This window comes from Castor canadensis, chromosome 17, assembly GCF_047511655.1.
Source record: "Castor canadensis chromosome 17, mCasCan1.hap1v2, whole genome shotgun sequence".
NCBI classification, from domain to species: Eukaryota; Metazoa; Chordata; class Mammalia; order Rodentia; family Castoridae; genus Castor; species Castor canadensis.
In genome coordinates, this window is record NC_133402.1 from 16,157,679 (window position 1) to 16,295,556 (window position 137,878).

General features: G+C 49.6%; 8 protein-coding genes, 1 long non-coding RNA gene, 2 other non-coding genes and 1 pseudogene across 22 annotated transcripts; 5 read left to right on the plus strand and 7 right to left on the minus strand.

The window, feature by feature from the left end:
- The first annotated feature begins 8,974 nt into the window (after positions 1-8,974).
- Stx1b (syntaxin 1B) lies at positions 8,975-27,779 on the plus strand. The gene is made up of 10 exons (XM_020157641.2): positions 8,975-9,252; positions 17,051-17,125; positions 17,330-17,429; positions 17,509-17,583; positions 21,449-21,522; positions 21,829-21,937; positions 22,127-22,200; positions 24,134-24,271; positions 24,357-24,467; positions 24,683-27,779. Exons 1-10 carry the CDS (start codon positions 9,223-9,225, stop codon positions 24,761-24,763), a joined length of 867 nt encoding a protein of 288 aa, XP_020013230.1. The 5' UTR covers positions 8,975-9,222; the 3' UTR covers positions 24,764-27,779.
- A 102-nt stretch (positions 27,780-27,881) lies between these two features.
- Hsd3b7 (hydroxy-delta-5-steroid dehydrogenase, 3 beta- and steroid delta-isomerase 7) lies at positions 27,882-31,346 on the minus strand. Of its 2 annotated transcripts, none has more exons than XM_020157654.2 (7): positions 31,207-31,346; positions 30,667-30,838; positions 30,285-30,440; positions 29,972-30,080; positions 29,798-29,897; positions 29,492-29,654; positions 27,882-28,995 (listed from the first exon to the last, which is right to left on the minus strand). In XM_020157654.2, exons 2-7 carry the CDS (start codon positions 30,830-30,832, stop codon positions 28,580-28,582), a joined length of 1,110 nt encoding a protein of 369 aa, XP_020013243.2. In that variant the 5' UTR covers positions 30,833-30,838; positions 31,207-31,346; the 3' UTR covers positions 27,882-28,579. The 2 variants fall into 2 exon arrangements, with proteins under 2 accessions (XP_020013243.2, XP_020013252.1); XM_020157663.2 differs by having other exon boundaries at positions 31,197-31,338.
- A 509-nt stretch (positions 31,347-31,855) lies between these two features.
- Setd1a (SET domain containing 1A, histone lysine methyltransferase) lies at positions 31,856-55,142 on the minus strand. Of its 6 annotated transcripts, none has more exons than XM_074059402.1 (19): positions 54,522-55,142; positions 53,579-53,743; positions 53,284-53,379; positions 50,967-51,237; positions 48,880-49,001; positions 48,416-48,645; positions 47,309-48,161; positions 46,367-47,149; positions 45,712-45,888; positions 45,504-45,591; positions 44,447-44,604; positions 44,225-44,312; positions 41,572-41,907; positions 35,614-36,663; positions 35,038-35,210; positions 34,850-34,960; positions 34,531-34,650; positions 32,738-32,875; positions 31,856-32,664 (listed from the first exon to the last, which is right to left on the minus strand). In XM_074059402.1, the coding sequence occupies exons 2-19, from the start codon at positions 53,726-53,728 to the stop codon at positions 32,491-32,493; spliced, it is 5,118 nt and encodes a 1,705-aa protein (XP_073915503.1). In that variant the 5' UTR covers positions 53,729-53,743; positions 54,522-55,142; the 3' UTR covers positions 31,856-32,490. The 6 variants fall into 6 exon arrangements, with proteins under 6 accessions (XP_073915503.1, XP_073915501.1, XP_073915504.1 ...); XM_074059400.1 differs by having other exon boundaries at positions 54,483-55,142; XM_074059403.1 differs by lacking the exon at positions 54,522-55,142 and adding an exon at positions 54,322-54,439 and having other exon boundaries at positions 41,572-41,853.
- A 1,330-nt stretch (positions 55,143-56,472) lies between these two features.
- Positions 56,473-61,860, minus strand: Orai3 (ORAI calcium release-activated calcium modulator 3). Its single transcript, XM_020157674.2, has 2 exons — positions 60,898-61,860; positions 56,473-58,061 (listed from the first exon to the last, which is right to left on the minus strand). Exons 1-2 carry the CDS (start codon positions 61,537-61,539, stop codon positions 57,411-57,413), a joined length of 1,293 nt encoding a protein of 430 aa, XP_020013263.2. The 5' UTR covers positions 61,540-61,860; the 3' UTR covers positions 56,473-57,410.
- A 1,129-nt stretch (positions 61,861-62,989) lies between these two features.
- On the minus strand, positions 62,990-81,024 carry Fbxl19 (F-box and leucine rich repeat protein 19). Of its 5 annotated transcripts, XM_020158378.2 has the most exons (11): positions 80,435-81,024; positions 79,033-79,233; positions 77,589-77,732; positions 77,412-77,501; positions 77,099-77,317; positions 76,454-76,615; positions 74,512-75,023; positions 67,087-67,250; positions 66,841-67,002; positions 63,572-63,790; positions 62,991-63,470 (listed from the first exon to the last, which is right to left on the minus strand). In XM_020158378.2, exons 2-11 carry the CDS (start codon positions 79,207-79,209, stop codon positions 63,292-63,294), a joined length of 2,028 nt encoding a protein of 675 aa, XP_020013967.1. In that variant the 5' UTR covers positions 79,210-79,233; positions 80,435-81,024; the 3' UTR covers positions 62,991-63,291. The 5 variants fall into 5 exon arrangements, with proteins under 5 accessions (XP_073915505.1, XP_020013967.1, XP_073915507.1 ...); XM_074059404.1 differs by having other exon boundaries at positions 62,990-63,470; positions 79,033-81,024; XM_074059406.1 differs by having other exon boundaries at positions 76,583-76,615; positions 79,033-81,024.
- Positions 81,025-81,376: 352 nt separating this feature from the next.
- On the minus strand, positions 81,377-83,370 carry LOC109682872 (uncharacterized). The gene is made up of 3 exons (XR_002212037.2): positions 83,263-83,370; positions 82,803-82,979; positions 81,377-82,198 (listed from the first exon to the last, which is right to left on the minus strand). It is a non-coding gene; the product is annotated as an uncharacterized lncRNA (long non-coding RNA).
- Positions 83,371-87,295: 3,925 nt separating this feature from the next.
- LOC109682454 (meiotic nuclear division protein 1 homolog pseudogene) lies at positions 87,296-88,044 on the minus strand (annotated as a pseudogene).
- Positions 88,045-89,446: 1,402 nt separating this feature from the next.
- On the plus strand, positions 89,447-89,553 carry LOC141418654 (U6 spliceosomal RNA). Its single transcript, XR_012443321.1, has one exon. It is a non-coding gene; the product is annotated as a U6 spliceosomal RNA (small nuclear RNA).
- An 8,288-nt stretch (positions 89,554-97,841) lies between these two features.
- On the plus strand, positions 97,842-104,726 carry LOC109682331 (cardiotrophin-2). The gene is made up of 3 exons (XM_074059371.1): positions 97,842-97,857; positions 102,628-102,764; positions 104,268-104,726. The coding sequence occupies exons 1-3, from the start codon at positions 97,842-97,844 to the stop codon at positions 104,724-104,726; spliced, it is 612 nt and encodes a 203-aa protein (XP_073915472.1).
- Positions 104,727-105,939: 1,213 nt separating this feature from the next.
- Positions 105,940-109,849, minus strand: LOC109682460 (cardiotrophin-1-like). 2 transcript variants are annotated; one of them, XM_020157706.2, is made up of 3 exons: positions 109,772-109,849; positions 108,338-108,456; positions 105,940-106,707 (listed from the first exon to the last, which is right to left on the minus strand). In XM_020157706.2, the coding sequence occupies exons 1-3, from the start codon at positions 109,794-109,796 to the stop codon at positions 106,249-106,251; spliced, it is 603 nt and encodes a 200-aa protein (XP_020013295.1). In that variant the 5' UTR covers positions 109,797-109,849; the 3' UTR covers positions 105,940-106,248. The 2 variants fall into 2 exon arrangements, with proteins under 2 accessions (XP_020013295.1, XP_073915471.1); XM_074059370.1 differs by having other exon boundaries at positions 108,338-108,453; positions 109,772-109,848.
- Positions 109,850-111,783: 1,934 nt separating this feature from the next.
- Positions 111,784-115,718, plus strand: Bcl7c (BAF chromatin remodeling complex subunit BCL7C). The gene is made up of 6 exons (XM_020157726.2): positions 111,784-111,969; positions 112,489-112,567; positions 112,983-113,091; positions 113,181-113,342; positions 114,814-114,899; positions 115,523-115,718. Exons 1-6 carry the CDS (start codon positions 111,878-111,880, stop codon positions 115,646-115,648), a joined length of 654 nt encoding a protein of 217 aa, XP_020013315.1. The 5' UTR covers positions 111,784-111,877; the 3' UTR covers positions 115,649-115,718.
- Trnaa-agc (transfer RNA alanine (anticodon AGC)) lies at positions 115,160-115,232 on the plus strand. The gene has a single exon. It is a non-coding gene; the product is annotated as a tRNA-Ala (tRNA).
- Positions 115,719-137,878: the final 22,160 nt, after the last annotated feature.

Genomic DNA, 137,878 nt, shown 5'->3' on the forward strand with positions numbered 1-137,878 from the left:
CTGCCTCCTGAGTAGCTGGGATCACAGGAGTGAGCCACCAGCACCCCAATGCTATAAACTTTTTTTTAAAAAGAAAGGAAAAAAGTGTCTGTGCTTATATATTCACACATAAATCTTGGGAAATTACATAAGAAACTAATAGTTCCCTAGGGATGGTTTCTGGGAACAAAGTAGTTTGTACAGTTGTTAAGAAAGGATAATAGAAGCCAGGCACCAGTATAATCCTAGCTACTCAGAAGGCAGAGATCAGGAAGATAGCAGTTCGAAGCCAGCCAAGGGAAATAGTTCCTGAAACCCTATCTGGAAAATACCCAACATACAAACACAGAAAAAAGAGCTGGTGGAGAGGCTCAAGTGGTAAAGCACCTGCTTAGCAATTGTGAAGCCCTGAGTTCAAAACCCTTGTTCCACCAAAAAAAAAAAAAAAGAGTAAGAGAGTTGGAGGCATGACTCAAATGATAGAGCACTTGCCTAACAAGAACAAAGCCCTGTGTTCAAACCCCATACTGCAAAAAAGTGAGAATTTTACTATATACCTTTTAAATTATTTAGATTTTTGAACCATGCAAAAGTACTACCTATTCCTATACCAAAGAAAGAGCCAAACATAGTGGCATATACCTATAATTTGAGCTATGAGGGAGGCTGAAACAGGAGGATCTTGAGTTTGAGGCTAGCCTAGAAAGAGACCCCAACTTTCAAAAGAAAAAAAGGAGGAGGAGAAGAAAGAGATCCCAAAGAAAAAATGATAAAGAGGGCATAGGATGGCTTGCATTCAGTGGTAGAATTCATGCTTAGCATACACACAACCCTAGGTTTAATCCCCAGTACCATAAAAAAAAAAATGGGACCCTTTGAAAAAAGCAGCCACATTGCAGCAAATTCCCACTCGTGACTTCAGTGTTCATTGAACTTGTTTGTGATATTATTAGGAAGATCATAGGCTTAAAATTCACTGTGCCCTATCTGAGCTTGCTCTGGAGGATGAGAATGTGATTGACACATGACCCAGTTGAGGTAAGAAGCTGCATTCCCCAGGCCCCTTCCACCAAGCCTGCACCAGGGAGAGAAGGAAGGACTGCTGTGACCATTGAACACAGCCAGCACCAAGGTGAATATCCCTGACATCCATGGCTTCACTCATAGTGCTGTACTTCTTACTCAGTCATTGGGTCATGACTGTAATCCTAGCCACTTGGGAGGCTGAGATCAGGAGGATCGAGGTTTGAGGCCATCTGGGAAAGTTGTTCATGAGACTCCCATCTCCAGAATAACCAGACAAGACTACGTATGGCTCAAGGGGTAGATAGAGTTCAGAGTTCAAACCCCAGTCCCACCAAAAAGTGCAGGAGACTTCCTAGTCCTGATTTTTTTGGAAACTGATTTTTTTTTCTTATACTAGAGATGGAACCCAGGACTTTCTGCATAAGGCAGATGCTTCAACACTGAGCTATATCCCCAGTCCTGTCTCACCAAATTGCCTAGGCAGGTTCAGCCTTCTTAAAAGCTGAGATTATAGGATTGATTATATGGCCCCTGGCTCCATCACCTCCATACATATCTGACATCTCTGTTCACTAGTAATGATGGCCTCCCACTAGCTGCTTAGTGCTATGTCTAACTTTTTTTTTCCTTTAGCCTACATTGTACAAAAGGGGTTTCACTGTGATTTCCATACATGCATATAAAGTTCTTTGATCAAATTATCTTAATTACTTCCTTACTCTGCCTTTCTATTTTCTGGGCAGATGCTGTGCCTCTTGGGCCATTCCACCAGCCCTTGCCCTTGTTTTGCACACATGGTAATGCTTAATTCACTTTTCACAAATTTGCCACTTGAACCTAAATGTTAATGCCTGCTTTAATTTTTTTAAGACAGTCTCCATCCTGGCCTCTTAACTTTCCTGCCTCGTGCTCCCTGCCTGCTGAGATTACAGGCATGTACCACTATATTCAATTTTTCAGTCCTAAGCAACCTATTCTGTGATGAGTGTAAATACTAATAAAGATTGTGTTTCTCTATCCCTAAAAAAAAAAAAATGGGAAAGGGCACTTTCAAAGTAACTTAAAACTAAGTCTGCTTGTGCTGCTATAACAAAATGTCATAGACTGGGTGGCTTACTTCTCACAGTTCTGAAGGATGGGAAGTCTAAGATCAAGGTGACCTCAGATTTGGTTCTTAGTACAGCCATGATTCCTGGCTTGCAGAAGGCTGACTTATTGTATCATAACAGAGAGAGGCAGCTCTGATGTTTGACTTCTTATAAGGATACTAATCCCATCATGGGAGCTCCACTCTCATGACCTCATCTATACCTAATCACTCCCATAAAGCCCCAATTCCTAATACCATCACATGGGGGACTAGAGCCTCAATATATAAATTTTACAGGGATGCAAACATTCAGCTCATATCAGAATGCTATCAAAATCAAGGTTTGATTTTACAAAGATCTGGCTGATGGTTACACACACTCCCACAGATGGCTATGCCATTGTGTATACTACATGAAGCACCACACCAGAGGGGCACCATTCACATCCCAGGCATCACGTACTTGGATATTTATTACAATAATCATCTGACAGGCAAATGAAGGTAGAGTATGAAGAAGAGACACTTTTAGGCAATGGACACAAACGTGCAGTTAAGGGTTGACAGCAACCCTGACTGCAAAGGTAAATAATTGAGAGATCAGTTAGAAATCATCCCGGCCAAAAATAAAAGAGTCATACACTGAGGCCTGGAGGGGCAGAATGATCATCTACTAAAGAGGTGGAATTCATATGATGCAGTTTCAGACCTAGACACAAGAGTCTAGATTTCTCCTGTGTCTCTGGCTCTTGAGTAAGTATGTTAGAGTAAAAGAAAGATCTTAAAATAAATTGCCTTTATAAATCACGACAACCAAATACCAGGAAGTATAAAAACATCACTTATAGAAATATATAGTACCTAAGAATAAATCTTTTTAAATTATGCTAATGTCATGAGGAAAGCATTTAATTTGGGGGACACGAGGTTATGCCTGAACCCAAGGATTCATGCATACTAGGCAAACGTTCTACCACTGAACTATACCCCAGCCCAAATTTCTTTCTTTCTTTTTTTTGCGGGGGACAGTATTGGGATTTGAACTCAGGACCTCACACTTCTAGGCAGGCACTATACCACTTGAACCATTCCCCCATCCCTTTCGTGTGTTGGGTATTTTCAACATAGGGTCTAGTGAACTATTTGCCAGGGATGACTTCAGGCCGTGATCCTCCTGATCTCTCCCTCCTGAGTAGCTAGGAGTACAGGCATGAGCCACCAGTGCCCAGCCCAAATTTGTTTCTTTTTTATTTTTTGCGGCACTGGGGCCTTCACCTTGAGCCACTCCACCAGCCCAATTTTTTTGTGGTAGGGTTTTTCAAGAAAGGGTCTTGCAAACTTTGCCCAGAATAGCTTTGAACTGTGATCCTCCTGATTTCTGCCTCCTGAGTAGCTAAGATTACAGGCATAGGCCACTGTCACCTGGCACCAGATTTGTTTCTTAAGAGATGGCATCTCAGTGTGCAACCCAGGCTGGCCCCAAACTCCTAGGCTCAAGCCATCCTTGTTTGAGGTATCCTATGTAGCTGGGAATATAGATGCAAAGCAATATGCTTGGCTTCAAAATTTTTAGTTTTCTTAAAAGACTTTTAAAGAAGTCCTAAATTAATGGATAGATATACCATGTTAATGGATAAGAAAACTTAAAGTTATAAGGTCATCAATTCTCTCAAATTTGATCTACAAAGGCAGTGCCATAATCCTGACTAAGATGCATGATGTTGATTTTGGTTTTGGTCTAAAGAAGGACTAGAATGAGCCCCTGGGGAGGCAGAGGCCAGTTGACCAAAAGACTATTTTGATGCTGGGATTTCTGTCTGGATTGAATCCCAGCTCTTGCCTTGTACTTTACTTATCTATAAATTGTCATAACAATAGCTATAACCTCAGATAATTATTGAGAAGACTAAATGAGTTAGTATTATAAGCTACTTAATATGAGCTTGATACATGATAAGTACCATATAAGGGTTAGCTATTACTATTATAAATATTAACGTTATTAACATAGTCATTGTTCAGGTTCATGATGGTTTACTAAGCAGTGGAAATAGCAAGGCGGGGGATATGTGACCAAATATCAGAGAACTAATAGAATAAAACCTGAAAACTGAACAGAAAGGATTGAGAAACAGAACAGGGTACACACGAGAATAACCATGTTCTCTCATGTCTGCTTGAATTGAGATTCTCAGATTGCAAATGAGTTCCATGCTCATTTTCTCATCAAATCCTCCTTCCATGCCTGAGGAGTAGCTGGGTATTAGAGCCATTTTATAGGTTTGGAAACTAGGGCTTAAGAAAGGTAGGAAATTGACTTTGTGTCACCACTGTATCTCTAATAGCAAACATAGTCCTAGCACAGAGTAGAGCCTTAATAAGTACTGGCAGGTGAATGGTATTTGCTGTTTTGTTCCTGAAAACAGCAGGCATGCTAGGTCCTGTGCCATGGGAGGAACAGAGATAGTCAGATGAAGTCCTTAAACACAAGGAACTCAGAGCCCATCGTATTAAGTTATGTATAAATTTCTCCACCTGAAGCACTGACTCTTCCTCAAGGACAGATGTTGTGGGAAGCAACCCAAACCCACTACAAAAGTAAATCACCATTGTAATAAATCACTAAGGTTTGGGGGAGGTATGTTAGGTAGCGTAGTTTACCTAATATACTGTGATTCTCAAACTTGACTGAAAATAAAAATCACCAGAGGTAATTCCTAAAAATCAAGATTCCTGGGTTCTAGACCAGATCTACTGAGTCACGATGGCCAGGGAAAAGACAGGGTAATCTGTATATTTAGTAGATTTTCCCTTCAGCTTCAGGAGGGAAAATCTCCAGCAGTTAAACTTTGAAGGATATAAAAGCAAAGGAGGTCTCCAGGGACAAGAACAAGAGGAAAGGCACAGAGATGGGAAAGTGCAGGAAATGACTTGAGACTGGATTCAGAGGGTGCATGAGAAATGGTAGCATGCGCAAAAGTAAGCAAGGGGAGCCAGGAGTGTTTCCAGCCGAGGCTGCCAGGTTACACTGATGCTCTAGAAAAGCCATTCCAGTGGGGAACCGCAAAGAAACTGATGCATGATCCAGACTCATTTCACAGATTATTTGGTAGACTGATCACGGATGTGATGAGCTCAAAATCACTGGGAGTATAGCTCAGTGGTACAGCACTTGCCTAGCATGTTCAAGGCTTTGGATTCAATCCCAACAAAACAAACAAACCAACAAAAAACAGCATTAAAATCACTGGACAGTTGTTGGTGGCTCATACCTGTAATCCTAGTTCCTCAGGAGACAGAGATCAGGAGGATCACAGTTTGAGGCCAGCCCAGGACAAATAGTTCATGAAACCCTATCTGGAAAATACCCAACACAAAAAAGGGCTGGTGGAGTAGCTCAAGTGGTAGAGTATCTGCCTAGCAAGTGTGGGGCCTGAGTTCAAACCGGACAATAAGAGGAATTACCGTGGTTATTGTATTAGTTGTGCCTACATCCATCTTTAAAGCTGTAGTCTGATTTAAGTTGTGCACTGTTCACTCATTCATTTACCAAATCCTGAGTACCTACCATGTGCCAGAGGCTGCAGTGCCACTGGAAAATTAGGAATGAACAAAGCAGACAAAATTTGCTACCTTTTTGGTGTTTATTTTTCTTTGTCTTTATGCTTGGGTAAAGGTGTGAGGCAGAATGTCATCCATACATACATTCAGATTTCTAGTAAGCATCTTCTTTGTGCCCGACCTTTTGTTGGTGCAGGGGAGAAGCAGACAACAGCCAGGCCCAGGCCCAGGCCCTGGGAAGCAGGCTTAGTCCACACCTCATGACAGTGTCTGCGTGGACTGCTGTCAGAGGTTGGAACTGGACGGTGAAGAATGAGAAATCTAACTATCAAAGAAAGGGGGCTCAGGGCTGGAGGGGTGGCTCAAGTGTTAGAGCACCCACCTAACAAGTGCAAAACCCTGAGTTCAAACCCTAGTAATGTTAAAAAAAAAAAAAAAAAAAGAAAGGGCTTAAAAGCCAATCATACACACATCTGTAATCCTAGCACTCCACAGGCTGAGGCAGGAGGCTCTTGAGTTCAAGGCAGCCTGGGCTGCACATCAAATTCTAGGTCTGCCTGCACTACACAGTGAGACCTTATTAAAAGAAAAGAAAACAAAACAAAACAGAACTGGAGCAGTAGAGTGCCTGCCTCACAAGCACAAAGCCCTGAGTTAAAACTCCAGTACTAAAAAAACAAAAACAAAAGCTAGGTATGGTATCACAAACCTATAATCCCAGATACTCAAGAGGCAAAGGCAGGAGAGGGCAGACTGGGAAAAAGGGAGCAAGACCTTGTCTCAAAAGCAAAATAAAAACAAAAGAGCTGGGGGGAGTACCTCAAGCACTTGCCTAACATGTGTGGGCCCTGGGTTCAATCCCCAGTAAGGAGGGAGAGAAAGAGAAAGGGAGGGAGGGAGGGAGGGATAGGAAGGGGCTTGGAGTGAGGCTCAAGTGGTAGAGCACCTGCTTGGAAAAGAAGAAGAAGGAACTCTAAAGTATTCCAGGTAAAGCAAACACACAGCGAGAGACACAGAAGTGCTTGGAGTCCATGATTCCTTGATGTGATGAAGGCTAGGGGTCCAGGCATAGGATGGAAGTGGTGAGACAAAGGAGATGATGATGGTGAGATTCAAGTGCCAGTGATGGCTCTTTAGGTAACCAGGGAGGGGGTGTTGGGAGGTCTTGGTGCAGGAGATTATCACATTGGTTTTGGGGACAATCACAAGAGGGGTCAGGGAGGAAGAGGGACAAGAAGGAAAGAGGCTTCAAGTGGGAGGAAGCCCAGACTGAATGGAAAATGAGGGGACAGAGAAGACCCAGGAAACAGCTCTGAATGTGGCAGCTGAGAAAGGAGCTAAAACTGTGGTTGTACAAAAATGGGTTTTACAGTGCAATGCTGCAAATGGGCCATGAGAGGCGGCTCACACCTATAATTCTAGCTACTCCAGAAGATTGGGGATTTGAGACACAAGACCCTATCTTAACCAATAAAAAGCTGGGCATGGTGGTATACATCTGTGATCCCAGCTACTCCAAAAGAGTTAAATAGGAGGATCACAGTTCAAGCCAGCCCAGGCAAAAATGCAAGACCCTATTTGAAAGATGAAATAAAAAAGGCTGGGAGCATGGCTCAAATTGTAGAGCACCTGCCTAGCAAGCACAAGGATCTGAGTTCAAACCTCAGTACCTGGAAAAAAAACAGCTGCAAATAAAAGTACTACCTTGTGAGCTTGGGTGCATCCCTTAGCCATGTGAGGCCTCAGTCTGCTGATCTGTACATTTAGGATAACAGCAGCAGCTGCAGTGAGGTGAGGAGGTTTTAGAAGGTGACAATGTAGTGAGTGGGACACAGTGGGTGCTCAGATATGGTAGCATCATTATACTGAGAGAAAGTCAAGGACAGCCTTTTGTCTGAGTTGAGTGACTGGGTGGATGGAGATGCCGCATCTGATGGAAAACAGAAAAAGGAGCGTTTCAGGGAAGGACAAGGCCACTACCATGTCTGGTGTTCCCACATCAGAGTCCTGGCCTCGCTCACTGTGGTTATGGATCTACTCACATCGCTGCTAGCATGTTTTGTCTTGGTGTCCAGCTTGAACACACAGTAGGGCATTTTTTTTTTTTTTGGAGGAGAAGGATCTGTTCGAAGGTGAAGGTGTGTAGGTGCAGAAAGGTGTGTGTAAAGAAAGAAAGGGGCTTGAGGGTGAAGGGTTTCAGGAGACCGGAGGAGACTGGGAACAAGACTCAGAGGCTGGGCATGGGGACCACAGGCAGGGAGCCAAAGAGGGGAGGGCGTCCACAACAGAGTTCGTCAAGGCCCAGGGATGCCGAAGGTCGTGGAGGATCAGGTCTGATGCTTGACTGATGGATTTGGTATCTAGGATGCCAAAGGGTACTTGGCAAAAGCAAGGTCAAAACTGGTGTCATTGGGGAACAGAGGCCTCTGGGAGTGTGGGGAGAGAACTGATGTGATGTTTAGATGAGCAGATGCAGAGGGGAAAACTGGCATGACCCAGCATAAGGTACAGGTAACTTGGACCCTCCAGATACTACATTTCCCTTCCCAATAAGAACAAAATGTCTCTTCGTCTTTTTTGAGATGCTGGGACTGGAACCCAGGGTCCCCCGGGGCATGCTAGGTAAGCGCTCTACCAATGAGTCACATCTGAGCCCAGGACACATTTCATCCTTAACAATCAGAGCCATCTGAAGATGGAGCAGTGGGGTAGTGAGCACCCTGTCTCTGGAAGTGGACAAGCAGAGTTCTGAGATCCGCCACTGCCTGTAGCTCACAGGTAGGGTGGGGAAGGGTGTGCAAAATAAGCCCTTCATCCTTCCTTCCTGGCAAGCGCTGGGTTGATTCCTTGCATCAAAAAAGTCACACTGAGGGTCAGCCTTGCTATTTCTAGTGTCCAAAGAGCCTCCTGCAGAGACACACTGGTACTCAGAAGTGGTCCTGCGCAGGCTCACAGACACAGAGACACAGCACATAAAATCTATGTATGTTCCCTGGCGTAAAGAATCCACATCACCTCTTGCCGGCTTACTCCCTCAGTTCATCCCCTCGGCCCCTCTTTCTGCCTGTCCACCCAGTCCCAGGCCGCCCAGCATCTGTGGCTGCCTCTGCATCTGCTGTCTCTCTGCATCTCTCCAGCTTCTCTGGCTCTGTCCACCCCCACCCCCACCCCCTCCAGACCTCTCCAGCCCCCTCCCGGTGGGCCCCCTCCCCGGACTACAACCCCCAGGCGCCCCCAGCCCGGGGCGCTGCGCATGCCCCTGCTCCCCGCCCCCTCCCGCTCCCCCCTCCTCCTCACCTCCCTCCGCCCCCCTCCCCCGCGCTCCGGCTCCCGCATCCCTCCATCCAGCCCTGTGCCGCAGCCGCATCGCCACCGCAGCCAAGGCAGAGTCGAGTGGCCCAGGCCCCTGCCCGTGCACGGCCCTCGGCCCGCCGCCTCGGCTGTGCCCTTGCTGCAGCCCCCTCGGCGCCCCCGGCGCCCCTAGACCCCGGCTTCCAGCACCGAGGTGGGAGGCAGAGAGCAGCAGCAGAGGCAGGAGGACGAGGAGGAGGAGGAGCCGTCGCAGGATGAAGGATCGGACTCAGGAGCTGCGGAGTGTGAGCCTGGGGTGGGGGAGATGGGGGGGCGGGACCCCAGTATTTGGGGAGCGCGTGGGGACCGGGTGTGGGGATTGCGGGGACGTGGGGGTGAATGACCAGATGGGGTTGGGAGCTGGGGCACCCCAATATCTCGAGGCACCTGATGTCTCCAGTGAACCTGCATTTTGGGGCAGTGACTGGAAGGGGTTGGAGGCCATTAAGACTGAAGGGGGCGGGAGAGGTCTCAGGGCCTGGACACCCCACGTTTCCAGGAGGGCCCTGGGATCTAACCTGGGGATCGGGAGAGTGAATGTCAAGGCAGGGTCGGGGGTACCATCACCCCCAGAACAGATTTTTCCAAATTAGAAGGATGGAGATGGTTACTGGGCCAGGCTGAGAGTCCAGCAGGACCCAGATCTGGGGGGAATGCTATGGGGAAGGACACAGGTTGGGACTAGATGCCAACACCTGGCAGTGAATGAAGTGTGTGTGTGTGTGTGTGTTTGTGTGTGTGTGTAGGGAGGGAAGGGGTGGCCTCAGGAGACAGCCAGAGGGACAGGGCTCTGGGACAGGGTGACCCCAGAGGTGAGGAAGGAGAGGAGGTTCCGTGTACTGGACCAGGGAATGGGGTTGTGAGACATAGGCCACCTCTGCTCAGAGAAGTGGGGCAGCCAGGGGCAGGCTACTGTGGCCCAGGTCTGAGGCCTGAGGAGGCCCAGCTTTCAGACTTGGCCAGGCCAGTTGTGTATGGGAGCCAGGCAAAGGCAGTCCCATGGCTGACTGTCGGGGAAGCTGCTCTGTGGATGGGCTGGAGAATGAGGCCAGATGAGAGTGGTTTCAGGGGCAGGAAGGATGCTGGGGCATTTGTAGAAATGACCTGGGGCCCAAGGAGGCAGAGGTGGCAGCCTGCAGTGTGACAGTGGCCTGTGGTGTTATGTTAATACAAGAACTAGCCCTGGCCAGTGGCCACTGTGACCTAGTGCAGAGATTGTACCAGGAGCCTGTGGGTTGTTACTCAAGAGGTTGCTACTCCATTTGACAGATAAGGGAACTGAGGTTCAGAGATGAGAAGGGACTTGTCCAAGGTCATCAAGCAAGTTTGTGTGGGGGTGGGTCACACGGGATCTGGGTTTCTCATCTGCCAAGTTGACAGGGTTTCCGCTTTTCTGGCCTTTGGAACAGAAGTCTCATGACTGGGGTAAAGAACTCTGTGTTTGGAGAGCCCCTGTATTTGGGGGTGGGAACCTTGATCTCTGAGAGACACAGGGAAGGGAGTTGGAGGCAAATGACTGCTGTCTCTGGGGAGAGACAGGTTGGCAGGTGGGAAGAAAGGAGGAGCTGGCAGTTCAAGGAGAGAATTTGAAGGTTTATTTCTTTATTAAACTTTTACTGCAGGAGGAAAATTATAAGAATGGCAATCACCAACACTGTTTGGAGTGTTTTATACATATTAAATAATTTTGATCTTCACAGCAACGTCAGGAGGCTGGTACTAGTATGACCTCATCTTATAGATAAGGAAACAGAGGCCCAGAAAGGTTAAGTAACTTTACCGTAGTCACAGAGCTAGAAAAAGGCAGGACTTGAACCCAGACAGGCTGGCTTTAGTATCCACTCCCTTCCCTCCTGGTGCAGTTTACAAAGCAGGTTGCCATCATATCTCATTAAATATCCACCAACCTCCTGGTGAGGCAGGTGAAGCTGCCTCATTTTGTATTTGAGGACACTGAGGCCCAGAGGGATTAAAAAACTTGTCCAAGGTCACACAGCTAGCAAGGGTGGAAATTAAATTTGAATCCAGAACCCCTGCAACCAAGACCATTCCAAGACTCCTAAACCCAGAGAAGTGACAAGTGGGCAGGGATGGATGGTGGTAGAATTGTGATATAATTAGAGGGGGAGGGAGAAGGAGGCGGGATCGGGAGCCAGTCAGGGCTCCCCTGTCCAGAGGTGAGGAAATCTGCTGGCTGGGGTTGCTGGGGCAGCCAGGTGGGGGAGGCTCGGTGTGGGGGATGAGGGAGCTGGATAAGTGTAGATGGCTTTGCTGTTAGTCATGGCTTAGGGAAAACTGGGGATTTGGGAGGGGGTGGGCGGGCAGGGCGGAAAGAAGCTGCCAGATGCAAGGAGTGTGAGGGTCTTTCTGCCAGAGCAGAGAGCCAGGCAGTGGGAGGCAGGAGAGACTGGGTGTGGTGGGGACAGGGGAAGGGGGTCTCTGAGAAGCTGGAAGTAACAAGTGTGGGAGGGAATGTCAACCCCAAGGAGGGGGAGGGGTTGCTGATCATCTTTTCTGTAGTCTCTAGCAATCAGGGGCTCTCTAGTCTGTTTATCATATAGTGGTTAAGGGCACAGGTGGGAGCCATACTGTCTAGGTTCTTATCCTAACTTTGTTACTCCTGTGTGACCTTGGGCACGTTGCTTAACCTGTTTGGTTCTTCGTTTTTTGAGGGGTGGTAGTGGTGCTGGGGATCGAACCCAGGGCTTTGCACATGCCAGGCAGGCGCCCTACCACTGAGCTGCCTCCCCAGCCCCTCAGTTTCTTCATGTGTGAATTGGGATTAATAATAGATCCTGCTTCCCAGGTTTGTTCTGGGGATTAAAAGTAGTTAACGTGCCTAGGAGGAGTCTCGCCTAGCGGTTGCTCTGTGGTTGCTATTCTGCACATGACTTGTGTATTTCTCCTGAGCATCATATAAGCCCCCTGAGATGGGCAGGGCTGGACCTCTAATTATTTTGGAGTTAACTGAGGGCTGAAGAAAAAAACCTGACTTGCCCAAGGTCACACAGCTTTCCATGGCAGATTTAGGGTTGGACCAGATTTTTTGTCTCAAATTCACCAAGTATCTTTGGTTAGGACCTGGGAGGAATCATGGAGCCTAGGTGGGAAGGGTCTCAAGCTGATGAATAGGTGTTCTGCGGTCCCAAGAAGGAACCAGGGTGCGAGAGGAGAAGGAAGAAGTGACTAAGGGTGAGCAGAAGGGTGGGGAAGAGAAGACGGGGACACATTGTAGGGACATGAAGTGGGAGGGCAAGAGTGGGGAAGTGGGGAGACTGGGAAGAGAGATGAAAAGGGCAGAAGGGAGGAAAGGAAGGCCTGGCGTGAGGAGGCTGGAATTTGAGGCTGAACAGTGACCTGTGTGTAAGAGGAGGCAGAGGCTAAGAGAACCTGCGTGATGGATTCATAGCCACCACCTGCAGCAGACTTCTTTCTGCCTTTCACACACACCCGTCACATCTAATACTCTGCATTTCTTTCCTCTGTCTGCAATGCTATTCCCTCTGTTCAGAATGCTGTTCCCTCTGGCTCCAGTTTCTTCACATTATAGCATAGTTGGTCCTTTCAGTGCTCAGCTCATATATCACCTCCCCAGAAAGCCCATCCCTGCCCACCCTGTATAAAGACTTCCCCATACCTGGTTCTGCCACCTCCTTCTGGTTTCCCCCTCCTGTTCTTTAGAACAATCAGAAATTACCTGGTTTGTTGTCATTGTCTCACTGAAACATCGGCTCTTGAGCCCGCTGTATCCCTGAAGCACCCAGAAGCCAACTTGGCACAAATCACATGTTTGTTAACTGAATGAATGAATCTGGGAGGTGGAGGGAGGATGAGGAAAAGAAGAGGTGGTCCAGGCAGGGCTGGTGGAGGAGGGAGGTCTGAGGACAGAGCTAGGCTGGACCATGGGAGGGAGAAGGAGGAGAGGCCTAGGCCAGGGAGACAGATGGACAGAGTGGGAGGGGTGCGGGCAGAGCGGCTGCTGCCTCTAGATCAAACGATGCTGTACCCCTGAGGAGCGTGGGTGAGCCGTGTGTGTGTGTGTGTGTGTGTGTGCACGAGTGTGTTTACTCTCTCTCTCTCTCTCTCTCTCTCTCTCCCTGCCACCCAATTCAGTCTCTTTCCACCTCTGTGTTTCTCTTGCCCCTCACCATGTGTCTCTTTGGTCGCTGACTTTCTGGCCCACACTGTCGCTCTCCTCTTCCATTTATGTAGTGTCCTTGTTTCCCCCATCCACATGCATACACAAGGCCCCTGGTGTCTGTGATGTGGAAGACCTAGACTCTGAGGGCTCTGAGGAGGCCTCACAGAAGCTGGAAGTTTGGGCCAGATGCCTTCTATTGCCACGGTAGTTCTAGAATATGCTCTGGAGCTCTGCCCGGTCTTTTTTATCCTTTTAAGCAGCTGATGGGCAGTAGAGAGCAGAGTACCTGGGTCCAAATCCAGCACCACCACCCCATCAGCACCTCATTGGCCAAATAATCTCTGGCATGTTACTTATCTCTGCACCTCAGTTTCCTCATCTGTTAAATGGAAATACCAATAGCATGTGCCTCATGGAGAGGTTTGAGGTTGAAACAAGAAATGCAAAGCCCTCATAACATCACCCAAACCATGGTGACCAGTAACATGTGTGCAAGGGATGTAAATTGTTATCTTCCTCAGTCTGCACATGGACTGAGACTTGAATCGTCCACCTGTAACCCGAGGCCACCATAAAGTGAATCCACTTGATCTTTGCTTAAGTAGTCTCATATGCCAATAGGTCTTGTAGGGGTCGTTTAGGCTGGTCTGACTTCTTCCAGAAATGGAGGTGTGCCAGTTATCAAACACACATGCCTTAGAGCAGGGAAGCCCTTGTAGGGCCTGTCTGTCTCACAGGCAAGGGAACAGGGGTCCAGAGAGGAGCTAAGATCTGCCTGCAGCCACTCAGCAGGTCCAATGGAAGCTGAAAGGCCTGGCTTCCTGTCTGGGCCCCTCCTTGAAGCCCTGGACCCCTCTTTCTGACTTTCTGTCATGGGCATAGAAGTTCAGAAGTAGTGAGGACACAACAGAGAATTAAATGGATAAGCTGAGTATGGTGGCTCACTTCTATAATCCCAGCACTCAGGAGGCTGAGGCAGAAGGATCTCGAGTTTAAGATCAGCCTAGGCTACATAGTAAGACCCTACCTCAAGAGAAAAAGAGAGCGAGAGAGAGAGAGAGAGCGAGAGAGAGAGACAGAGAGAGAAATAATTAATGGATAGATATATACAGAGTACATAGACAAGCACCCAGCACATTGTCTAAATGTTTGGCATAATTGTAATTATTTTGGCCAGTGGTCCTTACAGAGTTTAATGAAGATTGAAAGCAATACCAAGAGTATAAGACTCATGCAAAAGAAACTAGTAAATGATATAAATGATAGCATTTTGCTAGGTTTTCAGGCAAGGCACAGAACCTTATCTTGAGAAAGCCTGGGCAGGAGCACAATGCCTGAGAAGGAGTGAAATTGGAGGCAGAGGTCGCTGGGAGGAGAGAGCCTGGCCTGGAGCTTTAGAAAGGCCCTGGAGGAGACGGGTACCCATGGTGCCCTGGCCCTGCTCAGCCTGGTACCCTTGGGCAAGTTATTGCTCTTTCCCCGACTCTGCCCTTCTGTTCTCTCATCTGTGAAATGGGGACAGTGATATTTGTTCAGCTTTTCTCACTGGGCTATGGTGGTAAGGATCAGAATGGATTACACAGGTAAAAGTGTAAATGTGCAGACTATTAGCTCTCAGATCTGTTTGTAATTATTATGCCAAATAAATTGTACTTGGGTCCTTCTACCTTTCTTCCTCTCTCAAGGACAAGTAAATGAGTAGTCTGGATACTCCAGAAAGCATCTAAGGGAAGTGGCTCTTAGAACAACAGGAGAAAAATCAGACTTTAGGAAGGACTTCTGAAAGTTAACCTGGGAGAGAGAAAGGGAGAAGAGGAATGTTCCCAGGCACCTGTGCCAGTGAGGGCCTCCTGACCCACATGAGGCTGGTCCAAGGCTGAGTGGGTGGGCAAAGGCCAAGAAGGGGTAGAGGAAGGGGCTGTGGGGGAGGAGGTCTCACAAGAAAGCTGGCTTTTGAGGACTGACATGGGGAACCATCATGGGAACCTGGCAGGTCCTCAGAGATGAGTCCTGCACCCCAGAGACTCTCAGGGCCAAGGTCTTCCTGGGGTGGTCCTGGGTCAGGTGGAGGTTTCAGAAGCCAAAAGTTTTATCACAGACCTCAACACCCACCTGTGCCACCCCTCCTTCTGGACAGAGCTATGGGCCAAGAGGGAGACAGCTCCCCTTGCAGCCAGATATTTGGGGTGGTCTGGAAGTGTCTGAACACGTTCTGCCCTGGTGTGGGCCCCTGAGGTTGTGTCGAGACTCCCAGGAGTTCTGTTTGGGGCAGGGCATGAGCAGGAGGTTGGGTGGTTTTAGGAGTATCTAGTGTGAGGTCTTCTCTGAGTTGTGAGGCTCTTCCTTGTGCTGTTGGGGCTCTGCTGATCCCAGACGCTCTTGGCTGTGTGGATTGCATCTAGGTCCCATCTGGCCTTGTCTAGATTCGATCTAAGCTGTCTGAGATCTGTCTGAGCCTGGTCTAGCCCACTCTGAGCCTGTCTGGTTTCTGTGAGGACCTATCTGCTTTCTCCCTGGGCCCTGCCGGGGCTTCCCTGTAGGTCCCCACTGGCGACCCTCCCCTCCCAGGCAGATGCCTTTTGGATCCTATCTTAATTTTGTTCAGGCTCTTGTGGCTAGATTCTATCTGTGCCTGGCCAGATTCTTTCTGGAAATTGGATGAACTCTGTTTAAATTTCCACTGGGGCCGATTAGGGCTGCAGACATAATTAAGCTTGATGGTTCTGACTTTGCCCTCACACCTCAGTCCCAAGCAGAGATGTGGAGTCAGGATGGGGAGCCTCCTGGAGCCTTCTTGTACCTTCTTCTCAGCCCTGAGTGAGCATGCAGATCTGACCTCAGAGAGGCTAGGTGGACAGTCCCACAGGGCCCCCTTCATGACCCTGGGGTGCGCTGGATGTCTGTGTGTCCATGTGTCGGCGTGCAGTTCTGTTGTGGGACTGTGTGTGGTGAACATCAACATGTCTCCGTGTAGGTGTTGGGGCCTATTTCTTTGTGCCTATGTGTCAGCTCTTCTGTCTGTGTCCCCCGTCTGTCTGTCGGTGGCGGTGGTGGTGGTGGCGGTGTGGGCGGGTAAATCCCTTTGTGTCTCTAAGCCCTGGGGGTGGAGGGCTGAGCAGCTGCAGGTTGCAACTGGGAAATCCAAGCAAGCAAGAGTAGGTGGGTGTGCAGTTTGGAAGGCACTGGATGAAAGCAAGTGAAGGAAGAAGAGTCGGCCGAGAGGGGAGCAAGGGTGGGCGGTAGGAGGAAGGCGTTGGAACAGGGGATCAAGGTGCTGCCTGCCTCCCTCATCCCACCCTCACTGGGCCTCACAGTGCTTGCTCAACTTGGCTCCTGCCTCTGGCAGTAAAGTGAACTTGCATAGGGGTCATGGCTGGCTGGGTAGGGGCTGGAGGGGAAGAGAAAGGGAATAAATTGAGGCCTGAGTACATGCTGCTGGGGGGTAGTAAGAAGGTTCAGTTTCCTGGGACACCAATCCAGAACCTTCTTGGAGCCCAGAGCCAATTATTGCAATGCTGACATTTAGCTAGTTGTTAAAATATTGAAATATGTCCATAGTAGTTGGTCAATAGCAGCTGCCCTGAGTATCATCCCTTTCCAGAGAGAACCTGCACTCACAAGCCCACATCTGTCCCCAAAGGCTGCCTGTGGTTAATTCCTTCTAAAGTGTCCCTTGGACCCTTAGCTATCCTGGCCTCCAGGACTTCGTTCTGAAAGATACCCAGTGGGTATTCTGACTTTTGGTGCCCTTGCCACCCCCCTGTTTACATCCTTCCCAAGATTCCTTTTCTGAGGCCAGAGCTGTGAGTACCCATGGATGTATTATGGATAGAGGGCCAAAAGCCAGCCTTGGGGACCAGGGTAAGAACTGCTCATGGATTTGTCCTTCCTTTGCCTCCCAGGCGAAAGACAGTGATGATGAGGAAGAGGTGGTCCACGTGGACCGAGATCACTTTATGGATGAGTTCTTTGAACAGGTAATGAGTCTTCAGTGCCCCCAGACCCAGAAACTGGCCCCTCGCCAAAAGCTTCTTTTTCCCTGGGAATCCCTGTATCCCGCATCCTCGCTGGCCTTTTTCAACCCTTCTGGATTTGCCCATTCCCTGAGCCCTGATGGATTCTCCTGGACCCCCTCATCTGGCCCAACAACTTGGCTAGGTGTCACTGGTTTTCTGCTGCAGGTGGAAGAGATCCGAGGCTGCATTGAGAAACTGTCAGAGGATGTGGAGCAGGTGAAAAAACAACACAGTGCCATCCTAGCGGCCCCCAACCCAGATGAGAGTGAGTGCTGCTCTTGGGGGGCTGGAGGAGATGGGGTCCCACTCAGACTTCTCACTCAGCCTCTTTGGACTTTCCTTAGAAACCAAACAGGAGCTGGAGGACCTCACAGCAGACATCAAGAAGACGGCTAACAAGGTCCGGTCCAAGTTGAAAGGTGAGGAATGCAATCCTGCAATCAGAAAGGAAAAGACCTTTGCCCTGCATTGGATAAAACAGGCCTTTTGCAAGGAATGCCCACAGATTTCCAGGAGCCAGATTCCTAAACAGTGAGAAAGTACAAAAACCCAATTTGTCTCCTTGATCCAGATTTTTCCCCCCAGTATTGGGAATGGAACCTGGGACCCTGTGCATGCTAGAGGAGTGTTCTGCTGAGTTACACCCGTCTTTGCTGGGTCTCGCTGTGTAGTACAGCCTTGGAACTCAAGATCCTCCTGCCTCCACCCCCTAAGTGCTGGGATTACAGGTGTACACCACCATGCCAGCTATTGATCCAGATTCTTTGGAAAAAGACACAAGACAGGGAAATGAGGCAGAGGAGGGTTTCCAGCCGACTTGCAGATGAGCTCTGCTGGTTCTGTCAGCATGAAGGTCCATCAGAAAAATACAGTCTTCCAAGTGGCTTTGGTTTTAAGTCCTCATTTGTGCTGAGCAGTCCCCCAGGCTAGCCCTGAGCACCCAGTAGGTAGGCTTAGCAGATGCTTCTGAATCGGTATGCTTAGCTCAGGACAGATTGGACTGTGTGGCTGACATCAGGGGGTGGCGAGCTTTCAGAAGGGACTTGCCAAATGCTCATGTATTCACTCTAATTTAAGGACTTGGGTGCTGGTAATAACTACCTTTCCCCAAAGCACTATGGGTTGGGAACCTCCTTGTCTGCCGGTGCCCAAGGAATAGCAGTGTTACCGGGATGCTAATTTGTGCGTTCATGTAATTTAACATTGGAAATGTTTGCCAAATACTTGCAGTGTTCGAGGCTCATTGCTAGGCTTTGGGGAAGGGGGCTTTATCAGGTGCCTGTCACTGAGACCAGTGACCTTGGTCTAGGGAGATGAGGACATCCTCCTGGACTCAAGGGAAGGCCACATGTGAGCTTTTGATGCTGACTTGTAAAAACAAGCCCTTTGCACTCAGATGAGTGTGTGAAACAGAAAATGCTCTGACTTGGAGTCACATGGGACAGAGAATCAGCTCTAGGCAAGTTTCTACCCTTAGCTTGCTTATCAGTACAATAAGAGAAATTGAAGCAATTACAAAACTGGCATTTTTTTCCTTTTTGTGAGATCAGATCTTGGTAAAACTCCAGAGATCTTCCTGTTTCCACCTCTCAAGTAGCTGGGATTACAAGCATACACCACTGTGCCTGGTAAAACTGGCTTTTTTGTTTGTTTATTTGCTCCTTTTGCAGCAAAATCTTTTTTTTCCAAATGAAGTCTTACAAAGAACCCCAAAGTATAAAGCATAAAAGACAGATTGCGACTGGGCATGGTTATCATGCCTGTAATCCCAGTATTCAGGAAGATGAGGCATTAGGGTTAAGAGTTCTAGGCCAGCCTGGGCTATATAGCAAGATCCTGTCTCAGTTAAAAAAAAAGAAAAAAGTAAAAGCATCAGGTTGTTTGGCTGAATTAGGGTTGGGAGGCCTCACCTGTCTGGCTTTCCCTTACTCCCTGCAATAGCCCCCAAGGTTGCTTCTCAGAAAGGTTAGCAGCTAGGTGCTGCTGGTGGTTCACATCTGTAATTCTAGCCTCTTGGCAGGCTGAGATCAGAAGGATCATGGTTTGAGATCAGCCCAGGAAAACAGTTCAAGAGACCCCCATCTACAAAATAACCACAGCAAAATGGACTTGAAGTGTGGCTCAACCGGTCTCTTGCTGGCTTTGCAAGTGTGAAGTCCTGAGTTCAAACCCCAGTCCCACCAAAAAAAAAAAAAAGAAAAAAAAGAAACAAGGTTCACACTGGCATACATTTTAAAAAACCTTGGGCTCAGTGGTTTCTTTGGACCCACTGTGCTCTAAACTTGAGCACTTTCTAGACGCCCTTGAAGAGAGCTTTGTGACTTAAGGGTTCAGGAATAGGCCCAGAAGGCAGGAAAAAATGGCAGTGTTTTAAAAAGCTGTCTGTCCAAGCCAGGCATGGTGGCTCATACCTATAATCCTAGCACTCAGGAGACTGAGGCAGGACGATCACAAGTTCAAGGCCAGCCTGGGCTACACAGTGAGACCCCCACCACACACAAATAAATAAAAAATAAAATAAAGCTAACCATGCAGATCTCTAAAAAAAGAGAAAAGATCTTCATTTTCTCCATACTCTTTCAGTTGGTGGCTTGAGTGTGACCTTGAGTGAGATGTTTCACCCATTTGAACCTCAGTTTCTACATGAGCTCATATCACTCAACTTCCAGGATTGTGAAAGGTCAACAAGAAATAGTAAAAGACCCCTCCCTCCAGACTTAGCCTCAGCCCTAGGTCTGACAGGTGGGCCAGCAGATTCTGGCATCCCTAGCTGTGCCAAAGGGATTTGCTTTTCCTGCATCCTTGGGGCCAGAGCTGTCACTCAGTCACTGTGCCTGCTTTGGCTGCTAGAGGAGCCTTGAGGGTGCCATCTAGCCCCTTACCTCCCCCGCTGCCAGCAGAACAGAGAAGTGATGTTCTCAGGAATGGCCTGGAGGCCCTGCGGGGTCTGAGCAGGCCTGGTGATTCATCCTTGCTAAGTTTTCTGATCTTATGAAGTAGATCTTACCTGGAGCTCTTTTTCAGAAAATCTGAATGATAGTGTCAGGACTGCATGTTCCAGAAGCAGGAATCCCAGTTAATCTGTACACTTTTCCAGAACATCCTTCAGAAGTGGGAACTCCCAGGATAGGGATCACCTTGCAGGGCAGAGTGTTTTTCTTTGATGGCGCATCCATCTGTTTGCCCTACAATTCTTCAAGAAAAGGGTGGCCACTAGAGCCTGACCCCTGTGGAAGTGACTGCCTTCCACCAAAAACATCACAGAGTCTGAGTGTGGTAGTTCCTGCCTGTAGTCAACACTACCCCCAAGGCCGAGGTAGGAGGATCACTTGATCCCAGGAGTTCCAGGCAACATAGCAAGACTGTCTTCTTCTTCCTTCTTTTTTGGGTTTGAACTCAGGGCCTCATGCTTGCTAAGCAGGCACTCTACCACTTGAGCCACTCCACCAGCCCTGTTTTTTGTGTGTAGGGTATTTTCAAGATAGAGTCTCATGAACAGTTTGGCCCAGCTGGCTTCGAATTGTGATCCTCCTGATCTCTACCTCCTGAGTAGCTATGATTACAGTCATGAACCACTGGCACTCGGCAAGACTCTATCTTTAAAAATAAGGCCAGGGAGGTGGCTCACACCTATAATCCTAGCTACTCAGGAGATGGAGATTGAGAGGATGCATGTTTGAAGTTAGCCCAGGCAAACAGTTAGCAAGACCCTATCTAAACCAATAGCTGGGTGTAGTGGCACACACCTGTCATACCAGCCACAAGGGAAGCATAAATAGGAGGATCAAGGTGCAAGCCTGAGCAAAAAGGGCTGGGGGCGTTATCTCAAGTGGTAGAATGCCTGCCTATCAAGTGCAAGACTCAACTCAAAAACCAGTGCTGAAGAAAAGAAAAAAAAAAAAACTTGCAAGGTGTCCAGAGGCTGCAGGAAGTGGAGAGTCCCTAGGACAGGGTCCCCTCTAATTGACTGGCTCAGTTCTCCAAATAGGGTTGGGCAGGTGTCCCTTTCCAAAACCCAAGCCTTCCACCAGAACAAATAGCCAGGGGTTGGTTGGCTGTGGACTTTCTGACCCTCAGCCTTCCCTCCTACCCTTGGGACCCCTCAGACACCCGCTTGTTTATTTGCTGGCCTGTCCCTCACCGGGGATGCTCTACTGCCCACCTCTTCCCAGGCCTGGAGCCTGCCTTTGGATGTCGACCCTTCCAATACCCCAGACCCCCGCCCTACCTACACTGTCACCTGCCCCCACCCCCGCCTGTCACCGCGCTCTCTTTCTCTCGCAGCAATTGAGCAAAGCATTGAACAGGAAGAGGGGCTGAACCGTTCCTCCGCGGACCTGCGCATCCGCAAGACCCAGGTAGGAGACTCGGCCTGAACACGGGCTGCAGCGCCAGGGGAGGGGCGGGGCCAACGGAGTTCTGGGCGGGGCTTGGGGCGAGGTTACAGCGAAGAGCGGACTCTGGCCACATCTGGGGTCACCAGCAGGTGCGGGCATAGGATGGGGATACCGCGGGACAGTGTTGGGGGGGAGCTTGGGGTGGGGTCGCCACCCGAGTGAAGAGGGCACCGTAAACTAATTAAGCCCACTAAACCATGCGCCGCCTCCCCACCGCCTGAATCTCCGCTCCCTGACTGCCTGTGTCTGTCCTCCCCCTCCCCCCAGCACTCCACACTCTCCCGGAAATTCGTGGAGGTAATGACCGAGTATAACGCGACCCAATCCAAGTACCGGGACCGCTGCAAGGACCGAATCCAGAGGCAGCTGGAGATCAGTGCGTGTGCCCCTTGCCTCTCCAAACTCCCCGGGGCTACCCTGGCCCCTTCAGGCCCTTCCTCTCTGTGGAAGGGGCGCCTGGACTAAGTCAGGGTGGGAGGGTGGGATCCCTGGCCTGGCCTCATCCCACCACCTCAGGCCCCCTGGCCGGGCCATCCCCTGAGCAGGAAGTCCCTTCTCCCCACAGCTGGCAGGACCACGACCAATGAAGAATTGGAAGACATGCTGGAGAGCGGGAAGCTGGCCATCTTTACAGACGACGTGAGCCCCCCTCCCCCCGGTGGAGTGCGGGGTCTGTTTGGGGGAAGCATTTGCCTGTCCTCCCCAAGTTCAGTTTGCATCTATATCCTAAATGCCCACTGGAATAGCAGACAGTGGGAAGCCTGGACCAGGAACTGGGGAATTCCATGGGGGTAGGGCAGGAAGGCACCCCCATAAAAATGGCCAACCTTGGCATGCCAGGCATTGTTCTAAGCACTTTTGGTATTTACACTTAGTTACTTGCTTATTCAGTCCTCTCTACAACTCTATGAGGAGTCCATTTCACAGATGAGGATAACAGGCCCCCCCCAAAGGTAAACTAGCCTGGTTAGGATTTGAATCCACAGTCTAGTTTTAGAATCGGAACCAAGATACACTACATGCTCCCCACCCAAAGCACACAACACTCACCATGACTCATTTGCTGACATTTTGAAGATTAAAAAAAAAAAAAGTCTTAACTTGTGCTAAAGTTTTGCACACTGTCCTGCCCTGGTCGTTTTGTATGTGAATGGATGGGCTTTCCCCTAACTCAAGTTCTTTCTCTTTATGGACTTTTGCCCTGGCCTGCCCAGTCCTGTCTCTGTTTCTGCTTCTGGATAATGGTTCTAGACCAGGTTTAAAGCACTGTGGTCGTCTAATAGTTTTCAGTAAATTATTATTTGAATAATTCATCTTTGTTGAATTAACTTTAGGCAGATTCATTGTGGGCCATTTAGCCTAGAGGCACCCCCCTCCCAGCAGCTCTGCCCAAGCCCTCCTGTCTATCTATGTGAGAATGAAGGGGAGTTTGGTGGGTGGTTCCAAGGAGGCCACTTCAGTGGACAAGGACTGTTCCCTGCGCCCTGGCCCATCATCGTTACAATGGAAGCCCATTTCAATGTAAAGTGATTGGGACCTTTGTTGGAGGACTGTGGAAACTAGGTGAACCTCATGTTGTTGGGGTGATTAACACTGAGCCAAGGCAGTCTTCCTGTCATGGTGTCATTTTGCTGCACATTGAGAGAAAAGGAGCTTTTGAACATGGGTGAAAATGAACAAAGACAGGGAGAGGGGACTACTTGCCAAACAGCCATTGGATGACTTAGGCTTTTATAGGATAAACAGGTGATATATATGGCAGAAAGGGAGACTGGGCTCTGACTGCTAAAGTAAAGGTGTGCAGCCTGGAGTAATGGGGAGTCCTGGTGGTCTTTAGAGCAAAGGATTGGGCAGCAGGGGGGTGGGGTTCAAATGGTAGGGCACCTGCCTAGCAAGCATGAGACCCTGAGTTCCAACCCCAGTACCACCAAAAGAAATAAAAGAAATAGAGCAACGGATTGGCTTATTGTGATCCAAGCAGTGAGTGGGAAGTGAGTGGTCAAGTTCAGACCAGGAGTTTGTGGGGATCTGACTGTGAGGTGGAATCTCTCCCTGCAACTCTGGAGGGTTGCATGCATTTTGTTATTTATCCCTACCCCATCTTGCACAGGCTCCAGGCGCCTTTTGGGCACACTGCCTTCTCATCTGGGCCTCCTTGTTTGCTTGCTCCTTTCTCAGCTGCTGTGTCTCCTCCATCACTCTGTCTGCCTTTGACCATCTCTCTTCCCTGGCTTCCCTGGTGTGTGTGCTAGAGGAGGTCCTGGGCAAGGTGGTGGGTTCTGGACAAGTTTCATTTCTTTAAATTAACAAGCTTCCCTTTGGTGTGCCAGGCACTGTTTCAATTGATGAACACATATCAACTCTCAATTTTCACAGCAGCCCTGTGGGATGGGCACTGTTATGGTTCACATTTCTAGGTAGGGAAACCAAGCCCCAGAGAGATTAAATAATTTGCCCAAGGTTACAGTTAGTAAATGACACTTGAATTTGAACCCTAACACTCTGGCTACTGAGGCTTTTTATGGGGTTAAGGGTGATCTCAGCCTTTTCCTCCTTACCCCCATCACCCTAGATCAAAATGGACTCCCAGATGACAAAGCAAGCCCTAAATGAGATCGAGACGAGACATAATGAGATCATCAAATTGGAAACCAGCATCCGCGAGCTGCATGACATGTTTGTGGACATGGCTATGCTCGTGGAAAGCCAGGTACGAGCTCTGCCCCCCGTGGGCCCCAAGGTTCCCTCTCCCAGCTTAGCCAACTCCTGCATACGCATACCTCCTCTGTCCGCAGGGTGAGATGATTGACCGCATAGAGTACAACGTGGAACATTCCGTGGACTATGTGGAGCGAGCTGTGTCCGATACCAAGAAAGCTGTGAAATATCAGAGCAAGGCCCGGAGGGTAAGCAGGGGCAGGTGGCCCATGGGTGGGGGGAGCTCAGTGGGTGGGGCTGGGCTCAGGCCAGGGTTGAGGCGGTGAGGGTGCCTTATCTCTGGCTCTGACCTCTTCCTATTTCTGTTTTTTCTCCCCTCCTTTTCCTCACACCCTGCAACCCTGTCTCTCCCCTGTCTTTCTGTCTGTCTGTCTGTTGGTCTGTCTTCTCTTTCTACCTACAGAAGAAAATCATGATCATCATTTGCTGTGTGGTGCTGGGGGTGGTCTTGGCGTCATCCATTGGGGGGACGCTGGGCTTGTAGGCCTCCTGCCCTTATCTCTCCCATACCTTCCCCTACCACATTGGGAGCAATACCCCCACCACCCTCCCGCCCCATCCCCTGCTCCAAGCTCATCCTCAAATCAGACCCAGGCAGCCCCACCCCCACACACTCCCACAGCAGCCCCTGGAGTTCCTGGACCTCACCCTGCCATGGACCACCCCCTTCCCACCCTGCACGTAGATAGCAGCAGGCGTGATCTCACATGCACACCAACATGCATGCCGCTGGCACATGCTTGAGACGTGTGGGCACCCCAGCGTGCGTGTACACGTGCAGATGTGTGTAAACATCCAAATCACCCCTCTTGCCCCCACCTCAAGTTTGTGTGGTCTGAGCTTCCCCCTTTACCTGGGTTACTGTGTAGACTGGCCAAGTTGAACACAGCAGCCCACCATGCCCCACCCTGTCTTCTGTGAATAGGGGTGTGTGTGTGTGTGTGTGTGTGTCCACAAATACGTGGACACACAATTTGTGTACATGGAATTTTATGTTTGAGTGTTTGAACCTAACACAACAGCAATCCCTCCACCTCTCTCGTGTGCTACAAATGGGGTGGGAAGTGTGTGTACAGATGATCACATTCTCAGAGGAACCGGGGAGGACCAGGGACAGGCTGTGGCAGACACCCCATGTGATGAACAAACCCTCCTGACTTGGTCACCCTGGGGGCTGCTTTGTGTCCTGGGTGTGTATGTGTGTGTGTGTGTGTGTGTGTGTGTGTGTGCGCACTGCCTGAAGTGTTGACAGATTTTCTCGTCAGATGGAGCCCTCCACATTGTGGACTGATTTTGAGTGGGCACAGATATCTGTATTTCTATGCTACCTAGAGTATGGTTGTGTGAGCGTGTGTGGGTGCCACTTGCGTATATGTAGGGGCTTTCTGCATAGTGTATTTCTGCCCCGTGTATCACACACACACATTTATCTCTATGGCCGTGTGCCCCATCCAGGTTTGTTTACCCAGATTTATTTGCCCCTTCCCTCTGTCCCCAGGGCTGCTGACCACTATCTGGTATGGCCACACACTCTGCCACATCAACATTGTGCAAGTGGAGCTTCCTGCCCTGCCAGACCTCAGGGCCTCTGAGCTCACAGACCTAGACCCTTATCTTTCTCTGTTTCTGCCCAAGGACAGGCTGGAATCTATGACAGTTGGCACACCTCAGTGTGTTTATTCGTGCGAAGGCCAAGGTGGTCCCAACGGAGGTGGCCATACCCGGGCACACAAGCGCTCATGTCTACTAACAGTGTGGTGCCTATACACTGAAATGGTGTCACCATTTCCTGGAAGGACTGCTGTAGGGATGTTATTGATAAGGCGAGATGTCAAGAGCTGCCTGTGACAGATAGTGAGGGCATCTCCTTTTCCTGCCTCCCACACACTCCCCTGGGACCTGGGAAAAGCCTTGCCCATCCCATGCTCTGAGCTCCTCAGGAAACTTGGGCTTTGGCTACTGTTGATTTCAGATATACTGGAGTGGTCAGTGTGGCAGGGCCACTCATTGTGGGCTGGGACCTGGCCCCTGGACACCTGCAGTGACCACTGCTACACCGCAGTGGGACTGAGGGTGGAACACAGGCCTGGCCTCTGATAGTGAGGAAAGGGGGGCTCTTCCCTTGTGCTGTAGACAGCATACACAGCTTGTGGGTTGTGTGGGGTAGTAGGTTGGAGGTACATGGGAGGAAGGACAATGATAGAAGTCCCCATTCCATGGCTCAGGGACACGTAGGTTGTATACACAGGTATGTGAGTGTGCCTCCCATCACGTGAAGCGTGTTTGTGTGAATGTGTGAGAGAGCACACTCCCAGGACACAGTACCCTTCTCAGCCCCACCCCAGCTCAGATAGCCAATCTCTCCTTCTGCCTGGTAGTCTGGGCCCTGCCCACCCTGGCCTGTGTGTGTCAGTTGGCCACCTGTATGTAGCCCCCAGGTCAGCTTTCCTGAGGATGGGAGCCTGCTGTCCATTCCCAGAACTCCCTTCTACAGGACAGGAAGTTTGCTGGAATCTGACCACAGATCTCCTGCTCCAGCTACCAGCCCCCTTCTTCCTTCCTGCTGCCCAGCCCAGGTGTTTCCAGAAGTCACCCAGCTTTGGCATTCATAAGGAGAAGGGTGGAGTGTGACTGGCGTACTGCTCGTGCCTCAAGTGGCATTAGACCTGTAGCTACCCATCTCTGGGCCTCAGGTGGACAAGGGGTCCCTGAGGGTATGTTGTGCACCAGCTTTCTACGAGTCCCACACAGCATGTGAAGATGGGCTTGCTTGTTGGTGCCATTTGTACATGTGTCCCCGGGTGTTGTCTGGGGACTGGTATCTTTTGCATGGTCTCAGATAAGTGTGTGCTGTCTGCCCTCCATGAACCTAGAGCCATCAAACCCATGTGTGCCCCAGGGGTGGTCCAGGCCTGGCCAGGGCTCACATTTCCTTTCCTCCTTTCCCAGCCTCACAAAGCACACTGCGTGTCCATCCCATGTACCCGTGGGTCGATGCACGCTCTTGCCACGCCTTGAGCGTGTACACATGATGTGTTCTATGCATTCACCCTGCCCCCCGCCAAGCCCGCCCCGCAGAGGACAAGATGGGTGGCCCCCGGCTCCCTTCTCCCTACCCACCCCCTGCCCGCTGTGCAGCCGTGTGCGTTGGCGTGTGTTTCTGTGTCGCTGGCGTGTCACGTGATGTAGCCGTGTTTGCTGACATGAGCCCCTGCCCCCTTCTCTGTTTCTCCGTTGGTTTCTAGAACTCTCTTCCTCCCCTCCCCAGAGGGGACAGGACTCCTGGGGCCTGGCTGGGGGCCCAGAGCCTGGCCACTCTCTCCTGTTAGCCCTGAGTCTCATTTCTCTCTATTGGTGACCAAGTTGCAAATGGATAAAATACAGGAAATTCTGCCCCTCCCCTAGCCCTGCATGTCCTGTCCCCAGAGTCCCCCCAACCCCACCCTGGGCCGGGTTGGGCCCTGAGGGACGGGAGAAATAGCAACCAATCCAACAGCGGGCGTGCTGTGTGCTCACTTCCTTCTGTTCCCACAGGGATGCGCCACGTGGGAAGGGGAGACACGTTGGGGAGAGGGCAGAGAAGCTGGACTGACAGATGGACATAGGCTTGGAAGACAGTTTTAATCCAGGCTTGGCTAGGTACAACATTACTGGAATATCAGGCAGAGAGCTAAAGATATTGCAGGAGCTGAATGTGGGTGGAGAGATGAAAAGTGAAAAACGCACTGCTTTCCTTGAGGGGAATTAAAAGGTAAATGTCTAAAGGTGATATGTTTTTAGAAATAATGGGACTATAATCCTTTCAGGAGGGATGAAAGTGGTGGGAGAAGCCAAAGATGGCACCTGGATGTCAGAAAATCAGCATAAGGGCCTATGGAACCTTGGCCACTCTTACTTGAGAAGCCAGAAGTGGATGGGGTAGTGAGACCATCCAGGAATTCGTTCCTTGTCAACCAGCCAGCAGGCCTGAGCTGAGAAGGAAGATGGTCCTGTCCCCAAACCCTGCCATAGATCTTAGAGGCACTGGGACCCAATCCAGACTCAAGACTTGTGGACTTAAAGTGTAGAGGGCTCCATTATTGGGCACCAGGGCCTGTAGCTCTGGGACACAGCCTTCCTTCCCCATCCAAGGTGAGAGGGCTCAGGACCAGGTTGGATGTGCTACAACAGCTGTCAGTCCCCAGCCTTACCATCATTGGGATTTTATTTTATTTTTTTGTGGTCCTGGGGTTTGAACTCAGGGTGTCCTCCTTGCTAGGCAGGCACTCTACCACTTGAGCCACTCCGCCAGCTCTTACCATCATTGGGCCAAACCCTCTGTGGCCTGCACCCAGAGAATGGTGCGTGTCCGGCTGTCCTCCCATGAGAACAGGGGTTCATAGCCAAAATGGCGCTGCGCCTTGTTAGTGCTGACGGTGAAGGTGGTGTTGGCCACGGCCAGTGTGTAGGGGTTCAGCAGGGGTGCATACAGCAGCAGAGGGCGCAGCAACCACTGCAGCAGGGCATTGAGGGTGGCCAGGAACACCAGCAGCCAGTAGGGCAATAGTGGGCGGGTGCCCACCAGCCGTAGTCCACAGGGGCCCAGAAACTCCATGTTGAAGTCCTCGTAGCTCTTATAGGGTGAGTTGTCATAGCAGAAGTACACTTGGCCGCCCATGAGTGTTGCCTGCTGCTCCAGTTTCCGGGCTACCAGCACGTGCATCCAGGCCACATTGCCTGTCAGTGAGGGAAAGGTGGATAGCCACTGGACGATATCCATATGGACATTCCTCTCCTGAGCTTGTCTATGCCCCTCTTTGGGTCCAGTTAGATGCTGCCCTATCTCACTACAGCCTGGTAAAGGCTGATTTTTCTCCTGGCCCCTGGAGCCACTTGGTCTCCAGGGTAGCCTGTTGATATTTCTCTTAGTCTTGTGTAGATGCTGCCCCTCTCCTCCAGGGGATTGCTGCTCCCATAGCTGCAATCTTCTGCTTAGCCTATGACACACTTTTTATGTCACCTTCTCAACTTGCACAGGTCCTCTCCTTTGTGGGCTATATAGATGATGTCCAATTAAGTCCACATAATCATGGTCTGCCTGAGCCAGTGTACAGATCATCTTTTCCTAGCCAGGGTACCTGCTGCCTCTCTCTGAACCCATGGGTCCTACCCACTTCCAGAGCAGGTTCTTCTTCCATTTTTTTGGTCTCTCCCTGCTGAGCCCTGACCTTACCCACGTAGACCCGGCCGTGCTCCACAGAGGCTGGGATGGCCCGGAAGAGCCGACCCCCCAGGCGCAGGCCTTGGTGGTAGAAGTCCCGCATGATCTGATGGCCTTCACCATAGATGCCCGTGGGACGCAGGGCACATGTCACCAGGTGCAGCCCCCCTCGGACCTGGTGGCAAAAGGCAGACATGACTAGGATATAGGACAAACGCTAGCCCTCTGGCTGGCCTCTTCAGGATGGGCACGAAGGAGCCAGGGGGCCAGGCTGTGCCTCTGTCTGACAGTACCCTAAGCCCCATCTTGGGGTCTCACCTTCCTTCCATTGGCCTTCAGGACCAACTGCTCAGCTAGGGCCTTGCTGCAAGGATAGGGGTGCCTGTGTACTGCCTCGTATGGGGTATCCTCATTGCCCCTAGTGGGGGAAGGAAAGACTCAATACTGAGGGAACATGGGCTTTTAAAGTAAAGGGGGTGGGCCTTGACTCACCTGTAGAAGGGGTGGCCTTTGATGTTAGGCCCTACAACTTCCATGCTGCTCGTGTAGACCAGAAACTGAGTTCCAGCCTGTACACAAGCCTCGATCACATTCTGCGTGCCTGTGGGAAGGGGCAGATCCAAGCTGTGGCTTTCTCCCTCTGCACCTTTTTCCTCCCCTCCCAGGTCCAGTGAGAACCACCACAGGCTGGAGAAGTGGGGATAGGTTGTCCCAGGAGGCCAAGGTTAAAGGGGGTGGGGAACAAACAGGCAAGATCAGGCCAAGTGTCACATGGGGGATTGGAAATAAGTAGGGAGTACCTCACCCTGTACGTTGACCTCGTGGATGGTGTCAGGACTGGCCCTCCCAAACACATCCACCAGCCCAGCTGTGTGGATGACCACATGGGCTCCAGCCACAGCTGCTGCGACCTCATGGGCCTGGGTCACATCCCCCTGGATGGCAGTCACCTGCACAGGCCCTGGTTGGGGAAGCCAGAAGTGATGTCAGCTGAGGCCATCAGCCAGCTGCTGGGTTCAGCCTACACCCTCGGGAACCACATGTTCCCAATATGACTCACTCATCCCATCCTTGTGGACTGGAGGACATAAAAACAGGCATCATCTTTTCCACCAAGGGGGGCATCCCAGAATGGGAGGGGATGAGGAAACCACACCCTCCAACCCACCACTGCCCCTTACTGTCACCTGTCTTCAGCTCCTCCAGCCAGGGACTCAAATGCAGGTCAAAGATCCGCAGTTCATGGAGCCGTGGCTCCCGTTCCAGCAGCATTCGCACCACATGCTCCCCCAGGAAGCCACAACCACCTGTGACCAGGTACACCAGCTTCGGGGCCTGTGCAGATTCTGCCATGCCCAGCTGTGGGAGGAGACCTTGGTTCACCTGAGTTGCCTGCTGCCCCAGCCCCGTTATTCCTAGAAGGAGCTGGTGGCCTGGTGGATAGGAATGCAGTGACATGGGTAGAGGAGGCAGAGCTGCTCCTGCAGGCTACAACCGTTGAGGGTGGCAGCTGTACAACCTCTGACCCTGCTGACTGCTGAGTTAAGAAGAAGAATCGGCCAGGTTGTAGGGAAGGGGTCAGGAATTGAAGTGGATGGGGAGCAGTTTGGGGTAGGAAAGGAAGGTGATGAGGCAGGGAATTGGGGGAGAAGAGGGAGGTATAGAAAGGAAGGAAAGGTCAGGATTAAGGGAAGCGCCACCTGGACCCTGGTATTACCTCTGCCTACCTGTAGCTACTGTCCCAGGGCACCCAAACTGGCCACCAGGAGAAGTTGTCTCCTGGGCTTGCCTGCCAGCAACACACCGTCTTCCTTCCGCTTGCTCCTCCTCCTCCCTCCTGGCCCATCCCAGGAACAGAGGGCAGCCCAACCTCCACCCCCTCTGCCCCCCACACTCCTGCCACAGAGTGCCCTCTTGTGGCCACTCAGTTCTCCAGAGACAGGGAAAAGATGGAGCCAGATCCTCCTGGGTGGATCTGAGGGACTTGGGGGAGTCACAGGATGGAGGCAGCAGGGTAACCTCATTCCCACTGCATGACCTCAGTCCTTTCCTCCTGCTGGATTTCCCAGGAGGCTGGAGGCCCAGCAGCAGCTGTGGTTCTGAGAAGGGAAGGGAAGCATGACCTTGGCCCAACTCTGGCTGGCCTTGGCGGGGGATTCCTGGTGTAGCTGTTAGTACATCAGGTGGTCAGACCAAAGCAGCAACAACTGGGTCTGTGGGTCTGGGCTCTTGCCTGAAAGCCCCTCTAACCACCCCAAACTTCAGGCCGCCCATTTTCCCTCTCTTATCTCACCCACTGTGTTCTCAACCCCCATTCCAGCCTGCTCGTCCCCAAAGATACTGACCAAGCACTTTTGTACAATAAAGTTTAATCACAATTATAAAAATGTGGCGTTGGGTTTGCGCTATTATTAACATATGTACAATCCAGCCCAACAAGAAGGGCCCACCCCCCACCATCCTGGTCTGGCTGAATCGAAGCTTCCAGACACCAGGGTGGGAGGGTAACCCACAGGGTCTGGCAGGAACAGAAGATGAGGCAGGGTTCCAGGCACGGAGTCCCCAAGATGGGGGGGGGGGGCGCAGGGTCCCCTCAAGGGGAGAACATGGCCACTGCCCCTACAGACCCCTAAACTGGGGAGGGGTGCACACAGGGCACAAGGGGAGTCCCCATTAACACAAAGCAAGAGGGCTGTGTAGCCCCCAAGAACAGGATCTGTACAGGCCGGCACCCCAGGTTTCCACAGGAAACAGCTGCTGGCAGCTACAAAACATTTACAGCTTCTTCTCCGCAAAGAAAAAAAATTAGGGGTGGATAGGGCAGGGGCGACAGGGAAGGCAGAAGCTCCCTCAAGAGACTGAGGCTCCCTCAATTGGCTTGGGGACCTCCAACCCCACACATGGAGATGGGGTATGTGTGGGCCCTGCTGAGCCCACTAAGGCTGGGGGTGCTGGGAGCTCAGGGCACCATGGGGGAATAAATAGGGGTGTGGGCACCAGTCCTGCCCACCTCAGTTGAGGGAGCCACGGCAGCTTTCAGTGCCGCACAGACACGGGATCTTGTTGTCCTCCAGCGGGAACTTGTAGTCATAAGTGATCTCCTCGTCCACTCCGATGGGCTGCTTGGAGTAAATTACAATCTTCTTCTGCGACTCGATGGTGATCACCTTGGCGTAGCAGTTAGGCTGCAGGAGGGGCATGTGAGCCATGGCTGCCTCCCCCCACCCCCCCGCCCTGGCTCACCCAGCCCTAGCTCACCGTGCAGCAGTGGTTGATGAACCTGGCCAGGTTGCCGCACTTGGTGGCATCAATGATGGTATCGTGATCCACCCGGAACAGGTAGCTGCTGCCAATGCCCTCCTGCACATAGCGCTTCTCCCGCATGTCAGCCACCATCTGGGAGGGTGAGATGTGCAGGTGGCAACCCTGCCCCCTCAGCTTCCACATGGACCACACAGGAATCCACCAGCCCCTCCAGACAGACTGCTGGCTCCAGGATCCACACAACCAGGTCTGGACCTGCAGCCAGCCCAACTCCCACTAGCTCTCTCTCCAAATCAGACAAGGACCCCAGGGAAAACTGCACTGCTCCTCTCCTTCCCCCACAGCATCTGCCAGGTAGCTGCAGAGCCCCAGACTGCTGTGGGGCTGGGGAAGCTTCTGAAGTGACAGTGTACCTTATGAATGAAACTGTGCAGTGGCTGGCCAGTACAGTGGGGACCCCCCGCCCTTGTATGAGAAGTAGCTCTTACTTTCCCAGAAATAGTACCATGAGCCCTCTACATGCTCTCCTTGGGTGATCTCACTTCTTCCAGAGATGTAACTGCCAGCTAGGAAGTAGGGACTCCTCCCAAACCTGCCTCCAACCTCAGTGGAGTTGCTGGGTGTTACCCCTCTATGTAAGGTACACATGCACACTGGAATTCTCTTGAACACCAGTCTGTTCCTCCTGCTGCTCCTATCTCACTTGAGCCCTAACATTCTCCTAGTGGCCGATGGTGGTGCCCTGAGAAAGGGCCTCACCTCCTCCTTTGTCCTCACCCTCCATAGCCAACTCATTATTCCTACCAACTACTTTGGTCTCATAGGCCAGACCTCTTTCACCACTGCTGCCACTGACTACTCTAGGCTACCTTCATACTATCTAGATCTCTGCCATAATCCCAAACTAGTACTCTCTTCACAGTGCAGTCAGAGGGAGCTTATTTTATTTTGGTGGTACTGCGATTTGAACTCAGGACCTCACGCTTGCTAAGCAGGTGGTCTACCACTTGAGCCACTTGGCAAGCCGTATTTTGTGTTGGGTATTTTTGAGATAGGGGCTCATGAACTATTTGCCGAGGACTTTGAACCGCAATCCTCTTGATCTCTGCCTCCTGAGTAGCCAGGATTACAGGTGTGAGCTACCAGCACCTGCCCAGAGGGATCTTAATAACCTCCAAAGTCCAGATCCCCCTCTCACCTCAGGCCCATACTTATTAACATGATTCCTCACTTCAGAGGAGTATGGGCTCCACCTGTTCCTCCAGGCTCACATTACTGCTGCTAGCCCCAAGGTTTTCTGACTAGCTATTTTGACCTCCTCAGCTTCTTAAAACCAGGCTACCTCTGGGCCTCTGCAAACACTGTCCTAAAATCAGGAATACACGCCCCTCCCCTAAGCCTAAGAGTTCCCCATCATCTTTCATCCTGAATACCACCATTTCTGGGAGGTCCTTGGTCCTCATGGCATGTTGTTCCCATGGCCGGCCCCTGCCTCCCCAAACCTTCCCTCAGTAACAAATACCATTCTTTATCATTGTTACTTGTCCAATGTTCCTCCTTTCCCAAATCCTTAAAGAAAGACAGTCTCAGTCTTATTTCCTGCTGGACCACTAACATCTGGGCGTCAATGCCTATTACTGATGAAGGACGGAGGAAGGACACAGGTTTCATTGGCTAAGTTCTAGAGCTGATGGGGTGAGTGAGCCTTGTCCAGAGGGTCAAATGATATTCATGTGAAATCTGCTGTCTGACCAGTGGCTCGGGTTTGGCACGGGAGAAAGCCTCACCTGGCGGATGTTCTGGCCTACATATTCGATGACCATCTCATCAGCTGCAATGGGCTCCATGGCAAACAAACCCCACTCATGGATCCGGCTCCGGCCAAATCTAAGCTTCTTCTTCCGGAACTGGGGGCAGAAGGCAGACAGTACTGCTGGAGGCTTCTCACAAGCAGCGCCTCACCCTTCCCACAGGACTCCCAGAATGAAGGATGTCCAGGCCACCCACTCTTCCTCCATCCCTGGGACCACAGGATCCTCCCCACCAGGGGCAGCTCGCCTTGCCTTTTCATCGCACCTCCTCCTCCTCCTAGGTCCTACTCCTTACCTTGAGCTGGTTTAGCTTTAGCAGATCACTGTCCATAATGGCAGAGGTGCCAATAGCGCTCAGCAGACGCCGCTGTTCAGACCGGCGCTCCGAAAGCACACGGTTAGTCCCCTGTGAGAAGGACAGGGAGGAGATGAGTAGCAGGAGAAAGAAGAGACAATGTGCCTGATCTCAGGGCAGGGCCCCACCTGAGTGTCCACGCCTTCCAGCTGCCGGGCTGAGACGGGGCACACGTCCAGGTACTTGTCCTTCTCCTTCTTGCTGATGGGGTAATAGCCTTCACTGCGCGCTGAGCCTGTTTGGTGCTCTCGGGGCCCATCCTGGGGCCGCCGCTTGCGCTTTGGAGTGCTCAGGTTGGTGAGTGCAAGGTGTTAAGGAAGAGAAAGGTCCCTCAATGGTGAGTTCCCTAAGGCCCATTCCTATCCACCCTAGTCCCAGCCTAAGCAGAGGGTGATGTTCTGAGCTGATGAGCTCAGTACAACGGGACAGCAGGTAAGAGGAGTCAGTTCAGACCCTACTGACAGGAAAACTGAGAGGTAGAAAACAGGCATAAGGCATAGGGAAAAAGATGGTTGGGCAGCCAGAGGAGAAACCCCCAGGCTGGAGATGGCATAGCAAGTTGTACAGATAAGGAGGGAATTCAATGCAACATTACGAGTAACCTGAGGACACGCCCTGCTATTTGACCTGGGAAGGCTACCCCCACCCCCAGCCTGTATCTGGCTACCCTGAGCAGGCAGGCCAGACTCTACGATGCAGGATATTTGTGTGATGGACCCAGTGGGTGTCATTAAGCCAGTCAGCCCCACTGGTCTGCTGCAGCAGCCGCTCATAAGTGAGCCGCAGGTAGCTCATGTCTTCCAAGTCCAGGCCCGAGTTCCAAATGTCATATAAAATGGTCATCTGTTCAAACTCGCTGCGGGGCTCAAAGGAGGGGGGTGGGGGAGGAGGGGGGGGAAGCGGTGGCCGCCGGCGCCGGGTGTGGGAGCGGAGGCTGCGCCGCCGGATGGCTCCTTCCCCGTCACTGCTGCTGCTGCTGCTGCTCTCAGAAGATTCTGACTCCTCCTCTTCCTCCTCCTCCTCCTCTCCCTCCTCTGGCTGCTGTTGTAGTTGTGGCTGCTGCTTTGGCTCTTCTGCCTCAGCCACTACCACCTCAGGGGCCTCCAGGACTTCATCCGCTGGGGAGCTGAAGAGTGCAGCAGGGGCAGGAACTGGTTCTGGAGGCCGGGGGGCTGGAGTGGCAGGTGTGGGTTTGACGGCCAGGGCATAGTTGTGTTCCAGGAGGATGTGACTGAGCAGGGGACTGGAGCGCTCTGCCTCATCGGAGGTCTCCGTGGCCTCTGAGTCATCACCAGGAGGCAAGGTAACTAGCCCGCGCCGGGCTGGGGTCAGAGCCAGGTCAGCCAGTACTGCCAGGTCGACTTCTGTCCCTGGCTCAGCCTCTTCTTCTTCTGTGGGGCGGCCTCGGCCTCCAGCTCGGCTCCGACTCCCCCGGGATACCTCCTCAGGCCAACTCTTGACCAGAGATGCATGGTCCAGGGGCAGGTTGCGAATGGTCCGCTCTACACCCCGGGGGACTTTGCGAGAGATTGGGCCAGGAGACTTGGCCTGAGGCGGGACAGTTGGGGGAGGCTCTGGGGCTGGCACCTCCTCTACAGCAGAAAAGGAGACGGTTTTCCTTCGCTTCTTGGGTGGGGGTAGAAGGGGAATGGGAGAAGAAGGGCGCTCATCTGGGCGGGAAGTAGGGGCTGGAGGCCCAGCTGGGGGCTCTGAGGGAGGCTGTGGCACACTGGGAGGTGGTTCTTCAGTGGGACCTGGGGAAGGAAGCACAGTGGGAAAGGAGGAGGGTCAGCATCCAGACCCAAACTCATCAGACAGAATTACTGGATGGGTTGAGGCGGCCACATCCAGCACTCTCCCCTCAGCTTCTGCCCACAAATTCAGGTAGGTACATAGGCAGGACATGCTGCCTGCCCTCTCACCCTGTTGTCTCAGCACTGAGCTCCCTGGACGCGACGGAACACTGCACCTGAGTGTCCATCTGGTCAACAAGTACACACCAGGCCCCAGCTGTGTCAAGTATGGGTATGGGGACAACTCAGATGCTTTCAATGTCCTCATGGAGCTTTAGCCCAACAGAAGACCACCACCCAAACCAAACACACAGTCAGGTTGGGAAGATGGCAGGGGGAGCCTCCCCACAAACACGTGGTCTCCAGGCTTTTTACCAAGACTGACAGTGACAGTCAACAACTAAGCACACAAATTGAGACAATTTTTGTCAGTGTACTCTATGAAGACCCAATTAGCCAGAATAAACTAAAATACCCATTAATTCGACTACCAGCAACATTCTCTAGTTTAGATAGTTGAAAAAGATGCAATGTAAGAAGCTGAATGTACGTATTAAAAAATATTTCATAAAACTGGCCTTCTTTCCCATCCCCTTGAGAACTGGGGATCTGCCCTAATGGGGAGGGATCAGGAGAAAGTCTCCACTAACAGGCTGAGTTTGAATCTAAGAACCAAGAGATGAGGGGTGGGTCAGGGAAGAGACATGCTGCTTTTGACAGGTGCTGCTGTGTCTTCCCAGCTTGTCCCCTAGGACAGGGAGCACAGCCTTCCTACTCTCCCTCCTCTGATGCAGCTTTTAGCCCCAGTCCAAGGCCACCGCTGTTCTGAAGCCTTGCACAAACTACAAGGCTGTCACCTCTTACCTGCCAGTCTGATTTGGCTGCAGATTAACGGATGATACATGGTGTGCCTCACCCCAATGTACCCCTTTTAACTGCACTAACTCATGTACTTCTAAAATACAGTGCCCTAAAGAAGCGAGAGCTACACTAGCCCCACCTCACAGATAGGAACTGAGGCTCAGAGACAAATAACCTACCTAAGGCCACCCACCTGGCAAGTGACAGAACACCTGCACCAAGGCAGTCAGGGTTCAGTCTGTGCTCCTACCTGCTGCCCTGTGTTGCCCTGGACCCCTGGGGACTTGGTGACTTCACATTTGACTCTGCTATTCACAGTACTAAAGGGCAACCAGCACCAGGCCTGGACTGGACAGGCAGCAATCAATCTGTTCATAGCCTCAACTGACGCTCCTTGGGTTTTACCAACCAGGCCATATCCTTTTATGCTTGCACTGAATGAACTTGGTTCCTGTCACTAGATACTCAACAAACCTTTGATTAGGTTCCACTTGCCAGGAACCACACTCATTCTCTGGAGGTAGTATGAACTGCCTTTCCAACCCCTCTCCAAGGCTTCTGCCCTTGGGCCTCACAGCCTTCTAGTGACTCAAGTATCTGTCATGCCTTCTCATTCTCTGAAGACCAAGGAGCTTGCCTTAATCTTTTTTTCCTCTTCTACCTCATCCATCTACCTATCCAGGAGATTCCACTATCACACCCACTGGGTTCTCCAGTGACCTCCTTACTCATCCTCAGCCACCGTACACCACTCACATACCTGACCTTGTCAATCCCCCGAAGGGGTCCACCTTGAATTCTCACACTGAAGACTCTCTACTTTCTAAACACTATTCCCCACTGACATCGGTTTACCCCAATTCCTTTTCAATTTCCCATCCACTGATCTCCTTCTAGCCCTTCTCCCACCTCCAAAATTAACTTCTTCAATTAAAAAAAAAAGTGTGTCTGTGTGTGTGTTGAGATGGGGTCTCCTCAACATACTCCAGGCTGGCCTCGAATTTGAGACCCACCTGCCTCAGCTTTCCAAGTGCTGGAATTACAAGTGTGCACTACCCACACCTGGCTTACTTTCTTTAACCTGCCCAGTCCCTGGGACTCTCACTTGCCCCTCTCATTTCATAGTATTTCCCATTCTCTGTGTTCTCATCCTTCCTCCATTCTGTGTACACAACCAGCTGCCTTCTTTGCTCCTTCCCCCCAGGCCCTGGTTTCTAAGGGTTGCTGGTAAACCCTATCACCTTCCACCCTCGCTTTCCACACACTCCCCTCACTTTCCCAGGCAGTCTACTGTCTCTCATGCTCCTGCTGTGCAGAGCAAAAAAGGGAGGTTTCAGGTATCAAATCCAGAGCTCCTTGCCTCCCCACTCATGGACACTTCAGCATCAGATTTATGGGCCTAGCCTTGGAATGCCACTCCAGCAAGATTCCTCCTCGCCTGGTCCTTCTACCTCTCCCTCTTCCCTTCAGTATAGCAGCATGTCCAAGACTCATCCACTCTAAAAAGGTAAATCTTCCAACATCCTACATTCTCTTCCTGCTGTCTCCCCAATCTCCATTAAGTAATCTAAAACATGCTCCTGCATCTCACTAAGCCTCAAATTCCTCATCTGGAAAATGGGAGCAACAGGGAAGTTGTGAGGATTGAATGAGAGAATGTTTTCAACGTGCTGTACCTATAGCCTGACAAACAGTAAGTATTCACTAAATGTTAGTATCATCATGGCGCCTCAACTCTCTTCCTTCTCAGTAAGAGTAGCCAATCCGAAAAGACTGGTTATCTTTGTCACCTCCTCTCATACCTTAACACTCCGTAACTTGGCTTCAGTCTGAACCCTGTCACCAAAGTCCTAATTGTCACATCCAACACTTTCTATCTTACAGACTCTTGTGGCCCAATGCAGACCACTCCCTCCTTTTAAATGTGTGCTTCCCTTGGCGTTCAAAACTTATCACCCCTGGTTTTCTCTTCATTCCCTTTTGGCCTCCTCACCACCTACTTCTGACAGGGCTCTCAGGCTCTGACCCATTCTCTCTTATCCCATTTGTCCTCCAAGGGTGTATACAAGTGACAAGAGAGTTCACATCTACACACTCACTGCTCATAGACATCTACCTCATTTCCAGTCTGTTCTCCCCAGGGCTTTGGATCTGTGATCCAAGAGCCAATGTCTTTACCTGGAGATTCAGAGGCATCCTAAACTCAACCCCAACAAAATCCAGCAGTTTTCTTTAGTCCTGATTCACCTTCCAGAGTCTCCTATCTTGCTAAGTAGTCTTACCAAGTCACCTATCTCCTATCCTCATCTCCACTGCCACTCCCTCACCTCATTATAACCACCCTGCTCGGTCCATGTCCTCATCTTACCTGCATCCCTTCAAACCTTCTAATGCTACCCTACATCCTTCCTCACTGCTTCCAAACTTCTCCTCTTCCTACCAGAATGGTCTTTCTGAAACACAGATGTGGCTACTGTGGCCACATCCCTCTCTTCTTCCTGCCCCACAGAGCATGGAAGGCTACTATCACTGATGCCATCTGAGTGACCTGTGGCCTCACAGGCCCTTCTGCTGCCTAAGAGACTTAGGAGAGACTATGAATCCTCCTCCTGTGGTGTCTGAACTGGAATAGCGTGCACCAGCACTAGGTTGCCTGTGGACCATCTTGGACCACAGATTCTCAGTAATGTCAGGTGGGCAGCTACCTGGGTCTCTGAAGTTTGGTTTTTTTTTTTTTTCAGTACTGGGGTTTGAACTCAGGGCCTTCACCTTGAGCCATTCCACCAGCCCTTTCTTTCGGTGGATTTTTTTGAGATAGGGTCTCTTGAACTATTCGCCCAGGCTGGCCTCGAACTGCGATCCTCCTGATCTCTGCCTCCTGAGTAGCTAAGATTACAGGTATGAGCCATCAATACCCACCTATAAAGTATGTCTGAAACTAACAACTCCACTGAGGTATACCCTAGTTCCTGCTACACCACAGCTGGCCTACCTGACTACACAGCCTCCTAAAATTCTCCTTGCATCACTCTGGCCTCTTTCCAAGTCCCCTCTGCACTGCACCTTTCGAATCACAAATCTGATGGCTACTGCTCTCAAGATAATTCCTAACAGGCCTCCATGTTTTGCATGGGCTGGCCCTTACCTACTCCTCCAGCTTTGGTTACTAACTACCCACAACTCTCAAACTTCCAGGTTAGCTTTCTTCCAGGTCTTCCAAACCTGCTAGGGCCTTTGTACCTGCTAACCCCTTCTTTCCTGTCTGCTTGCCTGAATTTTGGCCCAACTGTGCTTCAGTAGGAGAATGTTCCCAGGTCCAAAGATGCACACAGGTTCTGAGTACACTATACTTTTCCTTTGCGGTGATTATCATGGTTTACAATCACAGATTTGCTTATGTCCAGGTTTATCTGGCCCACCTCTCCCGGTAGACCATAAGCTTTGAGGGTGAAAACTGCCTGCTGGACACACCACCATATCCTGCACCTACTACTAACCATGGTTAAGTTAAAAAAAATACCTTTTTTTTGAATGAACAGTTCCCACAGCAGAGAAATCATAGGCATGTGCTATAAAATAACAGTGGAATGTTCAAATCCACAAAGGAAAGAAAGGCACATCAAAGTTCTGAGTTAATGTTAATATTCACCTACACATATACGCTACACATTAAGAATGGACTTAAGAAAAATTAATAGGAGGAGTTTATTAAATTGGGAATTTTCTCTTTAACTTGCTTGTGAGTAAATCACCCTGTTTTACTTTAGCAATAACTAAACACCTTTGTCTGATTCTGTAAGCCACTAGACAAAGTGGTTTGAATATAAGACCATAAGTATCTCCAAGGGAAAGAGACAAGAGGGTGACCAGTGACTTTTCTTTGTATGTTTTCCCAACAAAGTCACACACACCCTTGTACATAATTACTTAACGCAGATTCCACTGTTCTCTCAGATACTAACACACATGCATACACACACATCAAGTTGCCAGCTCCAAACCACCTACCTGCAGGCCTTGCTGGAGAAGTCCCTTGCTCAGGGAGAGGCGTGACTGGGGAGCTTGCTACCCTCTCTGGTTCAGGCTCCTCCGCAGGTGCTGGGAGGGGTGCCGGGGCTTCTCTAGGGGGTGACGAAGCTGAGGGAATGATTGCTGGCTGCTCCTCTTCCTCTTCAGAGGAGGAGTCAGATGATGAAGAGGATGATGAGGACGATGAGGAGGAAGATGAGGATGACGAGGAGCTGGAGGAGCTGCTGCTCTCGGTGTCCGATGTGCTACCATTTTCACCATCTGAGTCAGCATACAGAGAACATTTGGAGGACGAATCGCTTTCCTCATCCTCGCCTGGAAATCCAGAAGGGGCAATCAGGCGAGGTGGGAAGACCCTCACTTAGTCAAGCCAAGTCATCATTCTCTGACTTGGTACTCTGGACTTAGGCTCTAGGCCAGGTGCTGGGACATCTAAGATGGCAAGAAGCTGAATAAGCAAACATCTCACAGGTGAAAAACAGCATATGAAGATCTGGGAAGCATGATGAAGGGGAGCCCTGGATTCCGCCTGGAGGAGCGAGTCAGAGAACGCCTCTCTAAGAAGATGTTGAAATCAAAGACAAGAGTCCTACCACACAGAAATGGGGGCTAAGCAGGGATGTTAAACCCAAGAAGAGAGGATATCTGGAGACTGGCAAGCAGTATGCTTGGACCACCAAGGTGGGACAAAAGACTATGAAAAACGATTGTGCAGCGAAAAAAGCTTGAAAACCACCAGGGGTGGTGGTTCCCACCTCTAATCTGGGCACTCAGGCGGCTATGGCAGGAGGATCATGAGCTCAAGGCCAACTTGGTCTACACAGTGCGTTTGAGGCCAACCTGAGTTGGCCCTCAAATCCTGTCTCAAAAATAAGACCCTGTCTCAAAAAACAAACAAACAAAACTAGACTGGGCGCAAAGGCTCACGTCTACAATCCCAGGTACTCAGGAGACTGAAGTCTGATGCCATCCTAAGCAAAAAGTTAGAGAGACCCCCAACGCAACAAACAGGCCAGGCATGGTGGCATGCCTGTCATCCTAGCTATAGGAAGACGTAGGTAAGAAGATCAAGTTCCGAGACCAGGCCTGGGGAAAAAATGTTGAGACCCTATCTGGAAAAAAACTAAAGCAAAAAAAGGGCTGAAGGACATAGCAAAAGTGGTAGAGTGGTGGCCTAGCAAGCTCAAAGGCCTGGGTTCAAACCCCAGTTCAGGAGGGAGAAGGGGGAGAAAGCTTGGAAAGCGTTACACTCTCCATACTTCTGGAAGACTGATAATATATGGGAAAGGCTCTAAGAAATCTAAGAACTCCACAGTCTCTAAGAAATGTAATTGGTAAGTGAGAATAGAAGGTGGTAGAAGCTGGGGAGTGGGCTAGAGGATGGTAAGATGGAGCTAAACTGGCAAGTAGGGGCTGAATTATAAATTGGCCTATAGTGTAAGGCTGAGGATGTCACCTTGCAGAAAATAGAAAACCAGGAAAAGACTTTATGGAGAGAAATTAAGAGTGTCAGTGTGCATTTCTGGAAAGACAGTTCCATCAGTAGTTTGGAAAAGGAATAAGAATGGAGAAGGTGGAAATGAGAGACAGAATCAGTCAAGACCGCTACAAGAACTAAATGAGAAAGGCAGGACACAAAGCAGGGTTTGAGACAAACTCAAAAAGCATACAGAAGCAAAACTGGTAGGAAGGAGCAAAGGATAGGCTGGTGTGTAACTTGGCCTCTGCTTCAGTTAAGAGGCCCCCAATCATCCTTGTTTCCATCTTAGTACTGGCACCTCACAGGCACACTTGACTACCAAATAGGTAAGTGACTTTCTCCTCAGGTCTGCCACACTACCACTCTTTACCCCATTACCAGAGCTGGCAAAGTGGCTTGAGTGGTAAGAGTACCTGCCAAGGGAGTGTGAGGCCAAGTTCAAACCCCAGTACTGCCAAAAAAATAAATAAATAAAAATGAAAATAATAATAAAGTAGGGTCTACCCCATTAACCCTATTTCATCTATTTCAAAGCCCAATAGGATTTGCACTTGTTTGTCAAATCTGTCTCCCCTCCCAACAAGTTCTTCAAAGCAGAAGCCACATTTTATCTTGATCACTGCTGTGCCCTAAGTACCTAAAATAGCACCTGCACAGAGGAGGGGTTCAATATATTTTTCTGAACGAATGAGTGAAAAGAAGACTAAGCCATGTACCCAAGACCTAAGTGGATGTGGGAAGCCAACAGGTCTCCAACTAGGTGGTAGCAGCCATGAAAGGAGCACAGCTTGGTGGCGGCTGGGCCTTGAATTAAAAACAGTGTTCAAAGGCAGGAACAGGATGGCAACACCAATGGGCAGGAGGAGACTGAAGACCCCTCATCTCTCAGGCTTATGAAAACAGACTTTGCTGGGTTGTTTGCAGGTGAGAGCTGTTCTACAAGAGGGTAAGTAGGAGGGAACATTTTGAATACCAGGATTAATATTTCCAAGGGGTCAAGGGTTCCAAAGAATGTGACAAAGGCAGCTGCTACTGAGGGCAAAGTGGCCAAAAAGTTCAGCAGGAACTTATGTGGGCTCAGGAAAGTACAAGCCACATGGCTGAAACCCTTTCCTCTTCAAGCCAGAACTCTATTTAAGTGTTTGTACTCACCATCTGATGCCTCTGCCTCTTTTTTGGTGGTATCCACAGTTTCTTCTCGCTCTTCATCTTCTTCATCTTCCTCCTCCTCCTCCTCATCCTTAAGGAAAAGGACAAATGGAGACTAAGGAAAATTACAACTGGTCCTGGCCTTCAGCCCAGAGAGAAGTTGGCTATGGGAACAGGGATTCAGGATCAAGCTTCCGGCAGGGACCAAATGCCCTGGCCTCTCACCTTGTCTGAGGAAGACTCCTGGGAGGCCTCCTCCCCTTCACTGTCCAGAGCAAAGGACTTCCGGTGCTTGCCTTGGGTCTTGCCTCGCTCTTCATCTCGCTTTGGGGGTTTGGTCCCCGGACGTCCTGGTTCTCCAGCATCCTTCTCTCGTTCAGGATCTAGGCAAAGTGAGGGGCAACTGTTAAGTTGCTGTTTCCCTACCCCATGTGCAAGGAGCTTTACACACACTTCTCTGCCCACATTCCTGACAAGCCAAGCTTATAGGCAGGAAGCTGAAACTCAGTACAAAAACACAAACACCCTCACGTTTATCTAACATTTTACACAGTTTTAAAGACACCCCAACCATCCCATCCATTTTATCTTTCATTCTTTTCTGTGTCAAGTGGAAGAGGGATCCAACTTGTTATGCCTGGGTAAGAAAAGAAGACTAAGGCTGATGGGTTTCCAGGGAAGCATAGCTAACCCAATAAGGAAGTTTCAAGCCATGTAAGCTGTCAACCAACAGCTGAGACTTGGACAAACTGGAAGGACGGCTGCAGGAGAGCATAGGATTACATGATAAACTTCGTAATGACTTGTGTGACTTTGAGGTTCTGTGGTTCTAAATGTTGAAGATAGGAAACCAAGGTACAGAAAAACCTAAATCAGCATATCAGAGCAAGACCACAACTAGAATCTAAGCAGAATCCCATTTCATGTTTCTGACTGCTTTTTGTTTTTGGGGTACTGGGGTTTGAACTCAGGGCCTACACCTTGAGCCACCACCAGCCCTTTTGTGATGGGTATTTTCGAGATAGGGTCTTGAGAATTATTTGCGCAGGCTGGCTTTGAACCGCAATCCTCCTGATCTCTGCCTTCTGAGTAGCTAGGATTACAGGCGTGACTCACCAACACTCAGCTTTCTGACTGCTTTATTTTCATTTTAACCTTGTACTAAGACCCCACTTGGCTCCATGCTCTCAAGACACACTGACCTCTTCGTCACTGTCTCTTCCTTTCCCATCAGAATCTAATCAGCCCATCCTTTTTGTTTTCTGCCTTGTCTCCCACTCACCATCTTCATCTTCCTCAGCTGGAGTGGAGGGCCGGGGCCTCTTTTCCTCGCTGGCCTCTGAAATTTCTGATGGCTCTTTCCGCTTTACCTGGGGGTTGGGGAAGAAATGGGGCCCATTTCAAAATCAAACACAGTTCCCAACCACCACCATTCAAGGCAGGCTCCTTCCTTTCAACACCCCACTGAGCAAAAACATACACCTGGGTACCTTGAATGAAGGCAGCCGCAGGGCCCCTCGTAGCCCTGATCCAAAGGCAAAGGCCTCAATTCCTGTGGTACCTCCACTCTTGGCCCAGTCTACGAGGGACAGCATACCCGGCTCTTTGAGCTTTGTCTTCTCTTTATCCTCTTCCTTGGCTTGCTGTTTGGCTGCATTCTGGAATGGCTACAGGCAGCAGGGGACTGAGCCCCAGAACCCAGGCATACCCTGAGACCCACCCTCAAGCCACACCAACACAGAAATGCATTCACTTGCTCATCCACTGGACACTATGTCTTTCAAACCTCTACCAGCCCCTTACAGGCATGTTTCTCAAGTCTGTTTATTTAACACATCCACTGTAAAATACAGCTATTACTTTTCCCACTTTACAAATGGTCAAACAAAAGACAAGCCCAGAAAAACTTAAGGACCTTGTCCACTCCAAACAAGCAACAGGGCCAGGACAAAGCTCTTCTGACTCTCAGGCCTCTGTCTGTCTTGCTCTATGTCTCCCTATTCTCTTGCCCAACTAGTGTGTCCCTGAGTGACCATGGCTTCACTCTCCATTTTTAGAAATCTTCTCTTTTTGAGCAGTGCAGCCTCAGAAGCTGGATGCTGACCTCATCCAGCAAAGTCCCATCCCCCAGGTACCAGTCCTTACCTTAGCCTTTTCCTCCTTGCTCTCCCACCACTGGTCAAAGGCTCCAAAGGCCACATTCTCCACCATTTTGCGGTTGAGATCTCGCTGCATGATACTTTTCATCTCTTGGACTAGAGTGGCCAGCACACGGCCCACAGTGCCAGCTGAAGGAAGGGCCTTGCCCTCTGCCAGCTCTGCTTCTTCCCTGGGAGGCAGCCGGGCCTCTTCTCCCAAGACTGAGGAAGAGGGTAGGGGCTCGGCTGCCATAGGCAAAGGCAGATGGTAGGCCTCCCGTGAGTATGTCCCACGGCCTTCTTGCCCTTGTGTATACAGAGCATAGGGCAAGCCATAGGCTGCCTCTTGGGGGGGTGGGAAAGGGAGGAAGGCCTCCCCAAAGGCCCCACCAGGAGGGCCAGCTGAGGCAGCAGTCAATCCCTTGCCCTGTCGCAGCTGGTGGAGTCGAGTTAACATCTGGGTCTGCATCTGGAAGGACATGGGCATCCCTCCCCACTGAGCTCCAAGTCGATCCATAAGTTCCAAGGAGTTCACAAAGTCATAGATGTGGGGGGGGGGTGGCGGAGGTGGGGGATACTCAGGGGGCGGTGGGCCGTCAGGGCGGGGTGGGAGGAGGTAGGCAGGTTGGTGGGGAGGATAACCAAGGGGAAGGGAAGCCAGGTAGGGAGGTGGAGGAGGGGGAGGTGGGGGAGGCGGAGGCTGCTGGGGGGGTGTTGGGGCCGGAGGTGGTGAGCCACCCCTGTCATCATCGGAGATCTCCATGTCCTCTCCAGAAGAGCATGGAGAAGCCTGTGGGGGTGCAGAGGGTGGGTGGTCACAGAAAAGCCACTGCCTGTGTTCCCTCGGCTCTTCCTCAAACTTGTTTCCTGTCTAGTCCCCTTCCTTCTCCCCAGGGTCTACCCTGCGTCCTAGACCCCAGACCACTCCCTTGGCTAACCCCAGCCTTACCTGGTTCTGTCCGTTGGCCTTGGGAGATTCCCGGGCAGCCCCTGGTTCTCCACTCCCTGTAGGTACCACATCCTCAAAACTAGCTGGGGCTGGAGGGGGTGTGCAGGGCCCATGACCTGACCCAGCAGGCACCTCACTCCCAGTGTCTCTAGCCCCAGGGCCTGCACTGCTGTTCTCTTCCTCTTCCTCTGTGTCAGAGGCCAAGAAAGAAAATTTGGAGCGCTGCTCCTTCAGCAGCATTTCAATGCGAGAATCCAGGCTGCTGTGCTGTGCAAAGGGCACACTCTCATTGGTGGTCTCTGGGGCCGGAGAGCCAGAACGGGCAGGTGAGGCTGGGCGGGGGGAGGTCCGAGCTTCTTCTCTTTCAGGGCTGGCCCCACCTCCACCTCCACCTCCACCTCCACCAGGTTCTGGAGGTTCCGGGGGCGGGGCCTCTGAGGCAGGAGGCCGGTAGTCTTGGTCAGTGGGCCGGGTGGGCTCAGGGGGCAAGTAGGTGGTGTATGAAGGTGGAAAGCGTTCAGTTGTATTTTCAGCAAAAGGGGTCCCAGGGGGCTCCTCCCGAGTTGCTCGACGTGGTGGATAGGAAGTGTGGCGTTGGTAGCGGTTCCAGCTTTCATAATATGCTGGGTAGCTTGGGTCAGAAGCACGAAATTGTGATGTTGAGGAGGACGACGATGAAGAAGATGCGGACAATGAGGAGGAAGAGGTGGAGGATGCAGTGGTGGCTGCAGTGGTTGCTGAGATGGCTGTAGAGGCAGTTGTGGGGGCAGAAGATGCAGAGAAATGGCGGCGAGAAAAGGAATCCTGGTAGCTGTTCTCTGACCGCCGGGGCTTGAAAGAGGTTGAAGTGGTGCTGGAGAAGAAGAGGGAGAGGTAGCTAGGCTCATCTATATCTGAATAAACTTAACTATCCCCATTCTCATAATCACAGTCCCTTTACACTGCCCCCGAGAGAACTATCAGGTCCTGGTTAGTATCCCTACAGACAGTTTATTGGCTGAATCAAGAGAGACTAGGACAAGTGATTTCCAACTCTCCCTCCCTTTGAGCTTCTGCTTCTTCCCAGAATCTGACGATCAGGGGCCCCACATGGTGCACGCACTATACCTGCTGGAGTAGGCGGAATCCTGAGAGTAAGGGGTGCTGCCCCGAGATGTGTAGGGGGTTCCCTGGGAGGACTGAGGGGTGAATTGTCCAAAGGAAGATGGGGTATCTTGTCGGCTGCTGGAGAAGCTTGTGTCCTGGGAGCAGGGGGTGCCATTGCCAGGAGTGCCCACTACAGCAGTGCCTGCTGTGTAGGCAGCTGTGTCAGAAGAAGAGCGGCGGCGGGATTCAGTCTGGATGGAGAATAGGGCAAGGAGAAAGGAGAAGAGATCAGGGATCATTTAAAAACTTACCCTACCCCTAATCAAGGACCCTAATTCCATCTTTTGAAAGCATTTAGGCATCTTTTCTCAGGTCTTCCTTTACTTAATAGTAAAGTCTAGCTCTCCCAAAGACATCTCCTAGCCTTGGTAATCAAGGCACTGTGTCTACAATGGTAAAGGCTGAGGAAGCCACCAGCTTCTCACCGTATCAGTTGCTGCACCAGAGCCCTGGAACTTCTCGCTTAGGGCTTTGCCCCCAGTGGGCACAGTTTGGGGGGTATAGGAGCCATTAACAATCAATTCATAGTACTTCATTCGCTGTTGTCCTGGAGAGAGAGAAATGGAAACCAATAGACAGAAGATAAAAACTGATTTGGTAGTCCTATTTCTTTCTCAGGCCTCAAGTTTTCTACAATTTCTTGGGAGTCTTGGGTTTTGGGATTTCAGTTGGGAACTTCTACCTTATTTCTACTTCTTAACTACTACAAAGAAGAAGAAAAAATTTTCTGACACTTCCCAGCATATAAGTAATACTCCCACAAATACTACTATCCTGGAAAAATCAGTCCCCCTATTTTTCAGGCTTAAAAAAACTGACTGCAGAAAGTAAAAAAATTAATGAGCAGAACTGGAATTTAAACCTATGTTTACCTGATGCTAATCCCCCCTCGTCCCCCCAACCTCTACTATGCTCCTTTATCCTATAAACTGAAGGTTACAGCAGCCTGAAGACTAAATCCAGCCCACGTTGGATTTTATGTGCCTTCCATAATGGCTTAAAAAAAAAAAATTCAGAAAGGACGTAAAATTTTTGTTTGTTCTCATAGGACTAGAATTTGAACTCAGGGTTTTAAAAGGATGCAGTATTTCAAAAACACAGATTATGCACAAAAACCTATGATTCTGGTTTTTCTTTAAAACTCAAACTTGCTGGACTGGCAAAGTGGTTCAAGTGGTAGCACATCTGCCTTTGCAAGTGGGAGGCCTGAAGTTCAATCCCCAGTACCACCGAAAATCAATCAATCAATCAAACGGGACTATTAGTTCTCCTTCCCACCTGCTAACTGGCTGATGCCAACTAACAGCTGTCTCCTTTAGATGGCACTGTAACCTACAGTTTACCACAGATCCCACTTCTCCCTACTGCTTATTTGTGGTGGTACTGAGGTTTGAACTTAGGATCTTGCTCTTGCTAAGGAAGCCCTCTACCATTTGAGCCACACCTCCAGCCTGCCCTCCTGCTCCTTGAAAGCAGTTCAAGACTGCTTCATTTAGCTGGGCAATGGCTCATACCTGTAATCCTCACTACTGCAGAGATCAAGAAGAGGAGGATCATACATAATTTCAGGCCAACTCAGACAGAAAGTTCACAAGACCCCATCTGAGCCAATGAAAAGCTGGGCATGGTAGCACAGCTGTCATCCCAACTACTTGGGAAGCACAAATAGGAGGATCACGGTACAGGTCAGCCTGGTCCTAAATGAGATCCTATCTCAAAAATAACTAAAGCAGTGCTGAGAGTGTAGTTCAGTGGTAGAGCCCTTGCCTAGAATGTGTTGCCCTGGATTTAAGCCCCAGCACCAATCAACCAATCAATCAGGGAAATAGCTAATTAAAGCAAAGCAAAAAAGGCTGGGGGTGTGGCTCAAGTACCCTGTTAAACTCCAGTCCCTGAGTCAATGCTCAGTACAACAACAAAAACAAAAAACCTTCTTCCTTTTATTTTATTCTTTTTGGTGGTGCTAGAGATCAAACCCAGGGCCTTAAGCATGCTAGGCATACACTCTTCCACTGACCTACACCTCTAGCCCCTAATTATCTAACATTAAAAACAAAACAAAAAAAACCTGAACTATTTTAAGAATTTGACATGCAAATTTACTACTGTCCAAGTATTACCCTTCAAGCAATTTCTTTTCCTTAGATATAATCATGTACTTGACTATAGGGTGCTGCCCCAACCACACCATCAATGACACACAAAACATAATTTACATACCAAAATTCCTCTCTAACATCTGAAAAATTCTGAAATCAGAAACACATCTGGGGGACTAAAGGAGTAGCTCAAGTGGTAGAGTGCTCGCTTTGCAAGAGTGAAGCCCTGAGTTCAAGCCTCAGTCTCACAAAAAAAAAAAAAGAAAAAAAAAAAAAAGAGAGAGAAACACATTTGGTTCCAAGAGTTTCAGACAAGGAATCAAAATGCTGACCATCTCCCTGCCACCAAGAGGCACTGCATGTTCAATCTCTGCTGGAGAACAACTCTGGCCAGTAGGCAGGGGAGCCCTCACCTTTGATGTCAAGCTGGGCGTGGATGATGTTGCCCATGACGGAGGTAAGGTGGAGGTTTTTGACTGTTTCCTTGGCACCCCGAGTGCTGGTGAAGAGCACACGGGCCAGGCCCAGGTGTTTACGAGTACGAGGGTGAAGAAGGATCTCCACTTCTTCCACCTCACCATACTTTCGGCACATATCCTTCAGGAAGGTTTCCCGCACATTGTCATTCAGTCTTGCGAAAGTCACTTCCTTCAGTGGGATCTGTCCAATATAGAACTCATCCAGCTGTGGAGAGGACAGGAGTTGGTCTGGGGTCTGTATACTGACCACCATTCCTTTGCCCTTTGGGAAACTTTAGCCATATCTCTGAGGCCAAGAGAGAGTTCTCAGAGACTGCAGACCAAGAGATGAGGGTCACAACAAGGGCTACATCAGTCTTGATCTCTCTCCGAGTCCCTTTCACCACAGAATGGCAAAAACCAGGAGCAGAAATGCAAACTGAGGAATAGATATACATGGAGAGTAGTTACAGGAAAAGAATCCACTAGCTCAGCTTCTACTGACTAGTGTGGGCTGAGCACTAGAAATATAAAAATTTGGAAAGGATTCCCATTCAGAAAAGTAGACAAAACATATACACCCAATCACAATTTGACACAGTGCCAGTAGAAATGTAGACAGGGAGTCAACAGAAGGACAACTTTTTACAGAGTAGACAGGGAAGTATTCACAAAGATGGCATCATTCTTGCTGTTTTTTAGGATATGGAACTACAACAATTTGGCACTTTCAAAAAATTGCAAAGTGTATGAAGTGGATGTAACATTGGGATGTGGTATAAAGACAGAGGATACAGCTTGGCCAGTTGTGCCAATATGCCAATATGCCAAGGCTTAGCAACAAAAGTAAAATGAGAGAATAAAAGGAGAGACAAATGACAGCAGGAAGAGCATAAAATGAAGTGGGGAGGGGAAGGAAACCAGATGAAATGAATACAAGGCTCTGCATTAAAGAAATGGCAATGGAAATAGAAAGGTTAAGATAAAAAGGATGACTATGCTGGGCCCCAGTGGCTCACACCTGTAACCCTAGCTATTCGGGAAGCAGAGATCAGGATCATCACAGTTCGAAGTCAGCCTGGGCAAACAGCCTTTAAAACCATATCTCAAAAAATACCACACACACACACACATGCACACAGTTCGAAGTCAGCCTGGGCAAACAGCCTTTAAAACCATATCTCAAAAAATACCACACACACACACACACAAAGGGCTGGTGGAGTGGCTCAAGTGGGAGAGCACCTGTGTAGCAAGAGTGAGGTCCTGAGTTCAAAACCCAATACTGCCTCCCCGCCCCAAAAAGGATGACTCTGAGATTTCTGGCCTGAGCCACTGAGTAAATGGTGTTACCATTTGTCAGTAGAGAAAAGATAAAAGGGAGACCAGAATTAAGGGGATAAAGGTAATTTTAAGACTTGAGTTTGAAATGTCTGAACTGACCCTCTACTATATATCCAAGTCTGTAGTTTGAGACTGACGTTGACTGGAAACAGATATTTGAAAGTTATCAACATTTGGGTAATAGTCAAAGTTGTACATGTAAAAAGAGATAGTCCAGGGACAATATAAAAAGTAAAAAAAAGAAGCATGAGAGTACCCTACAATGTACTTAGAAGAAGAATCAGTGAAGAAAAAAATAAATTACAAAATTAGTGAAGGAAACCAAAAACTATGAATATTTAGGCTCAGTCCAAGACCTGATGAATATCCTGCTTAGACTGGGAAATGGGAATGGTCATGTGAAACAAGATGGATGAGCAAATAAGAGGTGAAGATCAGAGGACTCCAGGGAGGCAGTGGCCTTGTCACTCCTCTTAATTACTGACCAACTAGGATATCCCACTATCATGCTATATGCACTGTCTCAGAAGACACAGTGAGAGATGGCAGCTAAACCTGTCCTTACCTCATCCTTCAACAAGTAACACCCTTGCCAACAGGGATACACTTGAGACACCTCAGTTATACCAATGTACCTCCTATCCAAAACATCTCTGTCCGGCTGTGATGTAGCTCGGTGGTACAGCGCTTGCCTAGCATGCCCGAGGCCCTGGGTTCAATCCCAGCACCAAAAAAGAAAAGACAAAAAAAAAAAACCTCTCCCCAAAACATTTCTGTCCCACAAATTCAGAAGTTGTTAGATCTAAATGACAGTCTTTCATCAGAGTACATGACAGAACCCATTTTATCAGGCTACATGAAGCCTAGAGCCCCAGGATCCTCCACTCCCTCCAAGGGTCACCATGCCAGGAGACCAGCAGATACCTACCTTGAACTTAGGGACTGGGAGGGAAAAGTCTCTGTTTTTAGACCTGACATGGCAACGGGGGTCTTGGAGGTCTTCGACTGGTATGTACTTTGAGTCCTAACAAGAAAAACAGAAAGAGAAAGATGGCTCAGATGACACCAGATTGTTGAGTCCTACTACAACCTGCTCATTTCGAGACCCTCATGCAACAGAGCAGGGTTCTCTGGCTAGTTTCTAAGAAGGAAATCAGAGATACTGGAGCTCCAGGCAGAGAAGAGGAAAGGGGAAAGAGGGCCACAAGAGGCTGGGCACTCACGTTGACGCTGAAGTGGACGCCGTCGTAGCGGTACACCTTTTGAGAAGGCCTGCGCAGGGCAGGGTCCAAGGCAGGATCCACGATGAGCTTGTAGTTCCGCCACTGGAAGCTCGGGGCTTTCTGCCCATCTCCCCCACCTTCCTGGTCCATCTCTGATCATTTACACTGCGAGGAAAACAGGGGTACGCAAAAGGGGTCCAGGATCCGGCCTGACTCCCCTGCCATCCCCTCATTGGCTAGCCCATCTTCCAGGTCCTCTCATCAACCCCGTGTCCACGCCTCGCCGGGGGCCCCCTCAGACTCTGCCCCAGGCGCCCTGCCTCCCCGCGGCGCCCCATCCTCGCCCCACCTCCTGACTCTGCACTCGGGGAACGGGGAGCGGGGGGGGGCCGGGCGGGGGGCCGGCTCGCGCCCCTCACCTTCCCGCTCTCCCCGCGCGGCCCTGGCGCAGACCCCTCCCCCCGCCCCAGAGGCCCCGCCCCCTCCCGCCTCCTCACCGGCCAGCGGCCCGGGCCGAGCCCGGCTCCCGCTCCCGACCCCGCGCCCAGACCCTCGGCCCGAGAGGAGACACCTCTCCGGGGCGTTGGAAACACCGCGAGCCCGAGCCCGAGCCCGAGCCCCGGCTACGGTCCGACTCCGCGCGGGGGGGGGGGGCGGGGGAAGCGCGCCGCTGCCCTCTCCTCCCGCCCGGGCGCGTTCTGCGCCCCGAGGCCTTCGCGCACGCGCGCCGCAGCCCCACTCACCCGCCCGCGAAGAGCGGCTTCCCTCCCCCACCCCGCGCAGCACCTCCGCGGCGCGAGGCGGTGGCGGCGGCGGCAGCGCGACACCCGGCCCCGCAGCGGTGGCGGCGGCGGCGCCCCCCCACCACCACCTCCCCGGCGCGCGCACCAAACACCACCGCCACCTGCACGAGGCCCAGTGGGCGTCGCGTCTGCATTCGCACTTTCGCCACAGGCGCTGCTGGGAAATCCACAGGGCTGAGAGTAGCGGCCTTGCAACGGCCGGAGTCCTATAAGGCTCAGGAGGTGCGGCCCAGGGAGCCTGGAGATTGGCCGCATCCCCCGAAGAGTGGGCTTCCCTGCCACCTCCCAGCTGCTCCGGTCTTGGGCTCCTGGCGAATCTGCGGCTACGAAATCTGCGGCTCTTCCCCGAAGGAAGGGGGCGGGGCGCGGGGAGGTGGCCAACAGCGCTCTGGAGGCTTAAGCGTCGCGTTGGACAGACGCAGATTCGCGGGGCGGGTGGGGCGAGCCGGGAAGCGAGATGCGTCCCCCTTTGCGCCCCTTCCTTGTGCAGCCAGAGGTCTAAGAGGCTGCAGATTCGCCACTGTTCCTGGATTCAGCCGTCGACAAAATAACTCCCGGTTAACTCAGCCTTCTTGGCAGAATCAACTACTTTTTCTGGCTATTTCTAACTAGTACAACTCAAGGGACAGCTCACTTCCGATCTAGAGGAAAATGGCTACAATGCAAAAATCTTTCCAGAGTCCGATGAGGACGTTCAGCCAAGGAAAGGCGCCCGAAGCACCCTGAGAAGACCTAGCGAATCTGCTGTCCCACTGTGGGCGGGGCCAAGGCGCCGCGCGCGGAGGGGCGTGGCTAGGGCGTGCGGGAGCCCGGCGTTAATGGGGGCGCTTCCTGTCGGACCCACCGAACCTCGGGCGGGCCGGCAGGTGGGAAAATACAACGAGGAGCGATGACTCAGGCAGTTTCCCTGTCCCGCACATAACGCTGAGAGCTTTTTGGGCCCTGTTCTACTTGGGCCTCTGCCCTCTGTTTTAAGAAACCCATTTGACAGATTAGGAGACTGAGGCCCGCAGGAGACTGTGCTCCGCCCACCACTAGTGGTTAAACCTGAGACCTGAAAGTTCTCTGACCGGTAAGTGGGTCCTGTCAAAAATAAAAATACATAGGCATCCTGGTCCCAGCTCCTGATTCCTTGGCTCACAGGATCTCACTGCTCCACAAACCTAATCTGGGACCCTAGGGCTAAGACTGCCCTAAGGCTGAGCACTCTTTATCCTCTGCGGGCCCAGGCATCCTGGTCTCCGGAGGAAATGCACTCCAGGCCTTTCTGCCTGAGCTGAGGATGCCCTGAGCTCCTACTTCTCTATAACAGCCCTTCACTCTATGACCTTGGGCAAGCTATTGACCTTCCTGAATTTCAGAGTCCTCCAAAACTGGATGATAATTCCTGTCACACAGGATGTACTGAAGACATCAGGCAGGAAAGGCCCTTGGAGCCTAGTTTATGCAAATTTATCAATTTAAGTAATAAGGGCAGGAAAGGGGGGGGGGTTCTCCAAGGTCCCCCAGCACAAGAATAGAAGACAAAAGATTAGGTCTGTTTAAAATTAGGAGGGAAATGAGGCTGAAAAAAATAAATACAGAGACGTAAGAGACGAGATGAGGGTCTTTTGTCCCAGTTGAAAAGTATTGATTCCTGTTTTCAATCAGAAATTCCCATGTGACAGTAAAGGCAAGCCAAGTTCGGTTTTGTGGATTACATGTATGGCTCTGGGCCACATAGCCTTCCTTGGCCTCAACTTTCCTGTCTCTGCTATGGAAATGAGACAGACTTGTCTTTTGAAGTGGTTGTGAGTGTTAAATGAGATAAGCTATGAAAAAACCCCTGGGATGTAGTGGTTATTCAAGAAAAACTCCTGTGAAATCCTCAATGGAAGAGACACAGACCTTGAGTTTAGGAATGAGAGTTAAAAGGCCTTTAGCCTTAGAGTAACTGTCTCCACATTCAGAAGCTATTGGCCCTTGTCAGTATCTAATTGGGGTCATACCTGGAACCTCTCCCCACCAGGTACACTCACCTCTACCTGGTTCTTAGGAACAAGTAGCCTTACCCAAGAAGGCCTACCCTTCACCCCATTCACAGCCACAAGGTTATCTGTGCAACAATTTATTATACAAAACAAGGTGCATCAAAAATTCAGTGTCTGAAGAACTCTGCATTCAATGGGTTGGGGACTGGACCCTTAAAACCTACCCCCTTCTGGGCGCCGTGGCTCCCACCTGTAATTCTAGCTACTCAGGAGGCAGAGATCAGAAGGATTGCGGTTCAAAGTCAGCCCAGGCAAATAGTTCAGGAGACCCTATCTCAATAAAACCCATCACAAGAAAAGGGCTGGTGGAGTGGCTCGAGGTGTAGGCTGAGTACCAACAAAAAGAAAAGAAAAGAAAAAAAAAACCTCCCTCCAATCCTTGCTAGGCATGTAGACCCCTGGTCTTTAAAGACCACCCCCTCCTCCCCGCCCCAGCCTGGGCCAAGGAGGGTGCCTAGGACAGTTGGGCAGGCATGGCCACAGGTCACAACATTGGAGGTGGAGGGGTGGGCTTGAATCTCCAAATATAGAGAGGTTCCTCCTAGGAAAGGCTGACCTTACAGCTGTTGTAGAAACACCCAAATCCCTCTGCAGCAGCTAAAGCAAGACTGTGGAACCCATGAAAATGCCAACTGTAAGACTGCATAAATCAACTGCCTTCAGGGACAGTAGTTGGGGGCACTGACCTTTCAACCTCTACATCCCGTAGAGGAGCAAGCATCTGATAGCCAGCACCAGAGGTCTTACTAGATTGCCCTGCCTCTTTCAGTGCCTCAGAATCCTTGGACTGAAGATTCCACTTGCCTCCTTGTTCCTCCCAGCCAGGCATGGAGCAGAGCTTACAAAACCCATGGACTGACAGGGGGCATCCCACAAGTGGGACTCTGTGGCCGCAGGAATCTGGCCACTTGAGAGTGGCTATAGAAAGTGGCTCCAGCCAGGGGCAGGGAATGAGGTCTGTAGGCCCCAGGGCCTTTGCAGACCAGAGGGATGCTGGGTTCACACAGCCTGCAGCTCCCCCTGCAAGCGACTCAGCTCTTCCAGCTCCTGCTTGTGCCGATCTGTCTTGTGAGCCACCAAGGAGCGGTAGAAATGCAGGGCAAAGGCCACAAACACGAGTCCCACAGGCACCATAATTGCTGTGGAGGCCATGGCTGCTTGCCAGCCAGGCCCATAGGCCCCCCCACCACATGGCTGTTGGGGTGAGCAGGCCTTGGAAGACTCAGGCTGTGAAGGGGCTACAGAAGCAGAGGATGGTGAGAGGTTGGAAGCTGGACCAAGGGAGGTGGTCACTGGTGACACCTGGGATGTAGGAACCATGGGGGCAGGTGTGCCCAGGGGGGCTCCAATGGGTACAAACTTGACCCAGCCCACCAGGACAACTTCAGCCAGGAAGAGAAAGGTACCCAAGGCAGTAGAGAAGCCCCAGGCCAGCTCCACATAGCGGTGAAGTCGCTGGTGTGGCGACTGGTGGACAGAGTTGAGGTTGTGGATATTGCTCACGGCTTCTATATGAGGCAGCAGACATGTGGAGACCATGAGTGCAAAGAGGTGCACAGCCACTAGTACGGTGGTGCAGGCACTAAAGGCCACCAGCAGGCCTGGTGGGTATTCGTGGTCGCTCTCCAGCTGTACCTCCACCATGGCCACCTGTGGGTACAAGAGGGAATGGATTGAGTGCCCATCCTTGATGGTAGAGGTGAGGATTTTTTGGCTGTCAGGACACAAGAACAGTCCCTGGCAGAAAGAAGGTTCTCACTCTTAAAAGATTCCATCCTATACTAAGTGGTAGATTCTCCACCTAGCTATCAAGAAGCCCTGGATGATATGTTTCTGAGTTTTACTTGGTTATAACCATAGGGATTAAAAAGCATAGACTTTGAGCTACTTGGATTTATTTTTGGGTCTACAGATGTGTGTTTTTTTTTTTTTTTTTTTCCTGAGATGGGGTCTCACTAAGTTGCCTGGGCTGGCCTCAAATTCACTAGCCTCTTGCCTTACCCCCCTGAGTAGCTGAGATGACAGACATCTACCACCATGCCTGACCAAGTGCATCATCTTGAGCAAGTGACTGGAAAATGGGGATCGATAATAGCACCTACCTGCTTTCTAGGGTTGTTGGGGAAGTTAAATGAAATAATGCACACTGGCCAGGTGCTGGTGGCTCACTTCTATAATCCTAGCTACTCAAGAGGCAGAGCTCAGGAGGTTGCAGTTCAAAGCCAGCCTAGGCAAATAGTTCACAAGACCCTATCTCGAAAAAACTCAATGCAAAAAAGAGCTGGTGGAGTGACTCAAGGTGTAGGCCTTACACCTCAATAATGTGCATTGAATGATAAGAATAGTACCAGGCACATAGTCAGCACTGGGCAAGTATTTACTGTCATTATTATTGTTGATCCTGAAGTCCAAGGCTAGATTTGCAAATTGGCACACTATGAACCAAAGCCGACTTGCAGACATGTTTTGGTTGGCTTATACAGTGTGCTTTTTAAAAAAAAAAAAAAAAAGAGTGAGTTGCCAACTTTAAAACTCAAGAGGATTCATATAAATATCCTTGTTTCCAGATCCTCCTGAAAACTTGGCAGATCTGGTCACACCAAGCCCACATTCCAGCATGGCAACTGAATCATGGCTGTTCCCTTTTGGACAGGTCATGGGGTCTCTTGCTCACGTGGTAGAACGCCTGCCTAGGAAGCATGAGGCCCTGAATTCAAACCCCAGTACCACCAAAAAAAAAAAAAAAAAAAGAAAACAACAGTCATAGCAGTGGCACCTATTTCACAGAATAGTGCAAGGTGATGCACATAAAAGCCCTGAGCATAGTACCTGATGTTCAGTGACAGTTGAATACTGTCTTAGAATGTTAATGTAAGTCAGGCCACCTGGATTTCAGAATCTAGATCTTTCCCCATTTCTGGTTCCTGCAGGATCCATTAGATTGCTCTGGGGCTGAGAGAAGAAGGAAGGTATAGGAAGGCAGGTGGTGGTAGGAAGACCAGGCTGAATATTTTGGGAAATTGGGCCATGGCGGATGTCAGCAGGTGTTTTCCACAAACAGGGATCTGGGCCAGGCTTAGTCCTGGTTTCTCCCAGGGCCTGGCCCAGTCTACCCCCTTCCAGGACTGGGGTCGGTCCTGCCACCAGAACCTACACATCCAGCCTCTTGATCCTGTAGATCTTTGGCCCTTACACTGTTATTCCAGCTACCTACAAGTCCTGCAGCAAGCCAGATTGTCCCATTCGGAACAGGTTGGACCAGGGAGCTGGTCTCCCTCAGCCAGTTGCATGGGCAGTTGCCTGCTTCCATCTGTGGTCTGTGCAGATGAAGGATAGCTAACCCCCTGACCCCAGATGTCATCAAGGAAGATGGACTGCTCTGTGGATTCCCCTTAGCCCCCACCCCAATAGAACGCCACAGGCCTAGAATAACCCTCAGGGTGACAGACTTTCCCTGTCAATTGTGTTCAAACACACAGGGAGGTAAGGTCACCTGTCATGCTGACCCCCACCTCACTGCCTCTGACCTGCGCCCACACAGGAGTATATGTCCAAAGGACCCCCTCTGGCCTGCTTTCTCTTTCTTCCTTCGATGGAAGTGGAGAAACCTTGGCCTTATTTTATTCTATACCCTTCCCCTGGCAGAACCTCAGTTTCCACACCTGTCCAGCATTAGCATAGGTCTAAGCCTCCTCTGGTTTGCAGGTTCTGCTCTAACATGCCTAGGGTTCCTAATGACAAGAATCCCAACTCCCTCTGGGCAAGAGCTTGGCAGACTACAGGGGACGCACCCTCATGATCTCACAACTCCCCACGGGCAGGCAAGGGAGCAGAGACCTGTTCAGGGTCACACAGCTGGTCACAGGCAGGGAGAAGCCAGGACTTAAGTCTGTTGCCTGCACTCTGGGGTCTCCCTCGGTCCCACTTCCTGAAGCCAGTGTTGGGGACCGTTAGCTGATGTCACCCTCCCACACCTGCATTTTATCAGCCTGAGAATCACTTATCGGCTTCCTCATCTGCTTCCTTCCCCAGCAGCATCTCTTCTCAAAGTTTTCCTAGGCGATTCTCTTTGTGCCTGCTGGGTGGTGGCCCTCTTTCTTGGGATGGGCCCTCCTTCAGGGGAGAGACCCATGCAGTTTATTCTCCCTGCCCGTTGGCCGTGGGTACAACCCTCATCCAGCTCTGATCTAACCACTTCTGCCCACAACATGCACCTTTCGGACCAGTGCCCCATCATTACATATTTGTCCCATTGATTAGCTTACTCCCTTCTCCCATGACACTTTTGGGACTAGCCGTCCCCCATGGTCCTGTTTATGTTGCTAGGGTTGGTCTGTTTATACCCCTTCCCAATATAAAGGGACTTCAGTCCCTTGGGATCCTGTTTGTTTCTACCCTTTCCTCTGCCTATCTTCCTTGGAGACCCATTTACCTCACCCCGGCCCCGCGATTCCCCCACCACCACGTGCCCCGTTCCGCCCCTCACCATGGCGAAGCCTGACAGCAGGGCAGACGTGCGGCTGGAGGCCTTGAGCTTGGCCCGGCTGAGGTAGAGGCGACGCCAGCTGAGCGCCCGCAACGAGTGCTGACTGGCCCCCATGAGGTCCAGGTAGCCGCGGTGCACAAACTCTCGGTACGTGGCCGAGCCCGCGGGGCTCTCGACCTCCGGGTTCAGCGGGACCTGCTCGCCCGCGTCCCCCTCGCCGCCCTTCATCCTGCGGGCGACGGGCACCGCGCGGCGTAGGGTCACGGTGGAGCCGAGGCGCCCTGGTGGTCCCAAGAGGACCGGCCCGAGCCGGCAGGAAACCCCATCCCCGGCGGAGCTAGGGATGCGGGCGTCCAAGAGGCGGCGGCTCAGCGGGGAAGTGCAGGGACAAAACGAATGCGGGAGCCCCGGGCCGAGCGGGATAGCGGAGACCTGAGACCGAAACAGGAACTGGGGCAGAGGCGGAGCTGGGACAGCCACATGATAGGGTGGAGCCGGGACAAAGCCCCTGCAGTGCTTGGCCGTTGGGCAAAGATCCCGAGGGACCCCACACTTCCAAAAATATTCTGGCTTCCTAGCGCCACCAGTGCTAATACAGCTCCACCCTGGGACTGGGAGTTCCCGGGCCACTCTAGAGCACATCTGGATATTCCCAGGTGTCCAGACATCCAAACCTTCGTCAATAATGAACTCGGGAATTGAAAACCCACCCTTTGTTTAGGAAGCACCCAGAGAAATGGGCCCTCAGGTCACCCCTGCCCAACCCGCACTCCCCTGACGCTTCACACAAACACACGAAGTCGGCGGCCCCGGCTGGAAGATTTTGAGTTTTATAGCAAACCATATTGTACAGACCTGGGGCCCAGGGGCCCAGCCCGGCTGGGTCCCCCACCTGCCCCTCACCGGGCTGCCTCCTCCCCCTCCCCAAGCGGCCCCATCCTCAAGCCTCTTGCCATCCCCAGGACCCCCTCCCCTCCAGCCTTTGGTCCACCCAGTCCCTCCCCCCACCCTCGCACCTCCCTGTTACCTGAGGTATGTGGATAGATACCCCCCTCCCCTACATGGTACTACCCGGCTTCCCCGGAGGCCTGGGCTGGGGGGGGGGGCGGGATCTGGCCCCAACTCCTCCCTCTGGCTCCCGAGGCCCCACCCATATTGGAGGTAGGGGTGAGTAAGGCCAAGGATCTGTTACTAAGTTCCCATGGCAACTGAGAGGGGCCAATTCCAGCCTTAGCACTGGCATCGGGAGGTGTCCATTGGCTGCTATTTCCATGGCAACCAGGAGTGGCAGTTCCCTGGGCAAATGGAATACAAGTTTCCATGACGATGAAAAGAGTGGGAAGAGCCAAGCTGGAGGAGTCCCATCTTCCCCATCATTGGGCTGGCACCCCCCCCACCCCACCGCCAAAGGTCAGGAGGGGTGGGAGCTGCTCCAGACAGTAAAGCAAGAGAGCACTGGTGGTGGTGCAGTCCAAACTGGGTGCCCACCAGTCCAGCCTCAGTCCAAGCTGGTCCTGTCCCGTCACACTCCGGCTCCCCCAGGTCCGAGGTTCCCCCGGTTCAAGTAACACTTCAGTACAGATGAATGTTCAAGTATTGTGTGGAGAGGCAGGCAGGGGGCTGGGGCACCCCATACCACTCCCCTGGGCCACGAGCTTCCTGAACAGCGGGTAGGCCCGTGGCCCCCACTCCTCGCAATAGCTGCCATTTTCAGTGACTTTCAAGGAGTCAGGGTGGGGGGAAGGAACTAAAATTTGGGCAGGGGGAAAGGAGAGGGGTGACCCCTCCAAAGAGGAGGTACTACTGTCCCCACACCTGCTCTTGTCCCCCAGCCTCACTCAGCCCTGGCAGTCCCAGGCTTCTGGAGCCCCCTATCTCTGACACCTGGATCCCCAGTTGCTCCTCTGGTTTCCCTTTTTGGCCCTCCCACACCCACCCCCAAGTATCTGATCTTCCTTCCCTGCACCCTTGGTTGGTCTGCCTTCTGCCACCCTCCCCCCACCCATCCTCCACCTCCCCCAGCCCCCTGGCTCCCAGCATCCTGTACGCAGATACCCCTTCCCATTCTCCCCCCCTCAGACTTGCACCTTAACCCCCCCTCCCACCATCCCTTTGGCTCAGCACCCCCCAGTACCTCTGACCCACTCCCCCCCAGGGGATGGACAATGAAGCAGGTGGAAGGGGGAGGAGATGGGAAGGAGAGACCCCCAGAGATATCAGTGCAGGGGTAGAGAAGAGGAAGGCTGGCTTAAGTCCCTGGGCAGGAATCCCAAGACATAAAACTCAGGAATCCCAAGTCATGAGGTGGGTAACCTGGCCTCCCTGAAGGGGGTGAAATGAAGGCCAAGGTCCAGGCTCCAGGTGAGTCCTGGGGGAGGGTGGAGGGTCGCCCAACTAGCTGTCCTTGAGAAGCAGCTTCTCCTCTGGGCAGCGGAAGGGGCCAGGGGGCCCAGCGGCTGCCAGCCGGGCACAAGCTTCAGGTGAGAGCTGGCGGCAGGAACGCAGGTCTAGGCGGCGCAGACGTGGGCAGCGGCGGAACAGCGGGAGGCAGTGGTCCGTGAGGCGGTGGCAACCTAAGGATAGGACAGTGCAGCTGAGACCAGTAGGCGAGGAGGAGGTAGGCATCAGTCATCAAATCAGTAGGCTAGCAAAACAGGCAGGGAACAGTGCTTACCAGCAAGATTGAGGTGTACCAGGGTCTCTCGGAGTGGGGATGTGGGAGCCGTGAGGAGGTGGACACTAGGGTCTCCGACGTGGGCGCAGTGGCTCAGGTCCAAGGCGCTCAGCTGAGGAGCGTGGCGCAGCAGGAGCCGCAGGGAGGCATCAGTCAACTCCAAGCCTGCCAGGCGCAGCTCTGCCACCCCCTGCAGCCGCCCACGGCTTTCCGTTTGCCCTGGGCAGGCAGAGGAGAGTCAGCACTCCTGGCCCCTCCCACCCTGCACCCAGGAACCCAGACTGCTGTCTCCCACACCTCCATTCCTCTCCATCTCTCCCACACCTGCTCCCACCACATGGGAGCCTCACTTTGCTGCCCTCCCCAGGGGGCTTGCTCTTCTCCCAACTTCTCACAAACCTGATCCCTCTTTTTCTGTCCACTGCTCCCACTGCCTCCTCAGGAAGGCCTCTCATGAGTCCTTAAAACCATAATGTCCCTCATAATCCTCCCCCTTCCCTACATGTCACCTCTTCTCATTATCTGATGTATTATACACATTTTTCCTTAGGAATCCTCCCCTCCATGAGAATATCAGTTCCATGAACACAGGAATTTTTTAAACCATTGCTCTATACCCAGCAATTGAAACAGTGGGGTGCTCAAACTATTTCCACCCATTCATCCAACATGACATCCCTCAAGGGAATACCAACCCTGGCTCTCCTCCCTCCCCCTCTCCACCACTAACGAAGTCACCTTCTGGGACTCTCCAGTACCCTTTTGGCCACCACTCGGAATCCACACCAGCCTTGCCTGAACTGCTCCCACCCCCTCACTCCCTCCAGTCTCTCTTCTTCCTGGCATCCAGAGCGCCCTTCTCAAACACAAATGAGACAAACTTCCCTCCTCCCCTAGGAACTTGAAGAAGTCCAGTCTCCTTGGTAGAACATTCCAATTCCTGTAAGGTCTCTTCTCTGTCTCAGGTCCTAAATTCTAACTCTTTCCTCACTCAGGGCACATTCCACAAGTGGTCCTCCTTCAGACACCTATGTTCAACATGCTGCCTGGCTTTCCTATCTGAGCTCCAAGGCCTCCTCTTCCCACATCTCTAGGGTGAAGAGGTTATGTCCTCATCACACCCAAAGCACATTGTCTGCTTTTCTTCCATGCCACTGGCTCTCAAACTTAAGAGACTCATTCATGTTCGCTGAGGGCTGGATTGCCGGCCCCACCTCAGAGATGGGGCAGATCAAGCCTGAGGCTCCTGTGTGGGATAATGCCACTGGGCTGGAGACTACATTTTAAAAAAACTCACAGCCCTGGGAGATAAGTCCTCTGATCATCATTCCTGTTTACAGATGAGAAAATTGAGGCTCAGATCTGTCATCTGTCATGATCACATGATTATGAAATAACTTAGCCAGGAGATACAGGCCTGGTGACAGAGTCAAAATTCTTACCACAATGCTATCTGCCTGCCATGCATCAGGCTGACCCTGAGAGAAGTTCCATCAGATATTAAAGCATCACGAGACCAGCCTCCAAAAAGGTTTTATGGCATCTACGTGGTGCTAAAGTTTTTCTCTAATGAATTGAGTAGCAGTACAAAATGGACATTTTTCTAAAGAAACTGTTGGATTGAGCATGGTGACTGCCCTTCCCACCTGACAATGATTGACAGCAGCAGGGCAGCTAGGGCCGTTCCTTAAGGTCCAACCCTAATGTGTTACCTGTGACCTGCAAGTCACCTCTGTGGACATTCAACTGAACTCTAGACCCCCTCCTCTGGTTTTTGAGTTCCTGAGATCATAGATAAGGAGGGGAAAATTTACAGATGGGCCATAGCTAAAGGCCACTAGAGGAAAGAAATCACTGCTAGCTTGTAGGGAGGGGAGCTGACATCAGGGAGGGCTTCCCTGAGGTGGTGGCATTTAGCTGGGCCTTCAAGAGCTTGAAAACGTGAATAAGGCGGGAGAGGAACACATCAGGCAAGAGGGTAACAACCCAACAGTAAAAGACCTCTACGTGCTGCTGTGAGGCCAGGAAGCAAAGAGAGGAATATGGTGTGAGGGTGTGAGGAGCACTGGGAAGGCCTCTCTTTGCAAGCTGCTGAGGAAGGACACGGACTGAAATGAGTACAGCAGGAAAGGGGCTGGCGTGCCACCAGCTGGCACTGTTTCCAATGCCTACCTTACCCTTCTGCCCATATCTTTCCAGCTCAGTCCAATTCCAGTAGAAATGTGTGAGTGCTCTGGCCTGGCTCAGCCAGTATGACTTGCAACAATCACTTAATCTCTTGTTGAGTCAGCCAGGCCTCCAGTGCCTCATACAGAAAATGGGAAGAGTCCCACTTTCTTCCTACTCCCACTCCAGGGCTGCTGTGAAAGGCACTGGGGTGGGAAGAAGGGAGCCAGGAAAGAGCTTTCAGAGTCCAGCAAGTCTCCTTTTGGAAATCTTTTCTTAGAGTAGGTCTCACCCTTCCATCCTGATTGGGTTTGCTCATTCAGTTCATTCAACAGCTACTTACTAAGCAAGCAGCAGGGTGAGGAAACAGATCTTAATCAGATCATTTCCCACCTATACAGTGACATGCCAAGAGGGGCTGTTCCCAAAGTTGAGAAGGGATCTGAGCTCAATTTAAGGAAGACCAGGGAGAGATTCCTGGAGGAAGTGGCATTTATACTAAGGCCTGAAGGATGAGAGGTCTTAGACGAAAGAAGACAGAGTATAAAGGGCAAAGAGAAGTGGGGAAAGGCCCTGAGACTGAAGAAATTTGGCAAGGAGGCTGAGGTGACTAAACAAGGGTGGCATAGATTAGTGGAAGCTGGGCCATCCAAGGCCTCAGTACTGTAGCAAAATATTGCTCTTAAGCCAAAGAGTACTGGGGAAAAATGAGAGTTTAGAGCTCAAAGGTGACAAGGATAGATGTGCCCTTCTGAATGGCTCCCACAGTTCCAGTGTAGAGAAGGTGCTGGGAGCATCTCATTTCCTAAGCCCTGAAGCCTCAGGGCCCCCCCGCCTCCTCTGTATGACCCCAATGTGAGTAGGCCTCTGCTCCCAGCATCCCCTTCTGCCCCCACAAAATGCCCACCATGCCTCACACTCCCTGGGAAAACCCCATCCTTTCAAGACTCAGTTCAAAGCATACAGCAGGGAAATGAATGAACGAACTCTGGCCAAGACAGGCCTTTCTATTCAAACTCATATGCTCTTCCCGTTTTTCACCCAGCATGTCAGAAGAGACCTTAAAGGTCCATACCCCAACCTTGCCCAATCAGAGGCTGCACCTGGTTTGGTGTCTGGCGGAGGCAGCAGCAGCTCGCGGAGCTGGGAGTCTTTAACATCCTCAATCCAGCGGAGGTCCAGGAGCCGCAGGGCTGGCAGTGGGGCTGAGCCCAGGGCAGAGACGGAGAGCCAGGAGCAGCCAGACAGCACCAACTCCTGTAGGCCTGGGATTAGGAAGCATGTACTAGAAGACTCCTTCCCAGGCCAGCCCTGGTCTTCACCCTGTCCTGACTCAGCACCCTACCTACCTTGCAGTCGGTTCAGAAGCCACATGAGTTGCTTCTTGGAGACACCTGTCCAGCTGAGGTCCAGGGCCCGGGGTTGTCTGCGAACCACCCCACTGAGCATGGGTGGGGTCAGGGACTTCCTGCGGCTCAGGTCCATCCGAGGCCACAGACGCTTGTCATAGCACCTGCCAGCCACACGGGGGAGACAGAGACCTTAGGTCTCACAGAGCTCACAGCCCCACACCCCCGACAGTTCACCCCAGTTCTCCCCTGGCTTACAGCCAGCCGGGTGGTGGCAAGACACTCTTGACCACAGGCCTAAGTTTGGGACTTGATTCCATCACTGACTGGATGTGAGACCCTGGGCAAGTCCACTCCTCTCCCTGAGTCTGAGAGGCCTCATTTATAAAATGAAGATAATAATCCAGACTCTGTCTGCCCCACCGTGCTGCTGTAAGATCAAATGAGGTAATTACAGTTTGTGGGCCTTACAGCTTATAAAGCATTTTGCCAAACAACTATACAAACACTGTGCACACTATTTGATGTAGTGCCAAAGGGATGTGAAAGCAGCCCCCTACCTTTGGGCCTTTGGGCTTCTTGATTTCTCCTCCCTCAGTAAGTTATGGTACCTCGTGGGTAATTCTCACCTCCTCTACTAATCTGTGCCATCTGGATAGTCAGCTGCCCAGTGCTGGGCTTATAGTCCTGATATTTTCTCTCTCTATTGACTTACTGTGTTCCTCCAACTAGAATGTAAGCTCCCCAAGTGCACACTTGGCTCTTTCCCTTCTGGGTCCCCAATATCAACCACACTGCCAGGTGCAAAGTATAGGTTATTTCTGCACATCTGTTGAATGAATCAATCAATCCAGTGTAAACTAGTTAACGCTTCCACTGAGTGAGCCCTTTGTCACCTCACTCATATCCTTGCCTCTATTCTCTTAGTGTTTATGGAAGGCCTCGAAGGTCTCAGGTGTCAAAAGTACAAAAGATATATGAAGTCTGAACAAAGTTAAACAGGTTTCCTGAGCCCAGCACTCCAAGAGCCTCACCTATTCCAACATGCAGTGGATCAGAGAAGGACTTCCCAAACCTATGTCATCAAGGAACCCTTCCCCACCTTTCCTAAGGTAATCTGTTAACACTTTGTGGTACACAATGAAGTTCCTCTAGATTCAGTTTGAGATCTGTCTTCTATTTTCAGTGATTCTCAAAGGCATGTCAGGAAATTCCCACAGGACTAGGCCAGTCAAGAGCAGCAGACCTGGGGTGAAGCCTGGGAAGCCCTAGGCTGGAACAAGAAATTCCAAACTTCATTCTGTCCACTTACCTGCATAACATGAAACATTGAAGTTATCTTTTTCTTTCTTTTTTTTTTTTTGGTACTGGGGTTTGAACTCAGGGCCCACACTTTGAGCCACTCTGCCAGTCCGTTTTTGTGAAGGGATTTTTCAAGATGGGGTCTTGTGAACTTTTTGCTGGAAGTGACTTCGAACCACAGTCCTCCTGATTGTCTGCCTTTTGAGTAGCCAGGATTACAGGTATGAGCCCCAGGCACCCGGCTAGGAATTTATTTTTAAACTACCCCCTTTTGCACTTACAACTATTATCATTTCACATAAATATGCTAAGCTTAAAAACCAACACAAAGCCAGGTATGGTAATATGCACCTGCAACCCCAGCCACAAGAGGCCAGGGGAGCCAAGGAGCTTGAGTCCAGCCTAGGCAACACAGCAAGGCCCCATCTCTAAGCAAATTAATTTAAAAATAATTTTTAAGAATCAATGAAAACTATTAAATTCTAGCTGGAAAGTACTATGGCTTTATGTTACCACCTAAAACCCACTTTTGTTAAATAGGGAGAAAAATGAGTACTGGTATTAAAGATACAATAGCACTCCAAGGAGAAACTTCACTTTCAAAACTAGCAGAAAGGATTAAGCCATAATCTTGTGTCACTTAAAAGTGCCAGGGCTTTGGACTGGCTCAAGTGATAGAACACCTGCCTAGCCAGCACGAGGCCCTAAGTTCAAACACCAGTACTGTCAAAAAAAAGAAAAAAGTGGCAGGCAGCTGGGCAGGGTGGCACACATCTGCAGTCCCGGGTGGTCAAGGCTTGAGCCCAGGTCTAGTTTGGGTGGCATACTGAGACCCTCACTCAAAAAATACTGCCCACCCCCCCACCCAGGAGAAAAACCCCCTCAAACTCCCAGCCTACTCCAGAACCCCTGTATACTTCTGCTTCTTAGCAAATGCCATAAGTACTCATCAAGCTTCAGTCTGAACACAGCCCCTCTGTTCTCCTTCTTCCCATCCCTCCCATCACTCCTCCTCCAGGCTGGCATTCTGCCTCTCCCTCTCCTGATTCCTTCCACTCAACCAATAAACACTTGCAAGTCTCTCCAATTCTAAGAATGAAACAAAACAAAACCTACCCACCTCTTCTGTCCCTTTTCTCTTCCCACTTGATGAAACCTGCTCTGTCCAAAGCCTCTCTCTCCATCCCCTCAGACCTAGCCCAGAGACCCAGCTCAACTGCCACTGCTTCCTTGAAGCCCTCCTAGATTGTCCACACCTCTTCTCATTGGCACTCACAGGTCTCCTAAACTACATTTCTGTATCATTTACCACAAGAGCCAGACTACAGCACATGCCTGCCTATGGACACATAATGTTGTCTGGTGCCAACACATTCTTGCACATTCCGTGCCTCTATTAGAAAGGTCAACCACCTCTAGGAAGTTTCTCTGACCCTTTCTTAGCTGGAGCCAGTCAGTCCCAAGAGTGGCAATCAGTAATCACTGAGGTACTACTGATACCAAGGGTAAAGAGCAGGGATCTTGCTCCACAATTTGGGGGAACACAGGCAGTCTGCAGTAAGTGGGGCGGTAAGAGGACATGGTAAAGTCAGTTAAGGGACCAGCACAGGGGAGCATCCAGTGGAGATAATGCTTGTGTTCAGACTTTGGGGAAAGCAGTTGTTATTTCAGCCAGGGCAGAGGAGGAAGGCAGAAGCAAGACAGAGACAACCTGGAGAGCCCTGTGACACTCAGGCGGCACCCTGACATAATGACAAGTGACAATGGCTACAATGCTGATAATCATTGTCTATCCAGGGCTCACTGTGCACCACGTACTGTTCTTTGCATTAAGCATTTAACCTTACAACAACCCCAGAAGATTCTTATTTTCTTTTTATAGTTAAGGCAAACGAGACCCAAAGAGATTAAGAAATTTGTTCAGTTACACTGTTGAAAAAAAAAGAAATTTGTTCAAGGTCCCACAGCTACTAAACAAGAGTCAAGTTAGGCTTAAGCAATTGCTGGCCTGGGTGGAGTACGAACTCTATGCAGAAGAGGTAGGAGTGAGGCCACAGACAGCCCAGCGTGGGGGTGCACGTTAAGGAGAGCTGGAACACCAGACCACCAACTGTCGCAGCCTCAAAGTCCAGAGTGAACAGTGTTGCTACTTCCAATGCTTGGGGTCACCTCAGACTTGCTTGCCCTCTCTAGGCCTCCCTTTACCCAGCCACACAATGGGTAAAAGTCAGCACTCTCAGAAGGCGAAGGAAGGCAGTACCGGGGAAGTTCTTAGTGCCAACCTTGGGACTGTGGGAATTGGCTGAGGGTGACAGGCAGGGATGGGGTCTTTTTAAGGTGGGGAATGATACGGAGGCAAGAGGGTGGGAAGCACTCTTAAAAGCCAGGAATGCAAGTTCCCAAGAATGGCAAGGCTGGGTACCAAGTTCACATTCATTTTCTCTGACTCAGGCCAACCCTCTGACCAAGTCATCAGCCTCCTATACCCACCTGAAAACCCTAAGTTCTGGTCCCAAACCTCCTGCAGAAGACCCTGGGGACCAACACAGGGCTGGGCCAGTCCTGTCAGCTGGCTGCAAGCTCTCAAGTCTCCTGAATACCGCCTACAGCCAATTCTTCCCACTCCCTGACGCCACCAGTGTCCTCCAATGTGTCCATCTCTGGGCCTCACTACCAACCCTGCCTGGCCTTGATCCTGTGTTCCAGGCCCTTCCTTGCCACCCTCTCTGCCCATGTCCTTGAAGCTCTAGTGTCGTCCTTGAAGCTCTAGTGTCCTCCTTGCATCTCAACACCTCCTCCATGCCTCCTTGTCCCCCTCTCCCCTATTTTTGCTTCTCAGTTCCAGAAGATGGAAGCAAGCCACTAGACAGAAAAGCCTGTAACTTCCTGCTATCCGACCTACAAACTTCTTTTCAGCTCCACCTTCTACTCTCTCTTTCCATACTCCACCTCAATTTCTTCACTTTCATTCATTCAGTAAATGTTGGTTCAGTACCTTACTGTATGCCAGGTACCACCCTAGAAACCAGGGACACAGGAACAAATGGATCAGGTCCCTGCTTTTGGGGCAGTCTCCCATTAGCACGGTTAGGGAACCCAAGGCCTCCTGCATGTTAGGCAAGCACTTTGCCACTGAGCTGCAACCCCAGCCCACCAAGGCCTTCTTTTAGCTGCTACTTCTTGGTCCTTGATCTCCTTGACCTCTCACCAACACCTACCCAACTGCTCATCATTCGATTCTTTATCTCTCTTCTCCTTAGGACACCTCCATCCTTGATCTCCTTCCATTCTTGGCCTGTTCTTTCTCTAACTCAGAAATACACATCCTGTCCTCTGCTCTCTCCATTGAAGCTGCTACCTACAGGTTGAAAACTCTCTAACTTGTGTCTTTCTCTTGCGCCTGACCTGCAGATCCAGCCTACAGCCTACAGGTCAAACCTGAACTCTTTGCTTTCCCTGGAACCTGCTCTTCCTCTGACTCCCAAGTTTGGGCAATGTCAAGCTGAGCATCTGGGTTCCCAGGCCACAAACCCAGCTGAGATTCACCCTGCAGCTAATGAGTCACCAAATCCAAGCCATTTCCCTTCTTTTTTTTTTTTTCCCCATCTTTCTTAGGATGTATTCATTTTTAAGAAGGACCACTATCCTTCTTAAAAAGTTCCCAACCAGAGCCTCCCCATTGACCCTGCTTCTGTGCCCAGATCTGGCAGAACCTTCTGACTTGTCCCACACCGTGATCCTCACAGACCCGGCTCTGCCCTACTCTCATCCTTCTCACCAAAAGGTACCATCTACTAAGTAGTCAGTACTTTCAGACACTGTGCTTAGTGCTTGCAGGAACATCTTATTTAATCCATAAAGTTAAGTACAGTCTCCCTCTGTGAGTCTGTATGTATGAATGCAACAATCAGACCAAAACTACTCAAAACAAAAAGCTGCATCTATACTCTACATGTACCCCACTTTTTGTTGTTGTTGTTATTCCCTAAACAACACAGTGTAACAACAACTATTTACATAGCATTTACAGTGTACTAGATAGTATAAGTAAGCTAGAGATGATTTAAAGCATATGGGAGGGTGTTTATAGGTTCTATGCAAACATCACACCATTTTAAAGAAGGGATTTGGGCATCCTTGGATTTTGGTATCCTGCAATGGAGGGAGGGTGTCTTAGAACCAGCCCTCCTGCTCCATACTGAGGTACAATTATACTAATATGAATCCCATACTACAAATGAGAAAAATAGTGTCATGAGAAGTACAGCCACATGAGTCACAAGTGACAAAATCCACAGGTGCCAGGCTCTGAGGCCCATGCTGGAAATCTGGCCTGGCCTTTTTGCTTTGTCCACTTGCAACCACAGGTCTCTCCATAAGGCAGAAATCAGGTCCTTTTCTTTCAGTTCTGGGTCAGCAAACATGTCCCAGTGAATGCAGGTAATCCCCAGCAACTCTGCAACTAAAATGCTTCTATGTCACAGACTGACTGGGAGCTCTTCAAGGGCACAGATCTGTGTTCTAAGGACTAAAAAGCTGGGCTTTCAGTAAATAACAGTAACAGAGTGAATAATACTGATCATGGCTAAATCTCCACTTCCCAGATATTCTGCACAGTTCTTTCTGTGTACAAGCTCACAGAAACACTATGACACGAGAGTTCTGACTTATCTTGGTTTTACAGAGGAAGAAACTGAGGCATGGGGAAGTGAAAAAACAGCCCAAGGGCACACAGCTCTTCAGAGGAAAGAGTCTGCTGCAGGCAATTTGCTTTCAGAACCTGCCCTCCAGGCCCCTTTGGCTCCACAGAAACTAAAAGGCAAGCACTAGCCCTCCAGCCTCATCCCAAGAAAATGACACAGCTGTGAGTTCAGCTCACTCCCAGTGCAGCCCCGAGTGTCCTGTATTCCCTCATAGTACTGCCATTAGGAGGAACAAATCAGGTGCATCATTTTTGTTTGTTTTGATGGCACTACTGTTTGAACTCAGGGCCTCACACTTGCTAAGCAGGCGCTCTACCACTTAAGCCATTCCATCAGTCTTTTTTTGTGCTGGATATTTTTGAGATAAGTTCTCTTGCTGGGGCTGGCTTCGAGCCACCATCTTCTTGACCTAAGGTAGCTAAGATTACAGGTGTGAGCCACCAGTGCCTGGCTGGTCTTTTTTTTTTTTTTTTTTTTGAGACCAAGTCTCACAATATAGCTCAAGCTGGCCTTAAACTCGAGATCTCCCTGCCTTAGCCTCCCATGTACTGGATTACAGTCATGTACCACCACACCTGGCTTCAGCTATACCATTTGTGAAGTGCTCAACAAGAACCCAGTCCACAGCAAATACTGGGAAAGAACCTGAATTTTACTCATTTAATTAAACATTACTTGATCATCTACACTGCCCTGTGTTCCATGCTGGGAACACAGAGATAAAATAGACACAGTGTGTATCCTCACATCAGCAACTGATGGCAACATGAAAAGGAGTAAATGAATGAAGGGCTCTGTGTGCTCCCTTAGGGGAACAGAGTACTGTGGGAGTTGGAGGAGGAGGAGGAAAAGGAGGGCACAGAGAGGAACACAGAAGCTCAAAAGGATAACCAAATTTCTCAACAGGGTCCAGGAGGACCTAGGGGAAGGGAGGAAAGGAGGATGGGCCAAGTCAGGAAGTCCACAGCTGCACTAGAGAGTACAGGTTCTCCCAACACAGGACTTTCCCATATGTAAATGGGACCAAGAGTCAGACTGTCCTCAGAAGGAGCATGAAAAGAGTGAGACACTGTGATCACCCTGAACATTATGCTTGGCACACACTAACCACCTGATATCAACTACAGCCACTACTAAGAGGAGAGATGCTGGAACCAGAGGGCTGAGGCTCAAATTCCTGCTTCTACCACTTCCTCCCATGTGACCTGGACATCAGCTTCATCTGGAAAAAGGAAACTAATATACTCCTCACAAAGCTGTTGAGGGTTAAATAGGTTCATGAAAAGGCAGCCTGCACCCAGTAGCCATAAAAAGAATCACACTGTGATACTGATGCGGCTGGAGAGGACAGGGACCTACTGCAGGTCACAAAGCAAGCTGGAAGCATGGCGCAAGGGCCCTCAGGCCACCCAGAACTCACCAGCGGCTCCAGGTCCGGCAGACTCGCATACAGACACACAGCTCTCGAGGCCCGAGATGCTGGAAGACACGCAGCCAGGCGGCCCGGGGCAGGGGGTGGTCGGATCCAGCAGCCAAAGGCAGAGTGTCAGGCTCAGGGCTTCGTGGAGGAGGCCGCACCACATGCCGCTCCAGCTGTGGAGGTCGGGGTGGTGGGGTGGGACCCAAGGGCCAGCTCAGCAGGGGCCCCCCACTGCCAGGGCGCACAGCCCGCCGTCCCCCACGGTTCTCTTTCTCCCCAGAGCTGCCCCGGGCTGGCCGGCGCCCATTTCGAGCCTCGCTGGGGGCCTCATCCTCGCTCAGAGATGTGCCTGAGGAGTCGGAGTCTGAGTCCGAGTCCGAGGAGGAAGAAGAGGTGTCAGGCACCCGCTCCAGCAGCTGGCACATTCGCTTGAAACGCTCCAGCTTCTCTCTCTGTGGTGATGGGGTTGGCACTGCTGGGCCCTCAGCAGAGGCCAAAGGTGGCTTTGGTTTCTGCAAGGAGACAGGGTGAGGCTGTTCTAGGGCCTGGGACTCACTTTCCCACCTCCCACCCACAAGGAGTAACCAAGGGATGAACAGCTCAGGGGCCAGTCCTGAGTTCCAAACTGCTCCCCAACAATGTGAGACCTTGGCCATCTCTGGACTTGTTTCCACATCTGGAATATGAAGCTCACTCAAGAACTTAAAGCCTTATGGGATCCAAAAGCAGGGAGAAAGGGAGAATAGCTAGAAAGTGCATGCTGAATGCTGGCTTGCCTATCAACTGCATGACCTGACGAAGGCCTTGCTTCATTATCTATGGCATGCAATGACCAGACTAGACAATTTCAAGTATCTATTCCACAATGTGAAAGTAACAACGTCCGTCTGGCCCCATGAAAAGCACCCCTAGCCTGCTGACTGGTCAACTCCACACAGTGATCACAACTTGGGCCACTCTTTTTGTTTTTTTGGTGATACTGGGTTTTGAACTCAGGGCCTCATGCTTGCTAGCTAGGCAGATACTCTACCACTTGAGCCACTCTGCCAGCTCTGTTTTGTGTTGGGTACTTTCTGAGATAGAGTCTCAAGAACTACTTAACTGGTCTGGCATCAAACCATGATCCCCCTGACCTCTGCCTCCTGAGTAGTTAGGATTACAGGCATGAGCCACCGGCACCTGGTTTGGGTCACTCTATTTAAAGATGAAGAAACAGGCTCAAGGAGACTGTTTTGCCCAAAGTTATAAACTGACAAAAAGTAGAGGCAGGATGTGAATACAGGTAGAGATTTGTGTTTACAGTTCAAAGTAACAGTATCTGAATTCTGGCTTTGCTGTATGATCTTGTGCAAGTCTCTGTTTTCTTGAGACAAGAATCTTGCCCTGTAGCTCAGGCTGGCCTCAAACTTGTAACTCTCCTTCTTCCATCTCCCAAATGCTGGAATTACGCAAGAGACTTTGGGCATGTCTTTTAACATCTCTGGGCATCATTTCCCTTGAATGTAGGTAAGCCTTATAGTTTCCAAAGCTAGTTTACTTTCCTTATTTCATTACTTATATGGTGTTATGGCAAAGGGGGGTAAGGTAGTTAGTTTCATCTCCATTTTGCAGATGAGGAAACTGAGGCTCAGAGCTGCTGACAAGTTGTCAAGATTACAAAGTAGTTGGACAGGAATTTGAACTCATTTCTTTTCCTTTTAAGGCTGGAAACATAAAGCAGTAGGCCAGATGATACTCTAAAGGATCTTGGGAAGTTAGGGGTTCCTGTGGCCTGGACCCAGTCCACTCTCCCATCCAACTCTTCCTTGGGGTCCAGATGCCCACTGCAGCCATGTGGGGATGGGATAGAACAACGTGAGCAGGAAGGGATAGATCTCAGTCTCCTTGGTGGAGGGTGGGGCAAAGGATTGTGGGAGGGGAAGGAAGGAGGTCCCCGGCACACCTCCCAATTCTCGGGAGGGAGCCCAGGGTGGCAGGACGAGAATGCCTGGCTCGGATTCAGAACCCTGGGGGGCAGAAGGCCAGGACCGCCTGGTTCCGATCCTCGGAGGAGGCAGGCATCTCCACCCACCTTCTTCAGGTGCCTCTCTCGGCCTCCTTTCACCTACCAGGTTAAGAGGAAGACATGGGGGAGAGACCCCATTAGGCTCTGACTGCTCATAAAACTAAAGCCCATACTCTCCTCTTAGACTACAAATCCCAGAAGCCCCCTTCCCAGGGAGAACTCTTGAGCATTCCTTGCCTTGCAACCAGTGTCTTGGCTCACTAAGCATGCTCTCATCTCCTCTTTCTTTTCCCTCAGGATCTTTCCAGCCCCTCCCTCCTCCTCTGTAGCAGTTAGTTTGAGCATGCTCTCTCCTCTTTCCTAATCCACCAAGGGCTCCCAAGGCTTCCCAGCCCAGACCAGTTCCCCCTGACCTGTGTATTCTTTCAGTGAGCATGCTCCATCTGCCCCATCTACTCCTGAACTACATCTCCCAACAAACCCTGGACTATGCTGCTCCCCAACTGCCTTTCCAAGAGCCAAGACTACAGTTCCCAGAATCCCTTGAGCTGCAATCCCTGTGAGCATGCCCTATGGTCTCACCTTTTTCCGTGGGGTGGGGGGCTCATTCCCTGCCTCCCTCTCCTTCCTTTTGGGGGGCCCAGGCACATCCTCAGGGGGAGGCCCAACAGGCAGAGGGCCTTTGCGCCTGGGTGGGGGTGGAGGAAGCGGTGGCTCCTCGGTCAGCTTCCATCCACTCCCTAGGCTGGCGCCCTCCTCACCGTTGTCAGCCCTGCGGCGGCCTGGCCCCTCACCTGCATCCTGGGGAGTGGAGGCTGGAGGTAAGGCCCCATCCAGTTCCTGACCCCCCAACTCATCCCAGAGCTCAGTGCTCAGCCCAGCCTGGCCCGACTACCTTGCTGGTACGGCCTTCCTGGGTGCAGCGAGGGCACTCCCAGCAGTTGGGGATCTCTGCATTGATGACGCCCTCAGCCTTCCCCATCTGCTGGAAAGAGGACCAAGAGTCAATGCCTTCATACAGAGGCAGTGTGCCCCTCCTCAGATTCCATGCTCCCCAGGGCAGGGCTATCACCTTCAGGCAGCCAGGGTGGACGATCTCATTGCAGATTGTACACTCCATGAGGCTCAAACTAAATTTCTCTTCCTCTCCCTCCACTGTGTCCTCCTTCCCAGCCTCCCCACACAAGAGGCACACAGCTGTGTGTGGGAGCACGGGCTGTTGGGAGAGAGAGGGCATCAGGGACCCTAAAAGGAAGCAACAGGCGAAGAGACTTCCTTCTGGGGACCCTGGTCAGCTGCTGGGTGAGGTTCAGAATCCATGGGCCAAGGTGGGTTAGAGCCTGAATTTGCTCCTTTTTGGCAGTATGACCTCCAACAACTGATTTAACCTGTTTTCGCTTCTACATCTGTAAAATGGGGCTAAGACTCTTCCTGTCATAGGTCTGTTGTAAGAATGTGATAATACATCGTAAGAGGCATTAGATATATAGGTGTTGACACTGTTGTGCCAGTTACAGTTGGAGCCAGGGCAGAGTGAAACTGTAGCTGGCTTGGGGAGGAAAGGAGAGATCACAGGCAAAAATGACAGTAATATTCAGGAGGGCTGGAGAAGATGGGATAGCAGATGATGGTGATTTCAAGGCTAGTCAATGGGAGGTCCAGGGGTGCCTCTGGACATACAGGGAAGCCAGTTTTGGCAAGACTCCTGGGAACACTAAAGGCAGCTGTCTACTCCTAGGGAAAATGGAAGCACTCTTTGACAACTTGACTTTGGGGAGAGCAATGGTATCACTGAGTCACATTAGGGATGATCAATGTTGTGAGTTGAGAAAGGGATCAAGAAAGAAACAGGTAGGGAAGAAGGGACAGGATAGAGGCAAGAGGCTGGGGGACAAAAGAAGAGAGAAAAGGGGCTCTGGGGCAAAGAGCCCAATCAGGAAAGAGTGTTGGAGGAAGGAGGCGGTGTTGTGGGGAGGGGGTGCAGGATGCAGCTGGCTCCCCATAGCTGCTGGAGAAGGATGGCTCTCTGGGGCCCAGGAACACTCAAAGGATGAGGAAGGCAAGGAGGAAACCCATGTTTCCCTGACACCTACTGTGTGCTGGACCTGTGGTAGGCACATTCATATCTATGCCATTGTTTAACCTTTACAACTCAGCAAAAGAAACATTTTACAGAGGGTACCTAATATTCAAAGTGATTTGCTCAAGGTCACATAAATGGGGAGCCAAGGCCACCCTGATGGACAAGAGCTATTCTACAGCAGATACCTGAGGAGCCTTCCAGCAACAGGCCTGGGCCTGCCTAGGAAGAGTGAAGGCAAGAGCTGGGCAGACTCTTTCCAGCACCCTAACATTGCCCCCACTGGAGATAAGAACAAAAGTGGACATTTGACATTAAGTAAATCAATGAATGAAGGCAGGAAGTGAAAGAGTGGACAAACAGTTGCTGCTTGGGCCGGCACTGAATACTCTGTGGAAGTGTGCCCAGGGGCCCAACATGGCAGAACAGAACTCACGGCAGTGCACTGCCGAAGAAGGCACGACTGCTTCATGCGCCCAGGCCCCCCGAACTTCTTCATGTCTCGGCAGAAGTGGCAGTCCCCGCACTCAGTTCGCACACAGGCCCGGCAGCGGCGGCAGCGGGTTCGGCGTCGGCGCGCTCCGGCCCCCGGCCCCCGGCTGCTCGACGACATTGGGGGCGTCAGCAACGCCGAGGGCTGTGGGTAGAAAATGGCAGGGTGAGCTGGGCTCATTGACCTGGCAGACCCCTGGTGGCTCCCCCAACTATGGACAGCCAGAGCTTGCCCTCCTATCCAGTGAGGCAAGGGGTTCACCATTCCTGCGTGTCTGGGGGCTGGGGGACCATTCCTTCTACTCAAGGCCTTTCTTCCCCGATACTAGTCCTCCAGCTCCTCTTGGAGCTGGGCGATGGTTCCCTGATCTCTCTCCCAATATTTTCCCAACTCTAGCAGAGAGGGTCTGCCTTACCCCTGGCGTTCCCAAGCCAAAGCTCCTTGGATAGGTCAGGGGCTCCTTGTCTGGAATGATCAGGGAAGGTCCCAACTCTTCTGTTACCCAAATGTAGACAACCCAGGCTCTCTCCAACCTGACATTCCCGATACCTCCAGTTCCAGGTTCTCTTCCTCTCTCCAATTTCTCTTTCCCCCAAACTTGGACACCCTCATGAGATTCAATGGCACCCTTGTCTCCGGTCCCTAATGACCCACTCTGTCCGAACTTCTGAGGGCTATGAGACCACTGAGCTGCCTCTTCAGTCAGTCCCTTCTCAACCCAAGATTTCAACTCCTCCGTTCCCCCATAGAACTTCCTCTGCTCCAAGACATTCTCTAGGATCCTACGGGTCAACCTGGGATCCCAGATTCCCTAGGATTCTAGAATCCAGCCTGACACTTCCACAAAACACAGGGTGGGCTCAGTCTTAGGTTCCCCCCCCTCCCCCGCACCCCCAGCTTACCAGGCTGCTTTCCATCCCTAATTGTCTGGAATCCCTAGGGCTGCCCTGCCCATGGAAACCAGATCCTCCAAGATCCAGCACAGACTCAGCAAGCCTGGAGGGGTCTCTTCCCAGTCAGTCTTACCCCCGCTGCCCTCTTTCCAGGGACTTCCAGACCCATCCACAGGGGTAAAGAGCCCTCCAGCGCTCCAGGGGAGGGGCCTAGAGGGCGGCGACTGTAGGCGGGGGTGTGTGGGGGGGGGTCTGCAAGGGGGAAGCAGGGTCTGGGAAGGAAGGCCAGTTCCCCAGGGCTGAGGTTAGAGGAAGGGGGGTTGAAGATGAGGAGTTTGGAGCAAGGGGAGGGTGAGGTTGGGGGCGGGGAAGGGAGAGAGAGGCCGGGCTGAGGATGAATGGGAGTGGGAGCTGCCCCGATCTGGGGGTGAGGAGGAGCCGCACGAACCCACCTCACACGTGTCCCGGGAGCCATCTCTCCCTTCTCGGCAGCTCCCGGCGGGTCGGCGGCCATCGGCGGCGGGGGGGCCGGGCGGCGCGGGGCGCGGAACGCTCAGAACGCCGGGGTCCACGGCCCCCCGAGGGCGCTCGGCCCCTCCCTCCGGCGGAGGCCGGGACGGCGGCGAGTGGAGACGGGGGGCGCCGGGGGCGAGGCCCTCCCACGGGCTGCGGCGCGGCCCTTCCAGGGGGAGGTCCTGCTCTGGGGGGCTCAGTCCCTCAGCCCCCCCAGACCAACGGGGGCTCCTCGGGCGCAGGGTGCTCAGCTTCAGCCCGGGCCCCACTTAGCCCCGGGTCCGAGTCCCGGCTCCCCTCCCCCCACCCCGCCCCGCCTCTCCCCAGCGCCCCCGGCCCTTTAACTGGCCCCTTCCCGGCTCCCACTGCCCAGGGGTCCAGGGACAGGCCTGGGCCCCCCACCGTTTCCGGGGTTCAAGCCCCGCCCACCGCCGGTTCCCGGGGAGGGGGGGGTCGCTGTAACCTGCCCCCCTCCCCTGGGCCCGCCCCTGGACTACGGCCCCCTGCCCTACGGCTACGGGGCAAGCGGAGGGGGGTGAAGGAAGCCGCTCCAGCCCCGCCCCCCCAGCCCGCGCGCGCCCCCGCCCTCCCCCCTCCCCCCAGCGCGCGACCCTCAGGAGATCGGGATTTAAATAAAATTTGAATAAATCCCCCTCCTCAAGGGGGAGGGTGGAAGGAAAGAATGGGGGGGGGCAGGGAATGGGGGAGGGGGCAGTTGAGGTGTCTCAGCCCCCCTGGTCCCCCGGCCCCGCGCTGCTCCGGCCCGGGGCCCTGGTCGCCTCTCTCATCCCTCCTCAGCTCCTTCCTCCTTCCTCCTCTCTTCCCCCTCCCCTCCTCTCCCCTCCCTCCTCCTTCCCTCCTCCTCCTCCTTTTTACTCCCTCCTTCTCCCAGAGGAACCCCGCCCCCTGCCCCCTCCTTCCTCCACCACCTCCACTTTCCAGGACGAGCGCGTGCAGCGCACGACGGGAGTTGTAGTCCTGCGGATGCTGGAGCTACCGCGGGAATAGGACGCAGGGGCCAGCGGGCACTACAAGCAAGATGGCGAAGGGCATGCCCCGCCGGGAGCCGAGCATGCCGGGAGTTGTAGTCCGGCTTCCCCGAGGCTCCCCGTTGCAGAACATAGAACAGGAGCGGGAGCGGTGACTACAAACAAGATGGCCTTCCCCCCCGACCCGACCTCCTTCCCAGGCACTCACACGCCCTTCTGTCCACAACCCTCCGCGTGTGTGGTACCTGACGGGAGTCGCAGTCCTTCTGCTGCCTTCCCGCTGCCATTTCTACTCGTCAGGAACAATGGAAAGGTGAAAAGGAACGAGGACTACAAACAAGATGGCGGAGGAGGGGCGTACACCTGACTAGCAGGCGATTTTAGAGGCGCGATGGGAATAGTAGTTTTCTATCCTTCTAGCGTTCCTCAAGGGTGGTGGAGCCAGGAGGATAAAGAGACTACCATAAAGATGCTAGACTACCTAGCCTCTCCTGGTCGTTTCATTCGGCCACCTTGAGCACCTCGCCCGCCTGTAATATCAAAATCGCACACCCGGCAGCGCAGAGCCTGCCGGGAGTTGCAGTCTTCCCGGCTCCCCACTGATCTCTTCGGCGGAGACAATGGCAGTGAGTGGGGCGGGGGCACGGCGACGATGGCGGCCGGAGGAAGGGCACAGCGACCTGGGATCTGTAGTCCAAGCTTTAAGGGTATTCCCTGCGGAAATGGGGGAGAGGACTACAGTCAAGATGGCAGCCCAGGCGCTCGCAGCTTGCGCCAGTGCCTGCCGGGGGACGTAGTCCCTGAGTGCTACAAAAAGGATTTGGTTGTGGAAATATGTATCACCGCGGACACGCCGAACTGCGAGCCGACGGAAACGGAAAGTCGCTTTCCTTCTCTCCTCGCCACCCCTTTCTGAACGGTCTGCAGGGAAATGTAGTCTCAAGCTTCAGTCCCCAGTGGAGGAGAATCGATGTCACCAGTGGGGATCAGTGCGAGTGAGGGAGAACCGAGTAGACGAGCCATGAATATGGTACGCCCGCCGCCCCGGGGACAGAGGATTTCATATTTTAGGGGAAGCTGTTAAAGGAAAGCGACAGTCAACAGTATCGTCGCGACGAGGGAGGCGTGGTTCTCCCTAGAAAGTACACTCACGCTGTTGTCCCCTGTAAAGCTCCGGCGCTTCACACCCGTGCCTGTTCTCCCAAACCTCAGGGAATCAGTGTCTTACAAGTCGCGAGAGTCCCAGGGAAAAGGCTCTGAAGATACACACACACACACACACCCGTCCTGCAAAGTCCCCAGCCCTCGGTTTTCTCACCTGAAAAATGGGGATGGTGAGAACCACCTCGAAGCCGAGGTAGGAGCTAGGAGACGAGGTTCACCAAAGTACCCAGCTCTGGCACGGGGCACGTGATGGTAGTTCCCTTTTCGAGCTTCCTTCCAGACTATCTGTTCGAGGAGTCCAGGAATCCATCATGCCGGACAGAGTTACCTTCTGTGAGAAGGAAACTGTGCCAGGCAGGCTACTACCCCATCTTGAGTCGCCCTCCGCCCAACCTCACCTGGGTCCTCCAGCGTCCACTACCGAGCAGTGCTCCAGGTGGCGCCCATTCTCCATCTAACCGAGCTCCTTGCAAGCTCGGTAGCCCAATTCCTCTACCTGAAGTTGTAGGCGGTGCATGCTGCCCAGCCTCCTGCCCTGCCTGCCCGTCAGCCTCTCCCAACCTCAGCTGCCAACGCAAATGGGACTGCTTCCCACTGGGTGCCAGCCGTCTTACCTGCCTTCTTGATCCTCTTCCTCCGCCGGGGAAACTCACTGCTGACCCCAAGCCAGCCCCCCTCTACTTCCCTCTCTGCTGGGTTTGGGGGCCTGCAAGAGACTTGGTGGGTGTGGCTTTTTTGGCAGGGAAGTTAATGCTGGCCACTGCAGTGGGAAGTCCCAAGTTTGCAGGGACTTGCGCTGAACCGAGGCTCTTTGCAGCTCACACTAGCCTGCAAGATTGCTTCCAGGCTTTTCAAGAGCTATTCCCTGGTCCTGATCAAGCCTTTCCTCATCTCCCATCTCACTTCTCCATCCCCATAACTGTTTATCTTTCAGGTCTCTGTTTAAATGGCACTGTCCCAGCCGGGCGCCAGTGGCTCACGCCTGGAATCCTATTTATTCAGGAGGCAGAGATCAGGAGGATCACGGTCCTAAGCAAGCCTGGTCAAATAGTTCAAGAGACCCTATCTAGAAAAAACCCATCACAAAAAAAGGGCTGGTGGAGTGGCTCAAGACATAGGCTCTGAGTTCAAACCCCAGTACCACAAAAGAAAAAAAAATCCAACACAGTAAAGGGCTGGCAGAGTGGTTCAAGTGGTAGAGCTCCTGTCTACCTCCTAGCAAGTGTGAAGCCCTGAGTTCAAACTCCAGTGTGCCAAAAAAAAAAAAAAAAACCACACAAACAAAACAAAGAGTTGAAAATTCAATAATTTTCTTACATTAGCATTAAAATATAGACAAGAGCCTAGCATGGTGGTACATGCCTCTAATCCCAGTACTCTGCTATGAGCCCAGGCTAGCCCTGAACTCTCTTGATCCTCCTGTCTCAGCCTCCTGAGCAGGTGGGATTACAAAGGTGCACCACCCTACCCAGCTGGTATTTGTTTTCTGTCATGCATCTGGTTTTAAGATCTTTTGGAAGGATGACTTAAGTCCAGTCAGTGGTGGCAGTTTCCCTTGTGAAATCACAAAGGCAATCAGATAGGATGTCAGAGCTGCAGACCAGTTTTAGAGACAAGTTGTGTCATTCAGTCTTCAGAGGTGATCCAGGGAAAGGAAAGAAGGGCACCAGTCAGCTTTCAGAACTGACTGCACTATGAACTGGAGGTATGGCTCAAGTGGTAGAGCAGCTGCTTTGCCAATGGGAATGAAGTCATGAGTTCAAACACCAGTCCAAAAAAAAAAAAAAGTACTTGCAGTCAGAACTGTGTGCCCCCTTGGAATGTATGTATTGAGTTTAGGAGCTGGAGTGGCCCATCCAACCTAAAGTTCCTTTTTTTAGCAACAGCTGCTCTTCCTCCTCCTGAGTCTCTATAGAACTTTGCAACTTCTTTTTCAGCCAGAATGGGTGGGGTAACAACCTTCAGAGTTTTTTATTCTTTATTTTTATTTTTTGGCAGTACTGGAGTTCATACTTGCTAGGCAAGTGCTCTACCACTTGAGCCAGTCCTCCATCCCCCACAAGTTTTTAGTTTTGGTGTTTTGTTTTGTTTTGGCAGTACTGGAGTTCGAACTCAATCCTCACACTTGTTAGGTGGGAGTTCTACCAGTTGAACCACTCCCTTGCATTTTTTTTTTTTTGGCTTTTGGCTTTATTTTAATTATTTTTCAGTAGGATCTTGCATTTTTTGCCTAGGCCAGCCTGAATTTCAATCCTCCTATTTGTACCTCCTGCTTAGCTGGGATGACAGATGCACACCGCCACTCCAGCTTATTAGTTGATACGGGATCTCTTGCCTTGAACCAGGATCCTCCCAATCTCTGCCTCCCAAGTAGCCAGGATTATAGGCCTGAGTCACTGCACCCCAGCCTGCAATGCTGAAGTTTGGGTAGCTTGCAACAATAAAGGTCTGCATATTGCTCATGCTGCATGGTCAATGTTGGTCCATACTGCATTCTGTTCCTTGTCATTTAGGGAATGCAGTCAAGGGGAGAAGCTTCATGTCCACAGGAGCTTTCATGAGCACTGTCAGATGTAGACAAAGATTTGGTGAAACACACTCTGGCTTTTATAGCTTCTGCTCTGAAGTGACACGTGACAGTTCTCACATTTTATTAGCCAGTCATATAGCCAGACTTAAAAGGGTCAAAGACAGAAACCCTTTCCATGGGTCTGGGAGGAGAATTAGAAAGTCTGTGGACAGCCCTAATGACCAATGCAGCTTCCTGTGGGTCATAGGAGAAGTGTGCCACCATAACCAATGGTCATAACCATTTTCTGTGTTAGAACCCATTCGAAACAGCCACTATTTCAGCTCTTTCTTGTTCCATGGATTGGCAATGTCTACATAGGGCAGAGAAGAGTCTGATTTACCCTGAGCTATGGCAAGTGAAAAGGAAATGTCTCGGTAAGAAGTTGATGGCTCACCCTGGAATGAGTAACCAACAAATTGCAAGTTTCTCAACAGCCTCATGAATCAGGTTAGGGGAAATCCCAGAAGTGAAATGCCCAGCAAAAATGGATGTAGATTCATGCCATCACAGACCACTTGAGTAGAGTTCATTGGCCAGTGTTCCCTGGGGTAGAATCAGACATCAACAGTAGCTGGGTTTCCACTACTAGTAGAAACTTCTTGAACATGTTCACATTTGTAATGTAGGTAATATCACATTCATTTATTTAATTTCTCGTGTATGTGGTACTGAGGACCTCGTGTATACTAGGCAAGCACTCTACCACTGAGCTAGACCCTCAGCCCTTATCACATCTCTTTTTACAGATGTACCCTTCTGTTTAAGAACTTGGATCAGAGCCAGGTGCTCACCCCTGTAATTCTAGCTACTCAGGAGGCAGAGATCAGGAAGATCATGGTTCCAAGCCAGCCCAGGCAAATAGTTCACAAGACTCTATCTCGAAAAACCCTGTGACAGAAAAGGGCTGGTGGAGTGGCTTATGGTATAGGCCCCAGTAGTGCAAAAAGAGAAAGAAAGAAAGAAAATTAAGCTATGTGAGGTAATACATCTATAATCAGCTACTCAGAAGGTAAAGATAGGGAGTATCAAAGTTCCAGGCCAGCCAGGCAAAAAGTTAGCAAGACCCCATCTCAATTACATAGCTTGGTGTGGTGGTTCATCCCTGTCATCCCAGCTGTTCAAAAACCTTAAGTAGAAAGATTAAGATCCAGGCCATCCCATCAAAAAACACAAGACCTTACCTAAAAATAAGTTAAAAGGTCTGGGGGTATAGCTCAAGTGGTAGAGTGCCTGCCTAGCAAGTGTGAAGCCCTGAGTTCAAACCCCACTACAACCAAAAAATTAAACATAGAATTGCCATATGATCCAGCAACCATGGCACTGCTAAATGTATACCCAACAGAAATGAAAGTGGAGAGTCAAACAAATGATTGTATATCCATGTTTATAACAGCATTTTTCACAATAGCCAAGAGGTGAAGAAACCCTAATATCCATCAAATATCTATCGACAGATAAATGGCTAAAAAAGTGATATATCATCTATACAATGGAAAATTATTTAGCCTTAAAAAGGAAGGAAATTCCAACACATGCTACAACATAGATGAATGGTGAAGACAGTGTGCTAAGTGAAACAAGCCAGATGCAGAAGGAGAATATGGTGTAACTCCTTGTATCTGAATTATGTAGAGTAGTTAAAGTCATAGAAAATAGAACAGTGGCTCCTAGGGGATGGGGGGGAGGAGGGATATGGACTTATTATTTATTGTGTATCGAAAGTTTTAATTCAGGAAAATAAAGAATTCTGGAGATAGATAGTGAAAATGGTTGTAAAATAATGTTAATGTGTTTAATCCCATGGAATTGTACATTTAAAATAGTTAAAATGAGCTAGGCATAGTGGCACATGCCTGTAATTCCCAGCACTCAGGAGGCTGAGGTAGGAGAACCGAAAGTTCAAGTCCAGTCTGGGCTACATAATGACACTTTTTTTTTCCTTGTTTTATTTTTTTCTTTACAATGCTGGTGTTTGAATTTAGGGCCTCATAGTTGCTAGGCAGAGACCTATAGCATTTAAGACATTCTGCCAGCCTTTTTTGTGTTGGGTATTTTTTTTTCTTCATTTTATACTTTATTTAAAATTAATAAAATGATAAACAGTTATAGGTACATGACAATTAAGTACAATTAGTTGGATAATATTTAAACATTTACATATTCATAAGTTCACAGATCCTTCACAACCATCAAACATTTTAGTTTACGTAGTCAAAGTCTTCTGGAATTCCAAAAGTTTTGTCAGTTTTATTTTCTTCAAACCCAAATTTTCTTTTGGCCCAAGATTTTATTGCAAATATATTATCAGTCCATCTGTTAGCAGCTTCTTTGGCTACTTTATTTGCTTGATGTATTTCTTCCACAACTTGTGGATCACATTCTTTATATTTTTCTACTTCTGCCTTAAGCTGTTCCCTTTTGCTCTGAAGTGAAGAAAGCTCTTTTGCTAGCATGACTCGCTCTTCTGTCTCTTGTCGGCCAATTTTAGCTTTCTCAATGCTTTTCTGTAAGTTTGCATGCTTTTGGTTTCCCTCAGACAACTGAGACTCCAGAATCTCCAACTTTCGTTTCCTTGAATGAAGAGCTTTACTTGGAAAGGCCCAGTAATAATTAGAAGTCCCAATCTCTCACAGTCAACCATACCATCATCAACTAAGCTTTGAAGGACTTCTTTCACTGACATAGCAGTAATGCCTTTCTCTTTGGGAGCAATCTTCTCCATATCTTTTAATTGAAATACATCTTTTGTCTCAAAAAATAGTTCCATCATGCGGGCTCTTTTTTCTTCTGCACTCAGTCCTTTTTTCTTTGACATGGTGTCGGCGGCGGGGCCTGGGCCTGTGTTGGGTATTTTTGAGATAGGGTCTTGCTTTTGTTGCCTTGCAACTGAGATCATCCTGATCTGTGCTTCCGGAGTAGCTAGGATTAAAGTTGTGAGCCACTGGTGCCCTGCCAAAACTGTCTTAATTGTATATGATAAGCAACAAAAGCTATATTGTAATAAGGTGTTAAAAAAAAGAATGTAGTAAGTTCTCTAGTTCAATATGGATTTAGAAAATACAGACTCTAGGCTCAAGTAGTGGAGTACTTGCCTAGTAAGCAGGAGGCCCTGAGTTCAACACCCAGTGCAAGAAGGATAGAGAAAGAGAGAGAAGGAAAGGGAAGGGAAGGGAGGGGAGGGGAGGGAAGGGAAGGGAGAAAGAAAGAGGAAGAGAGAGAAAGAAAGAAATAAAAGAAAAAAAAATACAAGAAAATATAAAGGGCTAATTAATGCTATGAATTCAGAATATTATCTGGAATTTTTTTTTCCATACTGGGGCTTGAACTCGAGGCCTATACCTTGAGCCACTTCACCAGCCCTATTTTGGGAAGGGTTTTTCAAGACAGGGTCTTGAGAGCTATTTCCCCAGGCTGGCTTTGAACTGTGATCCTCCTGATTTCTGCCTCCTGAGTAGCTAGGATTACAGGCTTGAGCCACCGGCACACAGCTTCATTTTTTTCTTGGCAGCACTGGGGCAGTACTTGTGCTTCCTAGCAGGTACTCTACTGCTTGAGCCACTCTACTAGCCTCTCTTGTGTTTTTTTGAGGTAAAGTCTTGACTTATGCCCTGGGGTGGCATGAACCAAGAATGAACCAAGATCCTCCTATTTGTGCTTCCCTGTGTAGCTAGGATGACAGGCATGTACCATTTGCCATGCCATTGGCTGAGATGGGGTATCTTGAACTTTTTGCCCAGGCTAGCCTCAAACTGTAATCCTGCTCGTCTCTGCCTCCCAAGTAGCTATAATTACAGGCTTGAACTCCAGTGCCCAGCTGCTTAGCTTGTTTTTCTTTTTTTTGGTGGTACTGGGGTTCAAACTCAAGACCTTGCACTTTCTAAGAAAGTGCTTTACAACTTGAGCCACCCACCAACCCCTATCATTTATTTTAAAAAAGCAAAAAACAAGCATACATATTTAGTCATATATATAAATATATATTTATATATATACAAATATATAATAAATATATATATTTTATATATATATAAATATATATATAAATATATAAATATATATATAATATATATAAATATATAATAAACATATATATAAATATATATTTATATATATTTATATATTGCAGAGTTCCTCATGCAATAAGAGCGCCTGCCTAGCAAGCTTGAGGCCCTGAGTTCAAACCCTAGTGCTGCCAAGAAAAAAAAATTAGACACACCTATCATCTTGTGATCAATTCGGCAGCACATACACTAAAATCGGAACAATACAGAGAAGATTAGTATGGCCCCTGCACAAGGATGATACGCAAATTTGTGAAGATATTAAAAAAAAAAAAAAAAGTCCCTGAAAATTTCAGAAGAAACAAGTACCTGTGCTTGCCACCAGAAGGGGAGCTAGGTGGGAAACAGAGATGAGGAAAACCTTTTCGCTGAAGAGATGCCTTTTGGCTGTTTTGAATATTGAACCACAGAAATGAAGTACCTCTACCCAAATGACACATGCACAATTATAAAGAATCAAATAGGAGTGGAGGTGTGGCTCAAGTGGTAAAGCACTGCTTTGTAAGAATGAGTTCAAACCTCAGTTCCACCAAAAAAAACAAACAAACAAACAAAAAAAAAAGCCAGGCACCTGTGGCTCATGCCTGTAATCCCACCTACTCAGGAAGCAGAGATCAAGAGGATTCTAGATCCAGCCCAGGCAAGTAGTACACGAGACCCTATCTCTAAAAACCTTTCACAACAATAGGGCTGGTGGAGTGGCTCAAGGTGAAGACTCTGAGTTCAAACCCCAGTACTGAAAAAAAAAAAAAAGTCAAATAATGTTAAAAGCTTTCTGAGAAATTTTGATATGAACATTTGGTTGGTTAGAGATCACTCCCACTGGATTAACTGAACAGGTATTAAGCAGCTCTTGGTGTGAAGGCCCACAGCTATGGTGCAAAATTCCTGCTCCTCTACAGAGTGAGGAGAGACCAGGATTTGGAATTAATTCTCCGCATAATTTAGCATTTGTAACTAGGCCCTGCTAGGCCTAGGGCAGTCCTTAAATTTCAGCCAGTTCCTCGAAGATACTGGGACCCTTTGTGGGCTTGCATTTGCTGCCTAAACTTTCTTTTCCTTTTTTTTTTTTTTTTTTTTCAGTTTTCTGTGGTGCTGGGGATTGTACTCAGGGTCTACACCTTGAGCCACTCCACCAGCCCTTTTTTGTGATGAGTTTTTTTTAAGATACGGTCTCTCAAACTATTTGCCCAGGTTGGCTTTAAACCAGAATCCTACTGATCTCTGCCTGCTGAGTAGCTAGGATTACAGGTGTGAGCCACTGGTGCCCAGCCTGCCTAAACATCTCAACTAGAATGACCTGAATCTTACTTCCTTTGGTTTAGCAGGGGTCAGGGGTCAGGGTCATTTATTTCCTATGATTGGCTGCCTCCCAATCCCTCCCTCCTTCCCTCCCTCTCTTTTTGTTTTTTTGGTTTTTGGTGGGGTTTTTTTTTCATAATTATAGTTTTCTTTTTCCAATTGAAGTGTTTATTTTCTAACTTTTTTTTTGTGGTGTTAAGGATTCACCACAGGGCCTCAAGCATGCTAGGCAAGAGCCACACTCCCACAGCACCTATTTCCTAGCAACTAAAACACAGTCAATATGCAACCACTTACGAACTTTTATATTCTTTCAACTTTTAAATTCAAGTTTCATTTATATATTGTATTGTTGGTTTTCAGAGACAGTGATTTTTTCTCATATGTAAATCCAACACACCCATAATTCATGTTAGGCAGATCACTCATGTGCCTCTATGGTAGTCCTTGATGTCCACAGGAGATTGGTTCTAGAACCCCCCACAGATATCCAAGTGTGAGGGTGTTCAAGTCCCTTATATAAAATGGGGTAATGTTTGCATATGTTCCCATATTCATTCTTTCTTTTTCTTTCCTTATTTTTTGGTGGGACTGGGGTTTGAACTCAGGGCTTCACACTTGCAAAGCAGACATCCTATCGCTTGAATCACACCTCTAGTCCATTTTGCTCTGGTTATTTTGGAGATGGGGGTCTCATGAAGTATTTGCCTGGGCTGGCCTCAAATAGCGATTCTCCCAATCTCAGTATCCCAAGTAGTTAGGATTACAGGTGTGAGCCTGCAATCATCTCTGGATTACTTGTAATACCTAATCCAATGAAAATGCTGTGTAAATAGTTTTTAACATTTATTGTTTAGAGAATCATGAGAAGAAAAATGTGTGCACAAGAGTTTATACAGATAAACTCTTTCAAAACACTTGTGTTTTGGAATTGTGTCCCCTCCGCCCCCTGAAGTACTGCAGATTGGACCCAGGAACTAAACCATTCTAGGCAACCACTTTTAACACTTGAGCTATTCCCCCAGCCCTTTCATCTTTATATATTTACTTATTATTTATTTAGTTTTGTTCGAGGCCTGGGTTGGCCTGGAACTTGATATCTTCCTTGGCTGGCCTCAAACTTGTGTTTCCCCTGCCTCTACCTTCCTAGTAGGTGGAATTACAGGCTGCACCGCCACGCTCAGTTTGATTTTTTTTTTTTTTTGCAGTGCTGGAGATTGAACTCAGTGCCTTGTGCTCTACTGCTGTGCCATGCTTTAAATATTCTCTATCTGAGGTGGAAGATACAGAACCCTTGGACATGGAGAACCAATTTTACTTGTCTACTTACAAATAAAATTGAGCTTGGGTAGCACCTGTGTACTAAACATACTCCTACATCTGGTGATAACCATGATCCTCCTCTCTCCACCTCCCAAGAAGCTGGGATTATAGGAATAAATCAGTTTGGCTGGAATCCAAAAGTTGCCAAAGAGTGGGTTGGGGCTGGTTTAGGACCTACACTAACCACCAGCAGATCAGTGCATAAACCTCCCCCATTTTGTTGTCATGGTATCCACCATATGTCCTCAGCCTGGAGTCAAATCCTCATTCAGACATTGAAACAGTGAAGAAGCTCCAGCTTGGGCTGCTGAGAGCAACTTCCTGACATCAGTCCTGAGTTCAAAGTATCAACAACTCATTCTCTGAGTGATTTTGGCAAGTCACCAAACTTATTAGAACCTCATCTGTACAAGTGGGGATGATAGGAGGAGTGTGCAGCTCACTGGTAGTTTTCCTAGCATGTGTGAGGCCCTGACTTCCGTACTTTGTGTGTGTATGTGTACTGGGGTTTGAACTCAGGGCCTCAAACTTACTAGGCAGGTGCTCTGCCACTTGAGCCATTCCAATAAACATTTTTGGTGTTAGGTATTTTTGAGATAGGGTCTCTCAAACTATTTGCCTAGGCTGGCCTCAAACTGTAATCCTCCTGATCTCCGCCTCCCAAGTAGCTAGGATTATAGGTGTGAGCCACCAGTACCTGGCTCCTGGTTTCCACACTTGTTATAAGCATTAAATGAGACCATATCTGTGTCTAAAGTGACTTGTAACCCAATAGAGGCTAAAAATGTGGTTCTTTTCCTTCCCCTACATCTCTTGTGACAAGTGGTGATGACCACTCCTTGTCAGATGCCCTGAAAGGAACCAGGACAGCAAAGACCATGGAAAGGACTCAAACATTGGGAAGACTAGAGACAGAAATGGTAAAGAGCCCCAGCTCCAGAGCCTGGCTTCAAACCCTCGCACTATGAGCTGCATGATGCTAAACCTTGCTGTGCCTCAGTTTCCTCATATGTACAATGGGGAAACAGTTCTATTCACCCCCGAGGGGGTCTCATAAAGAAAACATGAGTCAGTCAGGCACTGGTGGCTCAGGCCTGTATTCCGAGCTACTCAGGAACTAGTGATCAGGAGGATTCTGGTTTGAAGACAGCCTAGGCAAATAGTTAGTGGGACTATATATTGAAAAACCCCTTCACAAAAAAAGGGCTGGTGAAGTGGCTCAAGGTGTAGACCCTGAGTTCAAACCCCAGTACCAAAGAAAAAAAAAAAGAAAAGAAAGAAAAGAAAAGAAGCATGAATCAAAAACATACAGGAAGAGCTTAGAACAATTCTAGGCCTCTAGTCAGAACTCAAGAAATTTTAGTGATAGGCCAGGGGAGGTGGCTCATAATCCCAATTTCTTGTAATCCCAGCTACTCAGAATGAGCAGTCAGGAGGATTGACGTGCAAGGCCAGCTCTGGCAAAAAGTTAGCAAGACCCAACAAACGAGCTTGTGGTACACGTCTATAGCCACAGCTACTGCAGGTATAGGTAGGATGATCAAGGCTTGAGGCTGGGGCAGGGGACGAGGGTGACTTGAGACCCTATCTGAAAAATAGTTAAAGCAAAAAGGCTGGGGTTGTGGCACAGCAGTACAGTGCCTGACTAGCAAGCATGAGGCCCTGAGTTCAAAACCCCCAAACCACCCAAAAAATTGTTAAGGAGGAAGAAGGAGATGGTTGAGCTGCAAGGCTGTGTGCTTCAGGAAGTCAGGGCCCCTCTCTGTCTTATTTCCCAAGGGGAGGCACTGGCTGGGGACTGGTGGTTCACACCTGTAATTCTAACTACTCAGGAGGCAGAGACCAGGAGAATTGTGGTTCCAAGCCAGCTCCAGTCAAATAGTTCACTAGAACCTCTCTCAAAAATACTTAATATAAAAAAGGGCTGGTGGAGTGGTGTAGGCCCTGAGTTTAAGCCCTGGTACCGCAAAAAAAAAAAAAAAGAAAAGAAAAGAAAAAAAAGAGGTGGGGGGAACATTGGCACAGGCATTTCCTGAGGCCTGGCACTCTTCTTACCAGATCAGACTCCTGGATATGGCTTGGCTGAGGAACCATTACATTCTCCCTTTCCTTCTGTCCATCTTCACTGCTATGATTAATGTTGATTGACAGCTTGATTGAATTAAGAGAGTCTAGGAGATTGGTAAAGCTCACCTCTGGATGTGTCTGTGAGGGCATTTGCCTCTGTGCTCTGACCTAATCAATGGTTTAATCCATTGATGGATTCAGTATCTGAATAGACTATTGGGAGGTGGTAGAACTGTGGAAGGTAGAGCCCTGTTGGAGGAAGTGGGTCACTGACGGGGTGACTTTCAAGGGTCTGTCTTGGCCCTGGTCTCTTCCTATTACTCTTCTTGGCTTCCTGGCCACCATGAGGTGAGCAGCTTTCCTCCACCAAGCCCTTCCACCATGATGTTTCTGCCTAGCCATGGGCCTAAAGGCAATGGAGCCAGCTGACAATGGACTGAAACCTCTGAAACTGTGAACCAAAATTAATCTTTCCTTCATAAAATGGTTTCTTTCAGGTATTTGTTATGGTGACAAAAAGTCTAAGTGTCATGCTCACTGTGGTCTCTCCTCTGTGTATGGCCTGGTGTTGGGAATGTGGAGATGATGATGAGATGCTGCCTTCTGTCTGGTGAGGGAGAGAGACCAGAAGACAGAATGATAATGCAGAGTGATCAGTAGATGGATGGGTGTATAGGGGCTTAGGTGCCCCCCAAACCCAGCAGGGTGTGAAGGAGACAGGGAAAGCTTTCAGAGGAGGTAAACCCAAGCAAAGGTCAAAGGTGAGAAGGATGGTGTCAAGTGGAGGAGCAGGAGACAAAGGGCTGGTGTTCATCAGGAACTGTGAGTAGACAGTGTGGCTGAGGCTCAAGGCTCTTGCCAGGGACCACAGACCTTGAAGGCCAAGCTAAGGAAGTGAGACCTTATCCTGTGGGACCCCGGGAGTGAAGGAAAGGTACAGAGTCATGGGAGGGGACAAAGCAACCTTGCTCTTCTGTATCCTGTCACATTGTACTAACCACCAATCTGCCAAGCCTGCTTCTACCTCAGGAAGGATAAAGATTTAAAATTAGTGACGGGAAGGGTTTGGGGGCTAATGTTGAGGACAGGAAGAGGATCTGGCTTGGAAGGTTGTTTGTTGTTGTTTTCTTGATACTGAGAATTGAACCCAGGATCTCAAATGCTAGGCAAGCGCTCCACCACTTGAGCCACACCCCTAGGCCTGGAGTGCATTTTTATCTGTTCTGAATGGACCTCATCTTGTGGTTTCTGGATAATATTGGGGTCATGCTTGAGGGTCCTGGAGGATGGATAGGCATCAGATGTCTTGGAAGCACCTATATTGCAGAGACAAGAACAAGCCCAGAAGCACAAGGTGGCCAGACATTGAGACTGTGGCCATTGGTTGGGGTATTAGTTCTGTTGCCTGAGAGGCCCAGGAAGGGCCTTATAGCAAGGTCCAGGGATTTGATGGGCAGCATTTGCAAGGGCCTACATGGGAATTATTAGCCCTGTTGCCAGATAAGGAAACAGATCAAGGCTCAGAGAGGCTAAATAACTTTCCAAGCTAGTGGTGAAGGAAGGCAGGACTTGAACCCAAGCCTGCTGACTCCTAAATTGCTGGGATCCCCAAGGTATCAGCTTCTGGTGAGACCCGAAGAGAGATGGAGGCAGGTAGACTCATAGAGCAGGTCAGGACAGGGTGACAAAGGTGCTCACTTCTGCCAAGATAGTCATGTTGGACAAGTGGAGATGGGCCTAGGATAGGGGCTGATTCCTCTAGTTATGAAGGCACATGGGGTCTAGAGCAAGAAAGTTAAGCCCCCAAGAGAGGGAGGCAGTGGTGAGACAAGCGTGTGTGGGGGGTGACCTGCCCTCTTTGGTAAGGCCCAACCTCACTCACACCTCCGCCGTGAATAGCACAGATCGAGTATCTGCCCCCTTGCTCCCTCACTCCCCTCCTCCCCCTACTCCCCTGCCATAGCCCGACCCACGCCTCAGTGCTCCCATTCAATGAACCTGCTCTAATCCCCTGACATCACCACCTGCCCCATACAGGCCCTACCTGGCAGCCTGGTAGCCCCCAGCCTGAGAGATGCTGTTTAGGAACTCCCAAGTCAGAACTGTGTGCATGGGCAACCTCTTCCCTCCTTCAGCTCCTAGTTTAGATCTGGAACACCCCATCTCTAGCCCTAAGTGAGTGACATCCCAGGGCCCAGGATCTGCCCTGGTTTAGCCAGGGCCTTCAACTCCTTACCCACCCCACTGCCCACCACATCCAGGCCAATCAAATTGACCCCTTTGGGTTCTTTTTATCCCCTTGTCACTTAAAGAAACCTTGGGCTATTTTTTTTTTTTTTTTTTTTTTTGAGCCAGGGTCTCATTATGTTCCCCAGGCTGGCCTGGAGTTCAGCATTCCCCTCCCTCAGCCTTGGAAGAACTGGGATTGCAGGCATATACCACCATGCCTTGGTTTTTATGAACTCATGTGCTCATAGTTGGTCTCCCCACAGGACCATGGGCTCCCTGAGGAAGACCTCACTGCCTCTAAATTCACCTTAGAGCCACACATGGTAGGAGCTATAGGGTAGCTGTTGAGTGAATATGGGACCTGTCCCCCTCCATGTCAACTGCCATCAGGGAGGGTAGGTCAAGATGGCACTGTATTCCTGCTCCTGAGGGTGGGGGTCCAACAGAGTATGCTCTTAGTCAGAGGTTAAGAACTGAACATCAGTCCATTGTGACTCATGTTGGTGAAGCTCTGAGGAGGGCCCAGAACTGGCATCTCTTCCCCACCCTGCCCCTCTGCCACAGGTTTGTCCAGGGAGGAGGGCCTCCAGAAGGTGTGTGTTTGGCCCTATATGTTGTGCCTGGGCAGAGGAACAGGCTCTCCCAGTCTATCAGGGGCTAAGATATCAGAGGCCTCCTATATACCAGATGCATGCGTGTCTGTGGCACACATGTGGCCATGAGGCATGCATGTGTGCTCCATGCAGGTCCCTCAGTCTGGGTCTCCAGGTGCATGCATGTGTTCCATATGTCTGTGTGCATCTGGGCACATGTGAGCATTCATCTGTCTTGGCGTGTGTGACATGTGTAGGCTCAGCCTCATATGACATGCACAGAGACATGCCTACTGGAATCAGCTCCCTGAGGACCAGAACATTTTGTCTTGTTTCGTGCTCCGTCCCCAGCACCTAGAACACAGGAGGGTTCATGCAGAATGAAGGAATGTATGGAAGAAAGTGTGTGTGTGTGTGTGTGTGTGTGTGTGTGCAGGCCTGCTGTGTTTCCATGTGCCACCATGTGTGTGGACGTGTGCATGCCCCTGTGTCCAAAGGCACACCTGGGTGTGGGCGACAGTACTCCCACACCACCCCTCCTGACCCTTTTCCAAACCCTTGGGAGCCAGGGCCCAATGCCTGGGTCCCCGTGGGCGGAGCAGGGGGCCGCCTCCTCAGGAGAAACTGGATCCCAGGACGTGCTGAGCAGCAGGGAGCAGGGCGGCCCCTTTGTCCCCCATAATCCCCTCCCCGCCCTTGCCCCCTCCCTCCTAGCCACCAGTGTTTAAGGTTGAGTTTGGGGGCTAGAAGGGGCTAAGGTGTTACCTTAGCGACCCCTGCCCTGCCTTGGGGGCTTCCACTTGACCTAGAATGTATGCCCTTGTCTGAGTCCCTCCCAACCTCTCCCTGTCCTGTCCCCTGGCTGGATCTGCCTTATTCTTTGCCAGGACCCCGTCCACTGCCCGCCCTCCTTTCCTTAGGCGTTGCTCCTTCCCTCCCTCCTGGGCGGCTCCAGGGCTCAGGTCCTCTATAAAGCCACCTGAGGGACAGAAGGACAATGCCTGGAAGGACCCAGAGACTGCAGAGGAAGGAGCCAAGGAAAGAGCATGAGTTGTCCCCTGGGTGAGTGAGGGGAGGGGGCTCCAAGGGCCCGGAGGCCAGCATAGGGGCCATCTCTGACGACTGTGTACCTGCTGAAAGAAGGCTTACACATAGAAGGCTTCATTCATGGCGTGCCTATTGTGTGCTAGTGCAGACAGCCTTTGGCATGCAGAGTCAGTTCCGTGATATTCCCTCCACCTGACGAATATCAAACTCTGCAGATGCTCAGGGCATTCTGGCACTTGGAGCAATGGCAACGGACAGACAGATGAAAATGTATGGTCTGATGGCAATTTCCTTGTGCAGACACATGATACAGGCAATAAATAAGTATATCAGGATGCCAGTTTGATAGTAGGTGAGCTCACCAAGGTTTGTGAAGTGAATGAATGAACACGCTTTCACTTACAGCCTTCTCTTAGTTGGTTGGGAACTTCCGGGGACTCGGTAGCATGGAGGAGTTAAGGAGGGCATCCCAGGTTTGCTATCACTTCCTGGTTGGTGACAGGTAATTCTGCTGCTCTCTGAGCTTGACACTGTTGGTGGGCACTTAAACTGGGTCAGACCTTTGACAGGACAATGTAGCAGCATGTTTTCAAATTGAAAATAAGCATACCCTTTGATCTAAGATGTTCCCACTGTCTTTTCTTTTCATTTTTGACAGTACTGGGTTTGAACTCAGGGCCTCAGGCTTGCTAGGCACGTGCTCTATCACTTGAGCCATGCCCCCGGCCTTTTTAACTTTAAATTTTCAAGTAGGGTCTTGTTTTACACCAGGGCCACAATGGACCACAACCTTCCTATTTATGCTTCTTGCATAGCTGGGATGACAGGCACACACCACAAGGCCCAGGTCAATAAAAGCTGAGATGAGGTCTTTTTTTTTTTTTTTTTTTTTTTTTTGCTAATTAGGGTTTGAACTCATGACCTCCACTTTGAGCCACTCCATCAGCCCTTTTTTGTGATGGATTTTTTCAAGATAGGGTCTCACAAACTATTTGCTGGGCTGTCTTCGAACCTCAACCCTCCTTATCTCTGCCTTCTGAGTAGCTAGGATTACAGATGTGAGCCACACCTGGTTTCAGATGTTCCCACTTTCAAAACTGCATGCTTCTCATCACAGCTACTTGGGAGGTGTAAGTAAGAGGGTAAGAGTACAGGCCAGCCAGACCCTACCTGAAAAATGACTAAAGCAAAAGAGGCAGACATGGGTCAAGTGGCAGAGCATTTGCCAAGCAAGGCAAGACCTTGAGTTCAAACCCCAGTACCACCAAAAAACAAAAATGAACAAACAAAAGCTCAAATTCTAGCTGGGTGCCGGTGGCTCACGCCTGTAATCTTAGCTACTCAGGAGGCAGAGATCAGGAGGATCATGGTTTGAAGCCAGCCCTGGGCAAATAGCTCCAGAGATACTATCTCAAAAATACCCAACACACACACACACACACACACACACACACACACACACACACACACACACACACACAAAGGGCTGGCAGAGTGGCTCAAGTTGTAGAACACCTGCCTAGCAAGTGTGAGATCCTGAGTTCAAATCCCAGTACCATCAAAAAAAAAAACCCCAAAAGCAACAACAACAACAACAAATCCTCAAATTATACTCCAAAGAGGCAGTCTTCACTCATTCATTCAACAAACATTTATTAGGGGAAACCATCAATGAATGAACCAGGTAAGGTCTCCTCTTTCCTGGAGCTGACATACTGGTGGGAGAAAAAACAACAAGCAAGTAAACAAATAAATGAGGTGATTTCAGGTAACACATCTCTGAAGACCATAATTCAGGGAGAGGGAGAGACTTTGGAGATGATGGCCAGGCTAGCTTAGTTTAGCTGGGGTCTGAGGAACAGGAAAGAAGCAGAACTGAAAGGGTTTGGGAGTAAGGGAGTCTGGACAGGGCACAGCAGGATGAAGGCCTAAGGCAGAATGTAAATAAGGCCAGTGTTGGGCTGGGTGTGCTGATACACACTTATAATCCCAGCAGAACTTGGGAGGCTGAGGCAGGAGGATCAAGAGTTTGAGGCTAGTCTGAGCTACACTATGAGTCTATGTCTTAAGTAACCTTTTCAGGCCACACAGAGGACTTTGGCTTTTACTCTGAGTGCAGGGGAGACATGGGTATGCCTGAGCAAGGAAAAACACACTTAGAGAAAGTACACTGAGCAGGGGAAGGCCAGAGGGAAGAGAGACCAGGGAGGAGGCGAGGAGTGATAGGAGCTTGAACTGAGGTGGTAATGCAGTGGGGGGGAAGGGGGTTGTAGTCAGTGGTGTGGCTCCGTCTTTTTGTCTTTTGAAAGTTTTTATTGAAAGTAACAAATAAAACTGGGACCAGTGGCTCACACCTGTAATCCCAGCTACTCAGGAGGCAGAGATCAGGTGATCGTGGTTTGGAGCCAACCTGGGCAAATAGTTTGAGAGACCCTATCTCGAAAAACCCTTCACAAAAAAGGGCTGATGGAGTTGCTCAAGGTACAGGCCCTTGAGCCACACCTTGAAAGTACCAAATATACAGAAAAGTGCACAAGTCATAAGTATACAGCTCAATGAATTTTCACATAGTGAATATAGCCTTCTAACCAGTGTTTACTTCAACAAGCCCTTGCACTGCTCTTGCTTTATATACTGAAGTTGGAGTATACAGAGATTAGCAGGCCCCTGTGCTAGTATGACACATAAATTTGTAAAGTATTTCTTTTTCCCCCCCTGGGTACTGGGGTTTGAACTCAGGGCCTGTGCTTGCTAGGCAGGCCCTCTGGCACTCAGCCCTTTTTGCTTTAGCTATTTTTCAGGTAGGATCTCAAGTTTTGCCCTGGCTGGCCTTGGACTGCGATCCTTCAACCCACGTGACTGTGATTACAAACGTATACCACCTCACCTGGCTTTTTGGTTGAGATAGAGTTTTGATAACTTTTTGCCTGAGCTGGCTTTGAACTTTGATCCCCCTGATTTCTACCTCTCAAGTGTCTATATTTTAAAAAAGAAACCTGCCTTGGCTACCTTTTAAAGATGGAGCTGGCAGGATATACAGTGAGGATGGATGGTAGAGTAAGAAAAAATTAGGTCTTCAAGAGGATCCCAGAGTTTGGGCCTTAGTAACTGGAAGAGTACTGGAGGAGGAGAAACCCAGAGTAGAAGACTGGGTATTTTGAGTTTAAGATGCTTACTAAGGTCCAAGTGAAAATGTCAAGGAGGAGCCAGGTGCTGGTGGCCCATGCTTGTAATCCTAGCTACTTGGGAGACTGAGATAAGGAGAATTGAAGTTTGAGGCCAGCCTGGGCAAACAGTTCTTGAGACCTCATCTCCAAAATCATCAGAAGAAAATGGACTGGTGTGGTTCAAACAGTAGAGTGCCTGCTTTGCAAGTTAGAAGCTTTGCAAGTTCAAACCCCAGACCCACCAAAAAGAAAAGAAGAGAAGAGAAAAGGACTGGAGGAGTGGCTCAAGTGGTAGAATACCTACCTAACAAGTAGGAGGCCCTTAGTTCAAACTCCAGTGCTGCCAAGAAAAGAAAAAAGAAAATGTCAAGAAGGAAGTTGGATGTATGGGTCTGGAGTTCAAGGGAAGTTCAAGTGGAGCTCTGAGCTGGAAATAATCTATGCATTGGGTGATTCGGCCCTGACTTGGATATACAAGATAATTGCAGGTCACAAGGGCTGTATTTTCCCCCCAGTACAATGGATTGAACCAGGACCTTGCCAGGCCAGGCAAACACTCTATCATTTGAGCTACATTGTCAGCCCTTATTCCTGGATTTATTACACACAGTTTTGACCAAGTGTGGTAAATAAATAAATATCAAAAGAAAATGTACAGGTTAAAAACTAACTTTCCTCGAGCACATTCCACAGCTCAGTGGATTCAGAGAAGGTATCAGTCAGTCCTGTGTTATATTCAGTTGTGTTTAATCACTGTGTGATCTGCTGAGTGTTTCTCTACCCCTTAAAAATTGTGACAATCTGCTTCCCAAAAAAGGCAAATGGTGCCCCAAAAGCAAAGTAAAAGTGACTGTGCTTAATTGAAGTGAAAAAGTGAAAATCTGAGACTTGTCGAAGGGTGGCAAGTCTTCAGCGGATGTCGGGTCACGCTACGGGAAAAATGAATCAAGCATCGCAGTGCAGCACCGGACTCTGCATCCTGAGTATGTGTGGTTTTCCAAGACAGAGCACTCATTGGAAGCAGATACCTGAGGGGACCAAGGGTCTCTCTATTTTTATTTTTTTGTATTTTTGGTGGGATTGGAGTTTGAACTCAGGTCTTTACACTTGCAAAACAGGTGCTCCACCACTTCAGCCACACCTTCGGTTCATTTTGCTGTAGTTATTTTGGAGATGAGTTCTCAAGAACTATTTGCCCATGCTGGCCTCGAATGGCAATCCTTCCCATCAGTGCCTGGCTGTATTTTTTTCCTTTTTTCAGTACTGGGGTTTGAACTCATGGCCTACATCTTCAGCTACTCCACCAGCCCATTTTTTGTGATGGGTTTTTTTGAGATAGGGTGTCACAAACTATTTGCCTGGGCTTGCTCTGAACCACAATCCTGAGTAGCTAGGATTATAGGAACTAGCCTCTGGTGCCCTGTTGTAGTTTGTTTTTGACACAGTGTCTCACCATGTACTGCAAGCTGGCCTCCTTCTATTTCCTGGGCAGCTGGGATTCTAGGTGTGCACTATATTGCTTGTCAGGCTGTACCTTTTGAAGGAGTTGATAGAATGACTGAATGAATTGGTAGGCAGGGTCAGAGACGTGGTGCTGACCTCTGATTTTCTCTGCCAGCCCCCCTCTGCCTACTGAGCCTACTATTGCCACCCCTCAGTCCAGCAGCCCCCATCTCCCCAGCGGAGCCTATCAGTCAAGCGTACAACCTGGCCTTCTACATGCAGAAGAACACATCAACACTGCTGCAGACCTACGTGAGTGACACTGGGCAGGACCAGGGGACCAAGGGACCAGGGGAGTGGGGCACAGCCCTGCGTTGGAAGTAGAATAAGCCCGGGACTCCTCCATGGGTCTGAGGGCACAGGGGCTCTGTTAACCAGAGGCACACTTGAGTGTGGTCACTGATGTTTGGGTGACCTTGGGAAGTCATCCCTCCTCTCTTGGTCCCGGCTTCTCGTCTGCAAAACGGGATGGTGAGCTTGTCTTTGCTGGCCTGTTACATGGTTCAAAGAAAGGTCTAGAAGAAAGAGCTTTACATAGTCATGGTGAGCTCCACAGCTACCCCATCACTGTGCTCACCTGAGCTAGGCCAGACTGGGTGCTCTTTCCCCTTGATCTTCTGGACTCCTCAAACAGCTCTGAGAGGCGGTATTAGAACAGATTTTACAGATGAGGAAACTGAGTCTCAGAGGGGGTTGAGAGTTTGCCTGAAGGCACTGAGCTAATAATAACTAGTAGTGCCAGAATTGAAAACAGGTCTTGGAACTCTGTGCCACGAGCTCCTAGCCATAGGAGTGAAGCTGGTAGTCCTCTGGCTAGGTCTGACCTACAGATGGTTTTTGTTTGGCTATATGGAGTTTGTTCCCATTTTAAATATGAATGCCTGTCTAAAAGAGGCACTGAGATCCTATTGGTTAAAATTCCACCTTCCACCTTAGCTCAACCTTTTTCTCAAATTTCACATCTGCCTGGTTTTCAGGCCCTGGAATTTACAACTGTTCTATACTCTGGTCCAATGTGAAGTTAAACAATCTAGATTCTAATCTCATATCATCCTGGCTAGACTTGAGCACCCGGAGCCTCAGTTTCTCCACCTGTAAAATGAGGGTGTAGGACTAAGTGACATACCAATTGGAAGATCTATCAGCATGCATTTAGGATTCTGTCTATCTTGGCTTGTGGAGAAGGATCTCAACTAAATTTAATAATGTTAATAATTACTTATTAATGATTATGATAAAACTAATAAACATAAATATAAGTAAAAAAAATCAGTGTAACTACATTGTCTATAATATACTTGGGTTGAAAATATAAAAACAGCTGGGTGGCTGGTGCTCACGCCTGTAATTCCAGCTATTTAGGAAGCAGAGATCAGGAGGATCTCGGTTCAAAACCACCCTGGGCAAATAGTCTGCAAGACTGTATCTGGAAAAAAACCCATCACAAAAAAAGAGCTGGTGGAGTGGCTCAAGGTGTAGGCCCTGAGTTCAAACCACAGTACTGCAAAAAATGTATAAAAACATGACCCTTATTGTGAATCAGAAGCTATTCTAAGTGCTTCACATATATTATTTCCTATCAGCTTCACAATAATGCTGCTTGTGGGAGTTACAGAAAAGTGATTCAGTGTTGCACTGCTGGTACATGGAGGACGACAAATTGGAGCCTAATATAGCCATTGCTCTGTGTTAGAACATCGCACCAGTTCGTTCGTGAAGGGTGGTGAATGGTGTCTGTCTCTGTCCCTCATGCAGCTCCAGTACCAGGGGAGCCCCTTCAGTGACCCTGGCTTCTCGGCCCCTGAGCTCCAGCTCAGTAGCCTGCCTCCTGCTGTAGTCTCTTTCAAGACCTGGCATGCCCTGGATGATGGGGAGCGTCTGAGCCGCGCCCAGGGAGCCTTCCTGGCCTTGACCCAGCACCTCCAGCTTGTGGGAGATGACCAGAGCAGCCTGAATCCTGGCAATCCCATCCTGCTAGCCCAGCTTGGAGCTGCAAGACTCAGGGCCCAAGGCCTGCTAAGCAATATGGCTGCCATCATGACTGCCCTGGGGCTACCCATTCCCCCAGAAGAGGACACTCTGGGTCTTGTCCCCTTTGGGTCCTCAGCCTTTGAGAGGAAATGTCGAGGTTATATTGTGACCCGGGAATATGGCCACTGGACAGACCGAGCTGTGAGGGACTTGGCTTTGCTCAAGGCCAAATATCCAGCATAGAGGAGTAGGACTTCCTGTCAGAGGTTACAACACCTCCTCTTTGACAATGGACTCTTTTCTGCTTTGCTTCTGGAATAGAGGAGCTATATCTTATTTACAGATAGGGCTTATGTGCCTTGTCTTTGGGAATATTTCCTAGAAACTAAGCCTTCATTCCTTACTGCCTGGCCCTTCTGCCCAGGTCCTATGGCCTCCCTTCCAGATCTGGGTGAGTCTCCATAAATCCTTTTTGTGGATTACCCACCCAGTGGTTACTGTTTTTCCTACTTCTGGGTTGGAAAGAAAAGTCCCTCTGAAAATACTTCACTTCTCACTCTAGGGTCTAGGGTTTCATTCCTGTAATTTTGGGGAAGTCTAGGAGCCGCCTTCCTGTCTCTGTCTACCTCACTTCCGTGTGAAGACGCAGACTTTCTGAGCAGATAGGCCTCCCTGTTTCTTGCTGGAGTTTATTTCCTCCCCTGGTCTACCGCTTTGTCTGTGGCTACTGTTCCATCAATGGAACTCCTTATGTCACATCTGTTTCCTGCTTGGGACACAGCCTCTTCCTGTTCTGGGCTGACAGATGTCATCTCTGGTCTGGACCTTTCATGAATCTATTTATACTATGCCTTTTGGGTATGTGTGTGGGAGCAGCCTGTGCCCCAAGGGTCCTGTTCTTTAGGAAGTTGTCTTCCCACTTTCAACAACAGTTAACTTTAGTTTTATTTTTAAACATTTTATTTACAAAAAAATTAATTTATTCTCAAATAAAACTTTCAAATTGTCACTTTTTTTTTTTTTTTCCCTTTCTCCACAGACCTGGCTAGGGGACTGGAGGCTGTGCAGGGATAGGGCATGGGGAAGCAAGGAAGGGAAGGACATCAAAGGGAGAGGGATGGGTGGGGTGGGTGAGTGCAGCCGGCGGGATGACCCTGGGGGAGGGTGGCTGAAATTGGTCTGGAGCAGCCTTCCCACCACAGGACCAGCAGGCACTTCTTGGTGGTGAGGACAAAGGAGGGAAGGAGAGATAAAGAGAGAGAGAGAGAGAGAGAGAGAGAGGAGATAGAAAGGAGAGAGAGAGAGGAGAAAGGAGAGAGAGAGAGAGAGAGGAGAAAGGAGAGAGAGAGAGAGAGAGAGGAGAAATGAGAGAGAGAGAGAGAGAGAGGAGAGAGAAAGGAGAGAGAGAGAGAGAGAGAGAGAGAGAGAGAGGAGAGAGAGGAGAGAGAGAGAGAGAGAGAGAGAGAGAGAGAGAGAGAGAGGAGAGAGAGAATCTCTGCGAGATGAGGCAGAAATAAGGGTGAGAAGCATACGTGCTCACACCCGCCAAAGGGAGATAGTGATGGGAAAGGCGACTCCCAGAGACAGATGAGAAAAAGAGACAGAGGAAAAGCTGAAAACGATGGGCACAAGGAAGTCCCCTGCGGAGACAGGAGGCCCAGAAAGAGATGGAGGAGGACACAAAGCACAGAGCGGTAGGGGCAATCCAAGGACACACGCTGAGAGCGATGGAGACAGACCGAGAGGAGGCGACAGCCCGCCGCGCTCAGGCGGGGCCGCCGGGCACCAGCTGGCCCAGGTCGCCCTCAGTGCGGCTCACCCACTCGCCGTAGAGGCCGCACACGCGGAGCCCCAGCACCTTGGCCGAGAAGCCCCCCGGGGCGGCGGGGGCGGCGGCGGGGACGGCGGGCTCTGCACGGGGCCCGCGGGTCGCGGCTCCCAGCGCGGCCAGCACCGTCTCCACCGCGGCGCCCAGGGCCCGGGCCTGGCGCGCCGCGTCCTCCAGGCGCCGTAGCAGGCGCGGCGCGCGCGGGTTCAGCTCGGCCTGGCGGCGGCGCACGCCATCCAGCAGCGGGGGCAGCGCGGCCAGTGCCGCCGCGTCCAGCCGCAGCCGCTCGGACACCGGCAGCCCCGCGTGGCCCGGGGCCGGGGCGCTCAGGCCCGCCACCGGCAGCCGCGGCGGCGAGAAGCCTGGCAGCCCGAAGGGCTCTCCCTGGTGCTGCACCTGCGGAGACACGGCCGCGGGTCAGCAGGGATCTGGGGACGAGGTCGCTGCGGGGCTTGTACTCTCTTCACAGAGCCCTCCACCCACCTCCTAAGGCCTCTGTTTCCTCATCATTCCTAACAGGGTTGCTGTGTTTGAGATAAAACAAAAACGAATGGGCTTTGCACTCCAGTTTCTCTGTTAGCATGTCTCTAATGGCGCACTAACAGCAACACCAACCTCAGAAGGTAGAGATGAGCATATAAAGTGCTTAAGACAGGCGCTGATCCCAAGGAAGGGCTCAATACATATTAGCACTTTTAGCCGGGCACCGGTGGCTCAGCCTGTAATCCTAGCTATTCAGAAGGTAGAGATCAGGCGGATCAGCCAGAGAAATAGTTCACGAGACCCTATCTCCAAAAAACCTCATCACAAAAAAAGAGCTGGTGAAGTGGTTCAAGGTATAGGCCCTGAGTTCAAACCCCAGTACCGGAAAAAAAAAAAAAAAAAAAGCTCTTTTATTAATGTTATCTCACAGAGCCGGTTTCAAATCCTGTCTCTGCCAATTACTAGCTGTGCCTCTTGCAAACCATTTCCCGTCTCCCAGTTTCACTTTCATCACATGTAAAAGAATGTCCTGTCTTTTTGCCAGGGGTCTTGAGATCATAAAAGATGGTGTAGGCACCCAGTGGATTTCACTTCCTCTTCCCATCCTCCCCAACCTACATTGGGAAGGCGCTCAATGGATAATTGTTATATGAATAAACAATGAAAGATAAGGGTGATTTGTAATTTGTCAAATGCTATGAGCTGTAAGAATAACATTTCTCCTTTGCATTCTTCAGGCAATGTGTTTGGTGCTTTAAACACACTGTCTTCCCAATAATGGGCGTGATAATGATGGCTTTGTAAATAAGAAAATTGGCTCTAGGTTAGCCATGCAGGAAGTAGCACAACTGGAATTTGAACCAAAGTTGGTGAGATTCCAGAGCAAGTTGTGTTACCCCACCATTTACTGTTATTATTGCTACATTATTATTTTTAATGCTATCATTTCTGCCCGAACTTGCAACAAGTTGGTAGGTCTACAGTTTGATTCAAAACTAACCCCCCTCCAATACTTGAGGGTAATTTGGGGAAAAGATTCCTTGGGCAGGACAGGGTCCTTAGCCCAATGAAAGATCTTGGTAGATCCCTCTCCTCTGTAAAAGTCCTCTTGTGAATAGAATTTTTGCCCCAAATTGAAATCCTTTCTTGGTCTCTCTGAATGTCCCAGGTAGAAGAGTTCACAGTTCATCTTGTTCAGCTGCCTCCTTTGATAGCCTGTGGAGGTGAGGTGACAAGATTACAGAGCCTAGAATCTAAGTTTCCTGATGCCCAGACCAGAGTTCTCTTGATTTTCTGATTTCCAACATCCAAGAGGGAGCCTCCAAGCAGAGGCAGTCAGAGAGTGTCATTTGGGTCACTCCAATTTTCTTTTTTTGTCATTTGGGTCTTCCTCCAATTTGCTATACAGCCAGGAGCAAGTTACTGTCCCTTTCAGGAGACTTGATTTCCACAGCTGGGAATTTGAGAAAATGTGTGACAGAGACTTCATGATCTGGGCTTCCCCATCCGCCACCCCTGGCACCACGGCCCTCATCCCACTCACATATTCCTGGAGCAGCTGCTCAGCGTATCTGGTGAGGAGGCGGGCAAGGCTGTGTGTCTGACGGATCTTGGCCTCCAAGTGGGGAAGGAGTGAGATTGAGGACTCAGCCTGGGGGTCTTCTGGTGGGAAAGGGGGGAGGAATGATGGTGACCCACACCATGTTCCTTGACCACATCTCCCAGGCCAGTTCTTCCTGCCTGAACCCAAAGGCTCTGTTCTGGATTGTCCAGCATTCAAGTCAGGCACAATCTGACCCATTCAAATGGGGGAAATGAAGCGCCAGACCTTTTTAAAGCACTTGTTCTACCTGAAATGTGTTCCTTGTTCCCAAATCACTGTTGAAATCCCATTAAAGCCAAATTAAAATACTGCCACCTTAGTGCAGTTTCTAGATTCCCCCTTCACTTAAATGAACGTCTTAGCTGGGCGCTACTCAGGAGGCAGGGATCAGGTGAATCGCAGTTTGAAGCAAAATAGTTCGCAAGACCCTATCTCGAAAAAAAAACATCACAAAAAAGGGCTGGTGGAATGGCTCAAGGTGTAGGACCTGGGTTCAAACCCTAGTGCCGCAAAATAAATAAATGCACGTCTTCATTCGGCTTAAGGCTATTTGTTGATACTTCCAAGGTAGCTCTTTTACCTGTGTGTATTTGCCTTAACCTAGGACCTTTTTAAGGATTTGTCACATATCTCTGTACCTCTGTGACTGTTGGTGGAATTTAGCATCACTCAAGCATACAATTTCAAACTGGGACTGCTTTTAAAGCCCTTTTACAGATAGACTGAAATTCCATCCCTTCCCTGATGAGCTTTCTATGCAAGACTCAAGAAGGGTTGCATCAAAGAAGCCGGCCTTCCTAAACACAAGCCAGAGGGTGGAGCCTCAAAAGGACTACATTTTCCGAGGCGCAGAGCGCGGGTACCCAGTGCATGCTGGACAATGTAGTCCTGGCCCGACAACTCCAGCTCCGCCCCCGCCTGAGTCTCCCACCTTCAGTCCCAATCCTGAAGTCTCCAGGACTTTCTCCTCCCGTTGTCACTCACTAGTTCCTGTGGTTCAAAGTCGGCCTTCCCTAACTCTACCCACTCCCTCCGGCCTCCAGCTCTGATTCTTTCCCAGTGCTCTGAGAGGACCTCGAAATCCTGCCCGGTCCCGACCCCGAGGCCTCCCTCCTGGTGTACTCACCGGCGTCATCGGTGACCTAACCCTGAGTCCAAGCCCCTGAAGCTGCAGCCCCAGGTTTCTAAACCGTCGCGCCTGCCCTTTCTTCCAACTCACCCGCTTGTTACCTGACACCGGAGCCTGTTCAACCCCCCCCTCACCGACCGCTCCCCTCCCGGCCCAAGGGGGTGTCAGAGACCGAGACCCCACCTTCCAACCCTTCTAACTTGTACTCCCCTCGGGGACCCAGGATCGGACTCTTCGCCCCTTACCCAGACTTCCCTCCCTCTGGCTCATGCTGGCCCCTGGCTGATCCCGGCTCCCTCCACACCCCCCTTCCGAGGGGGGGAGAAAGGGGAAAGGGGTAGGGGCGTGGCCCTGGAGCAGCCAATCATAGCCCAGACCCCAAACATTTCTCCCCCCCTCAACCTCCCCACTACTTCCAGGCAAGATTCCTTGGCCCTGAGCTCAGTGACCCGCCAGCTCCGCCTAGACAGGGAAGGGGCTGGAGTCGGGGAGGCAGGTGAATGGCACCTCGGGCTTGGAAGACTGCTTGTCCTGCAGGGAGCAAGAGGCTCAGACTCCACTTGAGGCATGTCTTGATACCGGGGCTGCTGTCTGGGGAAACCTGGGAGACTGGAGAGGGAAGCTGCACCGCTGGCAGGACTGAATGTGCAGGCCCTCCCTCCTGACCTGGGGTGGGGTGGGAGACACACGGAGGATATAACAGGTGCAACTGAAGTCAAGACTTTCGGCAGGGGTCACAACTACCCACTTACCAACAGTGAATATTCATTGATGCCAAGCACTGTCCTAGAGCTATATATATACATTAACTTCCGTATTACAGAGGATGAAATAAGACACAAGTAACTTGTCCAAGATCACACAGTTGGCTGTGACAGAGCTGGGATTTTACCTCCAAACTTTGGCTCCAGAAATACTGTCATAGCCATCCTCTCAATTCTTAACTCTTCTGGATATGATCACATCAAAACCTCACAGACCCGGCTTTGAGACACACACAGCATAGCAAAATACACTCAGACACCTTTGTATCTACTGATTGGCTAGTCTCAAAATTAACCAGGACACATTAATTTCTTTTAAGAAAACTTTTAACTGAACTATAATACACATATGGAAAGGTGCATATATCATCAGCATACACCGTGATTGATTTTCACAAAATAAATATGATTAAGCACCAGATTAAAAGCAGAACACAACCACCTCCGGACCCCCCCCCCCACACCTTTCTTTTCCCTTCCAGTCCCAAGGGTGACCACTATCCTGACTTCTCACACCATAAATTCAATTGGTCTGTTTTTGAGCTTCATATAAACAGAATCTTCTAATGTGTACTGTTGTAGGTGGCTGCTTTTACTTAGGATTTGCTCATGAGACTGTCCCCGTGTTGGATATAGCAGGATATTGGTCATTCTGGTTGCTATGACTATCTCCACGGTATAAACTGGTTGTAATTCATTGTCTACTCTCGTTGATGTGTTGTTTCCACTATTGTGAACACTACTATGAACATTCCAGTACATATATCTTGGTGCTCATACATATGCATTTCTGTTAGGTGTTGGCAACCTTTGAGTGGAATTGCACTATGAAAACTGCTAGTTTTGCAAAGTGTCTCTATCAAATTATACTACCCAGAGAGGTCCAGGGGCCCTACTTCCTCTCTTACATTTGGTATGGTCTGTCTTTTTCACTTTGGCCATTCTTGCTGGGGAGACCCATTGATACTTGCAGCGTCTGGCACGTACTTGGCACTAGTTAATAGACTGCTGAATGAATAAGTGAATGAATGAATTAATGAGTTGGGCAGCATAGAATCGGACGTCCTGGCGAGGGCGGAAGCGCGCACGCACACACACGCGCGCGCGCACACTCAGAGCTTTTTTCAGGAACGCCCACCCGCAGCGGACGCACACCCGGACACAGACCCTCTCGTGCACCCCGCGCCCACGTGGTCTGAACGCACAGCCTTGGCCTGTCGCGCGCGTCCAGCCGCGGAGCTGCCCCCCCACACCCTGCCCAGCTCTCCCTCTCCACCGTGGACAGGGGGCGCTGCGGTCCCGGTACCCCGAGGGGGCGGGCCCCGGGCGGGGCGGGGCTGGCCAGGCTTCCAGGCCTGGGCTCTGGCCGCCCGCGCCGCCCGGCTGCTCCGGCGACGGGCCGGGGCGGGGCGCGGCGGCAGGAAGCGGGGCGGGGACTCGTGGAGGCGTTGGGAGCGAGGGAGGGCGCGGCCAACTCCCGCAGGGACCGCAGGCCGAGAGCGCGGCGCTCGGGCCTGGCGCCGAGCCTGAGCCCGCCGACGGACGCGGCCCCGCCGCGGGCTCGGTCCCGGCCCCAGCCCCGCCAGCATGGCCGGCCGGACGGTACGGGCCGAGACCCGGAGCCGGGCCAAGGATGACATCAAGAAGGTGATGGCGACCATCGAGAAGGTCCGGAGATGGTGAGCGCTGCCCCGGGGTCAGGGGCGGGACATGGAGGGGCCACCCCTTCGAACGCGTCTACCCTTCCTTGCCGCCGAGGCCGCAGGTGGTAGGTGTGCCCCTGTTCACTGGCCGTGCGCTGGACCTACAGGGGTCTGTCTCGCTTCCCCTGGCTGTTCTCGGGGTTTACAAAGCGCGGTCCCCAGCTATGCCCTCGCAGAGCGGGAGCCCTCACCTATGCCCCGCCCCCGATCTTTGACACTCCTCCCGCAAGCGTGCCCGCGGTCTTTTCTGTTGGGGTCCGCAGCCAGGCCAGCAGCAGTGCCCCCATGGGCGTCCCAGAGGTCTGTAGAGCCATGGTCCCAGTCTGTCCTCTCTCTAGAGGCGCGCCATCTGTGCTCTGGGGTTTGCAGGGCTATCTTTCTCAAACTATGCCCTGTTGTCGATGTTGTCCCTGCCCCCGTGCATCTCCACGGGCGCTCCAGCTCTGGGGGTTGGGCTCTCCCCTCAAGCTTCTCTGACCCGGCCCCCTCTCTCAGGGAGAAGCGCTGGGTGACTGTGGGCGACACTTCTCTTCGAATCTTCAAGTGGGTGCCAGTGGTGGACCCCCAGGAGGAGGTAAGCAAGCCCCGCCCCCATCAGGCCTGCATCTGCCCATCCTCAGTCGAGCCCCCTCCCCACCGTGGCCTCTAATTCCAGTCCAGGCTCTGAGACCCAAGTTCCATTCTTACCAACTCCTCTCCTATCCCTTTTTCCTGCTCCACTGGGTTAGTTCAAGATTTAACCCAGCATACACAACCTCTGTCACCTCAGGCATCGCCTTTGGCTTCTCTGTGCCTCAGTTTCCTTATTTTTTAAAAATTTATTAGCTTATCATAGTTGTAATGGGGGTACACTGTGACATTTATAAAAGTGTTTACAATATATCTTAGTTAGAGTCACCTCCTCCATCAGTTTCTTATTTGTACAGAGGGGGTTTGCAAAAACTAACTTCCTAGAAAGATGCCTCTCACCTTATCCTTTTAACTCCCAGGAGCGACGGCGGGCAGGCGGTGGCACAGAGAGATCCCGTGGCAGGGAGAGGCGGGGCAGGGGCGCCAGTCCCCGGGCGGGAGGCCCTCTTATCCTGCTGGACCTCAATGGTATGTGGGGATCCCGGAACTCGGGTTTGTGGGAATTGGAGGATGGCATGGGGGGCTCAGACCAACCCTCTTGGATTTTGCTCCCACAGATGAGAACAGCAATCAGAGTTTTCATTCAGAAGGTTCCCTGCAAAAGGGCACAGAGCCCAGCCCTGGGGGCACCCCACAGCCCAGTCGCCCTGCATCACCTGCTGGACCTCCAGAAGGGGTCACTGAGGAGGCTCAGCCCCCACAGCTGGGCCAAGAGCGAGGTAGGACCCTGTGCCTCCCAGGGGCTCTCTCCTTTGAATCCTGCCCTTTCCAGAGTGGAACCAGCCAGGTACCCCTATACCTGCCCCACCTGCTGCCTCCGTGGGTCTTCCTGACCCCTGGGGAATTGCCTTTAGCAACTGTCTGTATCATCCTCTGGCTTCTTAGGATCTGAGGCTGACACATCACTGCCTAAGATTTTTGTGTATGTTTATTTCTTTGCTACATTACTTCCTTTTCCCCATTCTCATGTCAGTCTCCTGAATGTTTAGGCCCATTACTGTATCCTCAGAATACTATGGGACACATAATAGGTGCTTAGTACGTATTTGTTGAGGTAATAAATAATAGTGATAATAACAGGAATAATAACCATGGATATAATAACAGCTAATATTTGTTGAGCCCCTTCTTTGTCCCAGGAACAATTCTTATGGGTTTGCTCATTTGATCTTAACTACAACCTTATGGGGGTGATGAGCCTGTTATGATGCCTATTTATACACAAGGAGACCAAGATCCAGAGAGGTTAAGAAAGCTGCCAAAAATCACACAGCTAGGGAGCCAGCATCCTGGGCCTGAGTGCTCTTCAGCTCCTCTGTCTTTCATGCAGTCAGCCCTGTTTGGTCAGTACACTTCCCAAATGCATCTGTCTGCCCTCCTCTGCCTCCCCAGGTCTTGCTAGTGCCTGCTCCGGCCTCCTCACTGGTCTCCAGTCACCTCTACAGGGCTGCCACGAAAAAGTTTGTCTAAAGCATACTTTTGACAGGGTCATATGCCTGCTTCTGGTCCTTCCTGGTGCTCCTTGTGAACACCTGGGGCCTTCATGAATTGCTCCCTGCTGGCGTCATTAGTCTCTGTCAAGATGATCATGACATAAGCTGAGGGGCCAGATCTAGGTGGCACCCAGCACATGCACACCTTTGCTAATCTAAAAATGATAGGGCTGGGCTGGCGCGCAGGAATAGAGAATCACCTAGCATGCATGAGGCCCTGCCTTCCACCCCCAGCCCTGTAAAATAAAAAAATAGTAAGTAATGATTAATAGCATGTATTGAGCACATGCTATGTGCTAGATACAGGGCTTTGCCTGTATTACCTCACTTACTCCTCCTAGCAGTCTCATGTGTTACTGTCATCATTCACACTTTGCAGAAGGGTAAACTGAGGCCCAGAGAAATTAAGTACATTGCACAAGGTCAGGATTTGAACTTGAAGAGTTCAAAGGCAGAGTCTGCTTACTAGGCAAGTGTCCCTCTACCTAAATTCTGTTCTGCCTCCCTGTTTGTCTACCTGATCAAAACCAACTTATGTTTCAAATTCCACATCTTCCTTCCTCTGTTCCCTGGATGGGCCCAGCTCCCTCCTCTGGCTCCTTGCTGTGTGATTGGTGCCTGCCTATGTTTATTTTCTCCTCTGTGCTTTTGGCACAGAGTAGCTGCTCAGGGGGTGTCCTTTCACTTGCTGTTCCAGACCCTGGGGGCACACCTGCAGGTGGCACTGATGACCCTCCAATGCTGACCAAGGAGGAGCCTGTTCCAGAATTACTGGAAGCCGAGGTGAGAGAGGCCAGAAGGCTGAACTCCCAGGAGTTGGAGGGAATGGGGGCTTTGGGCACTGGGAGGCTGAGCCTGAGGTCCAGGAGGGAGATATGGACCCAGGAACCTGCTAAAGGCTTAGAGGTCAGATTCTTGGGACTGAAAAAGAGTGTTTTAGAGACAAAATCCAGAGGGCTGGATCGGGGCTGATTAGAAGACCATTAAAAGCCTGAAATGATCATGGTAATCCTCCATGTATTTAAAAATAAAAATCCTAGGTTGGGGGTGTGGCTCAGTGGTAGAGTGCGTGCTCAGCATGCACGAGGCCCTGGGTTCAATCCCCAGCACTGCACATACATAGAAAAAAAATCCTAAACTAAAATTAGCTTAAGAAATCCCCTCATAAACTTGACTTTCCTCACAAGGGCTGCCTTGATGCACTTTTCAGAAAGATCAAATTCTTTCAGTGGCAACAACAGTGTCACCATTGTTTTCAGTTTCCTTTTTGATCTGCATCGTGGCCACTTGGCCCTGGCTAGACTCCTGGGTCCTAGGGAGTGGCGTGGAGGCTGGACAAGGAGAGGCTAGGAGGCTGCACTCCTGGGTTTGGGTGGAGCTCACGCCTGTCCGCCCTTCCTCTCCAGGCCCCCGAAGCTTACCCCGTCTTTGAGCCAGTGCCACCTGTCCCCGAGGCAGCCCAAGGTGACACAGAGGACTCGGAGGGCGCCCCCCCACTCAAGCGCATCTGCCCAAATGCCCCTGACCCCTGAGAAGCCGGCCTGCCTGTCCTGCCGCCCCAGGGGCTCCTTTGACTTTTTACAAATAAAGACCCTTTTGTAATTTTGTGTCCTGTCATTTCCCCGTCAGGGCTGGGGAGGGTCTTTGGAGACAGTTTTGTCTCATGCTCCATTCCTCAGATGCATGCGATCACTAGGCTCTGAGAGGACCTTCCTATAGTCACACCATGGTCACGTGCAGTGGGGGCTCGAGCCAGGACCCTTCCTCCCCAGCACTCCCCAACCTACCCTTATTTTACTTTCTCTCACCTTCCCCCCTCTGCAAATTCCAGGACTCCTCTTCCTGTTCAGCCCTCCTTTGCGCTCAGCAACTGTCAACAGCGAGGCCTGTGATTCCCATCTCCCTCACAGGAACATAGTCCCAGAGGGACGTGGGCTGGGATGACCCCGCTGCTTTCCTGCCCTCAGGAAGCTATGGCCTTGTGCCTCGTGCCCCTCTGAGTCAGTCTCTGCCTGCAATCCATGGCCCACACATCTGCCGGAGTCCTTTTACCTGGCTCCATCTCCACGTTCTCCTAGAAGCCTTCCCTGGCTCTAGGCTCAGTGAGAGTTCCCTTCTTTGACCTCCCACACACAACTCTTTGAGACTTTCTTCTTTTCTGGGTGTGTGTGTCTGTTCTGTCCACTAGGCTGTAGGCTCCTAGAGGATAGAACTGGGTCCCCAGCCTTTTCTAGCTCAACACTGGGAACAGAGCAGTCACAGCAACTGCTTTGTGAATGAATGAATAAACAAATGGGCTGGTGTTATCCAGGAAGACTTCCCTGAGGAGGTGGCATGTGAGCTGAGCTCTGAGACATGGCCCTCAGTGTAATAGGTCTAAAGTTAGAAGCTCTGGTTCAAGTCCTGACTCTCTCACTCACTGTCTGTGTGGCTCTAGGCAGGCTGTTTCTACCCTCTGAGCCTTGGTTTGTTCATCTGAGCAATGGGGACAACAACTAGGCCTCACCTGCCCCGGTGTTTTATGGGAAACTTGAAATCACATAAGTTCTCCTCACTCTGCGTCTGCAAGGGGCAGGTGTATTAGCCCTGTTTTTATTTTTTAACAAAGGAAGAAACAGGATCAGAGAGGACCAAAGTGGAACTTTAAAGAACCATTAAAAAAAGGGAGTTTCCTGTAGTAATAGGGGAGCCCCGGGGAGCAGGCATGCAGTGTGTGACGTACTTGTTCTTTTTTTTTTTTAATTCATTTATTCACATTGTTTGGGTCATTTCTCCCCCCTGCCTCCCGCCCCCAACCTCTCCCCCTCCCACCCCCACCCCCCCACCGACGTATTTGTTCTTGTTGCTGTTGTAACACATTACCACAAACTTAATGGCTTAAAGCTACACAAATTTACTATCTTACAGTTCTATAGCTCAAAAGTCTAAAATTAGTCTCACTGAGGTAAAGTCAAGGTATGGACAGGGCTGGTTCCTACCACGGGCTGTTTCCTTGCCTCTTCCAGGGTCAAGAAGCTGCTTGCAAGTCCTTGGCTTGTGGCCCCCTCCTTCCGTCTTTAGATCCAACAGCAGAGCATCATCTAGTCTCTCTGCTTCCATCGCCACATTTCCCCTGCCCCCTGCTTCCTCCTGTAAGGCCCCTTGTGAGGACATTGGCCCACATGGATAGTCCAGGACCCTCTCCCTCTCAAGATCATGAATTTAAATCCATCTGCAAAATCCCATTGCCATGTGAAGTAACACTCATAGGTTCTGAGGATTAGGATGTGGACATCTCTGAAGGGCTGTTCCTCAGCCTCCCAGCCATGCTCTGGATGTGTGAGTCATCCCATTTTCCTCTTCGGTGACCTCATGAAATGTTGCGAGTGCTCTGTAAACTGTCAGATGCCCTGTATGAGTTAGTGGTACTATGTTAAAGCCCAGAATTCAGGTTCTGAGACTTGCATTCATGTGCTACCTGACCTTGAGCAAGTGACTTAATCTCTGTTTTCATCCACCTCATTTTCTCATCTGTAAAATGGGGACAGTGGTAGCATCATCCTGGTGATGAGGCCATCTGAAGGACTGAATGAAGCTATACGTGGACAGAGGGCCATGGGATCAGCACGTAGTAAGGACTGCTCAATAAATGGTGGTTGATTTTCCTCTTACCTCATTTACAGATTGAGGGTCCTGAGATGTGGGGGAGAGCCAGTGACCTGCCTAGCAGTGAGGCTGGGGAGACTCTTGGCTCTGGATGGGGTGTCCACTTCTGAGCAACCTTGACAAGCTAAGGATTGAGTCTCTGCCTGTCCCTCTCCTGGTCACAGGTCCTGTTCCTAAGCCAGGCCTGCCCCTAACTTGTCTATAGACTACTTCTTGACCTGGTCTACAGTGGTCACAGCTCTGATTCATCACCTGCTGGGCCTTCCCCACACCTCCCCACATCCACAGCTTCTGGAAATCTTCCCCTGTAGTTCCCAGACCCTAGCCTCCGATACTCTCCTCCCCCGCTCTGTGCCCCATATATTTTTGGTCTTCCTCTTCCTCATCCTTAATGTCTGTGGCCCTAGCCTAACTCTTGTCTTCATGAATGGTCTCCTGAGGCCTCCCACCTACCCTGTGTGTTAATGGTTCCTGATTCCTTGCCTGCAGATTCTGTCCCTGAACTCCAGACTCAAAGAGCCAAATGGCTGTGTGCATGTCCATTGGAATATTCCACGGGCCCTTAACCTCATCTCCCCTTCAGCCCATCTCCATTGTCTCTGAATAGCCCCTTCCCTGAGTCTCTGTCCTAAATAATTTTCCAGGAGGCCCCTTTCTCCAGGGCCAAAATGCTATACTTTCTTCAGGTGGCAATACAACCTTTGTATCAGCTTCCTGGCAGTTTCCTGCCTCACTGCTGGCCATCTTCAGTCAGGCTCCCCCACAACAGGCAGCCCTTCACAAGCCCACATCTGACCCTTTGCTGCCCAGCCAAGCTTCCCACACCCCCTTTACCTGCATGCCTGCCCATCTGCTTCCTCTGCCTACCACTAGTCACTCTGAGCTGCTTAGAACTGCTCTACCTGCACCCCACATGCCAGGTCTCACCTTCCCAGCCTTGTTCATGCTGTTTGCTCTCCCAGGAGTGCCCACCTTCTCATCTCCTTTCACGTGGTTCGTGCCTTCTTTCTTGCCTTTCTCTCTTGCCCCTCCACCTGCTCTGCCGTGTTGTGCATGTCGTGCTGGGTGTTGCCTCACAGTGGTCTCTGTCCACCGCAGTCTCAGCTCCAGTGGGCAAGCTCTACAGGACAACAGAAGAGTCCTTGAAACAGGGCCCCATAGTTATCGTGTACTTAGTGTTCGCTGGGCACTGTTCTAGACCCTAGAAATACAACATATACAAACAGAATTCCTGCTTGTGGAGCACCATGGCTCGCACCTATAATCCCAGCTACTCTGGAGTTGGAGATGGGGAGGATTGCAGTTCCAAGCTAGCCTGGGCAAAAGGTTATCGAGACCCCCTCTCAAACAAGTTGGGTGTGGTGGCTCACACCTGTAATCCCAGCTATGTGGGCAGCATACAAAGTAGGGTCCAGGTCTAAGCTGGCCAAGGCAAAAGGCATAAAAGCTATCTGAAAAAATAACTAAAGCACAAAGGGCTGGGGGTATGTGTGTGGCTCAGATGGTAGAGCCCTTGCCTACCAAGCCTAAGGCCCTGAGTTAAGAAACACTAGTACCAGCCAGTCATTGGCTACTCTTGTAATCCTAGCTACTTGGGAGATCGGAGAGGATCATTATTCAATGCCAGCCCAGGTAAAAAGTTAGTAATACCCTACCTTAACCAATAAAAGGCTGGGTGTGCTGGCTCACACCAATAGGCCATGTCAGAAGTGAGACAAAAATAGGATCTCGGTCCAGGTCAGCCCTGGCAAAAATATGAGACCCTATTTGAAAAATAACTAAAGCAAAAAAGGGCCACAGGGCCCTTTTGAGCCGTGGCTCAAGTGGTAGAGCATCTGCTGAGCAAATATACAGCCTGAGTTCAAACCTCAGCAAACACACCACACCAAGAAAAAGAAAAAAAATAATTCCTGCCTTCCCTCTTGGAGCATGTCTTCTGTTCTCAGCAAATCTGGGCATGGTAAGAAGTCAGAAGTACAATCATGGTTGATGAAAGATGTAATACTTTGTGAGAAGTGCATCTGTACAGTTTCATCACTGAGTGTCATCATGGAGCATACTAACATAAACTAAAATGTCCATCATGCCCCTGGGGTATACTCTTAGGAGACCACCATCAAATATGCATCTTGTTCACTGAAACATGGGTGTGTGGCACATGACTGTGTTCTGGGAAAATATAAACAGAAAGGGAGATAGGGAATAAGTGGATTGCAGTTTTTGTTTTGTTTTTTGGGATTTTTTAATAGGACTAAGGTTTGAACCCAGGGCTTCAAAGCAGTCACTCTACCGCTTGAGCCACACCTCCAGTCCATTTTGCTCTGGTTATTTTGGAGATGGGGGTCTCACAAATATTTGCCTGGGTTGGCCTAGAATGTCGATCCTCCCAATCTCAGCCTCCCAAGTAACTAGGATTACAGGTGTGAGCCCAGCTGGGTTGAAGTTTTAAATGGAGAGGTCAGGAGAGGCCTCTGGGAAGGTATTTGAAGGAAAGCTTGAAGGAGTAGCCTTGTGAATATGGGGGTGGGGTGGGGGGAGCACTGCAGGCAGGGGGAACAGCCTGCGCACACGCCAGAACTAGAACAAGCCTAGCAACAAGATCTGTGTGGCTGGAGTGGAAGCAGGGAAGGAGAGAGCTGTGGGGAGTGAACAGATCAGGCAGGGCCTCACAAGCAGGGCAAGCACATAATCTGTCATTCAAACCAGGAGACTTTCGAGAATAAAGGGGAATAATATTAATAAATTGTGTCCAGATTTGGGCGAAAGTGAGACAAGCAGAATGTCTGGTCATCCCACTTGGAGACGCTTGTCAGGACTTTGGTTCTACTTGTGGAAGACAAAAGAGTTACTGAAGGGGTCTGAGCAGAGGAGCAGTGGGATCAGGATCAAGCTTAGGGTGTTTTTTTTTGGTTTTGTTTTTTTACAGTGCTGGGGCCTACACTCCACCAGCCCTTTTTTGTGATGGGTATTTTCGAGATAGGGTCTCAGGAACTGTTGCCCTGGGCTGGCTTCAAACCATGATCCTTCTGATCCTGCCTCCGGAGTAGGAGTAGCCAGGATTACAGGTGTGAGCCACCCACACCTGGCTCAGACTTTGGGGTTTGCACTAATAGTTTATTATAAAATGTTTCAAATATACAGGAAAGTTAAAAAGCAAATTTAAAGAATTCAATAGTTGGAAGAATTGCATAGGCAACACACATATACCCACTTCCTAGACTAGATCCTATTCCATTTTACTCTGTTTTATCACGTGTTGATATCCATATTATTTTTTATTTATTTTGCAGTACTGGGATTTGAACTCAGGGCCTCATGCTTGCTAGGCAGGAGCTCTACCACTTGAGCCACTCAGCCAATCCCTTATTTTCTTGATACATTCAAAATAAACTGCAGCCTTCATCACCCCAGGAAGTTCCATTTGCCCCTTCCTCTGCCCCAACTGCCCAGGAGGCAACCATTACTCTGATTTTGTTCTTAAAGAATGGATTAGGTTACCCTGTTCTAGAAGTTCCCATAAATGGACTTACTTAGTCTGTACTCCTTTGTACCTATTTTCTTTTGCTCAGAATGGAACTCTTAAGCATTATCCATATTATTTTGTGGATCATTAGTTTGATTCTTTTTTTTTTTTTTTTTTTTTTGGTGGTGGTGGTTCAGAGGTTTGAATTCAGGGACCCATGCTTTCTTAGGCAAGTGTTTTACTATTTGAGCCACATCCCCAGCCCTTTTTGTTTAGTTTACTTTTCAGATAGGGTCTTGTGTTTTTGACCAGGCTGGCTTCAAACCTAGATCCTCCTGCCAGTGTCCCACACAGCTGAGATTATAGGTATGAACTACTATGCCCTCCAGTTTGTTCCTTTTTTATTACTAAGCTGCATTCCATAGATCTGGGTTTGACCAGGATCACTCTTCCAGTCAAGAATACACGGGCCAGAGTCCCCTCCCTACCTCTAACTCCCAGCACAAGCCTGTTAAGCTCAGGCCTCATCCTGTGTGAGTGTACCCCAGGGAGATGACTAGCCCTTCCCCAGAAACTTTCTGGAATGAGAAGTCTGTGGCATCCCCAGAAATCTGGGATGACAACTAGATCAGAGGCAGGGTCTAGGATGACCAAGCCCCTGGTTTGCCAGGACTCTCATGGTTTTACCACAGCAAGTTCATGTCCCAGTAAAGCCCTTAGTCCTAAGCAGATGGAGATGGCTGGTCACCCTAGCAGGATCAGGATCCTGTCCCTGGGCTCCAGGTCCCTCTTCACCCTACACTGTAGTCCCTCCTTCCAGTTGATTTTCCTTAAACTACAAGCTGGCTGACTCCTCCCATGCTCTAAAACATTCATGACTCCCTATAGCTTTGCCCATCAACCCAAAGAACATACTCAGCCTATGGCAGTAGTTCTCAAACTACTGCACATTGGAACTACCTGTGGAATCTTTTAAAAAATTCTGCTGAGTGCTGGTTGCTCACACCTGTAATCCTAGGTACTCAGGAGGCAGAGATCAGAAGGATCAATTGGAAGCCAACCCCAGGCAAATAGTTCATAAGACCCTATCTCAAAATTACTCAAGACAAAATAGGGCTGGTGGAGTGGCTCAAGTGGTAGACGGCCTGCCTAGCAACTGTGAAGCCCTGAGTTCAAACCTCAGTGCCAAAATAATAATAATAAAATAAAAATGCTGCTACCTGGTTTCTACTGCAGACATTTTAAAATTGGTGTAGTGGGCAACTTGGGCATTGGGATTTTTGAAATTTCCTCAGGCAAGGAAGGCTATCTGCTGTGACATTTGAGAACCACCAATTTCTGGATATGATTTACTTGGCTGATATAGTGTTAATATGTTGCCAATATTAAAATAAAGTGATTTCATATAAAAATCTGGACTCCCAGCTGCTCTTGAAAGGAAGTTCTGAATCACTGAGTATACCCCCTGGAGCAGCCATCACGAGGAGTTGCAGAACACAGGCCACCCTGGAGGCACAGTATGGGCTCTTGAGTCACCAGAACCCCTACCTCTGCTACTGTCTTCCTCTTCTTATGTGTGCCCTGTGTGGTCTCAGTCTAGTGGCCTAATGCCTCCACAGCCAGGCCTTCCAGGCTCTGGCCTTGGCCTCTTCACTTCTTGTTCTAGTAGTACCTCACTTCCTGCCCTCCAGCCATAGGAGCTCTTGGTGCCCTTTTATACCTGCCTTTGCCCACAGTATTCTCCCACCTAGTTCCTAAGCCATGTTAATTCCTTAGCATGGCAGACAAGGCACTGCTGAGTTCTCCCCCTCCTCCCTCCCCTCTCCTTGAGCTAACTAACACTCTTAACTTGTAACACACTGAAGCTCGCTGGCTCTTCATCTTCTCTCATCCTGGCCAACGCTTACTTATTTTACAGGCCTTGGGTTCATCTCACCTTCTCCAGGAAGGTTCTTTGACCTTCCCATAGGTCAAGTCCATGGTAAAGTCACTGTACTTCTTTTTTTGTTGGGCCTCACTTCCTCTGCTAGAATAAGGCCGTATCTGTCTCCTTTACCTCTGTCTTCCTAGGGCCTAGTGTTGCGTGTGGCACATCACTTTTCATTAATGATAAAAGCAAATCATAAATGCATTAATGACAAATGGTGAAGGCAAGCAAGCACATTTCCTTTTCTCTGCTGGCAAACTTCTCTCCTGATTAGATGTCTAATATAGCATCCAGCTCTGTTCTTCTGAGGTCAGGTCATCAACGGAGTCTTGAGGTGGGCCCAGTGGGTCCCCAAACTCATTTTGTGGTTTTTCCCCAATTCAGATGCATATCTTCAACAAGCACACCCAGCACCTGGCAGAAGGTGCACATCAGTTCAATGGTCCCTGCAAGATTATGAAGGCTGGGGTGTTTCTAGCTGGTGGATCCCAGGATCCTGCACAGCATGGGCACAAGGGAGCAGTACTTACTTTCCCTTCTCTGACTTTTTGTCTATCAGTTTTCAGGTTCTGACATCCTTCTTGCCTGTCTTTGTTTCTTCTTGCCCAAGCAACTGTGATGTGAAAGGTCAGGACGAAGGGTAGGAATTCCCCTGTTCAGGCTGATTTACACTACCTGATTTTAGACAAATCACTCTCCTTGTCTAGATCTTGGTTGCCTCAACTGAAAAGTGGAGCCAATAACCTCTTCCTCAAATTCGGGGTCATTTGTCTAAACCACATCAGGAATAGTGTGAACCAAATGCATGGCACAGCCTGAAAAGCTGTAGGTAAACCAGGTTTTTTTGGTTTTGACTTTTAGTGTTAGTTTGAGACAGGGTCTCGCTCTGTAGTTCAGAGTCCTGAAACTCGCCGTCCTTTTGCCTCAGTCTCCCCAGTGCTGGGATTACAAGTGTGCGTCACACCAGGCTTAAGTTTTTACTGTGTATTTTCAACCTTTACTCTTTAGAATTCTTGATAGTATTACAAGTACTCGAGCACTTAGGAAATGCGGTGGCGAAGTAAAGCCCCGCCGTAATCTGTACCGACCCTGACCGAGTCTTAATGCACGTATTTTAAGAACTTTGGAGGGAGCTGGACTGCTGCGGTTGGACGAAATGAAAACAGCTTCACATGAGCTAGGGCTGAGTCAGCGGCTGTACGCCTTCAGTCGCCTTGTCCACAGAGTGGGACCCTCAGGCTCCGCTTCCCGCACGGCCTTTTGTGAAGCTGCGAGGAAACAAAGGACAGCGGCACGGCGCGGCGCGGCGCGGCGCGGGCGGCTCGGCGGCTCCTCGCCGACAGCCGCAAAGCGGCGGGAAGGGTTAAGGCCACCGACTCGGCTCTGGCGCGCTAGAGGGGCCAAGGGCGGACTTCCGGCGGGGGCGGGGCCCGGGCAGGGGGCGGGGCCTGGCGCGCTTCTGTGGACCGCTGGCTGCGTCGGGCTGCGAGCTGAGCCTAGGTTTCTCCCGCAGCCCGAGGCGTGCCCGGGAGGGCGGCACCGCTCCGCCTCCGCCTGCGTGGGCAGGAGGCGGCGGGGTTCTCTCGCTAGGTCCGCGTCGGTGGTTGTGGCGTGGGCAGTGTCCCAGCCTTTTCTGAGCCTTGGTTTCCTGGGCTGTGATGGGACCGTGAGGATCCCCGGCCAGCTGCGGACAGTCGGTGGCCGAAGCCGAGACCCAGGAGAAGGTTACGTTGGAATAGCCAAGGGATGCTTCCCAACCCCTTGCCCACGGCGCCGAGGCAAAGGTCACAGTCACATCGCTGGCTTTCCGGCGCCGCTACTCCACTCCAGGAAACCAGGGACCTTCTTTCTGTCTTTTCCTGATGCAGGGGAATGGACCCGAGGGCCTGGCGCGTGCTAGGCAAGCGCTCTGCCGATGAGCTCCACCGCAGCTCGGTCATTTTATACAGCAAAGGTGTCCGCGTGCTGGACACCATCTAGACCTGGCCCCTAGGCCCATGTCCTGGAGTTCTTGGCAGGGAACCCCGAGAGCGACGATTGCGACGCATTGTGCGCAGGAGCATCTCACCTGCATTTTTACAGATTTGATTGAATATCGAGGCAAAAGGTGATTGCTCAGTTACCGTGATGCACGCCAGTGGCTTAGTAGGGAAGAGTATAAATCCAGGTTTGTCTGACCTGATTGGCACATCTGTTTTTTGGACTATCAGCTAACATCGAGGCTTTATTACTGGATTCTTTAACAGGATTTTTACCGTTGGCTAACTCACCTAGCTAAAGCAAATAATAGTGGTTGTGGTTCAGGTGTCTTTGGTCCCTTTAATTACCTTCGTAAAAAAGTGTCTTATTAATATAAACTTAAAAGTGCTAAGATACTTAAATTATCTGTTACAAAAGCAGGTTTGTTTGTTTTTTTAATGTGAGAATCTTTATTTTAACCAGGTGTGGTGGTACACACCTGTAATTCCAATACTCTGGAGGATGAAGCAGGAGGATAGTGAGTTCCAAGCCAGCCTTGGATAAAATTCTCAGTGAAGATAACACAAAATGTGTGTAAGTGTATGAAGGCTCTTCTTTTTATCAGATTTATATACTTTTTTTTTTTTTTTTTTTTTTTGGTGACATAGGGCCCTACTGAATTGCTCAAGTTGGCTTCCAACTCAAGATCCTCCCCTCCCAGCCTCCAGAGTGCTAGGATTACGGGAATGTACCACCACACACAGCTTGAGGTACAGGTCTTGTGCCCAGGTTTGGCCTATAACGAAATCACTGTTTTGGTTTTGTTTGTTTTGGTGGCGCTGGGATTGAAACTCAAGGCCTCACACTTGCTAGGCAGGCTCTCTTTCCGACTGAGACATTCTGGCTGCCTTTTGTTGTGATAGGTATTTTTGAGATAGGGTCTCATGAACTATTTGCCTGGGCCTGGGGCTTCCAGTCGCTACCCTCCTGAGCACTGCCTTCTGATAGCTAGAATTTACAGGCATGAGCCACCAGGACCTGGCCATTGTTTTGATATTATCCAATATATTTTTTACCACTCTAGGGTAAGGGATAGGCAAGTGATTCCCTTTGGAAATAAACTTATTTGCATAAAAAAGTGAGTTAATATTTCTGGAAACTTTTCTTTTTTGCAGTGCTGGGCCTCAAACCCAGAGCCTTCGGCATGCTGTGACAGCCTTCTACCACTGAGTTATATCCTCAGCCCTCATGAATTGATCCTTCCATCCTCCCTCCCTCCCTCCCTCCCTCCCTTTCTCTCCCTCTCTCCCTTTCTCTCCTTCTCAGGACTTTGCACATGCAGCAGATGCTCTACCACTTAATCCACACCTCCAGTCCATTTTGCTCTGGTTATTTTTGGAGATGGGGGTCTCTTGAATTCTTTGCATGTGCTAACCTCAAAATAAGATCTTCCCAATCTCAGCCTCCCAATAGCAAGGATTACAGGCATGAGCCACTGGCACCCAGCTGTAAATTGATATTTCTAAAGGATAAAATTAGGTAAAAAATAGTAGAGATGGCACACAAATATATGAAAGGTTGGGAAGATGGAATATGAAAGAAGTTTGGAAAACACTAGATTGTCTGATTTAAGGTTCTCCAGGATATAATTTGAAAAGCAGTCTATTATTTCATTTTATTTTTCTAGAAATTCCTGGGAGGAAGTGCATAATTACTGACCAAGAAACAGATTTAGGGATAGGGTTGGAGTTCAGTGGTAAAGTGCTTGCCTTGTATGCCCAAGGTCCTGTTTTGATGATCAAAAAAAGAAAAAAGAAAAAGAGGGCTAGAAGTGTGGCTCAAACAGTAGACTTATCCATGGTCTGTCTGATTCCAAAGACTGCCTACTTCTCAATTCAGCCAATAAGACAGGGCTGAAGAATAGAATAGCCACCTTGAGAGAGGACTCTAGCAGCAACTAGATCAATAACATCGGTGTCCAGCTGGCTAAGTTGTCCTGGTGCCCTTTAAACATACATTCCAGTGTTTCTATCAAACAACTTAATCCTATCTCAGTCACACTGGGCTTTCTGCCTCTCTGGTGAGCATACCACGTTTGGGAGCCTTCCTGATGCAATCTGTTGGTGCTTGGGAAAGTGGAATTGAGGCTCCCCTTCCCAAACAGGAGTCTGAGCACACCAAGACCTGGCTTTCCGCTCCCCAGCCCTGCCTCTTGGGGAATGAGTTAACTCATGACTGTTTCTCTTATCTGGAATTGCCACACTGAGTTATTGCTGTATGTCCCTGGGCTAGACAATTTCTCTGTTCTTTCCAACTCGGCAAGGAACTGTTATACCCATTTTGCAGACAAGCAAACTGAGTTCTAGGACTGAATTGACTTGCCTGGGAGCACAGCTAGTGTTCCCATCAAGGACTGGAGCCTGTGCTCTCTGCTCTGTTAACTCCTCAAGGACCTGCCTGAGTTGGGAGCCACATATATGGGCATGTGGTGATTGGCTGTGGCACCCAATGAGTCTTGCCCTCTCTGGCTCTGTTTCCATACCTGTAAAATCTTTTTTCCCCTGAACTTCCTAAAGAAAGCAGGCTTTTCCTACCCCAAATTTCAAAATAAAACTCAAGGACCACTGTGAAGAGGGAGTTCTTATGAAAGTAGGACTCTTGCTCCTTTTTTGGGGCATCACAGGCCTGCTTGAAGGAGCCATTTTCTCCCAAGACTTCTGGAGCAGCAACTAAACTGAGAGGCTTGGAGTTTGGGGAAAAGAAGATGAGGACCCTAGAGCCTGCTTGGGGTATCCAAACATGATGGTAACAATGGCTCCTATTTATCGGGTCTTCCTCTCATGCCAGGCTCTGGGCTAGGTGAGAGATACATAAGTAGGTGGATACACAAGCATGTGCACACACACACAGAGACACACACACACTATAGAGGTCATGCTTTTATCCACTGCCTTCTCTAAATTTTTAGAGGGGAGTTTTCTTAGCAATCACCTCATTCTGTCTTGTAATTTAGAAGTAAGGAATCATTCCTGTTCATTCCTTCAAAGCCATGAGATTCTATTCTATGCTAGGCCCATGCTGAGCTCTTAGGGGAGGAAAGAACAATGCAAGGTGTTAGCAGCAGGAGTCTCTAGGTGGTAGAAATAGAGTATTGCATTCTTTTTTTGGAGACTGGGTCTTGCTATGCTGCAGACTAGCCTCAAATTCCTGGGCTCAAATTATTCCCTTCCCTCAGTGTCCTGAGTGCTGGGACTGCAGGTGCTGTTGTGCCTAGCTAGAGCGTACTTTTATTTTTGCTTATCTGTATTCCTAACTTTCTATAGTGCATACATACATCTTTTTAAAATTTTTTTTTTCTTGACAGTACTGGGGTTTGAATTCAGGGCTTGCTAGGCAGGAACTCTAGTGCTTGAGCTGTGTCTCCAGCCCTTTTATCCTCTGGTTTTTTTGGAGATAAGGTCTCACTTTTTGCCCAGCTGACCTGGACAGTAATCCTCAAATTTTAAGCTTCCCACTCTAGCTGGGTGTGGGCATGCACTACCACACCCAGCTTTTTTCTGTTGAGATGGGGGTTTCACCAACTCTTTTGCCTGAGCTGACTTGAAACTGTGATCCTCTTGAGCTCAACTTTTGAAGTGGCTAGGCTTAGAGGCATGCATCACTAGTGCCCAGCTCACATATGACTTTTGTGGAAAAATAAAAATCACTTCCCTGCCCGTGAAATATATCTTTACATGTACAGTACTCTTTATCTAATTTAAATGATAGGTGCCTCAAAATCCCAGGAAGAAGTCAAGACCTTGTACTAGAAAGGTGTCCTAATTCACTTGACAGCCACATTTGCATTCCCTTCTAAGTCAAGGGACCAAATGTCAATATACTCTTTTCATCCCCCAAGTCCCCAAATGCCTAAGGGCTGGCATATGAACCAACTCACCATGGCAGTGATCTCAACCGCCAGTACTGGGCCTCCATTTAGAACACTATGGGGCAGATTTGATCATCAGTTTCTGAGGGTGCTACTGGCAGCCCAAGGGTTACTAACCATCCTGTAATCCCCAGACCCCACACAGCAGCGTCCTGCCCAGGCTGGCCTGGTGGCCTCAGAGGTATTTGGGGTGGAAATTGGGCCTCATGAGATCATGCCTACTGAGCTGATCAGATCAATCTCTGGGAAGTTTGAAAGCCAGATCAAGGAAAAATGAACTGAAAGGATAGGTGAGTCAAGGCCTAGTAGAGTCACTGGGCCAGGGAGTCCACATAAGCTTCTAAGTAACAGTGGCCAGAGCCCACGGCCTTCCATGAGCTGCAAAGGGCCAGTGTCCCAGGTATCTGTGAGGCTCCACTATGAACACTCATTAGCTCAATAGTAGAGAGGGATACATAAGCTTATGAAAAATCCTATAAATATTTTTTACTAAAAGCCATTGATAGATTAGTGATGTTTTAAATAATTTTAATCTACTGAATTAATAAGTATTCAATATTCCCTTCCTTATCTTCTAGAAATGTTTTAGGATTCATTCTTTCAGTGAGTTATTTTGGGACAAGTAACCTGCTCTCTGAGAGGGACATTCTTCTGGGGAATGGGATGTTCACTGCCTTTTTAATTTTTCAGCTCCCAAGTGCCTAGATCATGACAAGAAATGGCTTGAGATTTGTCTGTACTGGATCTGAAATTCTTAAGTTGCCTAAAAGTCAACAGAAAGAAGTAAATTCATATAAGATATTTTTTATTTGAGACACAGTCTTGCCATGTAGCCCAGGCTGTCTTGAGCTTGAGGTCTTTCTGCTTCAGCCTCCCAGGTGCTGGGATTATAGGTGTGTACCACGACACTGTTCTGTAGAATTTGTGACTGGGGAAGCATTATATCCATGCAAAACTACCTAGCGAAATGTTCTGTTCAACTTGTAATTGTCCGTTAAAATCGTTATAGTTATAGGCTCAGAGGGAAAGCAGTAGCCTCCAAGTCACAGAGCAAGTTGGTACAAAGCTGGACGTACAATTCTGGCTCCTTATCTTCAAGCTCGGTACTGTTTCCACTTAGTCTCTCCCCATTATTGTCAACTCACAAAGCCATGGCCAACAAGGAAACTGCAGGATTAGTGACACATGAAAGAAGAGAAAGGAGGTAAAACAGAAGTCATTACAGAAAGGCACATTTTAAAAATCATTTTTGTCTGTGTAATTTTCTAGTGCTGTAACAAATTACTACAAATCTGGTGGCTTAAGACAACACAGATAGCTGCATGTGGCATAAAACACATCTATAATCCCAGCCCTTGGGTGTATCATGACTTCGAGGCCTGCCTAGGCTACATATGGAGACCTTGTCTTTAAAAAAAAAAAAAATTAAGTTCTGTAGGTCAGAAATCCACTGGGTCTCTGGTTGGCGTCATCAAGACTGTGTTCCCATCTGGAGGACTCGGGAATCTATGTCATTGCTCTTTCCAACTTCCAGAGGCTGCCCATGTTCCATGGCCCCTTCTGCCATCTTCAGAGCCTGTAACATTGGCCCATTCTGCCCTTTCTTCTGCAGTCACATCCACTCTGATCACATCCAGAAACAATCTGATTTCACAGAACAATGGGATTACATTGGGCTCACCTGGATGGACTAGGATCCTCTTCCCCATCAAAAGGTCCTTAACCAGCTGCAAAATCCCTTTGCCATAGAAAGTAACATTTTCACAGGTTCCAGGGATTACAGTGTGGACATTTTAGGACATGAGAGTGAGGGTCTCATTCTGCCTCCCACAGTTGTGAAATAGTCACATGTATAAACATTCATAGAAAAATAGATAGTTAAGCATCACCAAACCAAGAAATAAACATTTTCAGAATCTCAGGAATGCCTCTGTCCCTTCATTGTGGTTTTGGATTGCATTTACCTGTATTTTTTTTTTTGTCCATCTATTTTACTTATTTACAGTGATGGGCATCCGATCTAGGGCCTCACACATGCTAGACAAGCACTTTATTACTGAGCCCCCTACTTGTTTTATTTTAAAATTTTTAGGGAATTGTATTTTTCTGTGTGTTTTCTATAAATTTTTTATAAATTGTGTATCTATACCTAGATTGTAAAAGCAATTAAGTCTGACAATAGGTTCGTTCAGCCTGTTCATATTTATTGTAACAGTACACACACACACACACACACACACACACACACACACACAGAGTTTTTTTTCTTTTTTGAGACAGGGTCTCACTATGTAGCACAGGCTCGCCTCGAACTTTCCATTCTCCTGCCTCTGGCTCCTGAGTGCTGGGACAATAGGAGTACCCACCACATCTGGCTAGTTTACCTGCTTTCCTTGCAACCACAAGTATTCTTAAACTGCTGTGTCAATATATCATAATAATTCTGCCCATTCATCAAAATCCTTTACTTTCTCTATCCTTCACAACTCCCTGAATGATGATAGCCTTCTCATACTCCCCACACCTGGGGTTTTACTGAGACAGTTTTTTGTTCTAGTCTTTTATTAGAATTTTCATCAATCACTTTTGTAAAGTCATCTCTACTTAACATTTACAGCACAAATTCGCCTCTATCTTCCACTATTTAATTTTTTTTTTCAGTACTGGGGTTTGAACTCAGGGCCTACACCTTGAGCCACTCCACCAGCCCTTTTTTGTGATGGGTTCATGAACTGTTTGCCCAGGCTGGCTTCAAACCTTGATCCTCCTGATCTCTGCCTTCTGAGTAACTAGGATTGTAGTCGTGAGCACCAGCACCAGCCACCATTTAAATTTAACCATCTATATTGTAAGATTCCTTGCTCACCTCTGCAATCTCACCTCTCACCTGTCACTATCGAGATCTTTTTTAACTCCCTTGGCAGTACTGGAGTTTGAACTTAGGGTCTTGTTCTTACTAAGAAGGCGCTTCACCATTTGAGCCCTGCCTCCCAGCCCTTTGTGCTTTTTAAGGCTATTTTTCAGATAGGGTCTCACACATTTTGCCTTGGCTAGCTTTGGACCCACAGTACTCCTATCTATGCCTCTTGTGTAGCTGGGATTACAGGTGTGAGCTCCATGCTGACCCTTCATTATCCTGAGATGTTGTTAATCAGCATAAAGACTGATTCTGAGGACTCTTTCATTTAGGACAGGTAGTGGCACTGAGTCGTGTTCATTCAGAAGATCTTTCCTTTGCCCTAGTTGAGAAGTGACACGGTGGCTGGCTTTGGTTGAGTTCCTTTTCTCTTAGCTGTCTGTGTTCTACTGTCTCTTAGCTGATAGCATTGCAGATGGCTGGTCTTGAGGTCTTATTCCTGTTTCTTCATAAGTAACTTCGTCTTTCTGTCTAAGTTTGTGTTTTTAAATGTATGGAATCCAGGAATTGCATCAGGATATGTCTAGATATTTGTATTTACTATGTGAGTCCTTTCACTCTTCAGACCCAAATGTCCTTCTGCATCGTTATTTTTCTCTGGGGCTTCTATTATCTGCATGTCAGGTCTTCTGGATTGGCCCTTAAAATTTACATTTAGTGCCTTAATTTCTTCCCCTTGTTCTAATGACTTGTGTGATTTCTTCCAGTATCTTTGAGTCTCTCATTAGCAATGTGCCAGTTACCAAGTATGTCTATTCTGAGTATAAACTCAGGCACTGAGGAAGGAACTATGGCACAGGTCTGCAGACCACCCTTCGCCATGAATTGACCTGGAGTTAAAACTTCACCCATCTCTGGACCTACTTTGAGTGTTGAACTGCTGTGGTATCTGGGGTCTCCAGGCTTAAGCATCAATTTACAACCAATGTTTATTAGTCTCTTTTGAAAGGTCTAAACCTTTCCTTTCTCCCCTAGTAAATGGCCTTGAGTCCCTTGGGGAAGTCTGGCAGGGGGATTTGTAATGAGCACTTGCAGCTGTGGAGCAAGGTCTCACAAGGGGACTCAGCAGTGCCTTCAAGACAGGGCCCTGGGTCAGTGAAGACATAGGTCTGGAAGCTAGTGATAGGCTGTGACTGCACTGTGGCAGCCCAAGTCAGAATTCTGGCTTCCAGGCCTAAGGTTTCTGCTAAGGTAAAGTCAAGCATGAAAGAAAAACTTTTGGAATAGTGGAATAAGCATCCCTATATCCACTCCTCCATTAAAGCAATAAGAACACTGAAGAAAATGATCAAAACCAGCTCTTTCAGAACTCTGGAAATTAACCAAAGGCTAGATACAATCCAAGACATGTTGGTTGGAGAAAAACTGCTGTATCCTAGGACATGAGTGAGCTTTGTGGGGTCTTTGTTGTTGTGGTTTTGGTTTTTCTTGGTGTTGGGGATCAAATTCAGAGACTTCTGCATGCCAGGCAAACACTTGAGCCATACCGCAGCTCTTTTTGCTTTAGTTATTTTCTGTGTTTTTTGCCCGAACCTGCTTTGAACTGTGACCACTTACCTATGACTACTGTATAGTTGGGATTACAGACATGAGCAACCACCCTGAGCCCTTTTGTGGTGGTTTAACTTGCCCCATACCTGTTCTTCCCTCTGTAGGTCCACAGTAACCTTGAAAACTAAAAGCCTCAAAACTAAGGGGACAACCGGGCACTGGTGGCTCATGCCTGTAATCCTGGCTACTGAGGAGGCAGAGATCAGAAGGATGGCAGTTTGAAGCCAGCCTGGGCAAATAGTTTGTGAGACCCTATTTTGCAAAAACCTATCACAAACAAAAAGGGCTGGTGGAGTGGCTCAAGGTGTAAGCCCCGAGTTCAAACCCCAGCACTGAAAACAACAACAACAAAATCTAAGGGACCTATAACTACCAACAGCCTGGCAGCCACAGGGGATTAAGGGTAGTGGACAGAGCAATTCTTTTTTTTTTTCTTTTTTTAAAGGTCCATCCAGCCTCACATGATTTTATTTATTTATTTATTTATTTATTTATTTATTTATTTATTTAATTTATTTATTTAGATGGAATTGGAGTTTGAACCCAAGGTCTCACATTTGTTAAGCAGGTGTTCTACCACTTGAGCCACTCTACAAGCCCTGGACAGAGCAATTCTGACCTCTCCAAACTCCATATCCAGAGATGCCACTATTTCCCTGTACCCACAGCCATAACCCTGGGGCATTTATTGAAAGCAATTAGGGGCAAGTGTTTAACTTCACAATGTATTTTATTTTATTTTGTGGGACTGGGGTTTGAAATCAGGGCTTACACCTTCAGCCATTCTGCCAGTCCTTTTCTGTGATCATTTTTTTTTTTTTCGAGATAGGGTCTGGCCAACAATTTGCCCCGGTTGGCTTCAAACTGCAGTCCTCCTGATTTCTGCCTCCTGAGTAGCTAGGATTACAGGCCTAAGCCACCAGCACCCAACTTCACAGCTGTTTAACATCACAACTGCCTAGGGTGGCCCATACCCATTGGGGTTAACAAGATACTGACAAAGAAACTTAAGGCTCCTCCCCCACATAAGCTATCCATAGAGGGCTTTTAAAAAATGACATATTCCTGGGATTCCTAGAAAGTCACTATCAAGTTTAGGGCTGCGCACTGTCCAGGAAAGACCTGGGAAGACCCTAAGCTCTCACCTTTAACAGACATAAGGCTTTACATAAATAGGAAATGAAGGCTGAAGTAGGTTTGTAAGCCTGAGCCTTGTAAGAAAACAAAACCCAGCACACACACATGCACATACACACAGAGGAACTCTCACCCATGCCCATAGATACTTAAAACCCTTCAGAAAGGGCTGGGAGATTTACTTATTGAGGCATTTAAGGAAATCTCTGACCCATCATTAAATGACCTGAACTAATTGAGCGGACTTCAGCAGCCACACAATAAAGACACGGACTTTACAGATTCAGTCTAGAAATGTCACTTAACAAACGATAGCAATAAGAAGAAAGCCTAGGGTAGGGTGGATTCTGATTTTCAGAGCTGCCAAATTTTAATATTTTAAATGTCAATTCCAATTAAAACATGAGATATGCAAAGAAATAGGGAAGTTTTGTTTAGAAAAATTTTTAAAGGTTTTTAAGACAACTGCAAAAAGCAATACAGATGCTCCTCAATTTATGATGGGGTTACTTCCCATTAAATCTACTGTAAGTTGGAAATTTTTTTTTGGTGGTACTGGATTTGAACTCAGGCCTTGTACCTGCTTGGTAGGCATATTCCTGGATGAAAGTATCTTAAGTACAAATGCATTTAATATGCCCAACCTGCTGAACATCACAGCTCAGCAACAATGTACCCTATAGAGTACTGGTTGTTCACCCTTGTGATTGAGGGGTTCTGCCATCAGCAAAGAGTGTATCACACTGAAACAGTTTCTATTGAATGTGTATCACTTTTGCACCATGGTAAAGCTGAAAAATCACAAGTCAAACCATAATAAATAGAGGAGAAAAGTTTTTGTATACTATTGAAATTAAGTTGGCACCAACATAATTTAGGTTGTTCTATGTTAATTGCAATACTCAAGGGAACCATTAAAAATAATTCAAAAAAATTCAAAAAGAGTAAAAGAAACAAGGGTAGCCTGGCACTGGTGGCCCATGCCTGTAATCCTGGCTACTGAGGAGGCAGAGATCAGGAGGATCACAGTTCCAAGTCATCCTGGGGCAAATAGTTTGGAAGACCCTATCTTGAGAAAACTCACCACAAAAAATGGGCTGGCAGAGTGGCTCAAGTGGTAAGAGTGTTCGCCTAGCAAGTGTGAAGACCTGAGTTCAAACCCCAGTACCAAAAGAAGAAAAAAAAAAAGCAAAAAGGGGATTTAAATTAATAGAAAATACTTATTATAAAAGAAGACATATATCCAATTCTAAAACCTATGTGGAATGAAAAAAAATTACAAGACATACAAGACATACAGACAACAGATAACACAATGACAAAGGTAAATCCTATCTTATTAGTAATTAGATTAAATGTAAAGAACTAAATGCTCTAATCAAGACAGATGGGCTGTAGTTCAGTAGTAGAGCACTTGCCAGTATGTGTGAGGCCTGCTCTGGGTTGGATTCTTAGCACTAAAAAAAAAAAAAAAAAAAAAAAAGACGGAGATTGGCAGGATGGGTTTTAAAATATGATCCAAATATATGCTGTATTTTTATTCAAAGACACAAACAAGTAAGTTAAAGGATAAAATAAGGCAGGCATGGTGGAGCAAGCCTGTAATCCCACCATTTAAGAGGCTGAGGCAGAAGGATCATGAGTCTGAGGACTGCCTGGAATACACAGAGAGACCCTACCTCAAAAAAAAAAAAAAAAAGAAAGAAAGAAAGAAACAAGACATGCCATGCAAAAGTAACAATAAGAGATGTGGAGCTGGGCACCGGTGGCTCATTCCTGTAAGCCCAGAAACTCAGGAGGGAGAGATCAGTTGGATCGTTTCAAAGCCAGCCCAGGCAAATAGTTCACAAGACCCTATCTCAAAAATACCTAACACACACAAAAAAGGGCTTGGTGGAGTGGTTTAAGGTGGAGGCCCTGAGTTCAAGTCCCAGTAATGCAAAAAAAAAAAAGAGATTTGAAGTAGCTATACTTATAGCAGACAAAACAGAATGTAAGACGAAAGTTGTTGCCAGAGACAGAGGACATTTTATTATGATAAAAGGGTCAGGAAGGCATAATAATAGTGAATATATATGTGCCTAAAAATTGACCCCGAAAACACATAAAGCAAAAACTGACAAAACTGCTAGTAGCGTGGCTCAAGTGGTAGAGTGCCTGCCTAGCAAGTGTGAGGCCCTGAGTTCAAACCCCAGTACCACCAAAAAAAAAAAAAAGAAAAGAAAAAGAAACCAGGAGAACTGAAGGAGAAATAAGACAATTCAACATTAGTAGTCAAAGACTTTTAATAGTGGATAAAGTAATTAGAAGATTAATAAGGAAATAGATCAAGCACAGCTTGAATTCCTTGCCCAGCTATTTTTCATTCCTAGAGATACTGTGATCCACTAGTTACCACCAAGATCTCTGCAAGCCAAGAAATCAGATTACCAGGTTGTCTCTGCTGCCTTGAACTCCAAGATCAGGGAACCATCTCGGGGGTATATTCCTTATAGCCTCACCTGACCCACAAAGGACAGCAACCAGAGAGCTTTTCAATGTCCTAGCAAAGGGAATGTCTTCTGGCTCCTCTCACAGAATATACTGGACAGATTTTACATCATAAATCTTTGTCATTCTAGTCCTTTGGATTTCCTCTCTTATGTGATGTCAGGAAAGCTCTCGTATCTAAATTCACTAACTGTAGACCACCACTAAAATCCAAATTTCAGTCAAATAGTCAAATGATCTCTTGGAGCCAACTTCAGGTACACATGCTAACAACTTAAATCTGGAATCTATAGCAAAGGCACCTGTATCAATGAACTTGGCTCTGTCTGGTGTTATATTCTACCCTCTTTGGGTCTAACACATTTAGAATCTATCTTTCCATACTTCTATTTCTGCCAACATATTAGCAAGGTATTGCAGTTCTTCTGTGTGTAAGCTGTTTCCTCCTCTATCAGTGTGTACTTGTCCCCATGGAACATATTGAGATTGTGACTGTAGTTAAAGTTTAGAGGCAACAGATTGGTTCTGATGGATTTTGAGGGGCAAGCATCATCTTCAAGGCATTTGCCCAGGTAAGGCTATCACGGGGTTTTCATAGAGGACAGTTAGTCTCCTCAGAACCTGGAAGGGCAGGCTATTTCTGCTCACAACTGACTTAGGAATTCAGTGTTGTCTACTTCATCTGGGTCCAAACAGGTATACCATTCCAAATTTCTGAATTCTATCCCTTCCTGGTCAATTCCTT

Coding starts and splice junctions, on each gene's coding strand:
- Stx1b (XM_020157641.2), top strand. CDS start 9,223: ATGAAGGATCGGACTCAGGAGCTGCGGAGT. Junction 17,126..17,329: donor TGGATGAGTTCTTTGAACAG/GTAATGAGTCTT, acceptor TTTCTGCTGCAG/GTGGAAGAGATCCGAGGCTG. Junction 21,938..22,126: donor CCAGAGGCAGCTGGAGATCA/GTGCGTGTGCCC, acceptor TTCTCCCCACAG/CTGGCAGGACCACGACCAAT.
- Hsd3b7 (XM_020157654.2), bottom strand. CDS start 30,832: ATGGCAGAATCTGCACAGGCCCCGAAGCTGGTGTACCTGGTCACAGGT. Junction 30,441..30,666: donor GCTGGAGGAGCTGAAGACAG/GTGACAGTAAGG, acceptor TTCCCCAACCAG/GGCCTGTGCAGGTGACTGCC. Junction 29,898..29,971: donor AAAGGCCACCCCTTCTACAG/GTGAGTCAAGGC, acceptor TTCCCCCACTAG/GGGCAATGAGGATACCCCAT.
- Setd1a (XM_074059402.1), bottom strand. CDS start 53,728: ATGGACCAGGAAGGTGGGGGAGATGGGCAGAAAGCCCCGAGCTTCCAG. Junction 48,162..48,415: donor GATTCCGCCTACTCCAGCAG/GTATAGTGCGTG, acceptor CTTCTTCTCCAG/CACCACTTCAACCTCTTTCA. Junction 35,211..35,613: donor CCACTGGGTCCATCACACAA/ATATCCTGCATC, acceptor AACACCTTGCAC/TCACCAACCTGAGCACTCCA.
- Orai3 (XM_020157674.2), bottom strand. CDS start 61,539: ATGTGCTCTAGAGTGGCCCGGGAACTCCCAGTCCCAGGGTGGAGCTGT. Junction 58,062..60,897: donor TGCTGTCAGGCTTCGCCATG/GTGAGGGGCGGA, acceptor TTGTACCCACAG/GTGGCCATGGTGGAGGTACA.
- Fbxl19 (XM_074059404.1), bottom strand. CDS start 79,353: ATGGTGAACCCCTTGCCTCACTGGATAGGAGGGCAAGCTCTGGCTGTC. Junction 63,791..66,840: donor TCCGCCAGACACCAAACCAG/GTGCAGCCTCTG, acceptor CTGCCTGCCCAG/GGCAAACGGAAAGCCGTGGG. Junction 63,471..63,571: donor GGTACACCTCAATCTTGCTG/GTAAGCACTGTT, acceptor TCCTATCCTTAG/GTTGCCACCGCCTCACGGAC.
- LOC109682331 (XM_074059371.1), top strand. Junction 102,765..104,267: donor CAACACTGCTGCAGACCTAC/GTGAGTGACACT, acceptor TCCCTCATGCAG/CTCCAGTACCAGGGGAGCCC.
- LOC109682460 (XM_020157706.2), bottom strand. CDS start 109,796: ATGAGCCAGAGGGAGGGAAGTCTGG. Junction 108,457..109,771: donor CCAGAGGGAGGGAAGTCTGG/GTAAGGGGCGAA, acceptor CTTTCCCACCAG/AAGACCCCCAGGCTGAGTCC. Junction 106,708..108,337: donor AGCAGCTGCTCCAGGAATAT/GTGAGTGGGATG, acceptor GTGTCTCCGCAG/GTGCAGCACCAGGGAGAGCC.
- Bcl7c (XM_020157726.2), top strand. CDS start 111,878: ATGGCCGGCCGGACGGTACGGGCCGAGACCCGGAGCCGGGCCAAGGAT. Junction 112,568..112,982: donor TGGTGGACCCCCAGGAGGAG/GTAAGCAAGCCC, acceptor TTTAACTCCCAG/GAGCGACGGCGGGCAGGCGG. Junction 114,900..115,522: donor CAGAATTACTGGAAGCCGAG/GTGAGAGAGGCC, acceptor CTTCCTCTCCAG/GCCCCCGAAGCTTACCCCGT.